We start from the raw sequence: 111,894 nt of genomic DNA, 5'->3' as shown, positions 1-111,894 counted from the left end.
ACCGAGTCGCAAATAGGCTCCGAAGTGCCGATCTGAATCAACAGAGTCGCGAACAGGCTCCGAAGTGCCGATCTGAATCAACCGAGTCGCGAACAGGCTCCGAAGTGTCGATCTGAATCAACCGAGTCGCGAACAGGCTCCGAAGTGCCGAATCAACCGAGTCGCGAACATGCTCCGAAGTCCCGATCTGAATCAACCGAGTCGCGAACAGGCTCCGAAGTCCCGATCTGAAAAATTCGACCAAAGAATGTAAAAAATAACTCTACAACTCTATGAAAGACTCAGATAACGTATCTAAAAATAAATCGCTATAGTAAAAGAGAAATAATAAGAGGAGTGAAGTTTCCTACTGTTCTGCTGTGTTTGGTCCTCACTCACGTCTGAGGCTCCGGGGCGCGTCTCCGGCCCTCACACGCGCATTTACAGCGCTAAATTTATCATCTTTGCTAATTATTATACATTTACTTCATTGTCAGCTTCAGGTACTTCATTTATTATTGTTCAATGAACTGTTTGAAACAAAAAAGGTTGTATTTCAGTAATAATTCAAAATGATCAAAATAAAATTTATAAAATAATGGTTTATATTTTAATATCCTTTAAAATATAATTTATTTCTGTGATGTGCAGCTGTATTTTCAGCATCATTCCTCCAGTCTTCAGTGTCACATGATCTTAAGAAATCATGAAAATATGATGATTTATTATTAGAACTATTAATAGTTGTGCTACCAAATATTATTTTGGAATCTGCGATACTTTTTTAAGGATTCTTCGAAGTATTATTATTTTTTTTAAAGAACAGCATTTATTCAAAATATAAATCTCTTCTAACAATATTATTCTTGGATATCACTTCTTATCAATTTAACACATCCTGAATAAAAGATTCTAAAATCTTATAAAGAATACAATTTCTTATAAAAAAAGAAATGATAAAAATTTACTGACCCCCAAACTATTGAACTGTAGTGAATATTGTTAGAAAATATTTATATTTTAAATAAATGCTCTTCTTTTTAACTTTTTATTCATCAAAGAATCCTGAAAAAAGTATCACAGATTCCAAAATAATATTTATCAGCAAAACTGTTGATAATTCTAATAATAAATCATCATATTATTCTGATTTCTGAAGATCATGTGACACTGAAGACTGGAGGAAAGATGCTGAAAATACAGCTGCACATCACATGAATAAATTACACCTTCATGTATATTAAAATAGAAAAATGTTAATAATATTTCACAATATTACATGTTTTCCAGTATTTTTGATCAAATAAATGCTGTCTTGATGAGTAAAATAAATTCCTGTAAAAAAACATAAAAAATCATTCTGATCCCAAACTCTGACCGGTATTGTGTGTATGTGTGTGTGTTTATATATATATATATATATATATATATATATATATATATATATATATATATATATATATATATATATATAAGCCCACTAACACACTAGGCAAGGCAAGTTTATTTATATTTCATACACAACGGTAATTCAAAGTGCTTTACATAAAAGAAAGTAAAATAATCATAAAGAAAAATTATAACAAAAATAAAACAAGCAATTTTAAAACTTTTATAATGATTAAAAAATATACTTAATTAAAATGAATATAAAAACTGTTACAAAATTATTTTACATTAAAAAAAAAACAGTGAAAATATAGTGCAATCAGTTCGGACATTGCACAGGGCTCATTCAATAAATGCACAGCTAAACAGATGAGTTTTAAGTCTAGATTTAAATTTGACTAGTGTTTTACATCTGGTCTCTTCTGGAAGCTGATTCCAACTGCGAGAGGCATAGAAACTAAAAGCAGATTCCCCTTGTTTTGTGTGAACCCTTGGTATTTCTAACTGCATTACTTGAGGATGTGCTAATCGCCTTCCTGATGTTGTTGATCTTCTCACAAAAGAAGGATGCAAACTTATTGCATTTGCTGTCGGAGAGCATTTCACTGAGAATTTGACTTCAGTCTATGTCTCATAACTTTGAACGCTCCTCTGTGCAATGCAGATGTGAATCAACCGAGGGCGCGAACATGCTCCGAAATGCCGATCTGAATCAACGGAGGGCGCAAACATGCTCCGAAGTCCCGATCTGAAATCAACCGAGTCGCGAACATGCTCCGGAGTGCCGATCTGAATCAATCGAGGGCGCGAACATGCTCCGAAGTCCAGATCTGAAATGAACCGAGTCGCGAACATGCTCCGAAGTGCCGATCTGAATCAACCGATTTGCGAACAGGCTCCGAAGTGCCGATCTGAATCCACCGAGTCATGAACATGCTCCCAAGTGCCGACCTGAATCTACCGAGTCGCGAACAGGCTCCGAAGTGCCGAATCAACCGGGTCGCGAACATGCTCCGAAGTGGCGATCTGAATCAACCGAGTCGCGAACATGCTCCGAAGTGCCGATCTGAATCAACCGAGTCGCGAACAGGCTCCAAAGTCCCGATCTGAAAACTTCGACCAAAGAATGTAAAAAATAACTCTATTTCTCTAATAACTCTACTACTCTATGAAAGACTCAGATCACGTATCTAAAAATAAATCGCTATAGTAAAAGAGAAATAATAAGAGGAGTGAAGTTTCCTACTGTTCTGCTGTGTTTGGTCCTCACTCGCGTCTGACGCTCAGCGGCGCGTCTCCGCCCTTCACACGCGCGTTTACAGCGCTAAATTAATCATCATTGCTAATTATTATACATTTACTTCATTGTCAGCTTCAGGTACTTCATTTATTATTGTTCAATGAACTGTTTGAAACAAAAAAGGTTGTATTTCAGTAATAATTCAAAATGATCAAAATAAAAATTTTAAGATAATGGTTTATATTTTAATATCCTTTGCTCTTCTTCTTTTTAACTTTTTATTCATCAAAGAATCCTGAAAAAAGTATCACAGATTCCAAAATAATATTTATCAGCAAAACTGTTGATAATTCTAATAATAAATCATCATATTATTCTGATTTCTGAAGATCATGTGACACTGGAGACTGGAGGAAAGATGCTGAAAATAAAGCTGCACATAACATGAATAAATTACACCTTCATGTATATTAAAATAGAAAAATGTTAATAATATTTCACAATATTACATGTTTTCCAGTATTTTTGAAAAAATAAATGCTGTCTTGATGAGTAAAATAAATTCCTGTAAAAAAACATTAAAAATCATTCTGATCCCAAACTCTGACCGGTAGTGTGTGTATGTGTGTGTGTTTATATATATATAAGCCCACTAACACACTAGGCAAGGCAAGTTTATTTATATTTCAAACACAATGGTAATTCAAAGTGCTTTACACAAAAGAAAGTAAAATAATCATAAAGAAAAATTATAACAAAAATAAAACAAGCAATTTTAAAACTTTTATAATGATTAAAACATTTACTTAATTAAAAGAATTTGCTCCGAAGTGCCGATCTGAATCAACCGAGTCGCGAACATGCTCCGAAGTCCAGATCTGAAATCAACCGAGTCGCGAACAGGCTCCGAAGTGCCGAATCAACCGAGTCGCGAACATGCTCCGAAGTGCCGATCTGAATCAACCGAGTCGCGAACAGGCTCCGAAGTGCCGAATCAACCGAGTCGCGAACATGCTCCGAAGTGCCGATCTGAATCAACCGAGTCGCGAACATGCTCCGAAGTGCCGATCTGAATCAACCGAGTCGCGAACAGGCTCCGAAGTCCCGATCTGAAAAATTCGACCAAAGAATGTAAAAAATAACTCTATTTCTATAATAACTCTACAACTCTATGAAAGACTCAGATAACTTATCTAAAAATAAATCGCTATAGTAAAAGAGAAATAATAAGAGGAGTGAAGTTTCCTCCTGTTCTGCTGTGTTTGGTCCTCACTCACGTCTGAGGCTCCGGGGCGCGTCTCCGCCCCTCACACGCGACTTTACAGTGCTAAATTTATCATCATTGCTAATTATTATACATTTACTTCATTGTCAGCTTCAGGTACTTCATTTATTATTGTTCAATGAACTGTTTGAAACAAAAAAGGTTGTATTTCAGTAATAATTCAAAATGATCAAAATAAAAATTTTAAGATAATGGTTTATATTTTAATATCCTTTGCTCTTCTTCTTTTTAACTTTTTATTCATCAAAGAATCCTGAAAAAAGTATCACAGATTCCAAAATAATATTTATCAGCAAAACTGTTGATAATTCTAATAATAAATCATCATATTATTCTGATTTCTGAAGATCATGTGACACTGGAGACTGGAGGAAAGATGCTGAAAATAAAGCTGCACATAACATGAATAAATTACACCTTCATGTATATTAAAATAGAAAAATGTTAATAATATTTCACAATATTACATGTTTTCCAGTATTTTTGAAAAAATAAATGCTGTCTTGATGAGTAAAATAAATTCCTGTAAAAAAACATTAAAAATCATTCTGATCCCAAACTCTGACCGGTAGTGTGTGTATGTGTGTGTGTTTATATATATATAAGCCCACTAACACACTAGGCAAGGCAAGTTTATTTATATTTCAAACACAATGGTAATTCAAAGTGCTTTACACAAAAGAAAGTAAAATAATCATAAAGAAAAATTATAACAAAAATAAAACAAGCAATTTTAAAACTTTTATAATGATTAAAACATTTACTTAATTAAAAGAATTTGCTCCGAAGTGCCGATCTGAATCAACCGAGTCGCGAACATGCTCCGAAGTCCAGATCTGAAATCAACCGAGTCGCGAACAGGCTCCGAAGTGCCGAATCAACCGAGTCGCGAACATGCTCCGAAGTGCCGATCTGAATCAACCGAGTCGCGAACAGGCTCCGAAGTGCCGAATCAACCGAGTCGCGAACATGCTCCGAAGTGCCGATCTGAATCAACCGAGTCGCGAACATGCTCCGAAGTGCCGATCTGAATCAACCGAGTCGCGAACAGGCTCCGAAGTCCCGATCTGAAAAATTCGACCAAAGAATGTAAAAAATAACTCTATTTCTATAATAACTCTACAACTCTATGAAAGACTCAGATAACTTATCTAAAAATAAATCGCTATAGTAAAAGAGAAATAATAAGAGGAGTGAAGTTTCCTCCTGTTCTGCTGTGTTTGGTCCTCACTCACGTCTGAGGCTCCGGGGCGCGTCTCCGCCCCTCACACGCGACTTTACAGTGCTAAATTTATCATCTTTGCTAATTATTATACATTTACTTCATTGTCAGCTTCAGGTTTATTTTTGTTCAATGAACTGTTTGAAACAAAAAAGGTTGTATTTCAGTAATAATTAAAAATTATCAAAATAAAATTTATAAAATAATGGTTTATATTTTAATATCCTTTAAAATATAATTTATTTCTGTGATGTGCAGCTGTATTTTCAGCATCATTCCTCCAGTCTTCAGTGTCACATGATCTTAAGAAATCATGAAAATATGATGATTTATTATTAGAACTATTAATAGTTGTGCTACCAAATATTATTTTGGAATCTGCGATACTTTTTTAAGGATTCTTCAAAGTATTATTTTTTTTTTAAAGAACAGCATTTATTCAAAATATAAATCTCTTCTAACAATATTAATCTTGGATATCACTTCTTATCAATTTAACACATCCTGAATAAAAGATTCTAAAATCTTATAAAGAATACAATTTCTTATAAAAAAAGAAATGATAAAAATTTACTGACCCCAAACTATTGAACTGTAGTGAATATTGTTATAAAATATTTATATTTTAAATAAATGCTCTTCTTTTTAACTTTTTATTCATCAAAGAATCCTGAAAAAAAGTATCACAGATTCCAAAATAATATTTATCAGCAAAACTGTTGATAATTCTAATAATAAATCATCATATTATTCTGATTTCTGAAGATCATGTGACACTGAAGACTGGAGGAAAGATGCTGAAAATACAGCTGCACATCACATGAATAAATTACACCTTCATGTATATTAAAATAGAAAAAATAATAATATTTCACAATATTACATGTTTTCTAGTATTTTTGATCAAATAAATGCGGTCTTGATGAGTAAAATAAATTCCTGTAAAAAAACATAAAAAATCATTATATTCAATTCAAGTTTATTTGTATAGCGCTTTTTACAAAACAAATCGTTACAAAGCAACTTTACAGAAAATTATGTTTCTACAATATTTAGTAGTAGCTAGTAGTTTGTGCACATTTGACAGGATTTTAGAAAAAATAAAAATAATAATAATACAAGACGTAGTCAGCTAGACGATGAACTATCAATATTATTAATTAAGTTATTATATGATTCAGTCACACATTTAGCAATAATTGTTAGTTCTGTTTGTTGATTCAGGGTTAGCATCATCTGAGGTCCTCTGAGGGTCAGCATCATCTCTTCTCAGGTGTTCTGGATCCAGACTGGAGCTTGTGTAAATCCTAGTTACCACGGGATGTAAATCCTGTGGCGAAACATAGAAACAAAATACAGACATCATTAGCATAGCTGCTGATCCATCAAAGTAAGATTAGTTTAACCCAAGCTAATGAATAAAAATGCACCTTTGATCAGATGCAACTACACTCACAATTAAAAAGATACATTATTCGAATGCTTGGCGAAAGAGATGTGTTTTTAATCTAGATTTAAACAGAGAGAGTGTGTCTGAACCCCTAACATTATCAGGAAGGCTATTCCAGAGTTTGGGAGCCAAATGTGAGAAAGCTTTACCTCCTTTAGTGGACTTTGCTATCCTAGGAACGACCCAAAGTCCAGCGTTTTGTGACCTTAGGGTGCGTGATGGGTTGTAACGTGGTAGAAGGCTAGTTAGGTACGCAGGAGCTAAACCATTTAGGGCCTTATAGGTAAGTAATGATCATTTGTAACTGATACGGAACTTAATAGGTAGCCAGTGCAGAGACTGTAAAATTGGGGTAATATGATCATATTGACCTGGTAAGGACTCTAGCTGCTGCATTTTGGACTACCTGTAGCTTGTTTATTGACGAAGCAGGACAACCACCTAGAAGTGCATTACAATAGTCCAGTCTAGAGGTCATGAATGCATGAACTAGCTTTTCTGCATCAGAAACAGATAACATGTTTCGTAGCTTGGCAATGTTTCTAAGATGGAAAAATGCAGTTTTTGTAACATTGGAAATATGATTTTCAAAAGACAAATTGCTGTCTAATATAACACCCAGATTTCTGACTGTAGAGGAAGTAACAGTACATCCGTCTAGTTGCAGATTGTAATCTACAAGATTCTGTGTAGTGTTTTTTGGTCAAATAATTAGTATCTCTGTCTTATCTGAATTTAAGTGGAGAAAATTATTTGTCATCCAATCTTTTACATTTTTAACACACTCTGTTAGCTTAGATAATTGGGAAGTTTCATCTGGTCTCGTTGAGATATATAGCTGAGTATCATCAGCATAACAGTGGAAGCTAATTCCGTATTTTCTAATAATATTACCAAGGGGCAACATGTATATTGAAAATAGAAGGGGACCTAGGACAGATCCTTGTGGCACTCCATATTTTACTGATGATAAATGAGATGACTCCCCATTTAAGTAAACAAAATGGTAGCGATCGGACATGAAATTCTTCATACAGATCATTTTTATGCAGGAAGGTGCTCAATTGAGAAGAAACAACTTTTTCTAAAATTTTAGACATAAATGGAAGATTTGAAATAGGCCTATAATTTGCCAGTACACTAGGATCTAGTTTTGGTTTCTTAATAAGAGGCTTGATAACCGCCAGCTTGAATGGTTTTGGGACGTGACCTAAAGATAACGACGAGTTAATGATATTGAGAAGTGGTTCTTCGGCTACAGGTAACAGCTCTTTCAGTAATTTACTGGGTACAGGATCTAATAAACATGTTGTTGGTTTAGATACAGTGATAAGTTTATTTAGTTCTTCCTGTCCTATGGTTGTAAAGCACTGCAGTTTATCTTTGGGTGCGATGGATGAAACTGAAGTGTGAGACGCTGTAGAATCTACATTCGCTATTGTATTTCTAATGTTATCTATTTTATCAGTGAAGAAATTCATAAAGTCTGTAAGGACGAAAGAACCTGAGATACTTTGATCTCCTGAGAAACAGACAATACAAACATACAAGAGCATCTTCGAGACACCCCACAGAGTGGAGGAGCAGGAGACCTCCTCCCCTTCTGCCCATTTGTTTCATTTTAAACCCCTTCACCCATTCTTCCTGCTACTCAATCTGCTCAAAATGATTACATGAAAATGTCGATGCAAGTGAACTAACATTCATGTCTAGTATCATTGGAAATGTCTCAGTGCAACTGGTACAATGGTCTCAATCTTACAAAAGTAGATTAGAAGATAATACAGATCCGAAGAGTCAAGAGATATCTTGATTACTGTAATGGGAGTGCCCTTTTCCAGGGTCTTCCATGTAAATTACCTTCTGTTCCTATTGAGGTGTAAACTACCCAGGCTTGGGACCTGAGGTAATGCAAATTCCAATTGTTAGTTTCTATCTTCATCTCGGGGGATGTTGGTCTTGGTCTGATGTATTTAAAGGATTGCAGCAAAAGGATCAGGGCGATTTCTGTAGCCAGAAAGCCCGTAGTGTGTTGTGTGTCTCTTCACTTCATACTATGTATTTTCTAAGGTCAGGTATGCATATTTTACTTGTAGATTCATCTTTGAGAATTTGATGTTTTGTATTGATATGATTTGATGTGTTTCAATTGGATATGTAATTGGCAAAATACATATCTACCTGACTGTAAATAAATTGTTACATTTGGATTCTATTCTGTCTTACTCTGTAATTATTGACCAGTAGATTACGTTGTATCCTTGTTAGCAACATGAGCACCCGAATGAATGAGTTAATATAAAAATAGAGTTAACTAGAATAATCAAATGTCAGTAGAATATTAATTAGAAAGGCATACAACCAATTTGCATTTCAACCTAAATTCGAGGTCATACTAAAATGGAGTCAGATTTGAGTTTAACCTAAAATGAATAACTCTATGCGCTGAAAGACAGAACACGCAGGAAACCTTCATCCAGCACCGGATACCTTCCTTGGGCTGAGTGTCTGGACCTTACAAGTCATTGCTATTTACCGTTGGTGGAATATTTGAATCAGGTGGCATCTGGTAATTTGTTAACTTAGCCACTGTGCTAAATAAAAACCTTGGATTGTTTTGGTTATTTTCAATGAGTTTGTGTATATGCTCTGCCCTAGAAGTTTATAGAGCCTGTCTATAGCTGGACATACTGTTTTTCCATGCAATTCTAAAAACTTCTAAATTAGTTTTTCTCCATTTGCGTTCAATACTACGAGTTACTTTCTTGAGAGAGTGAGTATTACTGTTATACCATGGTACAGTACGTTTTTCTCTAACTTTTTTCATTTTGATCGGGGCAACAGCTTCTAATGTATTAGAGAAAATAGTGCCCATGTTGTCAGTAATTTCGTCTAATTCATGTGTATTTTTGGGTACAAATAGCAGTTGAGATAGATCAGGCAGGTTATTTGCGAATCTTTCTTTAGTGGCTGGAACAATAGTTCTGCCCAGACGGTATCGCTGCAACATATAGTTAATATCAGTTATACGCAGCATGCACGATACAAGGAAATGGTCTGTAATATCATCACTTTGAGATACAATATCTATAGCAGTAAGATCGATTCCATGAGATATAATTAAATCTAGTGTATGATTAAAATGATGAGTGGGCCCGGTGACATTTTGCTTGACTCCAAAGGAGTTTATTAGGTCAGTAAACGCAAGTCCTAATGTATCATTTGCATTATCAAAGTGAATATTAAAATCTCCCATGATTAGCGCCTTATCAACTGTAACTAGAAGGTCTGAGAAGAAATCTGCAAATTCTTTTAGGAATTCTGTATACGGCCCTGGTGGTCTATACACAGTAGCCAGAACAAGAGATACATTAGATTTCTTTTGCATGTCTGACAGAGTAACATTTAGCAGAAGTATTTCAAAAGAGTTAAACCTGTATCCTGTCTTCTGGGTAACATTGAGAATATCACTATATATTGTTGCAACACCCCCGCCACGACCAGTCTGACGGGGCTCATGCTTATAACAGTAGTTTGGTGGAGTAGACTCATTTAGACCTAAATAATCATTTGGTTTTAGCCAGGTTTCAGTCAAGCAGAGTAAATCAAAACTATTATCTGTGATCATTTCATTTACAATAACTGCTTTTGGTGTGAGTGATCTAATATTTATGAGCCCAAACTTTAAAAATTGTTTTTGTTCGTTTACTTTACATTTTTCTGGTTTAATTACGATAAGATTTTTTCTAGATCTTACAATATATTTATATTTTGACCTCACTATTCGGGGAACAGACACAGTCTTAATAGTTTTTACAGCTGTCAGACACAGACGAGGACACAGAGGATTCAGTGATATAGTGTTTAATGTGAATCAGAGGTTTCAGACACAGGTGAATCTTGACACGTAGAGGACACAGAGATAACACAACTTTCCTTTAGGTGAATGATGATACAGATGACGACTCAGACGAAGACGATGGGAACAGGAATACAGATGAGGATGAAGAGGGTTCAGCAGATCAGGTAGGTTAGACGAAAGGCGTTCAGGTAAGTGAGGAGATCGGTGCAAGACCAGACACTGGGTGATGGAGACTGATGGCTTTATATGTGGCACTGGTGATGATGCACAGGTGTTCAGAATTCTGGTGATTGGGGACGAGTGGGTGTGGCGTAAGTGTCTGATTCCGGGAGTGTAGAAGGTGTGGCTGTGACAACAGCGCAAGTACTTTTATCATTTAAGTGGGTGGAACAAAACTCATTATAATGGTTATTTGAGAATTGTCTTACTAGTCACATGGAGCGAAGTGTCCTGGAGATGTTGTCAGACAGAAGCTCCGCTCCGACTCTGCTGGGGTGTAATCCATCAGCGCGAAACAGTCTAGGACGCTCCCAGAAAAGATTCCAGTTGTTAACAAATAGCAGTTTCTGTTCTTTACACCATGACAACAACCATTCATTTAAAGCAAAAAGTCTACTGAACCTTTCGTGTCCTCGTCGATACGTGGGCAGTGGTCCTGACACGACGATCGTCGCCGCGGGCGTCGTGCTGCGAACCATCTCGATCAGGCTCCTGAAGTCCCTCTTCAGCTTCTCCGTCTGCCGCAGCGTGGTGTCGTTAACCCCGGCGTGAAGCACGACCGCTCTGGGGCTCTCGTCGTCCTTCAGGATCGCGGGTATCTGCGCAGAAACATCGAGAACACGAGCACCAGGCAAACAATGAGTGTGCACTTTACCTTCGGCTAACGTAGCACTTACGTGTCGGACGATGGAGTCTCCGATGATCACAGCGTCGCGTCCTGTCTCGCGGAGGGGAGCGAAGCGGTTCTGGATGGAGATCTCGAAGGCAGGAGGGGGAGAAGCCGTCGCCGTCGCCCGGGACCCGGCTCGCGTCCTCCGCTGTGGATGCACCCAGGGTCCGTTGTAGCGGCCCCTCGGATATAGATTGATCCAGACGCAGCGACTTTCAAACGGGTGTCAATTTATTTCTTCCTCTCAACGAGCACCATGCACCTGGACACCGTGAAAACTACAGAATAAACAGAAATACAAAATGCTTCCATGTAGTTTCACAAATAATTTGCACATAAATCATCTTCACATATTAATCATGTTTACACCCAATACAAATTATTTTAACAAATGAACAATATGAAATATGTTTAAGCCTTTATGACAAATGAAATATCACATGCTTCTTTTAAATTAAACAGAATATATTATAATTGTTTAAAGAAAGAATAAACGTTTTTATATTGATGACATGTGCAATAAACCCATAAACAAATGAAGTACTGACATTCTCTTTTCCTTAAACAATATACATTCTGATAATAATACAAACTCCACATATTTTCCTTCATACCTCATTCCGCTTTTCCAAGGGCGCTAATCAAAGAGTTTCTGCCATCAGCTACCATGTGCTCTAGCTTGACACACCCTCACAGTTCGGAGCTCTTAAAAATAACATGTACGAGCAATACAAAAATAATAAAGTAAATTACAATGTAAACTCTTTCTTTACAAGATTCAAATGGGTGAATATGATAAATAACTTAAGTATTCACAAGTTTTTTACCGTTCTTCCGACGATATGCGAACACCACATTGTGACGAGAGAATAGCGGAAGTTTAGCGTCACAAAAAAAAACATCCGAAGAAGAAAACAGCGCTTTTTCAAAATAAAAGCGGAACAGACAAAGTGACACTGTTAAACATATAATGCCTTAAAATATTAATATAAAATGTTATATATGTTGTATATATACGGTGTAGGATATTAATGCGATTTATAAAGACATTTACATCCGTGGTGTCCCGGCGTCGCAGTGAAGGACATCTGGGAAGATCGCGTCCTGGGTGCACCGGGCCTGCGCAGAGAAACACACGGAGTAGACGTGGTGGGACTGTTAACAGCGGCTCTCCGCTCTCTCAGCTGGGCCTGCTTCTGTTCCAGGTCGCGAATCTGCTTCCCAGAGTGGAGACATTCATCCGCCATTAAAACAAGTAACAGTGAGTACAACAGTGGTAATGTGTGTGAAGAGAGTATTAGCAATGTAAGCGCAGTTAGCAGCAACCACGCTTGCTGATGCTAACTGGCTAAAAGCTAATAGCGGACCCGGGAGATCAAAATAAAACTAGTGATAGCGAGGCGCTCTGATTGTTTTTGTTGTAGAATACAATAGAGGATATATTCACACGTTATATAAACGGAAACGATGATGTATAAAATTGATTTTTAAGTTAAAAATAGTCAATGAAAAGAATATAGTGACGGAGCTCAAACGTAGTACAGCCGTCAACAACAAACAGGAAATGAAGAGATGAGAGATCCCATTCTGATCCCAAACTCTGACCGGTAGTGTGTGTATGTGTTTATATATATATATATATAAGCCCACTAACACACTAGGCAAGGCATGTTTATTTATATTTCATACACAATGGTAATTCAAAGTGCTTTACATAAAAGAAAGTAAAATAATCATAAAGAAAAATTATAACAAAAATAAAACAAGCAATTTTAAAACTTTTATAATGATTAAAAAATATACTTAATTAAAATGAATTTAGAAACAGTTACAAAATTATTTTACATTAAAAAGTGAAAATATAGTGCAATCAGTTCGGACATTGCACAGTGCTCATTCAATAAATGCACAGCTAAACAGATGAGTTTTAAGTCTAGATTGAAATTTGACTAGTGTTTTACATCTGGTCTCTTCTGGAAGCTGATTCCAACTGCAAGCGGCATAGAAACTAAAAGCAGATTCCCCTTGTTTTGTGTGAACCCTTGGTATTTCTAACTGCATTACTTGAGGATGTGCTAATCGCCTTCCTGACATTGATGATCTTCTCAGAAAAGAAGGATGCAAACTCATTGCATTTGCTGTCGGAGAGCATTTCACTGGGAATCTGACTTCAGTCTATGTCTCGTAACTTTGAACGCTCCTCTGTGCAGTGCAGATGTGAATCAACCGAGGGCGCGAACATGCTCCGAAGTGCCGATCTGAATCAACGGAGGGCGCAAACATGCTCCGAAGTCCCGATCTGAAATCAACCGAGTCGCGAACATGCTCCGGAGTGCCGATCTGAATCAATCGAGGGCGCGAACATGCTCCGAAGTCCAGATCTGAAATCAACCGAGTCGCGAACATGCTCCGAAGTGCCGATATGAATCAACCGAGTTGTGAACAGGCTCCGAAGTGCCGATCTGAATCCACCGGGTCATGAACATGCTCCGAAGTGCCGATTTGAATCAACCGAGTCGCGAACAGGCTCCGAAGTGCCGATCTGAATCAACCGAGTCGCGAACAGGCTCCGAAGTGCCGATCTGAATCAACCGAGTCGCGAACAGGCTCCAAAGTCCCGATCTGAAAACTTCGACCAAAGAATGTAAAAAATAACTCTATTTCTCTAATAACTCTACAACTCTATGAAAGACTCCGATCACGTATCTAAAAATAAATCGCTATAGTAAAAGAGAAATAATAAGAGGAGTGAAGTTTCCTATTGTTCTGCTGTGTTTGGTCCTCACTCGCGTCTGACGCTCAGCGGCGCGTCTCCGCCCCTCACACGCGCGTTTACAACGCTAAATAATCATCTTTGCTAATTATTATACATTTACTTCATTGTCAGCTTCAGGTACTTCATTTATTATTGTTCAATGAACTGTTTGAAACAAAAAATGTTGTATTTCAGTAATAATTCAAAATGATCAAAATAATTTTTTTAAGATAATGGTTTATATTTTAATATCCTTTGCTCTACTTCTTTTTAACTTTTTATTCATCAAAGAATCCTGAAAAAAGTATAACAGATTCCAAAATAATATTTATCAGCAAAACTGTTGATAATTCTAATAATAAATCATCATATTATTCTGATTTCTGAAGATCATGTGATACTGGAGACTGGAGGAAAGATGCTGAAAATAAAGCTGCACATCACATGAATAAATTACACCTTCATGTATATTAAAATAAAAAATGTTAATAATATTTCACAATATTACGTGTTTTCCAGTATTTTTGAAAAAATAAATGCTGTCTTGATGAGTAAAATAAATTCCTGTAAAAAAACATTAAAAATCATTCTGATCCCAAACTCTGACCGGTAGTGTGTGTATGTGTGTGTGTTTATATATATATTTATAAGCCCACTAACACACTAGGCAAGGCAAGTTTATTTATATTTCAAACACAATGGTAATTCAAAGTGCTTTACATAAAAGAAAGTAAAATAATCATAAAGAAAAATTATAACAAAAATAAAACAAGCAATTTTAAAACTTTTATCATGATAAAAACATTTACTTAATTAAAATGAATTTGCTCCGAAGTGCCGATCTGAATCAACCGAGTCGCGAACAGGCTCCGAAGTGCCGATCTGAATCAACCGAGTCGTGAACATGCTCCGGAGTGCCGATCTGAATCAATCGAGGGTGCGAACAGGTTTCGAAGTGCCGATCTGAATCCACCGAGTCGCGAACAGGTTTCGAAGTGCCGATCTGAATCAATCGAGGGTGCGAACATGCTCCGAAGTCCAGATCTGAAATCAACCGAGTCATGAACATGCTCCGAAGTGCCGATCTGAATCAACCGGGTCGCGAACATGCTCCGAAGTGCCGATCTGAAGCAACCGAGTCGCGAACATGCTCCGAAGTGCCGATCTGAATCAACCGAGTCGCGAACAGGCTCCAAGGTCCCGATCTGAAAACTTCGACCAAAGAATGTAAAAAATAACTATTTCTCTAATAACTCTACAGCTCTATGAAAGACTCAGATCACGTATCTAAAAATAAATCACTATAGTAAAAGAGAAATAATAAGAGGAGTGAAGTTTCCTACTGTTCTGCTGTGTTTGGTCCTCACTCGCGTCTGACGCTCAGCGGCGCGTCTCCGCCCTTCACACGCGCGTTTACAGCGCTAAATTAATCATCTTTGCTAATTATTATACATTTACTTCATTGTCAGCTTCAGGTACTTCATTTATTATTGTTCAATGAACTGTTTGAAACAATTGTATTTCAGTAATAATTCAAAATGATCAAAATAAAATTTATAAAATAATGGTTTATATTTTAATATCCTTTGCTCTTCTTCTTTTTAACTTTCTATTCATCAAAGAATCCTGAAAAACGTATCACAGATTCCAAAATAATATTTATCAGCAAAACTGTTGATAATTCTAACAATAAATCATCATATTATTCTGATTTCTGAAGATCATGTGACACTGGAGACTGGAGGAAAGATGCTGAAAATAAAGCTGCACATCACATGAATAAATTACACCTTCATGTACATTAAAATAGAAAAACGTTATTATTAACATTTCACAATATTACATGTTTTCCAGTATTTTTGAAAAAATAAATGCTGTCTTGATGGGTAAAATAAATTCCTGTAAAAAAACATTAAAAATCATTATGATCCCAAACTCTGACCGGTAGTGTGTGTATGTGTGTGTGTTTATGTATATATATATATATATATATATATAAGCCCACTAACACACTAGGCAAGGCAAGTTTATTTATATTTCAAACACAATGGTAATTCAAAGTGCTTTACATAAAAGAAAGTAAAATAATCATAAAGAAAAATTATAACAAAAATAAAACAAGCAATTTTAAAACTTTTATAATGATTAAAACATTTACGTAATTAAAATGAATTTGCTCCGAAGTGCCGATCTGAATCAACCGAGTCGCAAATAGGCTCCGAAGTCCCGACCTGAAAAATTCGACCAAAGAATGTAAAAAATAACTCTATTTCTATAATAACTCTACAACTCTATGAAAGACTCAGATAACGTATCTAAAAATAAATCGCTATAGTAAAAGAGAAATAATAAGAGGAGTGAAGTTTCCTACTGTTCTGCTGTGTTTGGTCCTCACTCACGTCTGAGGCTCCGGGGCGCGTCTCCGGCCCTCACACGTGCCTTTACAGCGCTAGATTTATCATCTTTGCTAATTATTATACATTTACTTCATTGTCAGCTTCAGGTACTTATTTATTATTGTTCAATGAACTGTTTGAAACAAAAAAGGTTGTATTTCAGTAATAATTCAAAATTATCAAAATAAAATTTATAAAATAATGGTTTATATTTTAATATCCTTTAAAATATAATTTATTTCTGTGATGTGCAGCTGTATTTTCAGCATCATTCCTCCAGTCTTCAGTGTCACATGATCTTAAGAAATCATGAAAATATGATGATTTATTATTAGAACTATTAATAGTTGTGCTACCAAATATTATTTTGGAATCTGCGATACTTTTTTAAGGATTCTTCGAAGTATTATTTTTTTTTAAAGAACAGCATTTATTCACTATAGTGTTTAAAAATTACTTTCTGTTTTACTTTGTGTTTGTATAGACCATAACACATATCATTTGAATCGCGGATCATTTGAATCAATTCGAGAGTTCGAAGCGGGTTCGCAAATCATTTGAGTCAGTTCGGGAGTTAGGACCGGGATCGCGAATCATTTGAATCCGTTCGGGAGTTCGTAGAGGGATCGCGAATCATTTGAGTCAGTTCGGGAGTTCACAGCGGGTTCGCGAATCATTTGAGTCATTTCGGGAGTTCGGAGCAGGGTCGCGAATCATTTGAGTCAGTTTGGGGATCGAGAATCATTTGAATCACTTCGGGAGTTCGGAGCGGGTTCGCGAATCATTTGAGTCATTTCGGGAGTTCGGAGCGGGATCGCGAATCATTTTAATCAGTTCGGCATTTATCACAATAATGTGCTCCTGAAAACTAAATCGATCTTCTCCAATATTTGCCAGGTTTAATATAATCTGAAAAACGTAGTAAATAACAAAATTCCTATTGTATATCTACAATCTCCTAGCATTACTGGTCAATAACCAAGCAATTTTAAGACATTTTAGTGAAGAAGGATAAAACAGACAAACCTCCTGGGACTGGGTGGAATCCGGATTATCAGTACACAGGAGTACTGGAAAGTTTGCAGTCTTGCATCTTTTTGTTTGCTGAAATGAGCAAAAGACAGTTCATATAAGGAAAAATATTTAGAAGTAACTGAAAATCAATTATCAGTAGAATTAAAGCATTCACCACCCAAAAAAATCTTTCATCATTTACTTGTTTACCTTTGTTGTTCCAAACCCACATGACTTTTATTCATGGATGTCAAGAATAATCAAAAACTTGATTTATCCGTATGTCTCATACTGCAGATTGTATGGCTGTTCTGTTCTGTTCTGTTGGGCTGTTCTTCATTACCATTTGAGTTTGCGGTCAAAAACTATCTTAGAGCACTATCTGCAGTTAAAAACTAAGCTTAGGATCAGAAAAAACAAAATGTAACAGTTTGCAACAAGCACAACAAAACTTACCAATATAAGGCAACTTGTGACACTGTCGCGGTTCAGGCTCTTTCGTGTTTTAGTGTAAATCCGCTGAAGAAACATTGACAACTTAATTACTAATTGGTTTAAAAGTAAATTACTTAAAAATATATATTTCTCTGACTTACCACAACAGTATTTCCGTCAGACCATCATGGATTTGTAAACTGTAGCCTACTCACGGATTCATGCAGCTAGCTCCTACGTGTTAACATACAGTTTTTATTAATATTATTATGTGGAATGGGTCTACAGCAAAGTGTCTTAAGTGATTCTCTGTATGTTTTTCTCATACAGGTGAAACATTGTTGAAAACATGCAGCCTGTCTCTACTGTGGAGTCGCCGGCTTTCAGTCAGCTCCTCAGCATGATAACATATATCATTTTTAAACAGTATATATATATATATATATATATATATATATATATATATATATATATATATATATGTGTGTGTGTGTGTGTGTGTGTGTTTTTCGAAACTGATTCTGAATAATTCACATTGCTTTCATTTACTTATTTCAAAATGTTGTGTGTTATGTTGTCCATTGTTCATAGTTTTCATACTTAAGCTGTGAAAGGAACATTTTTAAGGTCTCAACACAACAGCTTTTATGCTGCAGAAGCCACTTTAGTTTTCATGAATATATTATTCAGGTGTTTTGTTATTTATTTCAGCAATCCTTGTGATATTCAGTATTCAGTTTGTGCTGGTCTGACTTAAACAAAATGGTGTTTAAAAATTACTTTCTGTTTTACTTTGTGTTTGTATAGACCATAACGCATATAATTTGAATCGCGGATCATTTTAATCAATTTGAGAGTTTGGAGCGGGTTCGCAAATCATTTGAGTCAGTTTGGGGATCGTGAATCATTTGAGTTATTTCGGGAGTTCGGAGCGGGATCGCGAATCATTTGAGTCAGCTCCTTATCATGAAAACATAGATTTCATTTTCAAACAGCATTTCTATATATATATATATATATATATATATATATATATACACACACACACACACACATACATACATATGTATATGTATGTCTATGTATGTATGTTTCTCGAAATTGATTCTGAATAATTCAGATTGCTTTCATTTATTTATTTCAAAATGTTTTGTGTTATGTTGTCCATTGTTGATAGTTTTCATACTTAAGCTGTGAAAGGAACATTCTTAAGGGCTCAACACAACAGCTTTTATGATGCAAAAGCCACTTTAGTTTTTATGAATATATTATTCAGGTGTTTTGTTATTTATTTCAGAAATCCTTGTGATATACAAAATTCAGTTTGTGCTGGTCATAGTCTTTAAAAATTACTTTCTGTTTTTCTTTGTGTTTGTATAGACCATAACGCATGTCATTTGAACCGCGGATCATTTGAATCAATTCGAGAGTTCGGAGCGGGTTCGCGAATCATTTGAGTCAGTTCGGGAGTTCGGAGGGGGGTCGCAAAACATTTGAATCAGATCGGGAGTTCGTAGAGGGTTCGCGAATCATTTGAGTCAGTTCGGGAGTTCACAACGGGATCGCGAATCTTTTGAGTCATTTCGGGAGTGCGGAGCGGGATCGCGAATCATTTGAGTCAGTTTGGGGATCGCGAATCATTTGAATCAGTTCGGGAGTTCGGAGCGGTATCGCGAATCATTTGAGTCATTTCGGGAGTTCGGAGCGGGTTCCCGAATCATTTTAATCGGTTCGGCATTTACCACGATAATGTGCTCCTGAAAACTTAATGGATCTTCTCCAATATTTTCCAGGTTTAATATAATTAGAAAAACGTAGTAAATAGCAAAATTTCTATTTTATATCTACAATCTCCTAGCATTACTGGTCAATAACCAAGCAATTTTAAGACATTTTAGTGAAGAAGGATAAAACAGACGAACCTCCTGGGACTGGGTGGAATCCGGATTATCAGTACACAGGAGTACTGGAAAGTTTGCAGTCTTGCTTCTTTTGGTTTGCTGAAATGAGCAAAATACAGTTCATATAAGGAAAAATATTTAGAAGTAACATAGCACAAATAACTGAAAATCAATTATCAGTAGAATAAAAAAAAATTCATTCATGTGATGAAAAGAAAAAAAATACTGACCTTTTTAAAAAAGGAAAAAGTTACAGTCGCTATGCTGCAAGAAACTCATCTATCAGACAGCGAGCATTTAAAATTGAAACGAGACTGGGTGGGTCAAGTGTATTATTCTTCATGCATAGCTAACCCTAGGAAGAGAGGTACAATAATTCTAATTAATAAGTATTGGCCATTTATTTTGCAAAATCAAGTCAGAGATCCTGATGGTAGATTTATTTTGGTCACTGGTCTTATATTTGGCCAGCACATTACAATGATGAGTGTTTACGCACCTAATGAAGATTCTCCCAAATTCATGTCCAAAATAATTTTGTTATTCAATGAACACTGTAAAGGTTTAGGAATTTGTGCTGGAGACTTCAACTGTGTGATAGATGAAAGACAAGACAGATCTTCGTCGGGATCTTTAGGCAATTCTAAATCTTCTTTAGTACTCGAAAAATTATGTAAAGAGACTGGCCTAATTGATAGTTGGAGAGAAATTAACCCTACCACTAGAGACTATACATTCTTATCTAGTCCCCATGGCTCATACTCAAGAATTGATAGTATTTTTATCCCAAAGAACTGTTTTAATCTTGCAACTCTTAGTCAAATCGGTTCAATCACTATTTCAGATCATGCTCCTGTTCAAATAGATATCAAATTAGAAGCCCCACTAAAGAGAAATAATACATGGAAATTTAACTGTTCCTTGCTTTCGGACCCTAAATTTTACAATGTTATAAGAGACTCAATACAAAATTACTGGTTATATAACAAAAACTCACCTGTCTCTCCTACAATAATGTGGGATGCAGCTAAAGCTATAATACGCGGATATATTATTTCTTATACTGCTGCACACAAGAAAGCCCTTTTATCTATACGGCAAGATTTAGAAAAGGAGGTTAAAAGACTAGAACTCCAACATAGCTCAAACCCGACTCAATCTAATTGGTCTGCTTTATGCCATGCTAGGGCCAAATTGAATCTTGACCACACCAATCATATTAAAAAGTTATTGTTCCTTTCTAAACAGAATTATTATGAACATGGAAACAAATCGGGTAGATTGTTAGCATACCAGATTAAAAAAGAACAATCTGAGAGGGCAATTAAGTCTCTAAAAATGCCAAACGGTGTCACCACATATGATCCTGTACTTATTAATAATTCATTTCGATCCTATTACGAATCACTGTATAGTTCACAAATAAATGCCTCACAAGAAGAACTTCAAACCTTTTTCAGTAACATTTCTCTACCAACCATTTCAGATGAAGACAGAGACTATCTTAATTCGCCTATAACACCAGAAGAGGTCCTAGCTGCAATACAATCAATGCCATCTAACAAATCCCCCGGACCCGACGGATTTTCCCCGGAATTTTATAAATCATTCTGGCCCGAGCTCTCTAGCATTTTTCTACCAGTTTGCAAGCTAGTTAAGATCAAGGCATAATACCTCAAACATGGAAAACTGCAAATATTTGTGTATTACTTAAAAAAGATAAAGACCCACAAGACTGTGCATCATATAGGCCAATAAGTCTACTAAATACAGACTCTAAAATCCTGGCAAAAGTTCTGGCATGTAGACTAGAGAGTATACTTCCCAAGTTAATTAAGCCAGACCAAACAGGTTTTGTAAAATCACGTTATGGCACAGATAACGTACGTAGACTTTTAAATGTTATAAATTTTGTCCAGCGTGACGGACAACCTGCACTCGTTCTCTCCCTCGATGCTGAAAAAGCTTTTGATAGAGTCGAGTGGGACTTCCTGTTTGCCACCCTTGAAAAATTTAAACTAGGGAATAATTTTATTAAATGGATTCAGTTGCTTTATACCGATCCTAAGGCAACAGTAATGGCAAATGGTATCACTTCGACTCCGTTCCGCATAGGTAGGGGCACGAGGCAAGGTTGCCCTCTTTCACCTCTGCTTTTCGCCTTTGTGATCGAACCTTTAGCAGAACTTATTAGACAGAGCAGAAGTTTCCATGGCATTATAGTGGGCAAAGAAGATCATCGAGCATTACTTTATGCTGATGATGTGCTTATATTCATATCCAAGCCGGAGCAATCTATACCAGCTTTGCTGGAATCTATTTCTTATTACAGTAGTTTCTCTGGTTAATACATTTTTCCAAATCTATTGCTTTACCTTTAAATGTCCCTTCCTTACAAAACTTAAAACTAATTTCTCCTTTCCAATTATCAGAAACGGGCTTTATATCTAGGCATTTTTGTCACAGCTTCACTTAATGACCTCATAAACAACAACTATACACCTCTTATAGAAAAACTCAAGCTTAACTTAAAAACATGGTGCTCACTCCCAATCTCGTTTCTAGGAAGAATAAATGTAATAAAAATGAATGTACTTCCCAAGCTCCTATATATATTCCAATCCATTCCTAGCTACTTAACAAATTCATTTTTTAAAGATCTTAATAAACACATCTCGAAGTTTATTTGGAACAACAAAAGACCACGTATTAAAATTTCTAAATTAATGAAACCAAAAGATAAGGGTGGAATAGATCTGCCAAATCTTCAGTATTATTATTGGGCAGCCCAAATTAAAAATATAATCAGTTGGTGTAGTGAGAGAACCAGTTCTATTTGGTATACAATGGAAGAAATAGCTTGCGCCCCTTTACCAATAAAGTTTTGCCATTTATTAGGAATTATACAAAGCTCAAAAACATTTCAGAACATTTCACTATATTAAACACTCTTCGAACTTGGAGAGATGTAAAGATATATTTAGGAATTTCTACTTCTCTTTCTTTGTCCTCCCCACTTTCTTTTAACCCTGATATGCCTTTAATGTTACAGAATATTGGTCTCTCAACATGGCTGAATCTGGGGATTTCTCAAATATCTTGTTTATTTTCAGAAGGCACCCTGAAGTCTTTTCAGCAGATCGTAGATCAGTATAATGTTCCGAAGTCCAATTTTTATAAATATCTACAATTGCGACACTTTTTAAAGCCAAAGATAGATAAAGAAGAATTGAGAATCAAAATAACAGATATTGAAGACCTTTTAATGAATCCAACTTGTTTAAAGGGATTAGTATCAAGAATATATGACATATTGTCTAATAATTGTTCCTCTACATGGTTGGGACTTAAGGGTGTCTGGGAGAAAGATATTGGGCAAATCATTGAAGAGAATGACTGGGCTATCGTACGTGACAACATATACCCGAAATGTACCTCTCTTGGGATCCACGAGCTTAATTTTAAATTCTTTAACCGGATATATCTTACACCGACACGCATTAAGAAAATGTTTATTAATGCCACTGGCCTGTGTTTCAAATGTAAAAAAGATAAAGGTACTTTTATTCATTGTTTTTGGGACTGTGACAAAATTTTGCCATTTTGGAAGAAAATACATAAGGTAATGAAAGATCTTCTCAAGTTAAATTTTGAAATGACCCCAGCTTTGTACTTGTTGAATCTCAATGTAGACAGTTTGTTTAACACAAATGCAATACAGTTATTTATCATCCTGGTATATCTTGCTAAAAAATGTATTTTGTTACTCTGGTCTGCACCACAAGCCCCATCTTTCAAAATGTGGATATCTCAGATTTATTCATGGTTACCACTTGAAAAACTTACCTATGATAAACATCAAAAGTCTGACAAATTCTGGTCAATTTGGTCTGTTCTATGGGATTATATAAAAGAGCTCTCTTAACGTGCACGAAGAAATGTTTTTGGTTATATATAACTTTTTGTTTAATGTTTTATCTCCTATGTTGTAAGACTGTACATACTGTAACATGAATACACAAATTGATATTATTGATGCTATGTGATTATATGGGCAAACAATAACAAAAAAAAAAAAAAAAAAAGGTCAAGTATATTTCTGAGGAATACATAAAGCCCATTTCTGAGAAGTACATAAAAAATAAACTAAAAGAATACTTTAATATTTTTAGTTTGAAAGAAATATACTAATAATAGTACACTTGAATAAACTTGTTTTTATTCAGAAAACCTGTACTGCCCTTACGAAAAATAACCATGGTTTTACTACAAAACCATGTTTAACCATGGTTATCTTTCATAAGGATCATTTAAGCTCAATTTGTAGCCTACTTCACTTACCTGATTATAAAAGGAAACTACTATTAATACAACAGACATTAAAGTAAAGTAGGCATTTTATTTTAAGAACTGAGAGACAAAGTCAATTTCACCAAAAGGGTAACCAGGACAATTACAAAGCTAATGCAAATAAACTAACTAACTTAAATGAAATAACATATGATTTGGGTTTAAATAACGGTTTTATTTTGTGAGAAGAAAAAGCGTGGAGTGATGTGAGAGACATTTGAAAGGCTGTATAGGATAATTAAACATTTGACAGAGACAACGATCAATTATGGCCTAGAGTTTGGCCTGGTTAAATATTTGTCTAAAGAATGACACCACAAAATCAAAATCAAAATCATGTGTTCCATAAAGATCAAATATAATACTAAAATTTTTTGTCAAAAATGAAGTGCCATTTTGAATTTTTAATGATCATAAACAACAGTAAAGTGAAAACAATGTTATTGCGAAACTATAAAATGATCGAAGACAATGTCATCAGTAAAATATGAAAATCTGAAACGACATCACACACAGTAACAGTACAGCATTAGTAACTATTCTTAGCAGTATGTAGTCTATTGTATTCAAGAGAGTGTATTTATGTACATGTATTATTAATTACATTGAGCGTTCAGCCTGTAGACTTCATCCCATCAAAAGACACAACATTGACTTCCTCAAAGCTTACAGCATCTGCCTAAAAATAGCATCAGAATTACAAACTGCTTTCGACCTTTTGGTACACGAGAAATCGCTTTGTCATGAACTAGTTCACAAAAACCCTGCTAATTCAAACAAAAATGGAGCATTACTGAATGTAAAGCAATGACTTATTGTAACTTATTGTAACATAAAACGTATGTACGTAATATCATCTGTATGTTTTATTGCAGAAGTTTTTGAACAGATCATTTTAGATGCACTTCATGAATTTCCTAATTTCCTGACAAAAAAGAAACCATAACGGACACTTCCTAACAGTGCTAAAGTAAGCTGTTTTGCATATTTTAAGTTTCAGTTTCAAATAAATATTGATGTCAAGATAGTTCACAGGAGTATTTGGTCTAGAAAATTACTCTGATGATAATGCAAAAAAAAAGGGGGGGGGGGATGCAAGTGGAACAAGTCTTGTTTTAAAGTACATAGAAAGGTTTGGCATAGAAAAATGACCTGAACTCTGTATAAATGAGCTGATATCTTCTCTACACTGAGTGTGTGTGTTGTGACTGTGTGGATCATGACGCTTGTATCCCCTCCTCAGAGAAAACTCTTTCAAAAACATGTCTTAGAGAAAGTTTAACCTTACTTTTGAAATCCTGCCCCATGAAAACATACAGAATGGGGTTCAGACAGCTGTTGAAATACGCCAAAGAAACGGCTAGAGAATCCACTACGGAAGCCACAGAGGAACTGGATTTCTCTCCGTACATGACTATCAAATCTACTATGTGATATGGCAACCAGCACAGAAAAAAGGCCACGATTACAGCAAACATGATGCGAAACGCTCGTCCAGAGTGAAAATGACTCCTGCCTAACTTGTGTGCGATGAATCCGTAACATGTTGTGATGCATATGAGAGGAACCAAAAAACCAAACACAAATCTGATGATGGTTAACCTTCCAGATGTTGCACGGTTTGAATCACCTTCATCATCAGCATGAAAAGTGCAAAGTGTGACGTTAAACTCCTCATTAATGAAAATTTGCCTTGATAACATAAAAGGAAAGCTGAGCAACAAAGCCAAGACCCAGGCCGCGACACAGGACAGTCGCGCAATCAACAAATTACGATGATTTTGAGCCCAAACCGGCGTGATCACCTGAACAAACCGATCCAGACTAATCAAGTTCAAGGTGAAAACGCTGGTAAACATGGTGATGACTATAATGAAGGGGAGAATCTTGCACATGACTAATCCATACGGCCAGTGATGGTCAAGGACAATCTGCGCCACACTGAAGGGTATAGAAAGGCAGCACAGGAGGTCTGCAGTCGCTAGATTGAGAAACCATATTGTATTAACCGTCCTCTTCATCTTCAATCCAGCGATGTACACAACAAACATGTTTCCGGGAACTCCGAGGAGGAACGTCAGGCAGTAGATGACCAGAGAAAGTATCCTTATGGACTCTTTTACTTCTGAAGACACAGGGGCTGTCTCACTGTCATTAAAACACCACAGACAATTATGTCCACTTGAGGGTTCATTGATGTAATCATCCGAAATGGTCTGGTTCATTTTGCTCGAGTTGCTGCTGTCCATAGTGCTCTGTCGGTCCTTTAAATAAAAAAATTCAATCAAATTTTCAATATTTAAATGTACTGTATCTATTAAGCAATCACTAAAGTAAATGTCCACATAGTTTGAATCGCACTCGAGTTTCACAGATCCAATATAAATGTCTAGTACTCACCTCACCAACTGCTCTGTACAAACAGGCGAAACTTGCCCCTCTTGCCACTTTAAGGCAAAACCACAGGAAATGGGAGGAAGTCCTGCTGATTTGATGAAACCACTACAAAGGGTGTTTGCTCAAAGTAAATTTCCTTTTGAGCAAACTATAATTTCAGTATTGAGTCTAGAATGCTGTTCTTGAAGCAAACAGAAGGAGTTCTGGGAAAACTTTTGTTCATTTAATCTCTCACATTCGGTGAGACCATATTCACAACTTGATGCAGAAGTAACATGACCAGTGCTTGTTTGACTGCTTATCGTTTCTGTGAAAAAGGCTGCAACCACCAAACAGCCCTCGAATGAACTGTTTACTCCATGCACTATATATGGCAGTGGCATCTTAATGTGTCTACGTGTATTTACAAAAAAAATGGGCGATAACAGTCTGGACTTTTGGCTAGTACTGCATTCCTAAGAGCTGGCTGCATGTGAATCATGAAGGAATTTAAATATTTACCTTACTAAATTGGATGAGTAATTGGTACACATTAAATGACCAAGGATTTTAAAATTCTTTCGTTTTTTATCTTCTTCCTGAAAAAAAAAGAAGCCCACAAAATTGTGAGATCACAATTGGGATAACTTTTTTTTTGTTGTTGCTTAAAACAGTTGTCTTTTTCCAGATTAACAGATGCATACATTTCATAAGAGGTCTATAATAAACAATCAGGTCATACTGCCAAAAAAAAAAAAAATACAATTTGAGAAAATTTTATATTTTTTTATTGGAAATATTTTGTCAACATTGATTTGACCACTTTTGAAATAAAATGTGATTATTTACACCATGGTTTTGGCAAAACAGTCGAATTGAATTATGTGCTTAAGTACTAAATAAAAGGGGAAGCAAATGATCTTTTAAAAAGGTACCAACACCAAAACCTACAGGAATAATTTAATTATCAAACATTACTTCAGTCCTTCCAAGTCTATTGTTTCATTGAAAAGACACCTGCCTCATCTGGCAACAACTATACACAACAGCAGAGCAATGGAACTATGTTTTTATATATATATATAATCTATGTCAACCGTCAACATCATTCATCAGTTTCGAGGATTATTCCTTGCTTTTTCGAAAGCACACACACAAAAGTGTAATATATTACACTACAGCTATCAGTACAGGTCATATGTCCACAGAAATGTTTATCTTTATAGGAAATACTATACCACTGAATCGGTTCATGCAAGGAGAAAATTCATTATGTAACATACAATATGCAACAGTAAGAATGAGTTTAACATTTTAATTAATACAGGTTAACAGTTAAAAAAAAACTGCATTAGTATTGAATTCCACCAGAACTTGAACAGCATCCCAAATAGTCCACCATTAGTCAATATTCTTATCAAGTCAAGGTAAATACAGGTATCTGATGTGTGGTTAAATTAAATATATACATAAATCTGTACAGTACAAATTGTCAAATATCTCCGCCCTCCCTACTGCTGCTTCTCTGGATTTGAAACCAACATTAGCTTAAACAGCAATCAACCAGCAAGAATACGTTTCTTAATAGATGCTGAAACAACAATAAGTTCTAAGAAAGTGGCCTCCACAGAGGTTTCTCCACAAAAACACAATAAAGCAAATTATAAACAAGGCCAGAGTCTGTAATAAGTGTTTTCTGGCTTTCGCCATAAAGGTTTATGAGCAAGTCCAAACTTAGACAGAAGTGACAATGTAAGACCCACTTTCAGTCGTGTCTCCTTTAGTGTCTCTTTTTTTTGCATTGCTTGTAATAGGTGTTGGGATCTGGGATGGTCTTGGAGTTGTGCTGTCGGCACTACTCTTTCTGGGGCTTGGTGTGTAATTAAAAGGACTTACCCTAGCAGCCACAGCACCACTAGGGGAGCTGTGTTTGCTGGAGTTAGTTGAACTAAACGGTGTGCGTTCAGCAACTGGGAATTCATGAACCTCTGTGCCAGTGTTTGGGTTACTTGGAGCAGGCTTAATATCGACAACTTTTTTATCAAGAGACTCGCTACTTCTGAGTAAATTCAGATTTGTTTCTGAACCCAGGTGGCCTATAGCTGTATTCTCACTTGCTAGTGGCTGTTTTGAGTTTGGTTCACTTGAGTCCCTGTCACAAGGTAGCCCTTTGCTTGACTGACTGTCGATAACAGGAGGTGTGTTTGCTGTGGGTGATTTACTAGACCTTGGATTGTTTATGGGACAGTCTTCGATTCTCACCCAGACATCTTCTTTCTTGGACATAGCAGCACCCAATGAATGAGCAGCATCACCAGTTGGATCTGGTAAGTCTAAAGTCATAGAAGGTGCATATGAGCTTTCGCTCTCTTTCATTTTCCTCCATGTTCCTTTGCGCTCCAGCCCCCCCTCTTTGCCTGATTTTTGAGGTGGATTAGCAGGTTGCCGTTCATCCTCGCTTCTACCCTTTTCACTGGACTCAGATGAAGCAGAAAGAATGGAAGAGCTGCTGCCGGTTCTTTTCCAAGTGCCTACTCTTGGGAGAGATGATGAATGTTTGCTGTGCTCCCTTTTCCATGTCCCCGTCCTGTTTATTGGGAGCCTGGAAGGGCTTTCTGAATGGGATCGGGAGATGTCATGCCTTCGGAGTGACTTAGAATCACCATTCTCTGCAGTGTTCTGACCATGAGGAGACTTTCTCCAACCATTTCCCTGGCAGGGAAGACTAAGTGACATATCCGTTAAGGATGGACTAGATACTGGAGTCTGTGACTGGCTTGTAGACGAAGGGGACAGGGACTCGAAAGATGCAGACTCCTCTAATTTCCTTTTTAGTGTTGGACTAGGAGCTTCTTTGATAAATGTTGACTGACGAACAAGTCCAGGCTTCTCGGACCGGTCAGACTCACTCCCACTTGATTTGGTAGATGACATTCTGGACAACTCTGCCTTCTTTGGAGGACCTGAGGCTCCGCACTGGCTTAGACTTTTTGAGGCAGATTCACTTCTAGGAATTCCACTGGCACTTCTATGCAAGCCACTCTGCTTTGTTGGTGTCTGCTGGCCCAGTTGCCTCCCTGGAGAAGTGTAAGTCATGCGTCCAGATCCTGAAGATTTTGTTGAAGCGGAACTGGGGGAGGCAGTGCGAGGCAGCTGAGATAATTTGTTAGATGGGCTCAAACCACTCCTACCAGGTGAAACTGAAGCACGGCCAGGTGACTGCATGGGCCTTGTTAGAGATTGCTGAACTGGTCTAGAAGGTGTGGAGTCTCTAGACCCAGATCGAGAGGAACCTTTACTTGACCCTCCTTGAGATGCTGCATCCCTGGCAGGACTAGGTTCAGAACTTGCTGGGATTTTCATGGTTCTTGGAGAGTTTCCAGGACCAGGTGCTTGGGATGGTGGTTTTGACATTTGGCCACGTGGAGGGGGCTTTTTCGGTACTGGACTGGTGCTAGGAGAGCTGCTTCTCACACCAGGTACATGAATCATTGTCCTCCCTCTGGAGATCACAGGAGCTTGAGCTTGTCTGTGCTGAGAGGACATGCTTTCAAGACTGGGTCGAGGCTTTCCTGTTATTAGACTTTTATATACTTTCTTTCCTCCTTTCAGGCTCTTAGTTTCTTCCTCTTTCTTTTTGGACTCTAAAGTGCTTTTCTCACCAGGTTTTAGTATTCTTGGCCCTTTATTCGTAGCAGGCTTATTGTCCTCCTGATTTAAAGAAAGATGGAAGGGGGATCCAATGGAAATGCCTGATTTGAGAGACAGAATAGAGTCTGAATCAGAGGAACCTTGTCTTGAGAGACTCGCTGCAGCCTGATGAAGACTGCTAACTATAGAATTGGCACCCTCTTGAATGGCTTTCCAATCAAATGATTCAGAGTCTGGTGATAAGGCTTGCTCTGAAACAGGGCTATGTGTGTCTGTGAGGTCTAATATAAGATCTGGTTCCTCTGCTAAAATACCATCAGCCAATATGCTCTTTTCTTCCTTAACCCCAGTTTCTTCAGTCTTACTTCTTGGTGGCTGTTTCTTTTTCTTTGGCATCGCAGAACTGATGCATTCTTGGAGAAGGTCATCTTCAGAATCAATACTGAGAGAGCTAAGGGAGCTATTTCTAGAGAAGCAAACAGGTGTGTCCTCAACATGAAAGGCCTTTGGTGCATAACCAGAAGCTTGTGGCCTGGGCACTTCAATCTGAGTTGCATCATCTTTGTGTGAGCAATCTTTGTTGTTGTTTTCTTGGTCAATGTCACTTAATGAGCTAAGGGATGAGTTTCTTGAAAAACATACAGGTGTGTCTTCAATGGAAAACTTCTGCTTTTCATCGCACACTGCAGCTGTATTTTCTTTGGGTGCTTGTGGAAAACCTGGTTTTTGAAGGGGTTTTATTGGAGCTGTCTGAAATGCTGCTACTCTATTGGTGTTTACTGGTTGTTCTACACTGCACTTCAAAGGGGGAACTTTTCTTTGCTCTTTATCTTTTCGCAGTTCAGCTTTTTCTTTAGACAAGTCAAGATCATCATCCTCAAAGTCAAGTGAACTCAGTGAATCATTGCGAGAGAAGCAATAAGGTGTGCCCTCAATTGGTGTATAATGATGCGGAGAATCAAAGGCAAACCCAGGACGTGTTCTCACCTCGGGATTAGCAGGCTTATCAGCAAACTCTCTTGTGACGATTTTGGGCTCTTGCTTTTCTGTTTCTTTGTTTTTATCTGGATATGATGCTGCTTCTGGCAAGCTATTAGGAGCCTCTGGCCGTTTGAGCATCCTTGCTCTGTACTCACTGCTTTGTGGCATAGGTTTTACAGGAGAAGTTGGCTTTTTCTTTTCCAAGTCTTGCTGAACTAGGTTGCCAGTGGGGGTAGATGGATGCTGGGCCTGTTCAGGCATCTTCTGCACTCTAAATGGCTTGTGTATTTTGCTTTTGGGCATTGCCGAATTGATACACTCTGCAAGAATATCATCCCCTTCATTCTCAGCCAGGGCAGACTGCATGGTAGGTGATAAACCTGTATCTTTAGCCTCTGCACTTTTCCCCTCTGGCAGAGTGTCTCGTCTTTGACCAGATGTTTCTGCAAGGTGAGCTGAACTTTCAATACCCACCAACTCATTAGGGGGTGAATCAATTGTGAGGTCACTGAGAGACGTTGCTGTGGAAAAGTTAATGGGTGTTCCCTCCACACAGTACACCCGGGGCATGTCCTCACAGTGTGTGAGGGGAATATTCTTCTGCTGCTGTCCACGGTTTTGGGGTGGCAACAATTTATAAACCGGGAGCTGACTTGGCTTACGAGCCACGGGTGGGGGTATTCTAGAGGTGCTTGAGTCTGATTGCTTTTTCGGTTTTCTTGATGATTTTGTTGGCATCGCTGAATTAATACAAGCCTCTAGAATCTCTATGTCATCATCATCATCAGAATCATCCAAGATGTCTTTTCTAGGTTCAGTTGTTGACGGTGGTTTCTCTTGAACCTTGGGTTCTTGAATGTCTTCTTTCTCAAGCTCTGTTTCATTGGACTGGTCATCCTCATGAACTGGGGGCATTATCTTCAGCTCAACATCTTTCTGAATAAAGGGCTCATCTAAACTTAGTGCACTAAGACTCGAAGCACAAGAGAAGCCATCTGGAGTGCTTTCTGTGGCAAAATGTAAAAGAGTATCATTATCTGGTAAAACCTGCACTTTCTGTACAGCAGCACTTACAACTGCATGTCTTGGAGCCAAATCACGTTTTTCAGAATGGGGTGGCACAGTAACTTTTTGTTTCACTGATGTGGTTCGTGGTGGTGGAGGTGGTGGTGTCTTGCTGCGACTTGGTGGCATTGTTTGTCCTGGGCTATCAGGCAGATCACTCGGACTGATAATCCCACTTACCATCCCACTGCATGGCTCACTCTGCACAGAACTTGCAATGGAATGACTCTCAAAACTGTCAAGGGAGCTGACAGACGTGCATCTGCTGAACATGAGTGGAGTCTCTTGTAAATAATGTTCAGGGGGACTTTTGGGTGTCTGGGCACCACTTTTGGATGGTGACTTGGCACCTGATGAAAATTCCACTGTTTTGTGATGCCTGGAAGCATCTCCATGTCCCAAGTGATGTCGTGGAGGCTTGATGCGAACATAATGGCCTGACCCTTGGCTCTCAGATGTGCGCTGGTCTGATGCAATGTTACTAGTGGATTCTTTTTCTGATATAGGTAAAGTTGGATAGCTATTGGCTGAGTTGACATTCCGTTTGCAGCTCTCCATTTCATCTTCCTCGGAGGACAATGATGATAAAGAGCTACCACGTGAGAAACAAATGGGCGTGTCCTCCACACAATATGTCTGTAATGTTTCTTGATTTATCGTGGGAGCCTTGCATGCTGGATTCTTCTGAACTGCTCTTGTTGGTCCTGCTCTGTTTTGAGCAGACGAAGGATGGAGCTGCTTTTGCCTACTCTGGTTCTTTAAAGATGCCACAGAGGAGGAACTGGCTTGGCTTAAATGGTCATTGGCAGAACCTTGGGAGGAAGGTGGCTTTGAATGACTAAACATGGTCTTCTTGGAGGAAGCATCAGAGTACTTCAAACTGTAATCAATAGGCTGTTCTACATGATGATCCTCACTGTATTTCATACTGTAGTTTGGAGTTTGCTCATCCAGCTGCTCTTCTTCTGAATAACGCTCACTGTAGTTTGTTGGTTTGTCGTCGGCATAATCATCAACAGTGCAGATAGTCTGAGAGATCTTTTTGTTAAGTCCATGACTTGACCCAATTTGTTCATTTGAGCCCCTTGACCTAAATCCAGGCAGGTCCTGTTGAACAAACCTGGGCTGGTACTTTTTTAGCTTATCTTCTCCTTCATTGCTGGTTTCAGTGTACATGGGGTATCCTGGGCTTTGTGATCTCGGTGGTTTCTGATCTGGCCGCTTCATTTCATCATCAAGGAGCTTAGGCCTTGCCCACCTTTCATTCTGGCTCGGGCTTTGTCGACCAGAGTTGAGCTGTTCATCAGAATACTTCAAACTGTAGTTAATAGGTGTATCCAGATCTCCATTGTCATCTTCCATGTGATTCGCATTGTGTATTTTATGGGCAAGATCCGCAGGATATTTTCTGTAGACACAGCATTTGCCTTCATCATCTTCTGAATAGGAATCCACTGAGGGTTTCATCTGACCTCTCTTTCCATAGCCATCAGTGCTGTTGACACTATTCAGACTGTCATTAGAAGCTCTGTACTCCATTTTAGGCATTGGGCACGGTCTGCCCGAAGGGTCAGTTTTGCTGTAGCTGTACATATTTTGGTGACCATGAACAGCAGTTTGGCGTCGGATCATGTCGTCTTGCACAACATGAGGGTCTGTTGTAGATCCTGCGGTTCTCTCATCCATACTTAAGTGCATGCTCTGCACTTCCTCCATAACTACCGCAATTTGAGCTGCAGTCGTGGGAATCTGCACCATTCGCTTGGCAGCCTCCGCATCGGAATGGAAACCCCTTCGCTCTCGATCTTGACTTCGGTCCCTCTCAGCTCGGACGCTTTCTCCATTTCCTCTGTTCTCTCGGGATGATGGGCTTGAGAGCACTGGGGTGTTCATATAAGGTGATCGAACTCCAACTCCATTGGGGTTATAGCCATCTGATCGACAGACACCATCATAATCGCCGTAGACGTTATGCTTATGCCTTGGCTTGGGCCGATGGGAGGCTTTCGGGCTCAGGTTGTCAATGTTATCGAAGGTTTCAGAGAGGTGCTGTGCATCTAGTTCTTCGATAAGTGCTTTCTGTTTTCTTACATGCAGGGACGGTAGACTGGATCCAGGAGACATGATGTTGGCATCCTTATACTTGGCAGGCCGATTCGCCATGAGGTTTCTCAAAGCAGCAGCACTTCCCATAGCTATCATCTTGTGCTTGGAGTGAATGAGGTTCTTCAGCATGCTGACTGCACCCATATCCCATAATGCCTCTTGATCTTTTGCATTCCGAGCAGAAAGGTTCCACAGCGTCCCACAGGCATTGCTCACTATCGTCAGACTGTGTGATTTAAGGTGCTGAAGTAGAGTCTGAAGACAGCTGTTTTCCCTTAATATTTGCCTGAAATAAACAAAAAAAGAGGAAAACATTTGCTGCTATGTGGACATATTCAAAATTTGTGAGCGTATGCAGCTTTATTAAAGCATACTCTACCTGTGCTCTTCATTTGTGGCAATTAGGCTTGACACGTTTCTCAAGATGCCACCACCACTTTCTATTATGGCAAGGGTGTTGGTTTGGCTTCTGTATGTTAGAGTGCTCACTAAAAATGCCAAAGCTCCAGGAACAGTACAGATATCAGCTTTGTTTTCAGTGCAATGTGCTGATAAGTTCCAAAGGGCGCTCAAGACACTCTTTAATGTGGATTCCTGTAAGATAAAAAGACAATTTCCTTAGTGACTGAACGGTTTGTTTGCAGTCATGCAGAAATTATTCAAGAGTTTCAGAGACTCCTCACCTTCTGAACTTCTAAGGCACACTCCATCAGGGCTCTAACACTGCCAACTTCTCGCAAGATCTTCTTACTGTTCACATCAGCTCGCCACGAGAGGTTCCTCAGAACACTGGCAATAACCTAAAGCAGTTTAGAGATTCTTAGTACAATAACTTAAGATGAATGTGTTTCCTTTTGGTGGCATGCATGGCTATGCATATAGTATGCTTTTAATAATTATTTAAATATTCAAATTATGACATGAATTTCAAACAATTATACCTGTTGTAGGTCCTCACTCTCTGACTTTAGTTGAGCTACCATGGCTCTCATGCAACCTTTCATTGAGCAAAGTGTAGCCTGCGGGCAAAACCAGAAAGTAATTAAATGCAATAATAAACACTACATGGCAATGATGAGAGACAATGATAAGAGAAATAACAAACCTTGTTGGCTACATCTCCAAAGGTTAGATTAGTTAAAGCCATACCAGCATATCGTCTTAGTGTAACACTGTAGTGATCATTGGTAAGACCGTAAATCTCACAGTCTACCTGGAGCAGCTCCCCAATCGCCTGAAGACCACCTGCATAAACAAAGCATTGAAATATTCAGCCAATGAGATTTACAGTTTAGGTTTTTCAATGTCTTACAAGAACAAACAGAAGTTTCATTTATAATTTTGGAAAACCTACCAAGCTCATTCATTGCATGCCTGTGCTCTTCATCGAAGGAAAGTTTCATGAGAACACAAACCGCTGGGCAAATCTGATGCTCGACTGGTGAAGGCACTGCAGTGAAGGCAAACGTATGTTAATGAGGTTGTACAGCTCCACATACATTAATTATGCATCAACCCACTGATCCATTTAGCTCCTTCCCATTAGAGCATTTTGTGTGAATCACATTTATAAATAAATAAAAATGTTAGTAGTATATGAAATAGAATAAAAAAGCATAGCATTTCATTTACTACAGTAGTATATTAGAGACATACAGGCCAGTATATTACTGTGGTTGACCTTTAAATGACTAATGCAGATGCATCAGATTCACTGCCTAATTTATGTTAATATATATATATATATATATATATATATATATATATATATATATATATATATATATATATATATATATATATATATATATATATATATATATATATAACAGAGTTGTTATGTACTAAAAATTACCATAGACTAAAACTGAAATATCATTTTTAAATATCATGTTATCTGAAATAATGCTGAAATAGAATAAAACAAAATATTACATGCAAAACAATAGCTTAAAAATGTTAAACAAAAAAAATGCCACTAACTGAAATACATTTAAGTACTAAAAATGCTAAAACAAATCAAAATATTATTTAAATATCTATGTAAATAAATAATAAATATTAACTAGTAAAAAAATCTGTAATAAAGTGACAAAAGCACATAAAATTCATAAAACTAAAACTGCAAATATAAAACATAAAATTCACTATATTAAAAATAAATGAAAGCTAAAAAGATATATTACATGATAAAAGCACATAAAAACAAACATAAAATCTAAAAACTATATAAAGTATATATTTAAAATATAAAAAGATATTTCAATATATTAATAATATTATATGTATTTTAATGACAGCTAAATGTGCACAATAAATGCTGAAATTAAAAGAACACATATTTGACTATACATTTACACTAAATTCAGTTTTAAAAAATGTATACAAAAAATGTTCCATTTAAAATACTGTCAGTGAATTTTGAAACCAAGACAAGGATGAGAAACACTTCTATTAATCCACACAGTAACTACAACTAAAAATAATGATAACGCAAGGATACCATGTCACATCCCCCTGCGCTATTCCTGACACCAAACATGCATCATTGCCAGATATATTGAGTCTCACTTGGGTTCTTGTCCTGGTCCACGCCGCGCTCATGGCTTTCCTGCCACTCCCAGCAGGTTTCGCAGTAAGCCCTGATCTGCTCCAGCAGGTGGAGCACCCGGATCTCCCGCCGGCCGCGCTTGTCATCGGGCTGCGAGTGGATAATGTTATGCAGGGCGGCGCTGGCCCTCGCCCGGGCCTCTTTACTGCCGCGGGAATTTCCAAGCAACACCGAGTCCTTGTCATTGCCGTGGAGGAGCTGGATGAGCAGCGGCAGACAGCCGGATTGACGCATGGCGATGCAGCTGTCCTGAGAGCTGGACATGGCCAGGAGCGTGCGAGACATGTCGTCTTTATCATGGGTGCCCAGCATGGACAGCAGCGAGTACACCATTTCCACCTGAGCATATGCAGACTTGATTAAAGTGATGCATGATGCATGATGCTTTCAAGTCATTTTTGCATTGAGAATCTAGCATTAGTTAACCTTAGTGCCCAAGTGACTGGTCAGTCGGCGTGGAACGGAGTAACTTCCTGCACTGCTCATCTCACTGGCGGCGTCATGATCGACGCGAGAACTTGAGCCCTGGCAGACGAAAACATATAAGGCAGATTCCAACAATGTTCTTAATAAACAAGAAACAAGAAGGGCTCCTAATCAAAAGCCTTTTCAATTATACACCATACAAAAAATCAATAGGTAAATATGCAAAAATGACTAAATAAATATATTTATATATTATGTATTTATTTATAAAAATATTATTTTGTTTATAATTACTATTGTTTTCTTTGAAAATTGTATGATAAAGGTAAGTGAATGCATCGTGTTTTATAATATCACTGAATTTGTATTATAATAAAAAGACCTTTTAATCATCAATAGCATTATATATATATTTTACACCGTACGTTTGTCCACAATACAATGTTTTGAATGCAGGGACCATGCATAGGTAAATATGTGAATATTCGTATTGTTATTTAAATAGAAATACAACATAAATAAATGTACATTTAAAAAATGTATTTAAAAGTGTAAAAATAAATTTCTAAAGGTAAATAACATTTATAAATGTAACTGTTTAAATTATATTTATAAATGTATACATTTATACTGAAATGCAATTTTTTTTTAACTTAAAATATTGTATATTAAGCAGTGTTTTACTGATTTTGTATTTTAATTACTTACGAAAAAAAATGCATAAAATACACTTTGCAAACACAAAAATGGGGGCAAGTCTCTTTGCTTAGTGAACAATGTATGGCTCGTGTGTCAGACTCGATCCCTGCACCTAATCCAGCGACATACCGCTCGCACCATCTGTCCGAAAAATACCATGCGGCATTAATGCGAGTGAAACAGTATGGAGCACAAAACCCCTGCTGTTTCTGCTTAGAATTTCAAAGTCTAACTAGGGCTTTATGATGAACAATAAAACCATTAGCATCTGCATTCAAATCATTATTATTCAGAGCACACCAAAGCTCTTGGCACGGACTGAAAGAGCTTTTAAAAAAGGGCCTGAATCCTTGGCACCCACTGGCAGAAAAAAAAGGGCCACCGGAGGACACTTCTGTTCATGAGACCATCAACAAAATGAGTCTAATTTAGTAAAAGATGATTGCAAATAGATCCGGTGCTCACCTGTGAGCAGGCCGCATTTCCAGCGCCAGCATCTCCTGCAGCGTGAGCTCCTTCAGTCTGTGTCACAGGATCATGCTTCACCTGAAGATCCAAGAGAAGAGGAATATGAGACACAGCAGGTTAAACTGAGCAAATCACACCTGCAATGCTCTGGAAGTCACAGGTGGACACAGAGCCTCTCTGGCTATAGGGGACGGATATCCTGTGTAATCAGCTCAGTGAAGTGTGGATAGAGATACAGAGCGAGGCTAAGTCTTCAGATACAGGACAGCAGCTGCAACCGCATCAGGCTCTTCCTGACCTACATTGGTTTCTCTTTCAGCCGGCGGGATTATGGCAACAGAAGGGGAGGAAATGCAAAAGTGTCCGATGGGATTTATCAACTCTGAGCATGTCACAGAACATGCATACTGAAAAACTGTTTTACTAAATAAAATACCTAGACTTGCTGTAGCACAGCAGAATATTGCACTAGCAATGGCCTTTTTTATTTAGTTTTTTATAGTTATAAACGTATAATTTTAATGCCGCATAAAATATTTATCTTCTTTTGCTCAGAATATTGTATGTTAAGGTAAGGGAAAACTCTGTTTAATTGTATCAATGAATATGTATTATAATGAAACATCTTGTAATCTTTAAATAATTACAGATAAAATATCTGTTTCTTATTATTTGGTTTATTTATGTGGTTACAAGTAAATTGTGCTTTCTTACTGTTAATATTAGGGCCGGGACTTTAACGCGTTAATTGAGATTAATTAATTACACAAAAAATAACGCGTTAACTAAGATTAATTAATTACAGAAAAAAAATTCCCGCGTTTTTAATAACTTATTTTTGCACCGTGGAACGTTTCTCACTGGATGGGTTTCGGCGGGACCGATTATACTGAAGCACCAACTAGCATTCGCATATCACTGCAGCAGCACATCGAGCCTCAAGTATCACCTAAACGCAAAACATATAGCAGCTAGCGTGGACTTTACACTATGGCCTCTGAAGCAACAGAGAGATGTTTTCTAATAGTCAGTGTTTCCAATGTTCTGAATGTAATTGACAGTATTGTGTTTTACTTAAAAAAAACACTTTACAGAAGGTTCCAGCACCTATAAGCTTCCTGAATTTCTGAAATGTACTATTTCTAAATTGTTTCTAAATATGCTATTGCTACACTTCATGGCAAAAATTGCACTGGTCTGCTAGACTTGGTTGAACAAAAATAAACAATATTTTGTTGCTTAAGCTTATGTATTCAGTCATTATTCAATGGTATACTATAAATCCATGTGAAAAAAAATTACTTCTCACTGTTCTCAGGTCAAATATTTATATGCGATTAAAATGCGATTAATTTCGATTAATTAATTACAAAGCCTCTAATTAATTAGATTAATTTTTTTAATCGAGTCCCGGCCCTAGTTAACATCAAAATTTTTGTGCTTATAGGAACGAATTTATAATTTTTACATTTTGAATGTAACTTTTTTGATTTGTTTATATATATATATATATATAAAATGTGCATAACGCTTTGGAATTTTTTTCCATGTAAATGTAATGCTCTGTGCATCCTCAAGCTAGGTCACACTAATGTTTTTTATGCTCAGCCACACAGAACATGATCCATTAGTACAGCATGCTGCTCATTCAATTAAACTTTCATGGCTTCAATGTTTATGCACAGATGCATTTGCTATGCACCATTTCCGTTCGCTTCTTTCGAAGCTCTAAAAGTGGAACATTACAGACTGGGAGAAACACAACAAACACTGATGCGGAGATCCAAATTACAGCCTTTCTAAAGTCAAGGAATTAAATGCACCAAAAAGGAACAAACACTTGCATTATCTGACCACAAATTTCCTTAGTGACAAGAAATGATTAAACTAGATTTCACAAAAGGACTTTCCGTTGTTCATGTGGACACAAATAGATCAAAGGATTAGCTTAGTCCAAAAATAAATATTTGCTAGAAATGTGCTCATTTTCAGGTCACACATGATGTGGATGAGTTTGTGTCTTCATCAGATTTGGAGAAATGTAGCATTGCATCAGTGTCTCTACAGTGAATGGGTGCCGTCAGAATGAGAGTCTGATAAAAACATCACAATAATCCACAGCACTCCAGTCCATCAGTGAACATCTGGAGAAGACAAAAGCTGAAACACATCCATCAAGACGTTTTAAATCAAACCATCACTTCTAGCCAAAATGCTAATTCATAATCCATAATAACGTTTCCTCCATAAAGCATTCTGGTGTGAATCAGAAGACATATATGCACAGATCAAGCACCGTCTACAAGCCAAAACGGCTCGAAAACAAATCTGTGGCTGGATTTTGATATGACAGATCACAGGAGAAGGACTTTTTCACTGGACAAAGCCTTATTATGGATTATGAAGTTGTATTTTAGCAGGAAGTAATGGTTTGAAGTTAAAAACGTCTTAATGCTGGATGTGTTTCAGCTTTTGTCTTCTCCAGATGTTCACTGATGGACTCTCATTCTGACGGCACCCATTCACTGCAGAGCAAGTGATGCAATGCTACATTTCTCCAAATCTGATGAAGAAACAAACTCATCTACATCTCTGATTGCCTGTGGGTGAACACATTTTCAGCAAACTCTCATTTTTGGGTGAACAACTCCTTCAATTCATAAGAAATTGTACTAACTGCTTCTAATCTTGAGTCTGAAATTCAATCACGACTTTATAACAGACCGCAGAATAGTCCAGTACCTCTGCGTCGGCTGGCTGGGCCTGTAAACGTGTCCGAATCCTCAGCATGTCTTTTTCTATCTGCTGTATCCGAGCGACGCGGCCCTGAGGACACATGATGCAAACCTCATCACTGAAGTTCCAGTTTCAGTCAAGTCTCTCAGTTTCAGCATCTCAGCTCACCTGCGCTCGCTTCTCCATGTCCTGACACGAGCCCAGCTGCTCCTCCATCGCGGCTCTGATCTGTCGGGCTTCGTACTCCAGCTGCCTGCGCGTCATATCGGTCTGAAGAGAAAACTACAGCAGCAGAAGAAGAAGTGTGAAGATACAGAGATCAAGCAGTGAATCTGATGCAGTGAACGCCGCATGCATACCGTACATCCTTACATTCTCAGTCAGCGGGAGACTGTCGATCCTTTTGGTGAGGTTTTGTAACTGAGCATAATACCAGTCTTTCTCCTTCTCCTCCTTCTCAAGTTCTGCCATCAACAGAGACCTAATAAAAGCACAAATCATTATGTTAGATTTGAATTTTTAGAATCTCTAAATTTGTACAGCAGTATAGATTCAAAAAACATTTTGTCAATAGAAAAAGTTATTTATAACTGATAAATGTAGACTTTTTATTTTTATTTTCATCAGGTGTATTTATTTAATTTGATTAAAAATATGGTATAAAACTGTATAATTGTGAAATATTATTACCATTTAGAATAACTGTTTTCTATGTGGATATCTAATAACGTGTAATTTATTTCTGTGATGCTCCGCTGTATTTTCAGCATCATTCCTCCAGTCTTCAGTGTCACATGATCTTCAGAAATCATAATAATTAAAGATGATTTACTGCTCAAGAAACATTTCTGATTATTAATCAATGTTGAAAACAGTTGTGCTGCACAATATTTTTGTGGGAAACTGTGATGCATTTTACTTTTCAGGATTATTTAATGAATAGAAAGTACAAAAGAGCAGCGTAAAATTGAAATAGACTGTAATTCTATTTCAAATTAATGCTGCTTTTTTGAAAAGTGAGCATTTTGACTTTTGATCATTTTAATGCATTCTTGCTCAATAAAAACCCGAATTGTATAGTGTATATCTCAGAATATATTTTGCACTGAACTTCCACATTTGACCATAGTAGCTAACCCCTGTAGGAGCTTTAGAAGAACCCTTTAGTTGACCTGCTTAAAGAGATCTAATCAGTCATGTGATGCTCCGAATGATCCCTTGTCGCTCACCGTTCCTTCTCCAGCTCCTCCAGGTACCCAGCGCTGTCTCGACCCCCGCCGGTCGCTCCTCTCCTGGGGAAGGAGCTCATGGGGCTCGGGCTGGGGCTGCTGTCGGCCGAGTGGGTCGAACCGGACCCCTGCAGAGACGTCTTGGACCTCAACTTCACGCCAGAGAAACTGCTGGGGTCAAGACTCATTTCTGCAGGACAGAACGGAAGATGACGGGGATCACAGAACGGCCATATGTAACATAAGTTGTGTTGCATTGGTGTGTAACACACATTTTATAATTACATCTACATGTAAATAATACATTATAAACATGCATTTCAGTTACTCTTACATTACGACATATATTTTTTTAAACCATGACTAAATATTTTTGAAATCATGACTATAATGTCATAAAATTTAAAAAGATACAATAAAAAACACAACATAATAGAGAGTAAAATTATATAAAAAAAATATTAGTGCTGTCAAATGTTTATTCACGATTAATTGTATCCAAAAAAAATAAAATTGTTCACATTAATATTTGAGCGTGTACGGAGTATATTTATTCGTATATATAAATACAAAACATGCTTGTATATATTTGAAAAACATATATTTAGATATATTAAATATATGTAATATAATAATATAAATGTATACACGTAATTTTTTTATACATTTAAATGCTTTTACATGTAAATATACACTGTATGTGTGTGTGTGTGTGTATGTATATGTATTTTATCCATATATCTATATATAATGTAAAAAAAACTTCTGGATGTGATTTATTGCCATTAATTGTTCGACAACACTAAAAATAAATATATTTTGATATATTTATATATGTAATATAATAATTTAAATGTTTATACATGTCATTTTTTTTTAATATATACTGTATGTGTGTGTATTTATTTATTCTTAATAAATAAACAGTACTATATATATATATATATATATATATATATATATATATATATATATATATATATATAAATATAAACAAAAATTTTTATTTTGGATGTGATTTATCGTGATTAATTGTTTGAAAAAAAAAAAATACAACAATAGTAAGTGAAAAAAATTATATATATATATATATATATAATAAAAACACTATACAATATAAAATAAAATATTGAAAATGAATGGTATTCAGAACAGGAATGCAAAATAAGTAAGAAACAAACAAATCATAGTGACATTGATTATAAAGTTTATTATAAATGCTAACTCTAGGCTTGTGTATTTCAAGCGAAAAATGTGTGAAATACACTATACAAATAGACTTGGGCTCATGTTTTTCTCTCATTTGACACAAATCTGCAGGTTTGCATGCCTGACATCAATTGCATTACATAAGACCACTTTGCTTCTCTTATATTCTGAAAAATACAGCACATTTAGGAGTTTTTACATCATATTCAGCTGCCTTGCTGTCTTCAGACTACATAGAGCTTCTGAGGCAGAATCCGAAATGAAACGCCACAAGTGACCGATCTGGAACGCCTATGTAGGCAGCAACCACACAAATAGCACTTGATTCTGATGGGGTTTGACATTACCTTGTTGCTAAGCTAATGACAAGCATATGCCATGAATAAAAATACACAGCACACACAAACACCGGGTGAAAACTGAACCAAAGCAAGTTATTATTTAAAACCGTTTGCTTTTGGAACGCACCTATGATGTCTTTTACATGCACTGGTCATGCATTTTTGTTCTGTCTGTGGAAAGCATTTTCTTGATTCATGTGAAAAAAAAAGTAAGAAAAAAAAAAAAAAAAAAAATATATATATATATATATATATATATATATATATATATATATATATATATATTCCAAAATCCTGTCTATCTTTGTAAAAAAAAAAAAAAAAAAACTTTAAATATGTCAACAAAATTATACAAGATTTTTAACCAGGCTTTATCCAATGTTTACATTCCTGATCTGGAAATGCACAAAAATTAGTGCATATTTAATAACATAATACATCATTTGGATATTTCTACATTTCAGAAAAAAAATTGAAAATGTTAAAATATATACAATATGTACAAATAAACAAATATAATATAAAAATATATCACCCTGCATTTCGAAGATGCTTGTTTTACAAACAAAGCCCAGTTTGACGACGGATTTGCGTATCGTTTATTTCTTAATGATGATGCAATCCCAAGGAAAAAGGGTCACGATCGTGTGTTGGAACCGCAGGCGGTGAGTAAAACTGCTTCAAATATCTCTGCCTCCTTGTTAGTGCGTCCCCTCCCATCGGAGACCCGGGTTCGAGCCCCCCTCGGAGCGAGTCGTTGCTGCTGCTGCTTTCGTTCAGTTTCAGCCTCTGGATCTGATTCTGGATCATAAATATACGCTGAATCTGACTGTAAGCCATGGTTTGTTTTGGATGATGGGTTTTCCCTCCCGATAATGTCACAGCTTCCACATGCTCTCAACGCAAAAGCCTACTGGCGCTCGTGATTCTTTAGCTCCGCCCACACGTCACGCCTCCAGCCGCTCGTGTTTTTCCGGGAAAAATCGGTACAGACTATCTTTCTCTTATGAATATAATAAAACTAAAGACTTTTTGGATTTATGAAGGATGCAGTACTACTCTATAGGTACTCAAGATTAACAGGATATTGAGTGAAAACGAGCATTTCACCCCCCTTAATGTAGTTATAATCAACTTGGAAGAATACAGCGATTAGTTGAAATGTTTCCCCCTATTGACTAAAAAATCTTGGTAGGCTTCTTACTAAGCTTTATAATAGATCGAGATTAAAATGAAAATATGCATTGCTCACATGAATACTGAACAAGTCATCGGTCCTCACCTTTAATTCTTTCCAAAAAATCAATCTGTCCTTGTGAATCTACGGAGTCCTCTTCAATACTTCCTTGTAGCTGCTTCAAAACCTCCTGAAAGAGAAACAGACATTGTTCTTTCCTCGCTCAAACACTGAAAACACACTATCTGTGTGTGTGGCGGCTTCAGAAGCCATCGTTAGATAATATAACATGATGCACGGAAGGAACCGGAAAAAAAGCATGATAGATTTCCAGCTCCCACCACATGTAAGAAGACTTCTTCAGCCTCTGGGTAAAACAGAGCTGATAAAGAGAAGAAAACTTGCATCAAAGAGCTTCGAGGTGCTTTGAAGACGTGTTTCAGAGACATAAACAGCTTTGAAGCTGTAAAGATGCACCTGCTGCCTCTTTATGGCCATGTTTGTGCATGATCCGGCCGTGATAACACCTTGATTTCTCTCCGATTTCAACTAAAGTTTTTTTTTTTTTTTTTTTTTGATGTAGGCAAGAAAATCAGTATTTGCTGCTCAACCGAATTTCAGCGGCTCGCATCGTAAAACACAGTATTACGCCGCACTACAGAGCAAATCTGGAGACACATTTGGAGATTAAATGATTTCCAGACTCTTACATAACTAGATTTTTGCTTTTTAAGAATAAGATGCATGAATGAATGAAGCAATTGACTTCACACTGACTTTAACACTTCAAGGTATAGTTCACCCAATAATTTGCTTTAAATTTACTCGCTCTTGGGTCATTGATTTTTGTTTTCTTTAGTGGAACAGTAAAGAAGATTTTTTAGTTGAAATCGTGGTTCTTGGTGATTCGTAGACTATAAGTCAATGGCTACCAGATCTTTGAGAGTCAAGCATCGCAAAATTAATAATACCCATGGCTCCTGATGCTAAATTTGAGGTTTTATGAAGTGAAATTATCACATGTCCAAGAAACTGAACGTTATTTACAACATTATTACCTGTAATCAAGAGCCTTAGGAAAACTCTCAAATACGATTCTTTTTCCGTGAACTGATTCTTTCGGAAAGTTCATTTTAATGAACTGGTTCAAATCACAATTCACAAGTTCGTTTACAATCACTCGATGATGTATATGCAATTATATTATCACAGTATCCAATAATGGTGTCAAACATGGATGTTTAACATCTCTAAAGCATAAACGCGTCTTTATCTACTCATCTTTTACATAAACCACGGCAAATCATAAAACGACTCATCGGTCTTCGGTCTGTGTCAGACTGGTTCGTCTAGTTCACTAAAAAGAATCAGTTCAAAAGTAAGATTCATTTGTAAACGGGACGTAACTCAATTTACACAAAGGCTCTGGATCAAAGCTAATAATTCTGCAAATAATGATCAGTTTCTTGCACAGACTGATCGTTTCGCTTCATAAGACTTCATAATATATTTTCAGGAGCCACTGGGATTAATTTTGTGTTGTCTCTAGAAGCTTTTTTGACTCTTAAAGCGTCGGTAGCCATTAACTTTCATTTTATGAACGCAAAAATGTCTTTTAGTTCTACTGAAGACAAAAGTCACTTACATCTTGGATGTCTTGAAGGGTGAGTAAACAGCAAAGTCTTGTTTTTGGGGTGAACTTTCCCTTTAATGTTAAAGGTTTAATCAAATTGCACAGATGATGTTTGATTAACAGTAGTTTAAGTCATCTTCAAGCATATATACCAGCATATTAACACCAAAGAACTCACCGTTGAGATTTGTTGAGAGTCCTTTTAAGGTTTCATAACACAAACCCTTGATGAAGCCAGAATGGTCCCAAAACCATACCAAATACCAGACATTCACCGCGCTCATTTCATCACTGGGAGTTCTCCAGTGTGTTTGGAAGCCAAAAAATCCCAAACAATGTGACTGCCTTTCAGGAAGCGGCTACCTCCCCCCTCATCCCATCCCGGAGACCCAAAGCCTCATGGAGAACACAGATGCTTCCCCATTCATCTCACAGGACCACCCTTCCCAAACGGCCTGGGGTCACCGAATCCACAGCCCACTGGACACACTGGAGGTGTCCAGAAGAGAAAGTCAGGCATGAGCTCGCCATTTAGCTTCCCTTATTCTGTCTGTAAAGAGTCGTCATGTTTTCTCCCGAGGGAGCGTGACGTCACACATCTCAGGAAACAACAGCTTCATTATAACTGAGGGTCATATGATTACATGACTCTCTCTGCTCGTTTAAAACAACGTGAAACTGAACGACCTCGGTTTATGTTCTTGTGTGTCTGGTCTTATTGGGCTAGATTCTTTTCCCATTTAAAACTGTAAATACAATAAAAAAATTAAAATACAAGATAACGAAATAAAATATAATTATATGAATAAAAAAATATTAATATTAATGGAAGAATAAATAAAAAAGCATAATATAATATTAAAGCAAAATATAATTATAAACATTAGAAAATAAATAAATACAAAATTAAAAGAAAATCAAATGTATAAAAAATTATATATAACATAATACATTATGTAAAATAAAAGACAATATTAAATGAAATAAAATTTTATTATGAATTAAAAAGATAAAAATGTATAATATATTAATAAATAAAAATAGTCATTATACAAAAAAAATGTGGAATTATGTGCAATTCTTTTTAAGTGTTAAAAATAAGGTTTACAATTAAAATAAAAAATTAAATAAATTGAAGGAAAATGTATAATATACATTAAATAAAATTAATAAATGTTATAAATTATAATAAAAAATAAACAATAATATAATCTTAAATAGTATAATATAATTATATAAATTAAACTAAAATAAACAATTCTAAACTGAAATCTTTTTAGTATACAAAATTAGAAATAAAACAGATTTAATATTATAAAATTATATAATAAATAAAATAATATAATACAACTATGCTACATTTAAAATAAAAATATTAGAATAAAAATTGTATATAAAAAAAAACAAAAATAATAATTATAAAATATTATTACACAAAATTAAATATAAAACAAAAATACAAAATAGACAATATAAACAATATAATAATAAAATTATACATTTAACAATAAAAAAAAACGAATAAAATTTTCACTAGACCTTTGTGACTTCCCAAACACCACCAATCAATATTATAAAATATATTATGTAAGTTAACAGCATTGGGATTTCTGATCCATGTTTTAAAAGGTCTAGTCTTCTAATATAACAAAAGAGATTAACGGAGATCCCCAAATAACCTTTATGAGAGTAGATTACAGCTATAATAACATTTTCAACAGGCAAAACCACATTCAATCTCCTAATGCGCTGCTGAGGCTATAGTGTTAGTCCTAGTTTCGCTCTTAGAGTCAATGTCCGAAGGAATCGGGTTACTGTGATGCAGATGCCCTTGGTACAATATTAGAGTCATCCACCCCCTCATGTGTGGACACTTCAAAATGTCATCCTATCCTCCCAGTAATGGAAATCAATGCTCCTATGCAGCATCTCTGATTCCCATCTAGTGTGCGTTTATCTGACCTGGAGTCAGACGAGACCCGTGGGTTATGTGAAGAAATCTAATTATTATGAGGTTCTCCATCGACTTTGAGAGAAAAAAAACAAGACTATGTGATGCACTGAATCATTTTTATTCAATCTAAAATGAAAATTAACCTAAAGTTTAATAATCAACTAAATAAATAGTCAAATGTATTTAATAAAACAATAAAAGCATTTTTTTTTACATTAAACGTTAAAAGTAGCTGTAATTTAAACTTGTTTTCGTGGCACATTTATTCAAATATACATTATAAAATTATTGAATATGAAGAAATGGTTCAGTAAAAATATAAAAAATGTAATTTTCGTTGAAAAAATTTTTTTTATCAAATTTTTTGGTTGCCAATATCAATAGTTTTTATTAATATTTTTCATTAGATTTTTAGATTTATATAGTTGATATATTTTTATATTTTATGGTTTCTTTTTAATTTTAGTTGAAGCTATTTAGTTTATTTTATTATAATGTCCATATAGTTTTTTGTTATACATTTTTACTTCACTTTTAAGAAAATTATAAAAGCCTTGTCAAATAGCATAGTTTATATATAAATTTTTTTCATGCAACAAACTTATATATATACACTTTTAGATTTAGTGAACTATAATAATCCCTGGCTGACAACTGGGAGCATCACTACGAAGAACTGACCTAACAATGATGTTGAAGAAGAACATTATACACCTAAACCTACAAAATACTTTAGAGATCAAGAAGAAAACAAGTTCTGGACAGAAGAGGCCAGGTCTACGCAGATCTACGCTGCACTTGTCTGGGCAAGGTGTAAATCCAGCAGAGATGTTTTAAGAGAGGATTACACCAGTCATGAGTCATTCTGACATCTATATGATGTGTACATCATTATTAGAAGTTACTGAGCTCATCCTTAGAGAACGTGAACCACACAGCACACACCAACGTGACCAGATGATGGAGGATTTGTGTCATAATTCAGGAGCATGAAGAGAAATGAACGTGAAACAGAGCGACACACCTTCAGTGACTCACTGAACCGACAGCACAGTGACATCAGCTCCAATTGGAAATGACTAGAAGCAGGTGCAATGGGATAAAGAAACAAGCCATGAATGCTTTCCTTTCTTTGAAGTCCATGTGAAACTACTTTCTGCAGTATATAGTATGTGTACTTTGCACAGGATGCAATTGTCTGCACGCATAGAAAGGGCTTGACCACACAAATTTTCCAAAATTAAAAACGTATCTGAAAAATTAGGGGTTAAAAAGCTGGGACTTATAATATTAAAACTGACTGCAATTTAAAATTGGATTAAAAAACATTCAAGGTTTGCTGTGTTTATTTGTAGTGCTGCACAAAATACATTTAATAATAATTTGGCCAAAATAATAACAACAACAAATAATAGTAATATAATAATATGACTTTACCAGTACTGAATAAATACTAAAATATTATATAAATATCATGCAATATAAAACAGTTAAATAATAGTATTATAAAATATATATATTATTTTTTACATAGCAACTCATAAATTACTATATACAACTTTTATATTATGAAAGTACAATACTAAACTTACTATAGTACTGCACAATTTGACCAAGATATTATTATTATTTATAATATTACTTTATTAACACTAAATCCAAATATAAAATTACACAATATAAATATTGCTAATAATACAAAAAAATACTAAACAAATATTTCCCTGTAAAATGTATTTTAAAAATATAAAATGTATTTTTACATTACATCTCAGAAATTACAATATAAATATTTTTATATTACAAAATTTAAATATTAAACAACACATTTCAGGTTTGTTGTGCTTATTTGTAGGAATGCAAAATAATATTTATTAGTACTTAGAACAAATTGAGTTCTATTGGTATTCATTAGTCCTAAATAAAATGAAATAATTATTAGTACTAAATTTAAAAAAAATTTTTTTAAATAAAATACATTTATTTATATAATAAAAGTATAAAAAAAATACAATAATTGTATTTTATATTACAATATTAAACTTAAAAAAATGAAAAATACAATGCGTTACACTTGACCGGCTAATTACTGCATGATAAATCAGCCATAATTACACTCAACCTTGATCATAATTTGATTAGACAGCAAAAAAATAAATAAAAATAAAAATAAACTAATTGTGACAGTCGCTTTGCACTTTACTAGACATCATTTTCACGTCTGCTAACCAAGCATGACAATTTAAGCAACCTGGAATTCAGAAACATGTTTTTCCATCTCTGAAAACCCTAACGACTGTTCATGCTGCTAAATCTTGCATTGCTCGTGTGTTAATTAACCAAAACAGCTAAACTCAGCTAAAGTGGTTTGTTGTATGCTTGGCGTTTGTTTTCTGCCTGCAGATGTTTGTTTCAGCCGGCCGGAGGGGAAGGGAAGCGACTGCATTCATCCAACGAACAAAGACAGGAAGGGAGCTTCTCTAAATTAAACCGCAAGTATCTCGCAGGCTGGGAAACGGAGGGGGCCTCGAACACTTCCATGAGAAACAGGAAAATGGCTATGATGCTGGAAAACCTTGAGCGAGTAGATCATGTGAATACTAATGTAAGTGTTTTAGGGCATTTCTGATGCTCTTTTCTGTGCCACTGCAACACTGAAGCAGCGATACCTCGGACAGAGACGCAGTGGTTTAGTGCTGTAGGTTTAAACAGCAAGAGAAGACGCTTAAAGGACAACCTTAGTCAAAAATTTCATCCGCCATGATGTTTCATCAATAGAGGGCAGCACATGTTATCCTGGAAATGCCAAATAAAAGCCAGTGGAAGATTTTTACCGCAAATCATGAAGTCACGCGATGACATCATCAAATTGCGATTGGTTCATGTAGTGTAGTGAATACCGATTATCGGCCGATACCGATCTCCAGCCGATCGACTGGAGCATCCCTAGTGCATATATACGTGCATTATTTTTAAAATAAGTGTTTTATTTTGTATATACACGTATTATAAGCATTATAACATTTATATTAAACAGTGGTTTTACAGGAAAGGTGATATGGCGCTATATGTATACGAGGCTTTAAATGATCCTCCGAATTTAGATCTAGCTATATTGTGTTTATTATAAATAACCAATTTTTTTTTTAAAGTAGCATCACTCTTTTTAGGCATTTAGGCTCTCCATGCACAGCACAAGAGCCTAACAGGCTGTTGATAATCATTAGTGTTTTATCGATTAGTTGTTGCATTCCTAGAAATCGCAGCATCTAATAACTGGAAGACAGCATGTGAGCTCAAGCCTCCGCAGCATGCCACAGATAAAAACACACCAGACAAATCCAGCTACTCATTAAGCGCTTTAAACACTATGATTACGTCTAGGGATGGCATAACCGCTGGCATCAGGGCGTTCTGGATGTGCCCAATATCAGATCATCCTGATGAAAAAGGGCTACATCCAAAAGCTCTTACATAAGACAAACAGAAACAGCGATATCACTTCCTGAGACCCGACGCAGGCAAATAAGATTTCACTCTATTCAAGAAGCAAACGGATGCCTACTTTTAGAAACGAAGCATTTAGAGTTCAGAGAGCAGCTTTGGCATGAGACATCTGGGATCTGGAGTGCTGGATCCTTTCTTGGACATTAAATTAATGCATGAGGAGTCAACATTTAAAGGCAACATGAAATCAAAAGGGATCATATTTACTAAGCTGACATTCCTGGTCTCTCTTAACTCATGAGTGTACATTATTCTGAAAAACGAGTGCACTTTTTTGTAATATTTCAATTGTGAACAAGTTTAGGGCTGCACAATAAATTTTATTTATGACTTCTGCTTCGCTTGATTAAGCATTATTATCTGCGATATTTGCCTGCTGGTTAATTATCTGAAAACATTTCATTTTTAAATGGCATTTTTGTTACCTTGCATTAACAAGTAGTGCTTGACCGATATATTGCCAAGGCCGATATATCGGCCGATATTTGGCATTTTTCAAATATCAGCATCGGCCAATAAGTTTTTCTGCTTTGGCTGATGTGTTCAAGGCGGGACTTTTATTTTGACTGCGCATCTAAGTGCACACAGCCTTCAAATTATCCTTGTTCGCTCTCGTAGTTAACAGTTCTGTTTAATACAGATAGAAGTCTGTCTAATAATCAGACAGAACATTTAAAGAAAATAATGTATAAAGAAAGTATTACATATTCATGTGTGCTGTATGTAAAATGAGTGTTACCCTACCTTTATTTGGAAATATAATTCCCAGTGCAGAATACAGAATAAAGTTTACTTCCTTTTTAATGATATTTTTATTAAATATTTATTTGTGAAAAATACTTTGTCATCCAAAGCACAAGTATGTTTATTTCACAAATATATTTTTAATTCATTGTCAAATGATTTCAAATGTCATAAAAATGTATGAACATTTTGTAAAAAATTATATCGGCACCCGCTTTCCAAGATATCAGAATCGGCTGTCAACAAAACAATATCGGACGACCACTATTAACAAGCCTCCAAAAGCTTTCATAGTTGTGGCTGCCAGATGTCCAGAGTTTAAATCCACCATAAAATTATACATTTTCCGTCCAGAGGTTTACTTAATCTTCCCAATCTGGCAACAATGCACGCTTTCTCTACATTAAGTAAAACACTGAAAACACTGCTTAGCAATCTTTACTGAGGTATTCTGCTCAAATAAATGAAAACAGCATGTTCCATTATTGTGCATTATTGTAAGTTCTTCCAAACCTGAATGAGTTTCTATCAACTTTTGAATACAAAAGAAATAATTTGAAGAATGTTGGTAACCAAACAGTTGCTGGTAGCCATTGATTTCCAATAGTATGGGGTAAAAATAATATGGAAGTCAATGAGGATATTCAACTTTTTGGTTACAAACATTCTTCAATTTTGGGGTGGACGTTCGCTTTAAGGCTATTGTTACTACAGCAGCCAGTTAATACAATAATTAGCCTTAGTTATGGAAAATATTTATGACTATTTATCTGAAACAGAAGCATGTTCGTGAACCAATCACTTCCCTGTAGATAGTTTATTGCACATTAAGAAAGTAAAACGTTGACTGAGAACCGTTCAGTAAAGCATACAGCAACCTAGTTGCTATTAAACATCAAAAACCATCTCTGATCTGTTCACGGTTAAAATAAACACTTACATCCTTTCCTCGCCATCATATTCACTGAACCAACCAAAAAAAGCCTCTCTTCTCCCTTAAGGGCTTCACCATGTATGAGCACATGGAGAGAAAATCATCTTCCGCTTCAAAGATTCCTGCTCAGCAACACCAATCTCACATCTTCAGAGCGACATAAATTCCCTTCAAGAGACGTTCAGACGTGTTAAACAGCACGAGATGTGACAGCGACCCGTTTCAGCCCAAAATATCGCCACATATCTTTCTCCTGAACTCGTTTGAACCTCGTCTTGAAATCGGGCAGGCAATCCGTGCTGACAGTCTCGCTCTAAAACTTGCACATTAGCCAACTTCTAATGTCTCAGCATGTTCATTTTGGGCCTTGAGTTCTTTCAAAAACCCTTTTCTGTCTTCCCTCCCGAGACTGCCAGGTCACATCCAGTTTCTTAATGCACACCTAGCAGGCTGCCGCTTCCACTTCAAAAGCCCGACTCAAAGAAGTGCCTGCGAATACTGCCTTTGGTGTCGGGAGCTGAGAGAAGAAAGGGCACTTAGTGGGAAATCAGTGGCGGAGGATGACATTTTTAGTCTTGAAAGCATGCAACATTAAAAGAGAGCCCAACTGTACAGCGTTCGGATGACAAAATGAGGCACTGAAGCTTTTAAATAAAAACCTTTTGAGGATGAACACAAATTGACTAAAGGTAGGAGGAAAACGGTCTAGTGATTTTTCAGATTAGCCGCGTTTCCACCGCAGGAACTTTACCCAGGAACTAGGGACTTTGGCCTGGTACTTGGTGTGTTTCCACCGCAGGAACCAGGAACTAAATAAAGTTCCGGGTAAAAAAATGCCCCTCAGAAAGTCCCTGCTGGTGAGGTGGTACTTTTTCAAAGTTCCGAAACTTTCGGGGGCGGGACTCTGGTGCTAAACATTCTGATTGGTCGAGTTCACGCAGCATTGGTTGTGTTCACCACCATTTATTCGGATCAACATTTTCAAAATATTACTGTTATTGTGTCATGAAATGTAATTTTAAAAGTATTTCAGGCAAGAATGTAGTTGTTTAAAACTCAAATCTGTGGTTTATTTATAAAGACAGCGCCTATTTAAAAATGTGTTTCGCCGATTTCTGCGACGGTGAGCTCCACGCAATCAGCGGGAGCTCAGTGATCATCTATCCGCCGAGGAGCAGCCTCACCTGGGATAGACCTTCTGATATGTGCCGCTGGCTCTGATGTCTCTTTAGTGGTTAAACATAACATATAATTCAGCTGCGGGGTAAATCTAACAGGTTTTCTTTGGTCTTTATTCAATTTATCTATATGTTAAAATGAAAATGAAAAAGGCAAGTCTATATGATATTTCGTTTCATTGCAATGGCTGTATATAACATTACACATATCCCTGAACTACATTTCTGCAGCAGTTATTATGTTTAAATGAAAATGAAAGGAGGCAGTGGTATTTGATATCCTATTTCGTTTTATTGTAAATATACTGAGGGGAAAATAACAGTAGCCAAAGCGATCTGAGTTCACGCAGCATTGGTTGAGTTCAACCACCATTTATTCGGATAATTTTTTAATATTACTGTTATTGTGTCATGAAATGTAATTTTAAAAGTATTTCAGGCGAGAATGTAGTTGTTTAAAACTCAAATCTATAGTTTATTTATAAAGACAGCGCCTATTTAAAAATGTATTTCGCCGATCTCGTAGACGGAGAGCTCCACTCGATCAGCGGGAGCTCAGTCCTCATGTATCCGCAGAGAGCAGCCTCATCTCGGACAGATCTTCTGATATGTGCCGCTGGCTCTGATGTCTCTTTAGTGGTTAAACATAACAATTCAGCTGCGGGGTAAATCTAACAGGTTTTCTTTGGTCTGTATTCAATTTATCTATATGTTAAAATGAAAATAAAAAAGGCAAATTTATATAATATTTCGTTTCATTGTAATGGCTGTATATATACACATATCCCTGAACTAAGTACATTTCTGCAGCTGTTATTATGCTTAAATGTCCAACGTCCAAAATCAGCATACCTTTTTTTTTTTTTTTTTTTTTTTAAATCAGCGGTACTCAGTAACGCGCAGACCTACGTCACCAGTCTATTTGCCTAATCTACCCGGTACTTTACACCGTGGTGGAAACGCAGAAAGCAACAGGTCTGGGGGAAAAAAAGTTCCTGGGAAAAAAAGTTCCTCGTACAAATGTTCCGGGTAATATCGGTGGAAACGCGGCAATTGTTGTAGACAGGGCCTAAAGTGCACCAAATGTTGAATATATAAAACAACGTTAATCGCCAGTTGACCGGTTATTTTAATAATTCTAACAATAAATGAAAAGTGATATGATTTAGCGCGATTATCAAAATTGGAAAGAATGCACCACATTATGTAAATTTATTAAATATCGGTTCATGTTAGTACAGATAATAATTTAAATATCGGTTGTAAACAAAAGAGAAACATTTCAAAGGAGAAGTTTCCTGGCAAAATAAAATAAAATATAAGCTCTATGGTCTAACATTTTAAATCGAAGAAAAACAACGGTAAATTAGTATTTTAATCATACTGTCTTTTAATATAAATTAATAATAGTAGTTATTATTATTATTATTATTATATTATAGTTTAATGTTATTATTTAAGATTATAGTTATTTTAGATATATTTAGTTTAAATAATATTATAAATCTATATATATACATTTTTATTTATTAAAAGTATTATTTTAATGCAATACTGTGGTTCAATATTGTTATAGTGATTTTTATTGATATTTTTTTTATTTGTACATAAAGTAATAATAATAAATCATTAAAATAACATTTAAATGTGTATTTCCCAATTTGTTTCTGCGTGTTTTCTTTATGAAACAATGCACATATGCAGTATATATATAAAATATAGACAGAAATATAAATTCTATAAGACAAAAAAGGGTTTTTGAAAGAACTCAAGGCCAAAAAAAACCCTGTAACAAGCATCTGAGCTGTTCCTATCATCTTACAGTCATCTTTTCATCTTTTGTGGAAACACAAGCACAAGATCTTTTCATGTGTTATTCGACGACATAAAATATATCAATAATTCCATATATACTTGTCTTGAAAATTAACAAGTGGCTTAATTAAAATTAGAATTAATTAAATAATTAAAATTAAATTAAGTAAATTAAATGAATTACAATTAATTAAAATTAGACTCCAGAGACTGGACTACAGAGGTTGTTAAAAATCATTTATATTTATGTTTATGCATTCATCACATCAAACTCGTCTACTCAATAGTGGCATAGTTCACAGCCAAAGGAACCAGGGTGATGCTAACTTACAGGTTGGCCTATTAAAATATACCATCACTGTGATGCTCTTTGAGTCAAGAAGCAGTAGGTTAACAGAGCTGGATTTTCAAGAATACAATTAGGCTGCTGTACCTTCATATTCGACGCCTCGGTCTCCAGTTTGTTGAGGTGGTTTGAGTTGTCCTCGAGCTCTTGTCTCAGGTTGGAGTTCTCCATCTTCAACGCCTCCACTTGCTTCAGCAGCTGATCATACGATGCTGCAGCCATCTTGGACTATCTCTTGACCTACAACATCCAAGAAGAGAGGAACGATCACGTGCGGTTCAGAGTGATGCTCGATTAAAACGGCTGAGGCCAAAATACAGACAGATGCACAAGGTTTATTCCTAGCACTTTTCTTACACAATGGTGATTCAAAGTGCTTTCAAAATATTTGAAATAATCGCTAGATCTGCATAAAACAGAAATAAAAAAATCAAAGGATGACTGATGCTTAGAAAATTGTAGCTAACAAAAATAACTGCAGAATCAGCAGTGACATGGTGATATAACAGTATTTTTTATTCACAAAACTGTTTTATATATATATATTGTGCAATTATATCCTTAGCTCATTCGGATTTTGGATATATATATATATATATATATATATATATATATATATATATATATATATAGACAAAAAATATAACATGCAGTGAAAAGAATTAAGTGCAAATTCAAAACATGATAAGAGGGTTAGGCTCGAGTGTTTCCTCTTGCATTGCTCTTTAAAAGCCAATTATGAGTGAGCATCATCTTCCCGAACTCTGATATCTGCCATATACTCAATGACCAGGTCATGACACTGTCCAAGAACACAATAACACGCGAGCCTCACATTGTGTGGATGGATGGCAGAGCCCATGCCGCTGGCCATTTTTACCCACGCACGCAGTGAGTCCAGTCAAGCAAACCATTCGGAGAGGAAAAGTGACGTGAATCAAGAGCGTGGAGCTGCGGTTATGAAGCTCCTATTCTTATCTCCATCCTGAAGTGAAGGCCTGATCAACCAAGTGGAAAAATCTATCAGCACATCACCACTAAATCACCACTGACATGCTAAAGATCAACAGCTAACCCCGTTCAGCATGACTCTAGATTTCTGTAACTGCATTTTAATGCATGCAATTGGGAAAAATATATATTTTAGCATTTTCTGAAGAACCTGTTTTCTGGTCCAGCAGGTGCCAATTGTGATTCTGATCACTTGGTAAATTAAAAGCACATCTCTCCTCAACAACACACTAGATTTGAGGAATCATTCCCAAGTGCTGCGAGACGATGCACAATTATTAAACCTCAATACTTAAGAGTCAAATGAGCAATGCAACTATGTGCGTTTGCCTTAAAAAACATAGTTTTGTTTTTCTGCCAAAATAACTATATGCAAATGATGCAAAGTGTTGCAACATTATCAAAATAAAGACTTTCTAGTCAAAACATGCAATGGTAAAAAGAACATATTGCATGAATAAGAAAAAACAACATCGAACTTTAACACTTATGAGCAATGTAATTATGTGCATTTTCCATTCAAAAACTAGTTTTCTGGCTAAATACCAAATTATTGGCAACTCAGCATTAGTAATATCAATGGAAAGTTATGTAAAATATTGCAGCTATCAAAATACAGATTTTCTAGCAGAATGGAGTAGGGAAAAACATAGAATGAAGATATTGCATGCATGCAAAAAAAAAAAGAAGTGAACTTAAATACTTAGGAGCAATGCAACTGTGCGCATTTTCCATCAGTTTCTTCCAAAATAAAAATTGCATAGGGAAAAAATATCAAAACGAAATGTGACTGCATGTTGTGAGCATTGCACAACATGCACAATAAACTGAATTCCTTCCATTCCACTTGATTATTAACCTGGTTTTATATTAACCCACGCCAACAGTCTACATTACAAGCAGCTCGTCAAAGTGTCAGGACTAATTACAGCTGTGTCCAATCAATGAGACTCCTCTATGGATCCTGCCACTGTTTCCAGGGCATCCACAGACATTAGGAAGCACAATTATCAAATAAAATGTAGAGATTCCTATTTGTCCGTGTATAACAGATTGGTCAGATTTCTGAAAGACATTAAATGCAGGAAATTCTGACAAAAATCTAGAACTTGAATGCCAAAAATTCAACCCAAAACCTCTGTGGTTTGCAAAGCACACATAATTACAAGAAGAGCTTGCCTTTATAAAGCAACATGACTAATTAACCAGCATGGATGCATATGATTTAATGCGCGCTTCAGGAACAGAAATCTGCTGACACACATCTGGTGACACACATTTTGTGAATAAACAAACGCCATTCAAGGAGAAATTTATGCATATGATGATGCATTTTATGCTTACAAATATTAATCTTGCCGAGTGCAGCTTCACAATTGATAATGCAATTAATAATATATATAAAAACCTCTCGCTGGCATGCAGACAGAGCAAAATGGTCGACATCTATTCAGCAAAAATGCTCGAGGTATGAGACGGAACCAAAAGGAAACTGGGAGGAGTGAAAAGAAGAAAGACTCATTAATATTTCAACAATTTCTTCAAAAAATACGATTGTGTGCACCTTCACACGTCTGCATTATTTCCCAACAGCAATCGTCTTCCAAATGTCCACCGTGCATGCATTTATTCACCAGCGGTGCAGTGTTGTGCATGCAACGCTTATGATGCATTAAAGCATCACCTCTTCTAAAATTCCCTGCAGTCAAGATGCCCTTCCCTCCGCGCACAAAGACACGGTGACCGACGACATCCCGGTCTCACATGCACCATCTAACCAAGCCAAAATGGTGTTTTGCACCAAAAAATCCAGCATTAAACATCTGCTTAATTCACTAAAAGGGCATTTCTTGCAAAAGCCCCACCATCTTGACGCGAGCAATTGCTGCTTACATTTAGAGAGGAATCCATGTGCATCGCTTTAAATAATCAGCCTGCTCGTGCATCTGTCCTCTCGCAGCACAAAAGAGGCTTTTTAAGCGTCCCGACGGTAAAGCATGAATCCCAATCGATGCACATCCCCCCACACCCTCTCAATTACCAGCCATCAAAACAAAAGGCTTATCGGCACCGCCTTGCTGTACCGCACAAGCGTGCTATTATTGCCTGCCATCCGCGCTGAATAGCTGGAACAGTAGATGACGCATCTGCACGCTTGCATGGAGAGATCAGGGCGTTAAACAGAGACTTACCCCATTCTGCACCAGTGACAGCCTCCATCCCAGCAACCCATCTACTGTGTCAGTTGCCGGAGAGCATCCAGCCAGCCCTGAGTCACATGGGCAAGGGCTCGGCCAATCAGAAGGCAGCCAGCCCAGGCCGGTGTTGGTGCAGTGGCTGATGGTGGCTGGCCAGATTTCTGCCCCACTGTACATCTGCTTCCCCTGACTGGCTTTAAAAGCTCTCGCCCCGGGCTTACGGGGTGCTGGAGATGCAGAGATGGGTCAAAACAGCTGAAGGTCACATGACCAGATTTACAATAACCGGGTCGATTTGACAGCCTAATTACGGAGCATATAGAAGATGTATGTTCAGTGCACTAAAGCAAAGTTTAAATGGACCAACATCTGAAAAACCATTAAACAACAATAATAAAGAGCAAGGTGATCTGTACAAACAACCCTCATTTATAAGATACGATGTCTGACATTGCATGTATATGTAGGTTGTTAAACAATAACTTTAATAATAATTTAATATGCATTTAATATTTGCATGCAATTAATAATTGAATAATGGCATATAATTAATAAGTATTTGCAATGTCAAACGTAATTAAGTTAAATTATTACATTTTTTTTTAATGAATAATTGAGTAATTAATTCAATTTGTATTTTTTTATTTATTACATTTATTTTTAATACAATGAATTATTTTTATGATTACATTTTTATTTAGAATGCTATAACTTTTTTTTAATTATAACATCTAATTTTAGAATGATTATTTACCTTTATAAATAATAAATTAATTATATTTAATCTGACTTCTAAATCTCTTCTTCCATTTATTACATTTTCCATGCAAGGTGCACAAGTAAATACACATATAACATTACATGCAATGCAATTATGCATTTAATTACAATATGCAATTGATAATTATATTGCATACAATAATTTGCCGTGTTTGGCATTTAATTATTAAAGGGAATTTAGAACGTATAATACAAAATAAAAAATTGAAGTTAATCAAGTTACAAAAGTTAACGTTTTAATTGTATAATTATGAATTACATTTAATAATTACCACGTGCATTTTACATTTACTCATATAATACTTTTATCCAATTTCCAAACCGACTTCCAAATGCCATTACAGAACAAAAACAATTCGTCCAATTTTTACATTTTCCATACAAGAAATGCACAAGTATACAGCGTTTCTATAATCTAAGCAAAGCCTAATCTATCCAACCACATTTCTAAAGTGCATTTACGTACTAAAAAAACCCTAATTTTAAAGACACAGTGTCTGACATTTCACATGATATACATGATTTTTACGTTTGATTTCCACCGAGATTTGTTCTGCTTGCGACGCCATTTGTATTTTCACAGCCAAAACAAAATGGGTTTCGTAAAACCCTCTAGTACACTATTAAACATCAGCTGCATACATCATGTCCAAATTCAGCGTATACAATAAACAAAAGTGCATCAATCTTAAACAAATAACATTTCTCGGTCCATAATCCGTACTATTCACTCACAGCGCCATTACTGTCCATTACTGTGCATTTACTGCTACTGTACAACTTTATCATTGCAATTACAGTCTCAGGAGCTCCTGAATAAGCCTTTGTGAATAATAAATCACGCTCTATAAGTGGCTGTGATTTGCGTTCTCAAACTGAGGCGGTGAATAGAAAACACGGACGGAGGGCTTTCTCTGAATCCGCTGGAAGTGTTGGTTTTTTCTCATGTAAATGAGCTTTGGGTCTTTGAGAGCTGAAAAATGGACATTGGCAGAGACTCTTGTTGGTCAGTCCTCTCTTGTGGAGCAATTCAATGGGAAACCGTCCGCACTTTTTCTTACTTGTGTGGGAAAACATTTTAAATAGAAGAGGAAAGACTCGTGTTTTGTGCCTTTTAGAAAAAAAAAACGTCAATCTATAATTTCCGTCTGTAAGAATCGCTGCTCATTTAGAGCCAATGAAGCGCACAACATATAGGATATAAACGTGATTGCACAACTATTTCAGTATGTGTTTGACCAAATCCACAGACAATGCTCACAAAAATAACACATGAAGCTATCGGTAAATATACCCCAAACAGGCCAAATCTAGATTAAATATTAATGAGGTTTTGTTACGTTCGTGCACATGAAAAGTAGCTTTAACTAACCTACTTTTGCCCAATTAAACCTCCATACGAATCCAGAAGAACATTAATAAAAGTTTTCAGTTCAGTTTTAGGAGATAAGACGTTCCTCCAGATTCATCTCAGAGGAAATGCGAACGCAAACTTAAAGGAACAGTCCATCACAAATTTAAATTCTGTCGTTATTTATTAATATGTACTTTATTTATTACACAGGGTTTCTGTAGGTTTTATAAAGGTACATTTAAAACTTTAAGCCACTTTTTAAGACCAAGTAAAGAAAATGTAAGAAATAAATTGAATGTCAATATGGCCTCGAAATGTAAATGTCTTGTATTCAACTTCCAACAGATCTCAATTACCTTTTAATTTAATTAAAACAAAACAAAAAAAGTCGAAATATTATTTAATTAAGATATATTTACGTAAGATAAGAAGTCTTGTTTTATTAGAAATTGATTTTAAAAAATGAGTTTGATGAAAAATACAAATAATATAATTTTAAATAATAAAAAAAAAAAGTTGACACCCCATGGATAAAAAATTGTGCTTAAATTAAGAATAAACTAAATTTTGTTTGATTTTTCAGAAAACTAGATTAGATCACGAGCAAATTCATCTTGTTTTAAGAATGTTTGTTTAGATATTTGTTTTAAAAAACAAAACATACAGAGGAAAACATTCATTATGTGCACTGCTTATAAGATTTAATGCCATGACCTTTTCATTTGATTTCTGATTAAATTTTATGCCAAAATTTGTGGAAGGACGAATAAAGACTTCTTAAGACCATGGAACACAAATGAACATTTTTTCAGTCAAATATTGCTCACTCTGTCTTTTCCATACAAAATACAATAAATAAGAAAGTTTTCAAATAAAAAAATATACCAGCAACAAAACGCAAAAGCATACAATATTCCTAACAATTCTGAAAAATCCAATACCAAATATCATAGCAAATTAAACTGACATTAATTAGTAATATCAAAACTGCTTGAATAGTTGGTGATTAGTTATAACGTCACTGATTTCTCATGATAGATCTTAAAAGTTAATGTGTTACTATGGTATTTTATTTATCCTGGAAATGCAAAATATATCATATATTCAAAAGATATAAATATACATTAAACTATTAAAATAAAATATAATGGAATAGAAATTAAATATTTTTAAATGAATAATATTGGAACATTTTTGCAAACAAGTTACAATAAAAAATATTTTAGTTTTTTACACAACACAAGTTATATAATTAATGTAAAAAATATACACAAAAATATATATATATATATAATAAAATATAAAAATAAAACTATAATTTAAATAATAATACAAATTATTGCTTGAATATCATTGAAAATTATAAACATAAATTATTAGAGAAAAAAGAGATAATGTTTGAGTGGAGTATATAGTTAACTATATAAATTGTAAGTTTTTAAACAGTATAGAGTAGTAAATATATGATATATGTGTGACATTCGCACTGACATGATTTTATTCAAAATTAATGAATGAGTGATCATTTCACAGCTGTTCTATAAACTCTTATTTACACATAAACAGACACTTACTCAGGCTTTAACTTGAGAAAACACTACTTGTTTTAAGAGCACACCATTTATAAACTCAATCAAAGCGTTATTAACAGAAATGTGTGTGTATTAACGCCTAAGTTATCTGAGATTGTGTTGTTTATATAAACACTAGTGAAGCTATTTAAAGTCTTACCTGCACAAACATTCGTCCTCTTACACTGAATAACTCCACTTTATCGCCCAAGCCGGAATAACTCCCGGGGATTCATATTGTTGGAGCTCAATAAACGGATATTTCTCGGGTTGTTGATGGTATCATGGGTTTGTTTGGAACTTTGTCTTCTTTTGTGTGAGTGATTTTCTGCTCTGTAGCTTTAGTCCCCGCGACGCTTCGCCATATTGTTAGGATCTGCGCATGCGCAGTGAGCTTCCTGCTCGAAGCGACACCATGCGGCAGGAGACAGAATTGCTTTATACTCTTTTTTTAAAAATCATAATGTATTTTATCATAAATTATTTATTTAAGATTTTTAAACAATTTGAATTTAAAATTGATTGAAGTATATTATTCACCATTATTTAATATTTAACATTATTTATATACATCTTATAATTAATTATTTTTTTTGTAAATAATTAATAGAGTTCGCACAGTTTGTTATAGTGTCATTTGGAAAGTAGAAATTAGAATAGAGCAACAATAAACTTTAATAGAGTATTTTGAACAGAATTCAGTGATATATAAAAGAGGTTTAGATATTTAATAGCAACGTTTCATACATTTATGTTACTCACACCAAGTTAAGAAGAACATAATGTATTTTATTATAAATTATTTATTAAGATTCAAAATTTTTAAACTATTTTTAAATTAAAATATTTGAATTTAATTTTGAATTTAATGGATTCAATTATATTATTCACCATTATTTAATTTTTAACATTATTTATATAAATCCTATAATTAATTATTTTTTTATAAATAACTAATAGAGTTTGCATAAATTATTATAATGTATTTTGGACAGAATAGAGCAACAATAGACTTTATGAAAGTGTTTTAAATGTTGAATAGAATTCAGTGATGTATTAAAAAATGTTTAGATATTTAGTAGCTTTTTTAGATAATATTCCAAACATGTATATTGCTCACACCAACTTTGGAAGAACATAATGTATTTTACTATTAATTATTTATTATGATTAAATTGGAATATAATTAACTATTATTTAATGTGTAACATTATTTATATAGATCCTATATTAAATTATTTGATTATAAATAATTAATAGTTTGCACAGTTTATTATAGTGCAATCTGAATAGTAGAAATAAGAATGGAGAAACAACAGACTTTATTAAAGTATTATGAATAAAATTCAGTAACTTCTAGAAGATATTCAGATATTTAGTAGCTTTTTATTGGTTCATACATAGCTCCCACCAAGTTAAGAAGAAAATAATATATTTTAATATTAATTATTTGTTTAAGATTTTTTTTTACTTTTTTGAAAACGAATTAAATTATATTATTCACAATTATTTAATATTAAATAAATAAATATTTAATTTAAATAATTGTAATTTAATTTAATTTAATTAATAAATTAATAACTAATTATTTAATTTAAATATGTTTAATTTAATTTAATTTAAATAAATATTTAATTTAAATAAATAAATAAATAAATAAATAAATAAATAAATAAATAAATAAATAAATAAATAAATAAATAAATAAATAAATTTTCTAGAGGAGAGGATGCGCTGAGTTTCCAACAGGTGGCAGGACAGTCTTGCTCATGAGACACTGATGTGTGCGCGTGCTCGAGGGAGGAGTCACACACATGAACAGCTCGAGCTGCTTGGCAACACACAGCGTGAATCCAAGTGAAACACGTTCAGTGAATCAGGAGGTTTTGATGGGACGCTCGGATCAGTCCAGCCCTGCACCACCAGCCGAGTCCCCTGCAGACCCGAAACTGAAGTCAAAGCTCGGGGATTCACTTCCAGCCTCGTCATGAGCCTCTCCACATAGACTTCAGACTTCAGATGGGACAGACATCAGGTGCATGAAGCCTCGAGCGGAGAACATGTAACAAAGAGCACAGGAGCCGGGTGATGGATTGTAACATCCCGAGCTCTCCATAAGCTCTTCACTTTCGATCAGGACTCTCTGTGGATCTTCAGTCTAGTTCAAGATGAGTTGTTTCTGTTCAGTCCAGGAGGAGTTTTACTGTGAGGTTCTGCTCCTGGATGAGTCCAAGCTGATTCTAACCACCCAGCACCAGGGAATAAAGGTAAAAGAGGCTTTTTAAAAGAATTATTTCAGTGTATATCCAGATGCTTTTCTTTCACCCACACAAAAGAACAATATAAAGTAATATCATGGTAATCCGATGTGCATCATACTGATTCCTGTGTCTGTATTTCATGCTGTCCACACCCTGAACCCATGAGCTCAGCACACTGTTAACCAGATTACAGTAACCAGATCATCTGGTTAGGCCTAATTATATATAGCCTATAGCTGGCTGAACACAGACTACAGAGGATTTATGTTTTAGGAGGATTGTGTATGTTGATGTGCAGTGCTGTATGTGAAATATTATTGAATATAAAGCAGATATGGTCATTAGACCTATACACTAGCTGACATGGATCATGGGATTGCTGTAGTTTTGTGGAAATGGTGTGTTCATGGAACGCTTTCAGAACTTTTGCTGATATTCTGGAAAGTTATGAACTTATGTTCTTCCAGTAGCTTTATTAAAATGTGCATTCAAAATTATCTGGTTTTTAATAAAGCACAGAAAGGTATATATAAATGTGTATGTATTGTTCACGGGATTTCTTCCTGAAACATTTTAGCTGGACGTTCTAATGTTTTTTTCTTGTTTCGGAACGTTGAGAAAGCATTCAAAAGTAACGTTCACCTAATGTTTTCGAAATGGCTAAATGGAATGTTCCTTGGACGTTTGTGTACGACCAAGAAAGAATGTTTTAAAACATTTTAAAAACGTATGCATTGCTAAGAACTTCATCTGAACAACTTTAAAGATGATTTTCTCAATATTTCGATTTTTTTGCTCCCTCAGATTCCAGATTTTTTAATATTGACCGATCATAACAAACCGTACGTCAATGGAAAGATTATTTATTCAGCTTTCAGATGATTTATACATGAAAACGTTATTTCTGAATGTTCAAAAAGTCCCGTTTTTAAAATGTGTTGAGGGAATGTTCCATTTGATCATTCTCCAAACGTTAAGGGAATGTTACTTTTGAATGTTATTTGAAACTAGTACCATTTAAAAAAAAAAAACATGAGCATCCAATGTTTCAGAGATAAATGTTCTATGAACGATGTATTGTGTGCTAATATTGGAGAACATTAATATTAACGCTCTTATAACTCTGAACAAACGTTTGATTAATGTTCCTGGAAGAGTGTTCTTCACATGCAGCGTGTTTGTCTCTGAACAGATCTCGTGTTGCTGGTTTGCTATGAATAGTTAATGGACAGCGGAGCCGCAGGATCTGTAGCAGGTCTTTAACGTAAAGTACATGAGGACGCCAAAACATTGAAAAATGGACAGTCGTTTGAGTTTCAAAATAGTGTAGCTTTTAGCTGCTATCGGCAGAGAGGAGGTAATCACAACACAAAGTGCTCAGAAATGCTTTTTTCATCAGTTTTATGAGTTAGTTGCACATTGCTGGACATGTGGAAGGGTTCAGGAACAGATTTTGTGATGAAAGTGTCCGTCTTTCACACTTGTCTGGATGTTCTTAGCGTGACGCCACATTTTCCTCCATCAAGGACGTTGAAAAGACAACTCCCTCTAAAACAACAAAAATGATATTTTGTATTTCCGCATTAAATTGGAGGCAAAGATGTTGCTAGGTGTCTTCTTCCCTTTTATCAACTTACTGCATGTGATCAAACCTCTAGCACTAAAACTAAAAATGAGCAATCAGTGTATTTTTGATTGAAGTGTTTTGTCTGTGCTTATAAAGCCACACGTTTGCTCACACACACATAAGAGCGTTTCTCACACACTCACGACACAGAGGTCTCATTGATCTGACCCACACGGTGTGATGGTGTGTGTGAGGAACAGAACAGCTCACGTTTTCATCTTCACCAAACAAAGAGTCGAGGCGATGCTCTCCTGACGTCTGCTAATCACAAAGACACAGGTTTCTTTGGAGTCGTGTTCTCTGTTGTGTTTCCTGTGAGAGAACGCCAGCACTTTCTAAACAATGGTGACCTTTGACACGCTTCAGAAGCTGCTCTGGTGAAGTTCAAGAGTTCATCAAACCTGGCCTGAGTATTGAACTGTTCTCGCTGTACACTGGTGATATCAGATATTACAATCAATCTCTGCTCACCTTTCACTCTAAAATTAAAAAATAAATAATAGTCTATTTTATTTTATTTACTTTATTCATGAAGTTTATTTCCATGACGTTTAAACACATTTTAAACCTCCAAATATTCTTATTGTAATGCAAATAAAAAGTATTTTATGCGATTTACGTAAAGTATTAGTAAATGTCATGGTATGTTCGTTGTGAGACATTTAATTTATGCTTGAAATAAAAAAAAATGTTTTACTCTTATGCTGAAATAACTAATGAGAATATTAATGACAAAAGGCATTAAAAAAAGGAAATGTGCTTAATTAATTGACTTGCATTTGTCAGACTTTTATTAAAACCTTATACTGTTTAGTTCTTTATTGCATATAAAAATATAACGTAATTGGCATAAATATTTATTATATATATTTTTTTTCTTAGATAGTAGTACCAGGCTTTTGGACTCTAACAATAGTGTGTATGTGTGTGCGTGTGTGCGTGTGTGTGTGTGTGTGCTTGTGTGTGTGTGCGTGCGTGTGTGTGTGTGTGTGTGCGTGTGTGTGTGCGTGTGCGTGTGCGTGTGTGTGTGCGTGCGTGTGTGCGTGCGTGTGTGCGTGTGCGTGTGTGTGTGTGTGTGTGTGTGTGTGTGTGTGTGTGCGTGTGCGTGCGTGTGCGTGTGTGAGTGTGTGTGTGTGTGCGTGCGTGTGTGTACTTATTTGCTCGGGGTGAAACACAGGGAAAATGTGTATTATATATTAGTGTGTGTTGAAGGCCGCTGGTTCTTCACACACACACACACACATCCGTCAGCGCAGGTGGAGCGAGTGTGTGGTGTTGGGAGTGTGCCGGCTGCTCCAGACAAAGGCTGAGGAACCCCGGTGATGAGAGTAATGCGATGCTAATGCAAGCTCTGGATCAAATCCCTCATTGATGTGTTTAATGGGATTCCTAAATGGGCTTGTGTGCCTTATTTTACATTTCACTTACGAGCACGTTTCACAGCTCACATTAATGATGATGATGAGCCTAATCAGCTAATTATACAGTGCGGAAGAGAACAGGAGGAAATTATTGAATGTTTTGTTGTGCCATCTGACCTTTTAAGCCCATTATCTGGCGCTCGTCTCGTAATGACAGTGTGCCATGAGAGACAGAAATAAACTGCAGACCAGAGAACGTCTCGTGCATTTGTGTTTTGTGCATCAGCTTTTCCACATGAAACCTCAATCAAACACACCCGGGAAAAAAAATATCCATTAAATAAATAGATATTAATAATAGTAATTTAAAAAAAGCATTAAACTTGCTTTTTAAGATTTGGGTTAGTCTGTCTTTTTTACACCAGTCAGCATGGGTTCAGTAAAATGTCTTAATGTTTTTAAAAGAAGTTTCTCATTGCTCACAAAGGATGCATTTATTTGATCAAAAATGCAGTAAAAATTTGAAATATTATTACATTTTAAAATAAGTGTTCTCTATGCGAATCTGTGTTAAAGTGTAATTTATTTCTGCGATGCTCCGCTGTATTTTCAGCATCATTCCTCCAGTCTTCAGTGTCACATGATCTTCAGAAATCATGAAAATATGATGATTTGTGCCATTTAAGAAAGGATTTCACTCTGAATATTCTACACAGCTACTGTAGCTTCCAGTCAACCAACTGTAAAATAAGTTTTTATTCGTTTGATGACAGTGGCTTATATCATGAATACGTATCAAGAATAGCATGCCATCACCATAGTAAGCATTCAAAACAAACCCAAAGCATTGCCTGTGATTCTTTTTGCTCAGTGAATACAGGCGAGAGTAATATGATATTTATTGGCCAGTGAGCCTGTCATACAGCATTCCTCTGAGAAACCTCACCTCAGTACTTCTCTCAAACCTGCTATTAAAAATAATTACAATTAAGGTGGTGTTTGAAACACACTTAATCATCTTAATGTTGCTCTTAAGAATTTGAACAATCAATCATAAACCTGAGGAATGGGCTTGTTTAATATTTTATATGCATTAATTGTAGGATGGTTTTGTTTTGTAATGTATACAATTAAAAAGGCACATAATTGTACTATATTTGGTTGGTGTACAAAATCCAAAATATACTTTTTACAAGTCTTTTCCATGTTTGTATATGTGTAATTCTGTCAAATCAACCACATTTCAGAAACTCCCCATCTCAAGGTTTTTTTGTTTTTGTTTTTGTTTTTGTTTTTTTTTAAAGCAAAACCAGCATAAATAGTGAGCGCCAAAATGTTAAATGTCACAGATGTATATTTACTGAGAAAGCGGCTATTTTGTTGAGGAGGGTCAATTTTTGGAGCCAAAGGGTAAAAATGACCCCCCCCCCAAAAAAAGTTTGCATGACTGTAACTCAAGAAATATTAAAGATATATTAATATCCTTTTAGATTGTGGTTCTTAACAAACTTTTCTTTTGGTATCTTCACTTATTAGGCCCTATATGGTTCAGTTTCAGATATACAGGGATCCCAATGCAACCTGATTTCCAAATTGTTGTTCCGTGATCAAAACCAGACATGGTTCACTTTGAATAAAGCAAATACTTATTGTATTTAAAGAATGCCTAAAAAATTACTTATATTTAAAGTAGAATCCAACATATATTGTTAAAATTTTATAAAACATTTCTTAAAAAATAATGTATATATATATATATATATATATATATATATATATACATACATACACATACAGAGAGAGAGAGATAGTATGAAATATTAAGTTCATAGAATGTAGATATTAAGTATTGCAAATAATTTTGCTATAATTTTAAAGTTGCATGGTTTGCAGAAAGGCACCATGGAATATAGAAAATGCTATGTACATTTCTTCCATAAATATGATGTTGATGGAGTCAATAAAGCATTAGTTGTTGGTGGACTGCGCCAATTGTCATTGGTGGATCAAACAGATAGTCCCGCCCCAAACTCACGTGATTGGATCAATTCATCTAACCCATGATCTTTGGCATTGGAACGGTTTGAGATTTCTGGATATCTTTCAGTTCTGGATATCTTATTAATAAAATTTGTGCGTTCATCTACCAGCTGCAAGTGTTCTCATTTCAATGCCATTTAACACATCTTAACACATATAAATCCACCTAAATCCTTCAAAATTCTACTGATGTTGTCCAAAAATGGTGCAGACATGCAGAATCCATCTGTGTGTTGTCTGTCAGGAGTGTTTGTGTGTCAGCTGGGGTCAGAGGATTTAACAGGCATTTGAAGGAGCGAGAAAGAACATGAGAATAATCTCTGCATCAGCAACTTTCTTCAGTCATGATGAGGGTCGTAATCTCTCCTGTCAAACACCGAGTCAACACTGATCACTTTGTATTTTTAGATGCATTCTTTCTGTGCGCAGACGGCAGAAACGTCCTCAAATGAACCGCCGTCTGCAATCAGAAAGCTAATTATTCGACTGATTGAGTCTATTGAGGTGCTCATCAAATTTACATCAGCGGTCCATTTGGAAGAAGCTTTGAATTATAGAAGACAGACGAGAATAATCAGGCTGGTTTGTCGTTCTGGTGTGCTTTATATCAATGTTTAGCCTTTGATAAGAGTTGTTCCAGATTACTCCATTTATTCTGAATCATGTCAGGCTTAAAAACGACCTGCATCAGTTTTGTTCGAGGCTTCGTTCTTTATAATGGCCTGGGAAGTTTCTTTCGCTGTCGAAGGCAAGCGTTCAACAAAGGCTTTCAGAAACGCTCATCCGTCATCAAGCTAAAATTTCCAGCGACAGTCTCGCGTGTATTTCAACAAGCCTCATGCATATCAATTATTACTGATGCTGGAGTCTAATTTTAACTCGCACACAAACTTTCCCAAAGCGTAGCGCTCCTCAGAGACGTGGTTTCTGGGTTTTAGTTGCCAAAAAAGTTTCTTGATCTGTAAACCGAATCATATTCTCAAATCCAGTAGTACTGCAGTTCTCTCTAAATCCTGAATGTATTTAGCAGTTTAGATCATTTGATGAGAAATGTTTGAGTTCACATGAGATCTCTGACTTTAGATTTGCAGATTTGGGGATCTTGGCAGATCTTAGACATTTTTAAGATGTTTTGTGTAATTCTGTCGGAGAGATGTGAGATGTGTCGTTCTTCTTATTCTGGATCGTTCTCAGGATAATCTCTATATATTTATTTTTAATTAAATCCACCATAATGTTTTACCATTTAAATCATATATATTTTTCCTGCATTATTTGCATTAAGAATTTTTTATTTAATTTTATAGAGTTTTTTTTTTTTTTTTTTTTTTCGCAATTCAAGCGAGAAAAAAATCTGAGTTGCGAGAAAAAAAGCCAGAAATGCATAAAATTATTATGAATTATAACTTTTTTTTTCAGAATTAAAAGATATAAACTTGCAATTGCAAGAAACTTGTCAGAATTGGGAAATAAAAAGTCACAATTACCTTTTTTATTTAATTTAATTATTTTATTGAGTGGCTGAAACAAGCTTCAAGAGATTACTGTGATCTTTCTCAAGACTAAAAACTCAGAAAAGTATGAAAGCACTGCAGAAATCTCCATTGTTTCTCAATTTACTCTGTGTCAGAGATGAAATCCCAGTGGTTTTTCTCAAGTAAACTAGTATTATGTTTTCAGTTTTTCACGATTCATGTTCGAGCTTTGGTTAATGTGTTTGGTTTGGAGCTCAAAGCACATGTTATCAGTGTTTGTGTGTTTATTTGTGTGTGATTTCATCGGCGGTAGGATGCATGTGTTTCCTCTAGTCATTGTGAGAGTTTATGTACGTTGCATGCAGTTTTTCCTTGTGTTCATGGATTTTGAACATGATTGCATAGTTTTTTGGCAGTACCGTAGTATTCGTGGAATACATAGTTTGATTTGTAAATACTGATTTGTAATTATAGTAGTATGTAGCATGCTTTTTACTAAGTAGAGGCTCTCCTAGAGCATCCTGTATTTTTAACCTACCTGTTATACCTTATATCTTCTATATAAAGTTTAAAATGCATAGTGTAAAAATGAATGACATTTAAGTTAATCCATTTAGCAAACGCTTTTAATCCAAAGCGCCTTACAGTGCATTCAGGCTATACATTTATTTTTGACCTAACGTGTTCCTTGGGAATCGAAACCACAACCTTTTGTGCTGCTAATGCAATGCTCTACCACTGAGCCTAGGAACTAATGAATGTGTTATAATGTATTAATTATGGTTACAATTATTCATGAGATTGTACAGTGCTTTATAAAGTGCATTACAAGACATAATTAATGCATTAAAACTACTTTTAGAATGCATTTTGCATCTTTTTTTTATATATTTTTTTTTTTTAAGAAATTGGGGTTTAATTTGTATAATTGTCATGATAAAGACTTTTATTTTTGCAAAATATAATTTCTTATTTCTTTCACTGAAGAGAGAGGTTTTTTTCCTCTAAAGAAAAATTCTCAAGATTATTTCTCAAATATTTTTTCTGAAGAATTAAGCAGATGTGTTTTATTGCCATTTTCTTTATGAAAAAATATAATTTCTTTTTTTCCCTTGGGTTTTTAAAATAAAGAAAGAAATTAAAGATTTTTTTTTAGTTTTTTTTCTCCATTAATTTACTTTCTATTTTCTAATAATTTTCTTCTTTCATTTTCTAATGGTTCTTTCTCCTCAAAATGTCTTAATATAATTTCTCAATTATCATGAAAAACTTTACATTTTTGCATTTCTTATTTCTGTTTAACTAGTGTTCGAAGATAAAGATTCATTTTTCAAAGATTTTGTGAATAATGTGTTTAATTGTCGTGAAAATGACTTCATTTCATTTATGCAAAATATAATTCTGTCTCTGGAAAGATTTCTTTCTCAAGATTCTTTCTCAGTAATTTTTAGGCCTAATGTGTCAATTGTCTTTTTGGAAAATAATGTTTTATGCAACATGTAACTTCTTTTTCTCTCTTTTGACCTGGTCATGTTCCTGACAGTTTTCATCAGATTCACCCGTTTAGGCTCTTTCAGCTCTCTGGGGGAGTGAATGAACATCTGCTGCACACACACACACACACACACACACACACCAGCGGTCAGCGCCGCACCCAAGCAGCAGATGGTCCGGTCTCGTTAATAGTGACCCCGTTGCGATGGGAACAGGGAGGTAATTGTTTCAGAGAATGTGTTAAATGGTCAAACCTCCAGAATCTCACCGGGATCTGAAGAAGAGCACATCCGGGTCATATTTCACACCTTAAACCACGTTTTACAACAGTTGCCATTTTTTGCATTGTTTTTGAGTCAATGAAGCACATTTTCTAATTGATTTATTAAAATGTTATGAAAAAAATAATATAAAGGGAAGCATACAGTAAGGCACAGTTTAAAAAAATGAAATCAATTTTCAGATATTAGGACATTTTCGTTCTCCTGATAATCGGATTGAGTTGATTTCTCTTTGTATTTGGATTTAAAATGCCTTGCATGGCTTTAAATCTTTTCCTAATGCCATCTAAAAATGCTGTAAAGGTTTTACTGTCCACCTGTCACTCAAAATAAAGCTGTTATTAGTGTACACTTGATTTGAACACTACTCTGTTGCGGCTTTGTTATCAGCATTTCCATCCGATGGAGATAAACAGACGTGGGCATGCGGTTTGACTCTCTGCACAGGAAAACTTTGCCTGTTTTGATCTACAGTCGCTGGGAAAAGTGCTGGTGCCAAGCAGTGTTTCTCATCACAAGGAAACCCATTTCCTATCTCTTCCCTGTTATTTTGACATTCCCGCCCTGACCCGCACAGAAGTCTTATCGGGACGAGACACGAGAGTTAGGGCAGGAATGCAGAGGGCATGTTTTAGGAGGATGGTTGGAGACAGCCGTGTGTTTGCGGTGTGTGGTGTTCAGCTCTCCTCCCGTTGGGCTTCTGGGACTTGAATTACGACGCTGACATCAGAGGTCACACACAATGAGGGGTTTTTCCCTGGTAAGCTGTACCTGTGTTCGCTCTGCGTGTTCAGCTTTGATAGATATTTCGCCATCGGGTTCCTTCAGTGTGAGAAAACACATACATCAACTGTGAGCGCTGATCTCTTCCCGTCAGTATCCAGAGTGAAAACTATTTATAGAAGAACGTCCTTAACAAACCTGCACTGCACAAAATTATGAATGTACCACAGTTGACATATATGTAATATTTAAACAGTTAAGTTGACTTCATGCCTGTAGAGTGTTATTACTTAATGTGTTTTACATTGCTTTTATTAACCTATTATCTTCATTATTTAATCTATGTTTGAAAAAATCTGCTGTGAAAAAAAAATATATATACATATATATACACAAAGAGCATAAATATATATATATTTATTTATTTATTTATTTATTCAAACATACATTAATATATATATATATATATATATATATACACAAAGAGCATAAATATATATATATTTATTTATTTATTTATTTATTCAAACATACATTAATATATATATATATATATATATATATATATATATATATATATATATATATATATATATATATATATATATATATTACACACACTCTGTAATAAAAACTTTGTTAGTTTTTCAACAATGAATTGGATTAGAAACATAATCATATCCTTAATTTTTTTTTAATAAAAACTGTCTTATGTGCAATTGAAATGTTTTACTCTGTTTTTGTTTGACTGCTGATTATGAAAAAAATGTGATTAATTAATTGATTATTAAATAATCAATCATGTTTTGATTCTTTTTTTTAAATATCATATTTATTAATTTATTTATTTTATTATTTAAATAGACATTTTTCTCCACAAATTTTCTTTACAAATTCTCAGTGAGTTTTCTCAACATTATTTCTCCCAGAGTTTTTTTTTTTTTTTTTTTTACATATTTAATAGTTCAGGTATTATGACGCTTTTCTTCTTCGTTTATATTTGGATATAAAATGCATTGCATGGCTTTAACATTTGACCTAATAAACCATTTAAATACTGTTAGTGTAAATAAAACTAATTAGATATTACAGCATGTTTTACAAGAAAATACTATTTCAGTTTAAATTAATTCACTAGCAATTTCTAAATGACAATTATTTCAAGTAAATTTGAAAAACAAATTTTTGGTGTGGTCAATTTTTGCCAACAGTTATGTTGACTTCATCCCTCAAAATATTTAGAGGATAATGTTATAGCTCAAATTTAACTCTTTTAGAGTTTTCAATTATAATTCATTGAAGTTTCCAGTTTGTCTCAGATGTTTCTCTATAGTACACTACTGTATATTATTTTATTATTTAGTGTTTAAGACTGGGCAGGGATCCAAGGAAATGCTCTTAATTGGTTTTTCTCATTTATTTCTGGGAGTACTTTTTCTGTGGAGCTAGGAAATTCTTCTTCTTCTCTAAAGAAATGCGGGGTCCCTCAAGGATCTGTATTGGGTCCAGTCTTATTTAACTTCTGTGTGCTATTCCGCTGGCTGATATTTGTCAAAAACATATTATATATTATCATCTCTTTGATGATGACACTCAGCTTTACCGCACATTAAAGGTGGGGGATAATTTGGCTCGAAACTCCCTTTAGTTTTTTTAATGATATTAATAATTGGATGGCAGCCAATTTTTTCTCCACCTGAATGAATCAAAAGCTGAAGTGTTATGGCCTCCGAGTTTATCCAAACATACAGTGTATCTACAGTACATCAATGTATCTATATCAATTCGGCCTCTTTATAATCCAAGGTACACAATCGAGCAAAGAGTCTTGGTGTTATTTTTGATGCTGAGTTAATGTTTAACAAGCATTTAACTATGATTAGAAGTCTCTTCTTTGAGACAAAGACATATATTTGCTGTATTAGCATCTCTCTGTTGGCTTCCAGTCAAATTGATTTGTTTATAAGGGTTTAAATGGCTTGGCACCCAGTTGTATTAGTGAACTCCTTCAGTTACATATTTCTTCTAATCCATTCAGGTCTGTACAAAGGTAAAACTTTTCAAAATCTCGGTTAAAATCAAGCTCCACGCTTATGCAACAGATAGACTCTTCACATCAGATCTTGTGCCACTCTTGATGTATTTAAATCTCTTTTAAGACTCGTCTTTTTTCCCTTCATTTGTTATTTATTTTGTACTTGGTTGTATGGCTCTTGAGCAAATGTGTGACCAACATTGTTTTTAAAAGTGCTGTATAAATAATGTGATTGACTGATATGATTTTCCTTAATAATTGTCATAAAAATAGAAAAATAGAGTCTCTGAGGATTTAAAGAGAGATGTTTGAGATCATACTGAGATCTTTCATATTCAGACTTTTGGGTCTGGAATATCTGAGGCATTTTTTGAGATTGCTGGGGTCTTTTTCAAGGAGAAACCTCTCCACTTGTCTCTATTTAATAATGGGATTGCTGTCTAGGTTTTTGAAGAGATCTTGTGTGTGATTTCTCAGTCCTGTGGGTTTGCTGCTGTATATAGTGTTTCAGATGAGAAGTTCATTGTGTTTCACCCTGCAGCGTGTAACAGGAGCGATCATGACATACGTCCCTTTGTGTGTTTTATGTGTGTGTGTTCTTACGGGCAGAAGCTCCTTCAGGTTTCCTCTCACCCTCCGTGTGTCATATGAGCTGAAGTGTGTCATACGTCTGAGCTGCAGTTGCACAACTATCCACAGAGATGTCACATAAACACTGAAGATTTATGACCATAGTAAAGCCTTTATTGGTGGTAACATACTTGTTGCATGAATTTACTAGAACAGGGACGCTCATGCCGCACCGGTTTAGTTTAAAACCATACGCTACCATTTAAACATTTGTGGTTGGAAGATTTTTTTTTTTTCTTTAAAGACTGCATTTAATTGATTGAAAATATGCCAAAAACAGTGAAATATTATTATAATTTAACATAGGTTTTTATTATGTGAATCTGTGTTAAAGTGTAATTTATTTCTGTGATGCTCCGCTGTATTTTCAGCATCATTCCTCCAGTCTTCAGTGTCACATGATCTTCAGAAATCATGAAAATATGATGATTTGCTGCTATCAAAGGCATACATATGTTGATATGCACTAGCGTTCAAAATATGAGGTCACTATGAGTAAAAAAAATATATATTGTACTTATATTCTGCAATATTGCATTAAATTGATCAAAAGTGACATTTAGGATGTAACAAAACATTTCTATTTCATGTAAAATGCTGTTCTTTTGAACTTTTTGTTCATCGAAGAATCCTGAAAAATAAAACTCATCACAGTTTGCATAAAAATATTCAGCTGCAGCAACTGTTTTCATCACTGAAATAATCAGAAATGTTTCTTCATCATATTTTCATGATTTCTGAAGATCATGTGACACTGAAGACTGGAGGAATGATGCTGGAAATACAGAGGAGCATCACAGAAATAAATTACACTTCAACAGAGATTCACACAGAAAACAGCTATTTTGAATTCTAATAATATTTCACATTTTTACTGTTTACAGTATGTTTCATCAATTTTAAATTAACATTAAAACTTCATGGCAACCCAAAAAGGTGATGTGCTCAGCACTAATTGTAACAAAACGTTTCCTTTTAAAGTTTAATATCTTCATGCATGTATGTATTTAATAAAGTGAAGTCTATAACTCATTCACATCACAGCTGTGTTTGTGAGTGATAATCTCTCATGTCAGATAAAGCTCACCTCAGCGTGTCTGGACACAAATATCAAACCGAGCAATATTCAGAAACGAGGGAAAGATCGTCAGCCGGATTAGTCATTGTGTTTTCTTTATCTGACCTCTATTTACTCGTGTTTACCTAGTCATTCTCGGCTTTAATGGCATTAGCGGTTTGTTTTCATGCTGTAACTAGTGTGTGCACGGGTCAGTTATTATAGGTGTGGTTTGTGGTTGAAAGTAAACCGTCAAGCACCGTATTAAATCTGAACAAAGCCACAAACCCTCCTCTCACCTCTGGGAGAGATGCAGTAAAGTCGAGCTTGTCACTTTAAAGCAATAGTTCACCCAAAAATGAAAACGTCCCCACCCCTCAGGCCATCCAAGATGTAGATGAGTTTGTGTCTTCATCAGGTTTGGAGAAATGTAGCATTGCATCAGTGTGTCATCAATAGATGCTCTGCAGTGAATGGGTGCCAGAGTATAGGTAAATCTTCAGAAAAGTAAAATTTTGGGTTGAACTATCTCTTTAATGTTGTTTGCAGTCTGAAAACAGTATATTCACGTTGAGATTTCTAATGCATATTTCACGTTTCTCCTCAGAAATCCACCAAAGGCTCTGTAGTGCTGGACTATGTGTTCAATCACGTGAACCTCGCCGAAACCGAGTATTTTGGGCTTCGCTATTGCGACCGCGGTCATCAAACGGTGAGTTCTTGAAGATTTTATCCCATGTTCACCCCAAAAATTCAGATTCTGGCATCATTTACCCACCCTTATATGATGCAACATAAAAGCTTTATTAGGGACAAAAAAAAAAAAATGTTTTTTGATGAATGTTGGTAACTGAATAGGATTGGTTCCCATTCACTTCCATTGTACTTTGTCCAAATAACCCAATGGAAACTACATCTATTCAGTTACCAACATTCATCAAAATATCTTTTTTTCAGGAGATAAAAGAAAGTCAAACAGGTTTGGAATGACTTGAGGCCGGGTTCATTTTTGGGTGAGCTATCCCTTTAAGAGAGTTTGCTAAGGCATTAGGGTCACATCTGAGGTAAAGGTGGTTAGGTTTATCCAGCGGCCAAATTTTGGGTAAGGCAAAGAGCAACATTGTGAAAGAACATAACAGTCATTACCTCACCAGCTCGACCAAAGACAGAGCTGTTTCCCAGAATGCCTTGCAGGCCTGTCCCTAAAGCCTGGATTTATTGCGGAGCATGCAATGGGCGACAGGCACGCCACAACATACATTTACACAAATCTGTCAGCTCTATGAACGGTTATTACGGTAAAAAGCGACAGGAGATAAAAACTGGGTGTGATTTACACAGTAGTGCGGTGGTTTCTGCTGTGTGGGTGTGTTTTACACTCGCTCGTGACTCATAGATGGTTCATCTAATTGTAAGGCGCAGAGAATTCCTTCAATGGAGACATTTCAGATAAAAACATCTGTCTGCATCCATAGGAGGACAAGCTACTTTCTTGTTATGAACTAGTTACTTACATTTCTGGGTGAACATTTAAGCATGATAATTTTTTTAATATCAGTTGATATCGATAATTATCATGATAATTGCCGAATGTTTATTTAATTCAAGTTTAAAGGCAGATTTTCTGTGACAAAATAAAATGTAATGACTGATATTGTTTCAAATCAAGAAACAGGTTTGTGTTGCCTGATAATATTAATAGTAATAGTCAAAAAAAAAATGTCACTTAGAAATACTATTGTGAAAATGTGAAAAACAGTAGTCTAAATACATTTGCATATAAAATGCATGCACCAACATTATAGCTTTATCACAGGATATACTGTAATTATATTATATTACTCCTTTTATACATTTAATTAATGCATAAAATTCAATACGAATACCCACATTTCTTCAAATGAGTAGTGCTCTTTCACTTTGCTTTTGGCGCATAAACTTTATTTCAAAAATGTATCAAACTCTTATTTATTTCTATTTATTAAAAAGATGTAGTGCTGTCAAATAATTAATCGCATCCAAAATAAATGTTTTTGTTTACATAATATATGAGTGTAGACTGTGTTTATTTATTATGCATATATAAATACGCAGAAATACAGTGTATATTTAGAAAATATTTGCATGCATATACATTTATATTTTATATTATAGATAAATATATTGAATATGTAAACATAGCATATTTTTCTTAAATGTTTACATGCATGTGTTTGTATTTATATATAGGCTACATAATAAATATACACAGTACACACTCATATATTATGGAAGCAAAAACTTTTATTTTGGATGCGATTAATCGCGATTATTCATTTGAAAGCACTAAAACTCTGACTTTTTTATTGTTCACCAACTTAAAATCATCTGCCATGACTGTAGTAAAATAAATCCTCCCTTGTTGTTGGAAATGAAGACTGTTGACCTCTTCAGTTCAGTGAAACACAGCAGCTGCTCTAATGTGATTTATTAGATGAGTCTTAGTGACTCAATTATGGTTTTCTAATTGAATAAAGCACAGTAATCCTCTTCCCGTCTGCACACACACCTTCACTCACTTCCTATTGTTTGCACGGATGTTTGTTTGTTTTCTCTCTGTGTAAATGCGGTTCAGCGGGAGTTTACCGCATTTTCTGTGCTCGGATTACATTTTCATGCATGCTCATTTGCACATTCATTAAATGGCATATAAATCTTGTCTGCAAGGCGACGCCAGATAGCATTCCCTCCTGACTTGACTGAAATATCACCTGTCAAGAGTAGAAAACATGAGGAAGATCTTCAGGCTGTGTTCGTTAGAGAGATATTAATTATCACTGTTGTTGTCAGAAATCACTGCAAATGCCTTCATAGTTGATGGCAGCATCTCTTTTGATTTTTTGTATTTTGATACAATACCTTGGAAAATATTGATATTTGATACCATGGGGAAAACTGCCACAACATTTAAGGGCATAACATTTTGTTTTGAAATATAATATAACAAGGCTAGAATGTCACAATGAGGTATATGTTTATATTAAAGGTGGTAAAACACTGGAGAAAAACCTATAGATGTTTAATTTAATGAGAAGTATTATTTTTACCATTTTTACCCGTGTGCATATTATGGAGCGTGTAGTGTTATATTCACACTGAATATTACACTGCGTATTTTATGTATTATTATTTTAATGGTTTAAATTTGAATTATCTTATTTTTACTTTTACAACAATAGAGCCCTATTTTTCCAGTGTTATAGCATAAAAAATTAATTTAATCTTTTAATTTAATACAATTAAAATTAAACAAACCGTTTCATTTTTGGGGCAAAAATGTATTGCTGTAAAACAGAGGTTTACTGTTTAAATTAAAACATGGAAGAATATTTTATGTGATCATTCCTTAAAAAATAATTATTTTATTATTATTTTATATTCTAGCCGGGGCCATATGTATTCTGTGGTTACTTTTCTGTCTAGGCTTCTACTGTAAAGCTAATATATTTATGTCAAAGTTTCTTCAAGTTAAACCGAACTTTTATTTTGACATGTTGCTATGAAAAGATTTGTTTCTGTGTGTATATGACATGGCGGAAACAGTCAAATTCTCATGAAGAGACACACAGATCTTGTTTATGTATTTATTAATGCTGTCAAATGATTAATCGCGATTAATCACATCCAAAATAAAAGTTTTTGTTTACATAAAATGTGCACTGTTTATATTTATTATGTATACACATGCATGTCTATATTTTTGGGGAAAAATCTATATATTAAATATATTTATTTATAATAACACACACATATACAAACAAAAGCTTATTTTATTTTATTTTTATATGCGATTAATCGCGATTAATCGTATCCAAAATAAAAGTTTTTGTTTACATAAAATGTGCACTGTTTATATTTATTATGTATACACATGCATGTCTATATTTTGGGGAAAAATCTATATATTAAATATATTTATTTATAATAACACACACATATACAGTTTATTTTATTTTTATTTTATATGTGATTAATCGCGATTAATCGTTTGACAGCACTAGTATTTATGTCTTTATTTATTGAGAAGGCTACTGACCTACATTTGATTGATTCGATCAAAATGTGACAAATTCCCTGACATTCGTTTGGATAATTATACGGTAAGTTGTGTTTTTATGACAGGATTATTCTAGCATGATGAGGGTGAGTTTCACACATTAGTATTTAAGACTCACACAAGGAGCTGAAGAACCAACCAGTGCTTCCTCGAATACACGTCTTTGCACAAATACAGCGTTCATTTAAACCCTAGGAATCTTTTCATGAGGATCTGCTGAAGAATGACAGAATACACACGTTAGGATGTAGCTGAGCTCCACATGACATGCTCGGACGTGCTGCAGCTTCATGTTTTATGGATGGAGGCCACAGTGACTCTCATTTTTAACGAGTCTGTTCGAGAGGCCGCTTTAATTAGGCCTCATATTATACCAGCGCTTGCATGACTGAACATCTCAGCAGCTCCGAGCCTAAAACTAAAGCATGAACACTCACAGGGCTTCATTTGTGCTTCATTCTCCTCTCTTATGTTTACAGTACTGGCTCGATCCCTCGAAAACACTCGCTGAACATAAAGATTTGATGACAAGTAAGTATGCAATGGTTTCTATTAAAACACTGCTCAGAAATCTGAAACATGGATATGGATCGGCGCTGTAATGAGCTCTAAAGGCCTCCTGATAACACTCACATTGCACTTCAGATGATAATTTGGAAGTAATTATGCATTTAAGCCCATAAATACAATTATGTCTGTGTGTTTAGTTTCACAGAATTTACAATGCATTTGTTTAATTCAGTAATTGACTCCTCTGGGAAATGAATGCATTATGCATCCTAGATATATTGCTAATCCTGTTGTTTTAAATGCGTTTTAACTTTGACTAACTGGTTCAGGTGTGGTAGGTTTGCATAGAGCATAATTCTACATTTAATTGTGCAATTTAACTGCTTAAAATTACCTGTACATTTTTGTTTTTGCTTTGATTATTTATAAGTTAGAATTATAAATGATAATTAAAGCTGCAAGCAGCATTTTACCGGGGTTCAAGCACATTAAGGCCTCTGAGGTGGTCAGAGCCAACCTGGATGTATGGATGACAGTTAAACACATCCAAAATGGAGAACAGGCTAACAGACAGACACGCACACTGAAAGTAAATGATTAGACTAATATATGTATACTCTATAAGCATATGCACACACACACACACACACACACACACACAAAGACACACAAAGATACACATATACATGCACAAACATTTTGTGGCAGATATGGGTATTTGATAAAAAGTGATAGGTGACAATAAGCTTATTGCAAGTCTTCTCTTTTTTTAGAGTTTAGATGTCATTTTCAGATTAAACTGTAATCATAATGTGGCAAAATTGTTAAAACTGATACATCTGTATGAACAAAATGGAAAACATCAATTCAATGAGATACAAAATGTTATAACAGTTAATTTATTAATGTTTTGGCATGAATTCATAAAAACAGTACTAGCTGAAAGAGCCCATTAGTGGTCTTCCGCTGCCATCTAGTGGTTTTAAATTGCATTTACTCAAACAACACTGTGTTTTTAAACATAACTGTTAAAGTGTTGTTGTTGGGTTTTTTTGCCCTATCTCTCTTAAATGTTGCATGCTTGTTTAGAATGAAATTATGCATTACTTTACACAGTTTTGATAATTTGTGGGATTTCTGTTTGTATTAATAGGTCTTTGTGCCTCTGGGGTGGTCTCGGCCAACCAGGATGTATGGATGACATTTAAATACATCCAAAAGACAGACACACACACACTGAAATTAAATGATTAAACTAGTTTTTAAGAGTTTAGATGTCATTCAGGTTTCACTGTAATCACAATGTGGCAAAATTGTAAAAAATGATGTGTCTGTATGAACAAAATGGAAAACATTGATTCAATAAGATGTAACATGTTATAACAGTTAATTTATTAATGTTTTGGCATGAATTCATGAATCCTTTCTACAGTACTGTTCATTTTAACTGAATGAGCCCATTAGTGGTCTTCCGCTGCCATCTAGTGGTTATAAATTGCATTTACTGAAACAACACTGTGTTTCTAAACATAACTGTTATAGTGTTGTTATTTTTTTTATTTTTGCCCAATCTCTCTTAAATTTTGCATGCTTGTTTAGAATGAAATCATGCATTATTTTACACAGTTTTGATCATTTGTGGGATTTCTGTTTGTATTAATAGGCCTTTGTGTACACTATGCAAATAACATAATATAAAATTACTGGTTTATATTTGTCCAAATGCAATTGTTCAACATGTTTTTGATAATTATTGACCTTCAGAGTCTACAGAATTGTACTTCAGTGGTTTTATTGATTTTCATCTTAAACCGTATCACAAGTATGCCAAAGTAACTTTTTAAAATAATCTTGAATATTTAATTAACAGCTTTATTGACAACATTGGTCCCAGAGGCAAAGTTGTTCAGAATGAAGAGATCTATCATATGATATGAAGATTTAGTGTTTTTGAGTGAATATATGAGCATTTTCAAACAATTTGGGGCCATTTACCATATAAATCTTGTGTTATGAGACCTTTTCTACTGTTATAGCGCCACCTTTGGTCTGATCTCCATGAAACTTTGCATGCTTGTTAAGAGTCACCTGATACATGATTTCACTGAGTTTCATACAGTTTTGAGTTTTCCTTTAGGTTTTATAGGCTTTGGGGTATGTTTGGCCACACCCCTTTTTCTAAATTACCCGGTTACAGCTAACCAAAGGACAAAATTCAACATTTTTTTAATAATTATTGATCTAGAGAGTCCACAGAATATTACTGCAGTGGTTTGGTTCCGATCGGGCAAAAAACCTAGGACTAGTTCGCAAAAGTAGGTTTTTAACATATTTGTGAATAACAATTGAACGATTTGATTGACAGCAATGGTTCTTGAGGCAAAGTTGTGCATTATGAGGAGATCTATCAAATGATATGCATATTGTGTTGATATGTGAAACACCACGTGATTACAGAGCCATAAAACTCGTTAGCGCAAACTAGTGGCCGATTTCTTTCAAAATTCTTACAGACCTTAAGGTTCATGAGTCGAACGTACCCAGCGAGTTTGGTTCCAGACAACATCCGTTAACCCTTTCAAATAGGTGCTTAAATTTGTTTGGCCAATGGCGGCCATGTTTTTTGAGATATGCAAATGTCCTCATAGGTACTTGTGCCCCTTCAGACCAAGACACTGCATACCAATTTTCAAGTCGATCGAGCCAACGGTTGCCTAGTTATAGCCATTTATGTGTTTTTTCTATCTTACAGCGCCCCCAAGTGGCAGAGATGCGCAATTTTTTTGATTTGACCAAAGATTGAGCTCATACATATGTGTACCGAGTTTGGTGAAGATATCTCATTCCGTTCAAGAGTTATAGTCAAAATAGTATTTGGCTAACGTTAGCATAGACGCTTTTTGGCGTACTGTTTCGCGTAAGAATTGAAATTTCAACTTTTTTTTAATAATTATTGATATTGAGTGTCCAGGGAATATTTCTGAAGTGGTTTGGTTCTGATTGGTTGAAAATCCTAGGACTAGTTCGCAAAAGTAGGTTTCGGATATAGCTCGATTTTGCGAGAAAACGGTGCGTCGTAGACCCCAAAAAGGCGCCGTGCACTTTTGTTTGGGCTAACCCAAGGATTGCAACGATGCCATGTTTTTGAGTCTACGGCTAACGGTATACGATTTACGGCCAAAAATGTCCAAAATTTTAGTTTTTTGAGCTGTAGCGCCCCCGTTAGGCCGATTGGGTCGAGACTCAGTATCTGACAAGAAGGCCGGACTACTACAATCTGACCAAATTTCAGCTTTCTAGCCCTTACGGTTTAGGCTGCACGATCAGTTTGAGTGGAGAATAATAATAATAATAATAATAATAATAATAATAAAAATTCTAACAATTACAATAGGGTTTCAGCACTGCGTGCTTGAACCCCTAATTAATTATAAGTGCATGTAATCGGAGTAACACTGGCAGTGTTTCCTAATCTGACTTGAGGAGCTCGAATTGGTTGTAAATAATTGTTTACATGCAACTTTCCAAACCGAAGCAGGATGACATACTACTGCATATCATGATTTTTTAAAGGCAAGATTTTTATTTACTTATTACTTACTTTTTCAGGTTGGTTTTTAAGACTATTTTTTGTGTAGATTTTTTCACTTTCATTTTATTTATTATTTTATTTAATTTATTTATTATTATAATTTCCTTTTATTTTATAGTTTTATTATATGCATTTATTTATTTTATAATATATACACACACACACACACACATATATATATATATATATATATATATATATATATATGTATATATATATATATATATATATATATATATATATATATATATATAATTTTTACATTTTCATTTTATTATATCATTTGGTTTAGTAGATTATGTATTTGTATAAGTTCACTTTATTTTGTGTTAATTTATTTTTTTCATGTTTATTCATTTATGTTTATAGTTTCATTTTGTTTATATACTTTACATTTCATTTTATGCATTTATTTATTGTATAATATTTATATATTTGTATATTTTCTTTTTATTATATAATTTTGTTTAATAGATTTTGTATTTTTATAATTTCACTTTATTTTATTTTTTCAATTATTTTATAATTTTATTTTGTTAATTTTTGTCATGTTTATTCATTTACTTTTATAATAAAAAAAATTATTTGTATAATTTCATTTTTATTTACATATTTTAAATAAAATTTTATTTTTAAAATATTTTTTTATTATTCTTTTATTTTTTGTTTTATTTTTATAATTTTTATTCATTTACTTTTATAATTTGTCCTAATCATGCTTGACAGGATAAAATGTCAAACAATTAGTCAGTTAATGTTAATGTGTGAAAATTTTAATATTACAATCTCCTGGTTGCCATTGGTCCTATTATGCTGTGTAGCCACGCCCACTGCGCAAACTCATTGGTCTAAAAGCTCTACTTTAAAATTCATGTTCTGATTGGCTGTGATTGTGTCATATTATTTTTTATTTGGTTTAATTTATTATTTTTTTGCTTGAATTGGGTTTAGCATTACCGGTAAATCATTTACTCTATCTATTTTCTGGACTTGGATAGATCAGTGTGTGTTTGAGTTAAAGAGCTGTTTTCTTCTTTCCAGCTGGTCCTCCGTTCACGCTCTACTTTGGGGTGAAATTCTATGCTGAAGATCCTTGTAAACTAAAAGAAGAAATTACAAGGTGTGTTTTCTGTCTATGGTGAGCATGAATAAGCACTACAGTGATATTAGAGATGCATTAATATGATGCTCTTCACTGTCTTGGGTCAGGTATGAGTTCTTCCTGCAGGTGAAGCAGGACGTCCTGCAGGGGAGGCTTCCCTGTCCGTTTAACATCAGCGCACAGCTGGGAGCGCTTGCGATTCAGTGTACGTACAAATACACCAGCGCTGCAGGGAACTGAACACAGCAGATGTCATTTCAGTCTAGTTATTTTTACAGAAATCAAGTGTCCGCAAATGAGCTACTGGCTTCCCAGCTTGATTTATAAGATTATTAAAATAAATCATTTCATGATTAATATTTTTATGTAATATTAGAGTAAAATGTTATGTTTTGATAGTTGCAATTTTACACATTTGAATTTTAAATAAATATATTTTATAATTTGATCATTTTATTTTTAATGATTTTTTAATGATTTCATGTATTCATTTTTATTTATTTTAATTTAATTATATCATCATGTAATTTTATTCTAAGTTTTTATTTTATTTTATAGTTTTATTTATTTCATTATTTCATTGTTTTGTAATTTAATTTATTTTTAATTTAATTTAATTTGTATAATTTCATGCTTCATATTTTTATGTGATATTAGAGTAAAATGTTATGTTGTGATTTTACACATTTGAATTTTAAATAAATATTTTTTATCATTTGAACATTTTATTTTGAATGATTTTTTTAATGATTTCATTTATTTATTTGTATTATTTTAATTTACTTATTCATGTTTCATTATGTTATTTTATTAATTTTTTTAGATTTTATACTTAATTCATTATTTCATTGTTTTTTTCTATTTAATTTAATTTATTTTGAATTTTATTTAATTTGTTAATTTTTATTTTAAAAAAATCTTTAATTTTATATATTTTCTTTTTGCATTATTTCATTGTTTTGTAATTTAATTTTATTTATTTTTAATTAAATTTTTTTTATATATATTCTTTAATTTTATATTTTTATTTATTTTATAATTTCATTAAGTTTATTCATTTATTTGTTTGTCTGATTTCATTTATTTTAGAATTTAATTGTAATTATATTTTTATAGATTAAATTGAATACTATATAGTTAAAAATATATATATATTTATTGTATTATATAGTTTAATTATTTATTTAATAATTTAATGTTATTTATTTAAATGTAATTATAATTATGAATTATGTTGAAATATTGAATGTAATTTTTTCTCGAGTATTCCATCATCTCATTATATGGCGTTGTGTCTCTGTCTGTGGTTTGGTACAGCTGAGCTGGGAGATTACGACCCGTACAAACACACACCAGGTTACGTGTCTGAGTATCGCTTTGTCCCCGACCAGAAAGAGGAACTAGAGGACAGCATCCAACAGATTCATAAAACACTCATGTAAGACAATAAAACACTGAGCATCACACACTTTCAGCAACAATAATCTCCTTCCAGATCAGATCAAACACCACATCCCTGTTTAACTCTTAAATGTGTAGTAGATATTTTAATAAATTAATTTGTTATCTAAAAAACATCTATTTAAACTTCTTGTTCTATCATTATTTATTTTTATTATATTTTCATTTTATTTATTTATTTATTTATTTTATTTTGTTTATTGAGCCATAGAACCAAATTAAATTAAAAAAAAATATTTAAATTATTAAATTATTAAAATTATTTAAAATATATATTTTATACTTGGTTGCAAAATCTAAAAGAAAAAATAATTACACAAAGTAGAGACGGGTGATATGAACAAAATCATATTTAATTTTATTTTATTATTTAAGAAATAGGATGAACAATATGACCATTATTACTTAATGTGATTAAATGATTAAGTTTCTTAATTATTAGTATTATTATTTAATATGAAAGATGCAAATGTAATAAACTTACATTAGATTAATTTACAGTAAGCCTTTTTAACAGACATTTAATAATCAAATGTAAAAAATAAAACTGTCTGAAATAAGTTTACTCTGTATATGTCATTTCAGTTCTGATAGTTTTAGTTTTAGTTAATAATAATGGTGCATTAAAGAACATTAACAAACATTAATAACTTTAACAAGTGCTGATTAGTTGATTTAAGTTAATGCAGAAATCAGACTGTTTCAGTAAGTGTTTCAGCAGTGTGCATGAGATTGAAAATCCTGTTCAAACTCAGATTTGAGCGTGATCTTGAGTTGGTGTGTGATTGCTGATTGTCATCTGTGTTTCTGAAATCCCACTCGACTCCTGAATGATTGTGAGCGGCTGATTGTTGAGAGGAGCACGTGATTCCTCCCTCAACAGAAACACTGCAGGAGAAAGCACGTAAAACATATTAGATCACATCCCTGGTGCAGTTTTGATTGTCAGCTGAAGCGTCTTGTTCTCAGTGGACCGCGGGGCACAGATGATCTTAGACTGACAGAGGAGTGAGAGGAGAAACGTGTGTGAGGAGGAAACCTGAGAGGAAAACAAGGGAAGAGAGAGATAATAGATAAGCTTAGGGATAGAGAGAGAGAGAGAGGAGGACAAAACCAGTAGAAAACAGTATTTTCAGAAGCTAAAGATGCTTTTAAGTCACTTATTTCTATTTTTTGCTGTAGTGTGTCAGTAGAAAATATCAGTTTATATATATTTACATACACACACACACACACACACACACATATATATATATATATATATATATATATATATATATATATATAATATGTAAATATATAAAATATGTAAGCTTAAAAATAAGCATATTTATGATTTATGTATGTATTATTTAATTTAATAAATCGTGTATTTATTTATATCTATATAAAATGCTGTAAAATATGTTGTAATTATTTTATTTATATTTTATATATATATATATATATATATATATATATATATATATATATATATATATATATATATATATATATATATATATATACTATTTGTCATTATGTTTATACATTTTATTTTAAAATACATTATTGTTTGTTGTACATATAAAACAGGAGAATTTATATAAATAACTAAATATATATGTTTTTAATATTAGTATATTTCTATGTATTATTTATGTCATTATGTATATTTTTTGCGTATGTATATGTTATTTATGTAGACTGACATGAGGGGTTTAGGGGTTTATATATATATATATATATATATATATATATATATATATATGTATATATATATTCTAATTTTTTATATGTATTATAAACATATAAATCTAAATTCACGTATATATTTCATGTTTTATACTTAATGTCAAAAGGTCAGATATCTTCTACACAATTTGCATAATTGAATTAAATACAAATAAAAACCGACATTTATTTCTGGAGAGCTCTTGCAGAATCAAACTCTGAGCCTGATGAGATACTGATGTTAGTGTAGTATGCTGCGTTACACTGTTATAGACAGACACTATAGTTCTCTTCTGCACACCGCCGCACACAGAGAAGTGCAGTTAAAGTGTGTCGACCTCTCTGAGACAGAACTGAAGCATCATGGGAGTCCGGCTCTGCTGCATCATATTTCCTCCGAAAGAAAGAAAGAGTCCCCGGGGGCCGGACGGGTTCAGACACTTCTAATAGAGCGTCTAGAATCAGCAGAGAATCATTAATCACTGATGACCACAAGCCTGCAGTCATCTGATGAGCTTCAGATTCAATAAGTGTGAATCAGTACCAATGAACCAATACTGTGTGTTCACAAAACATCTCATTGTTTAGTGAAGAATCATGCAGTGTGTGTGTGTGTGTGTGTGTGTGTGTGTGTGTGTGTGTGTGTGTGTGTGTGTGTGTGTGTGTGTGTGTGTGTGTGTGTGTGTGTGTGTGTGTGTGTGTGTGTGTGTTTATGTGTTGTGTGTGTGTGAGTGTGTTGTGTGCGTGTGTGTGTGTGTGTGTGTGTTGTGTGTGTGTGTGTGTGTGTGTTGTGTGTGTTGTGTGTGTGTGTGTGTGTGTGTAAGGTTGGGGGTTTGATTCCCCGGGAACACATGATATGTAAAAACTGATAGCCTGAATGCACTGTAAGTCGCTTTGGATAAAAGCGTCTGCTAAATGCATACATTAAATTTAATTGTAATATGTATATTATATGTATATATATGTATATATATATATATATATATATGTGTGTGTGTGTGTGTGTGTGTGTGTGTGTGTGTGTGTGTGTGTGTTTGTGTGTGTGTGTTTGTGTGTGTGTATATATATATATATATATATATATATTATACATTTAAAAATTAAATTATATATATATATATAAAATGACAGCACAAAAAAGTTTCACAATAAAACAATTACAAATACATAAAACAAACAAAACTTTGCCCTACATTCAGTTGATTACAATATATATATTTATGGCTCAACTGTTTCTACTTAATTCACTTAGCAAGTTCACTTGCTATAACATAAAAATGAAAATATGATGCAATTTCGTCTCTATTCGACATAAACATAATATAATACAAATGAATAACAATATTACAAATAAAAACATACATTTATATACACTAATAAAATTTAAAAACTTTTTTTATTACATTAAAAACATTATTTTATTTTATTAAATATTTAATGAATAAAATAAATGTATATATCTCTATATTTTGAAGTTGCATGCATGCACTTTTTCTTGGATGTTTCCCAGAATCGGTCTCTTTTTCTCTTCTGTTTCTCGTTGTGTTAAGATCATGCTCTGACTCCACATTCCTGTGTTAGTGTTAGCAGGTCAAACAAACATTGTTTCAGCACCACTGCTTTCAGGTTTGAGTCTGTTCTTCAATCCGTGACAAACACACATTCACAAAACACTGATTTCCTCAAATAGTTAATCACATTCAGTCCTTCAGTGAGTTAATGATTACAGTTTGAATGGTTGTTTGGTTTTCCATTCATGCTGCTGTTGTTTAACCCTGTAAAATATGAAATATTGAAATTCATTAATCAAGACTTTAGACAAGATATATAAGAAAATCTAAAAACAAAAGTATATGGAGTTCTTACTTGGAGAGGAACACAACAGCGGAGTTTTATTCAGAGGCCCAAAGTGAGCAAAGATATGTTGCTTGCGAAAGTTTGTGAACCCAGATTTGGTGAAAATGTGAAAAATTGTAACAAAATAAGAGAGGTCATACAAAATGCATGTTATTTTTTATTTAATACTGTCCTGAGTAATATATTTTACATAGAAAAAGACAAAAAAAAAACCCAGAAGAAACCCAGAAATTGTTAAAGCATCCTCGTTCAAAAGTTTGTGAACCCTTGGTTCTTAATACTGTGTGTGGTTCCTCGGATGATCCTCGACTGTCTTTCTGTTTTGTGATGGTTGTGCATGAGTCCCTTGTTTGTTCTGAACAGTTAAACTGAGAACTGTTCTTCAGAAACATCCTCGAACTCCTACAAATTCTTCAGTTTTCCAGCATATTTGCATATTTGAACCCTTTCCAGCAGTGACTGTTTGATTTTGAGATCCATCTTTTCACACTGAGGACAACTGAGGGACTCAAACACAACTATTAAAAAAAGATTCAAGCATTCACTGATGCTCCAGAAGGAAACACCATGCATTAAGAGCTGGGGTGTGAAAACTTTTGAACTGGATGGAGATTTTTCTATTTTTTTGAAATATCACTTTTGTCCATTTAATACTGCAGTTCAGAACAACAGAAGATACTTGCATGTTTCCCGGAAAAGACAAATTAAGTGCAATTGACTTTGATCAACAAATGCAAAAAATATATATATATATATTGTTACAATTATTCACATTTTCGCAGATTCTGCAAGGGGGTTCCCAAGCTTTCGCATGCCACTCTATATAGCTCCAATATTAAAAGTAATAATCTTAGTAAGATGAGATGTAAATGATCCACACATATAACACAGTGATTGAGAGATGAAGAAATAAAGGCTCGTCAGAAGATGTGAGATGTTCTGAAGTTACACTAAAAGAGTTTTTAATTGATAAAAACCCCAGAGACAGAAGACATGCAGTGTGTACAGCTCAGTTTTGTTCATGTTGCTCATTTAGATTGTATTTTGGTGTTTTTCTGCTCTGTTCAGGGGTCAGGTGCCTGCCGAGGCTGAAAATAATTACTTGGCAATTGCCAAAACCCTGGAGATGTACGGCGTGGATCTGCACCCTGTGTTTGTAAGTTCAGCTGTTTAAGATCGGATTCAATATCAACATATTTGTCTTTTCTGTTAATGGTTTAAATATTTTCTCCACTGCTCCAGCTTGATTCTTTATCTAGTTTTTTTAATAATCCTGGCAGTGTAGTTAATGAATATTGATGATGAGTTGCGTGTGTTTCTGTTTATTAATCTCATAATGCATGAATGTTTCAGGGAGAGAAGCAGTCGGAGTATTTTCTGGGCCTGACGCCTGTCGGAGTCGTGGTTTACAAGAACAAAACACAAGTGGGGAAGTATTTCTGGTAGGTTTAGGTTTAAACTGAGGAACAATTCACCCAAAACTGGAAACTTCTCACCCGCATGTCATTCAAAACCAACATTCATGTGTTTCAGGATGTTTAAATATTTGATATGATGCATGGTATGCTATATGTAATATTATGACGTATGTTATGATATCATCCTTTAAAAGAATCAATCATTTAATGAGATATGTAATGAAATATATGATATAATATGATATGTATATGAGATCATATTTATATCGCGTCATAATTATATCGTATATCACATCATATATCACATATATGATATATATCATACATCTTGTAACATTTATCATATGATATATCATATAATATCATATGTATGATATATTGTATGATATGATAAATGATGTGAAATGAGATATATGATATGAGATATATGAAATGATTATGAAATGAGAGAGATATGATATGAGATGTATGATGTGATATGAGATTTATGATGTTATAAATGAAATGAAATATTTGATATATGGGATGTTATATGATTTCATATGATAAGAGATATATGATATATGGAATGAGATATGATTTGATTGGATTTTATATGATATGATAAGAAAGATATTATATGGGATATGATATATGAAATTAGATTTGATTTGATATGATAATAGATATATCATATGATATGAGATATTATATACGATTTGAGATATGATATATGATATGATATGATATATGATATAATATATGATATATGATATGATATGATATGTGATATGATATGATATGATATATGATATGATATGATATGATATATGATATGATATGATATGATATGATATAATATAATATAATATATGATATGATATGTGATGTGATATGATATGATATGATATGATATATGATATGATATGTGATATGATATGATATATGATATGATATGATATATGATATGATATGTGATATGATATATGATATGATATAATATAATATAATGGTATTATATGATATATGATATGTGATATGATATGATATGATATATGATATATGATATATGATATATGATATGATATGATATATGATATGATATGATATAATATAATATAATGGTATTATATGATATATGATATGTGATATGATATGATATGATATATGATATGATATATGATATATGATATATGATATGATATGAGATATGATATATGATATGATATATGATATATGATATGATATATGATATGATATGATATACCATATGATAGGAGATATTTGGTCTATGGTATAAGATATGATATGATATGATAAGAGATATATGATAAAATAATATGATATATGATATGATATGAGGTTTATGGTCTATGGCATGAGATATGAGTTGATATGATAAGAGATATATGATATGATATGATATGATATGATATGATATATGATATGAGCTATATGGTCTATGGTATGAGATAGGATTTGATTTGAGATGATAAGACATATGTAATGTGATATATGATATATGTTATGACATGACACAAGATACTGTATGATATTATCATATATAGTATTACTTTTATATCAGTTCATATTAGCACTTCACTCTCATCCCTGTTTTGATGCAAAGTGTTTAATAAATGATGTACTTTTAATTAATAATGTTTCAGGCCAAGAATTACGAAAGTGTATTTCAAGGAAACCCAGTTTGAGCTGCGGGTTATGGGCAGAGATGTAAGTCGTCTTTTTAATACAGCATCACAATAAATAAATGAATTGTGTGTGATCTCTAGATACCGTTGAATTCACAAGCACTCGTTGCATTACACTGTAGCCACTGTATAAACCGTAACATCGTGTTTCTCTGTGCAGCTGCTTTGAATCGATGTGTATTATGAATATGCTAGATACTGTATTCCCTGTGTGTTTTCAGTGCAATGAGACGTCGTTCTTCTTCGACGCTCCCAGTAAGACGGCCTGCAAGAACCTGTGGAAGTGCTGCGTGGAGCATCACACCTTCTTCAGGTAAAGCAGCAGAGATTCACTGCTCTTTTAATCCAGTTACCCCAGACAATAGTGGAACAGATGGCGGGAATGCAAATATTACTACTGAATAATGCATGTCCGGAAAACATGGTAACACCATGCTTTAATATTCATGTGCTATAGTTTTATTTCAAGCTTTATTTCAGTTAGCAGGTGAAATTTATCATTTCTTATTTTCGTTTAAAGTTGAAGCACTAAAAATGGAAATGAAATAATGTTATAAATAATTTTAATATTTAAAATGAACAACAAAAAAACGAAAATGACAAAAGCCCATAATAAAGATTTTAAAAATGAAGATTAAGAAATAAAATTTAACCTGTTAATTGAAATAAAGCTTTAATAAAATATAAAGATTAGATTTAAATTTTTTCATGATTTCAGTTCTCATTTTCAATTGATTAAATTGAAGCACTAAAATTACTAACTGGAAATGTAAAAAAAATAATAATTAAAAACTGAAATAAAAAATAAAAAGTAATATTTAGTAAAACTAATCAAAGTGACAAAATTATAAAAAATTTCGACTAATAAAAAAAAGAGTATGAAATAGAAGCTAGTTCAAAATAATAATAAAAAAACTGAAATTAATAATATTGAAAATGAATAATAGTAAATAAACTACACCAAATGCAAAATTAATATTATGGCATGTATTACCATGATTTTGGACATGCATCATTCAGTGCCCATAATAAATAATATTTTAATTCCCACTATATAAAATATTAACATCTGATATGTTCATTGATGACATACTGTCATGTGCTTTTTGTTGTAGAATTGTATCTAAATTATTTTATTAAAGTTAAAACTATTATTTAATATGACAGAATCGACCTGATTGCATTACAAGCACCGATAAAACCCTCATCTGAAGGCTCAGCTCGGTAACAGCTACACATTTCCACTGCATGAAACAGCTTTGGGGTTTTTTTCTAAGGGATTGCAGTCGTGTGAAGCTGGAACAACCTCGTGCACTTTAAAAACATCTTAATCCAGTCTGTACGACTTGTGTGAGTGCAGAAAGCTGAACCCGCTGCATTACACTCTCCTGTAGTTCTCACAGAGAAACGCTGTGAATCGAAGGGCCTCAGATTCCCGCGGCTTTACTGAGGCTCTTTATTCTGAACGTCTCTGGTGTTTGTTCAATCAGAGCCGTCTCACTCCAATCCCCAAAGAGCTTTACACGCTCAGAACGCAGGCGGCTGGAGGTTTCTGCTGCTAATCAGCGTGTGAAACAACGGCCAGAACGAGAAACACTGAATTATTGGTAACACTTTACACTAAAGTCTCAGTTCTGAACACCAGTTAATGCATTAGCTGACATGTTAGTAAAAATATAGTTATTTGTTCAGTGTCATTTGAAATCGATGACTGATTTCAAACAAAACTTAACTAAAACCAAAACTGAAATAAACATAAACAGTATTTTTTTAATAAATAATAAATACAAGTAAATACAAACTGATAAAAATGACAAAAATACATACACATTTACAAAAATAAAAGACAATTCTATTAAAAAAGTATATAAATAATACTAAAATAATTTATCAAATGCAGAAACATACATTTTGATATTATCAGGTTTTTTTTGTATGCATTATAATAAAGTATGTATATATTAATCTGATTATCTACTTTAACAGGTAACTGAGCTTTTTTTTATTTTTATAACATTTCTCATTTTAAGTTCACAATATTATTGAATATTAAAGAACGAACCTGATTATATTAAAAGCACCAATATATAAATGCAATTTTTAATTCGTAGTTTAATCATATTTATTATGTGAAAATGACAAGTGTTGCTTTAGCAACTATAGCTGAAATAAATGATTTTATTTTTGTTTCATGTTCACAAAAATTGTTTACCTTCATGGTTTTAGTTGTAATTTTAGTTTCAGGTAACTGTGATAACCCTGGTTGAAATTGACAACTACTAAAAGCTGTAGATCTCCATTGTTGGCTAATATATTTATCACTCATGTTTGATTGTTAGTGTTGTTTATATGGTGTGTACAGAGCCGAACGCAGCTGAAACAGGACCGTCCAGACGTTAAAAACAAGCCCAATCATGTTGTGTCTTCATAACACACAGATGTTTAATCAAGCAGAAACACAAATTATATGAGCGTGGTGTTCCTCAGTTCTACTCTGAGCTCTCATTATGTTTCAGCTTTTCATTTCTCAGAGCTGCGTGTTTACAGCTTCTGAATTTCAATGAGAGGAAAGCTCTCCTTAATACATTTGTTCTGTAATTTAGCTCATTCAAATATGGCTGTAAACAACAGAATTGCCCCACAGATGTTTGGAAGGAGGCTAATAAAATGTCTTTCACAGAATGCCAGAGAACGAGTCTAATCCACTTACAAGGAAACTGTCCAAGTTCAGCTCTCTGGGCTCGAAGCATCGCTACAGGTTAGTGAACCAGAAATAAATGCTTTCATTCAACAAGGATGCGTTAAACTGATCAAAAGTGACCGAAAAGTTTTCTCTTCAGATAAATGCTGTTCTTTTAAACTTCTCTGTTCATCTGTGACTCCTGGAAATTGAAACACATCACAGTTTCCACAAAAATATTGTGCAGCACAACTGTGTTCAACATTGCTAATAATCAGAAATGTTTCTTGAGCAGTAAATCATCATATTTTCATGATTTCTGAAGATCATGTGACACTGAAGACTGGAGGAATGATGCTGAAAATACAGCGGAGCATCACAGGAATAAATTACATTTAAACACAGATTCACACAGAAAACAGATGTTTTATTATCAAAAATATTTCACATTTTATATTGTATGAAATAAATGCCTTGGTGAGAAGAAGAGACTTCTTTCAGAATTGTTTTTCAATGTTACAGACCCCAAACAGAGGTATAGAAGTGACACAAGGTGTTGAGAAATAACCCTTTAATGTGTACAGATATTAGATATTAGTCACAGACAGTGATATAATGCTGAATGTGTGACTCGTGTTACATTCTCAGGGTTAGTCATTAAATAAACAGAAAACGGCTGCATCACATTCATCCAAATGTGAGCCGACTTCAAAAGAATAAAAGGCCAAATAATTGACTAATTACAAAATCTTAAGCAACTCCCTAACGAGCACTTAACACCAGTTTTTTAAAGAAACAGTTCACCCAGAAAATGAAAATTAAAGTTATTTCATACAGAATAACATGATTTTCCTTTTCTGAGAGAACTGTTCTTTTAACTCTTTCCCTGCCAGCAAAAAGTTGTCAGACACTGCAAGCATTTTTTATGACTTTCACTAAAATTTCATTGCCCCCAGAATATTTGTTTTAATGCGTTTCTGAACATGCAATACATCACAATAAAGAAGAGAACCTCTCCTTTAAAACCAAAAATCGGTTTTATTCTAGCTTTAAGCCTTCTTTTTTATTAACACTTGAATGTAGGTGTGTTTCATTAAAAAACAACATTTTGAGGAAAAATATTATTTTTACTGTATCATATTCGGTAAGATGATCAAAACAAAGATGCAGTAGATGACTTCCACCAGTTCTCCCAGTTTTCATTTATATGTTGTTTATTATTAATGATTGCATTATTTTTTCATATGCATACATATCGTTTCTGTGTCTTCCTCTTCTGTGTTTTTGATCGGCACATTCTAGACTCATTTAGGAGATGTGTAATAGCGCCCCCTAGAGTATAACAGTGAAAACACGGAAAACCGGAAAATTCTGTGTTTGGAGGGGAAAGAGTTAATAAAGGCAGGGCTCTAGACTCATTTTTCCCACTGGTCATTCTTAGCACATAATTCTTCGTTAAAAAGCACGAGAACAATAAAACAGTAGGCTACAATGACAAACTAGCTTACAAAACCAGAAACTAATAAGTTGAGGCTCGGCATATACTACTTGCTGTATTATATACAGACTAATAAATGACAGAACATATATCAGACTATAAAGAATCAAATAAAACTACAATTAAAAGAAAGCCTCCTTAGCGTTATATGAGGTAAACAGCAAAAATTTTAAAAATGAAAACAAAAAGAGAAGTAAAACTAAACTGGCTGTCTAGATTTTCTTACTTAGTATTTTAGCCTTGTTTTCTAGTATAAATATCTAAACATTCTTGAATTAATATGCATTTACTTGACAAGTAAAATTATTTTCTAAATAAAAAGAGAATTATAAAAAATATATTTTTCTTAAACAAGATTTTTCCTTATTTATTTTTTATTTTGCTTGTTTTAAGGTAAAACTAAATGTGGAATTTTTTTTTTTTTTTTTTTTTTTTTTACAGAAAACAAGACATAATATCTTAAGCAGTTTCGCTAGTACAGTAAATTCATCTTCAATCAAGATATTTTTATATTTATACTAGAAAACACGACAAAAATACTAAGTAAGAGAATTTTTTTGCAGTGTGACAGGATTTGCATGTTTTTTTTTTTTTTATCCACAAGAAAACCAACATGTTCATTTTCATGTCTTTAACTTAAAAACCAAATCCATTTTGGCCCCAGTCGAGAGCCCTGGAAGGGATTGCTTTAATGCTGTAAGGATGTGAATCATTGTGTGTGTTTCTGCTTCCAGCGGAAAGACTGCGATGCAGATCGGACGAGAGCAGTCTGTGACTCTGCCCCGACCCGACCTACAGGTGATCCGAACCCGCAGCAAGACCTACCCGAAGAGAAGCACACAGCCCACAGGTGAGCCGCATCTCACGCCTGAATCACACCTGGTGAGGTGTTTTCTGAGACAAACAATCGCACAGAACACCCCAGACCAGCGGTTCTCAAAGTCTACATAACAAGGTCCACATCTGAAATTTCATCAATGGTAAAGGTCCCGAACAATGAGTTATTATAAAACTTGTTTTTAATAAACATGCTTAACAAATCAAATGCTTTTTGAGTTTAAAATATATTAACAACAACTGCGAAAGTTGCAAAACAATTCATTTCAGTCTCAGTAAAAGAGGTTGACGGATATGGGTTTTTCTCTAGCCGATGGCAATATCTAGAAATCAGGGCAGCCTTTGGCCAATTATGATGCAGATTTTTATTAATTTCTATTTATTTTTGGCCAATATGTTTGGCCGATTTTCTTTTTTTTTGCCCTCATAAAAAAATAAAATAAAAAGAGAGTATGCGTAAACGTTTATTGCAGGGCACAAGATGAATTCCCTCTGGATCCGGATCAGTGGGCGGGGCTAAACCGGCAGTGATGTATAGTCGATGGGCGGGGCTAAACAGGCAGTGATGTAGAATCAGTGGGCGGGGCTAAACAGGCAGTGATGTAGAATCAGTGGGCAGGGCTAAACAGGCAGTGATGTAGAATCGGTGGGTGGGGCTAAATAGGCAGTTATGTAGAATCAGTGGGCGGGGTTAAACAGGTAGTGATGTAAAATCAGTGGGCGGGGTTAAACAGGTAGTCATGTATAGTTGGTGAGTGAGCCTAAACAGACAGACATGTAGAATCAATGGGTGGGGCTAAACAGGCAGTTTTGTAGAATCAGTGGGTGGGGCTTAAATGGGCAGTGATGTTTAGTCGATGGGCGGGGCTAAACAGACATGTAGAATCAATGGGTGGGGCTAAACAGACAGAGATGTAGAATCTATGGGTCTCATATGTCAAAAGATCAAGGGACTTTTGGTTTCTCCGTTCATGACCCCTTTAAGACACCCAGAGTGTCACATGACATGAGGTTCAGGTGTGCGATTGATCGGTTGGCAAGTTTGCTTCAGCGCTCCGTCGGCATGCGATTGAGATAAACGCTGTTGTTTTTGGGCTGAGGCAGGAATGTGTGGGTCACTCCTGACCTCAGCTCATGTCTGCCCAAACTCAAACAATAGAGCAGAGACTCGAGAGGGCTGGAGTGGAGGATGCAGATGGACGCAGGAAGGGTTCTGGACACAGTAACATCAGACTGATGTTTTTGGCCACAGAAGCCTTCATGATTGGGAATTATGTGCTTTAGGGCGGAGCAACGGAGGACAGACGGTCTCTAAGACAGAGAAGACGAGTGAAGGCCTCAAAAGCACTGCACTTACACCGGTCAAGAGGTATTCAACACTCTCATTAAACGTCATTTGATCACTGCGTTTTATTGCTCTGGAGTAACCTTTTCACTGCAAACAGTGACTTTATTCAGAGATCGTTCAGTGTGACCATCAAATGCAGTCTGCGCTGGTTTTCCTGCATCTCAGATGTTTCTTCTAAGAAACAGACCCCGATGATTTCATGTACTGTAGATGTCCTCCAGCTCCAGATCTCAGTATGAGCTTCTCCCAGAATCAAATGATCCGAGATGCTTTGCACATTCATTTTATCAATGAAACAAATATCTTGAACAGCAAATGACTTTCTTCCTCTGTATATTTATCTTGTTTTCCAGCTCAGATATTTAAACATTGCTAAGATACATTTGCTTGAGAACAAAAATGACTTCAGATTCTGAAAAATGCGTTAAAAGTTGGTCAATTTATGCTTAAAAAAATAATAATAATTGCAACTGGAATCAGAAAGTTAACTAAATTCGAAGTAAAAAAAAAATTTGTGACTACATTTAGAGATATTTTTCTTGTTTTAAGGATAAACACGCTTAATTTTGATCATGTTTTTTCAGAAAACAAGACTTAATATCTCAAGTCATTTTGATTCTTAAAGGTGCCATATGCAAAAATTGAGGTAAAAATATCCATAACATGACCTACACGCATCAAAAGAATGAGAAGAAATAAGGGCGATGATGTCATAAAAAAAATGTCAAGTTATAGTGCTGCAGAGATATCAACCTTAATTAGCATTAGCATTACTAGCCCCGGCCCGACAGGTGTCGTAATACCAGTTTCGACCATGGGAGGCGGTATGCGGGCAACATAACCACCAGCCAACCTGCGATACACGAATAACTTGCACGTCTTGTGGGTTTACTTGAACCTGATGTCAATCATGTGGAAAGTACAGCCCACTAGTTCATTTTAGTTCAGGGAAGAGAGAGAAATGATGTCTCAAGCCCTTGGCAAGAGACCACCACCCGCTACAGGGAAACAACCGCGCTCGGAATCACAAATCAAATCCCATAAGAAAAGGAGCCGACCCAGAGTAAACATCGGCACTGCTTTCAATCGCTGGAGAAAACTGATGGACCTGAAAGAAATGAGGCTCGACTCCGAACTTGCAAAATTTATAACAGTAAGTTAGATGCTGTTAGTATTTCGCTAGAAGTTTGTTTTATATGTTTGTGTATTTGTTTTCGGGAAGTTATAACATAGAAATGTATCGAAGGCTGTTCGATAAACATGCTAATGTTAGCGATGGCTAACCTTAGCTGCATTTGATAAATAGCTAGCTATAACTTACCCATTTTATTATATCATAACTAACCTGCTCTGTCTAGTCCGTTGGTCTCCGTGTCCTCTTTGCTTCGTGGTTTTTCTGTCGTGAAAAAATTGATGTGTGGCATGAAAGCGTGTGAAAAGAGTCAATTGTGTGTGTCTCACGGTGAATGCTTGAGAGTTGGCACATTAGCTCCCAAGCAGAATAAAGGACAGGTTGATTATTGCTGTTTAGCGTTTCTATTAATCTATGATGCAGGGACATCAAAAATAAATTAAAAGTGATTCGTGGACCAAGGTGTCTGAGATTGTTCATCTTAAGTAAAGGATCATAATATTTCGTCCACAACAATATTTTATGAGGTTAACTTATAACTCCTTGTGGTTAGTCTGCACGAGATCAACAAGCTTGTTTGCTTTGCGGCCGCTTTAAATACAAAATAAGCATTCGATCTACGTTAGAGCGTCTGAGCGCTCACAAATCTTTCTGCAGCGTCGTGAGCAGAGCGGCAAGATCTAGACGCCGGAGGTGTGAACGCAAACATAATAGATGGCACCTTTAAGTAAATGCATATTTATACTGAAAAACAAGACAAAAATACTGATTTTTTTTATTTTTGCAATGTATATTCTTAAATCTGAAATATTTACTTGCAAAAGAGGAATAAAGATGTTAAGTCCTGTTTTCTTGATCATAATTAAGTGAGTTAAGTGAGTCTTAAAACAATGACAAAAAAAGACATCCACGAAATAGGGAAAGAAAATGAAAACAAAATATTTTTGAAACCAGATTATTTTTCTAACCTCACTACACTCACTTTATTTTAATGCATTTTTTTCAGAAAACAAGTCTTAATGTATCTTGGTGTAAACATGTTTCGATATTTGTGCTGGAACGCGAGACAACGACACTGAGGAAGAAAGTCATTTGCTGTTTAAGACACTTGACTCATGTTTTGTTTCAGCTTTGTCTCAGATGTTTCTTCTAAAAATCCTTCAGAGAAATAAAAATAGATCCAAGTGAGTCAAAAGCTGACCTGAGCAAAGCAGCTCGGATCATGTGAAGAGAAATGTCTCTTTTCTTCAGGATAAACATCGAGAAGCAGGAGATTCAGCGCAGTCTTCAAGTAATCTTGGAGAAAATATTCCGATCTCATTTTAGAGCATCAAGCTTTTACAGACTATCACTACTGTTTCATTGTATTTCCTTACAGTCCTAAAGTAAAGACAGACAGTACTCCAGAGGCGCAGAACAAGCCCAGTGCACCATGGGAGGAAGACGCCCCTCAAAGGTACAGGACTCAGAGTTCAGAAATTAATAGCAATGAACACACATACAGTGTATCCTATATTCACCAAGGGACTTTTATTATTTGTGTACTGTTATAATATTTATTAATACTTAGAGTTTTATATATATATATATATATAAAAAAAATTATTATTTGTTTATATTTCTAGATTGCTTTAAAATTAATACTCAACTTCATCAGTCGTATTTATTAACATTTTGTATTGTGCTTTTATATTTTTATAGCTTTAATTTTGGTGCTTCATCTTAAAGATTTTTTTAAAATAGCTGTATTTATTACTATTTTGAATTAGCTTTATTTATTTATTTTTCAGTTTTGTACATTTGTACTTTCACTTTAACATTAAACAAATTTCTTTTACCTTTATATTTTCCCTTTATTTGAGTAATTTTGTGCTTTAGTCATTTTAATTACTTTTTTATATGTAATTCTGTATGGATTCACAATGTTTGCCTTTAACTTGTTTTATTACATTTTGTTGTATTTAGCTTTTATTTGAGTTAGTTAGTTAGATTGTTGTAATTTTATATATAAGTATGTATTTCTGTGTTGCTTTAACTTTAGTACTCCAACTTAAGGTTATTTTCTTAAACTTATTTTATTTAGTTGCAAAGCCAACGTTTCCAAGTTGTTGTTTTTTAAGTCATTCATCTAGTTTTTCTATTTTACTGTATGTTAACATTATTTCAGTTACCAAAACCGATTTTTAGTAGATTCACTTTTAGTTAACAATATCAGCACTGATTCGTATGCATGCACTGTGGTATTTTATTATGGTATGCCATTATTGGTGCATTCTTGTTCTCTCTAAGCCGTCCCATCATTGTTTTTCCTCAGCGGTCTGTATAACTCGGCCAGCGAGCGGAACAAATCTCCCAAATTCCCCAAAGCTCACAGACGTTCACCCTCCGGAGGCAGCGAGAACGAGACGTCTCTCTCGGCCCGCCGCAGGTGAGCACATTCAGACTCATTCATGACCTCGAGTGTTAATGCATGTGAAGAAGAGCATGATGGGAGTCTCTGAACATCAGCGATGAGTCTGAATCCAGATCCATGTGCTCCCTCTAGAGGAAGAAAACTGGAACAAATGTCTTTTTTTAAGTCTTGTTCGTTTGAAGAAAGAAACCGAACACAAAGAGTTCGGTTTCTGTTATTGGTAACTAAAACTATACAATATATATAGAAATTGAATTAAATTGAATAAATTAGTTAATTAATGAATAAATGCATTTATTGGCTTAAATAAAGTAAAATAGAATAATAATAATAAAATATATATATTCCAGTTGTCATTTTAATTTTGTTTGTTTAATTTTTTTTTATAAATGCTTTAGTCATTTTTAATAGTTTTTTATGTTTCTATAAGTTATTTTTTTTAATGTATTTCATTTAGTTGCATGCATTAATATTTTTAATGAGCTTTTATTTAGATATTTTCAGTTTCCTTTTCTTTTTAGTTTAACTTTTAATTAGGCAACATTTCTATATTATTTTTGTTTAGTTTGTTGAGATAAATTATTTAATTTTTTTTTTTATATATATTTCAAACAAACAAAAAAACACATAAAAGCAGATGTTTAGTAAATATTTAACTAAAATTAAAATTGAGTGTTTTTTTTAAACGTATTCAAAATATTTATAAAAGCTGTAATAGTTGATAAATAATACTAATGCATCAGAATAAATATTTCTTGATTTACTGTATCGCTTTCAAAAATTGAGAAAGCAATGCACTGATTATCTTGTAATGTTTAAAATAAACAATAAAGCACATAACAAAAATACTAGAAATTTAACCTAACTTAAAATAAACGCTAAAGGTAGGAAAATAAATGCTCAGTTCAGAATTACATTTTCAAATATATATTAGTTTGTAAACAATCCTTGAATCTTAATGAACATTTTTTAATTTTCTTTCGTCTAGGTCTACATTAGTCTCCGATACATGGATTATTTAGGTAGTATTTGTTCAGCTAAAGTCTCATTGCTGAAAGTTACTCTAGTTATGAGTTCCTGCCTCTGGGCATCAGTAAGAAGTGAATCCAGCCGCAGGCGAGGAACTGATGAAAGAACGGCTGAGAATAAATCAATCCTGATGAATCCTCACAGCAGCGCAGGCGTCTGTGCCCGTCTGTCTCTTACAGATGATGAAACAGCCCGTGTTTCTCTTTAAACATCCTTCACTGTGTTTTGTCTCGACAGAAAAGGTCAAACCACTGACGACCCGCAGGCCAGCAAACAGTACAGGAGGAGGTGCGCTTTTATTCCTTTACTAAATAATAATCAGTGCAACTCTTTGTTTTTCTCATTTATGCTGTTTAACTCCTCTGGCTTTAAATAGAAACAGACACATTTTTTGGCAGAAAATACTTTCAGAATGAAGTGTGTTAAAGGACTAGTTCACCCAAAAAATGCTGTCACCTTTCACCCTTCTGATTGGCCCCTTCAGGTCACGTTCCCGTGGAAACACCAGCAGCGGCAGCGAATCCGAGAATTCCAAAAGAGAACACCGGAAAAAAAGAAACCGGTGGGTTATGGATCTGTCGGGACGGTAAAAGAACACAGACCTCCTGAAATATGAGGACAGGAATGGTCTTAAAAACAACTGAAATCTTTGAGAAATGGTGTGGAACTGTACCCTGCAGGTCCCGGCAGGAGAACGAGATGCTGGACTCCGCTCCGCAGTTTGAGGTTGTGCTCCGCAGACAGAAGGAAAAAAACCCCAACGATCCCAACCATCGGCGCTCCAGACACCGCTCACGATCGTAAGCACCTCTCATGAGACGTCTCTTCTAAATGAAACATATGTGACACATCAGGCTTTTATGGCTCGTATAGTCTGGCTTGTGGAGGCTTGTGAAGATCATTCCTCCGCTGAGGAACAGTGAAAGTAAAGCTTCTGGAAACAAACGCTCCTCAAACGAGACTCTGAAACATGATTGATGGAGAATCAAGTGAAGCTGAGCCGCTTCAGTCCAGAAAGAGATATTACTGACCTTATTCTGACCTTTACATGATCAAAATAACTCAAGATTGGACAGCAGAAACCTGGACGTTTGTACAATTACACTAAAAGAGCTTTTACTGGATAAAAACTCTTTAAACTATCAATCAGATGACAGAAGACATGCTGTAGATTGTACTTTTGATCATGTTTATCACTAGAAGCCCATCAGATATGATACAGAAGATTTACAGGGTTAAATCATATGAAATCGGTCGTTGAACTCTTTTTCTTCTTCTGGTGTATCGCAGACGAAGCCCTGACGTCCAAGCGAAAGAGCTGCTCTGGAAGCACATCCAGTGAGTTGAACTCGTCTCTCATCGCTGATCAGACTCGGTCTCTGGACACGGTGACGACTGATCATGTGTTTGTGTGCAGGAAGGAGCTGGTCGATCCTTCAGGTTTCTCTGAGGAGCAACTAAAGGAGATTCCCTACAAGAAAGTGGAGTAAGTCAAATAAACCTGTCCTCCTAGAAAACAGGACGATCGATCGATAGTTCCACAAATAGGGAAAGCATTGGTATCCCACAAACAAATGTAAACGTAATGTCAGTGTTAGAACTAGAACCAGCATTATTCAGCTCAGTCAATCTCTAAAACCGTCTCTGATGAGCTCGATGTTAGTCTAGATTGCTGTAACACAGAGAAGAAGCTTTTAAAGGGACAGCTCACCTAAAAATGACATGTTGTTCCAAACCCTGTAAGACTTTGTTCGCCTTCACAACACAAATTAAGATATTTTTGATGCATTCTGGGAGCTCTCTGACCAGCAAGGATCCTAACACGATCAAGACTCAGAAACAAAGCAAGGACATCGTTAAAAGAGTGTAAATTCTCTAAATGCATACATTTTTTTCCAAATGCATAATGTATGAGGATGCAATGGTTACGTATTTTGTGCTTTGATATTAACAATGTATCCATGCACATACGATGCATATGTTGTTTACTGCTACGATACTCTCCGAAATAGAATCGGAAAGCTTGTAGCTTGGTAAGTTCATGTGCAAACCGCTGCATGTGTCTGGTTTCAGAACACAAGGTGACCCGATCAAGATCCGTCATTCACATTCCCCCAGGAGCTTCCGGCAGTATCGGCGCTCCCAGTGTTCGGACGGCGAGCGCTCTGTGCTCTCCGAGGTCAAGTAAGTCCATCCTGAGCGGTCAAGACGATGTTTCGTATCACAAAATCTCGCTGATTTCAGGTCAGATTCATTTTGATTGTCTTTCAGCTCTCGGACGGATCTGGTGCCTCCTCTCCCGGTGACCCGCACCGCAGACGTTCCCGGCTCCAGCTCGACCCCTGCGCAGGTCAGACACACACCTCGCCTTCCTAATTATTTAAAGGAATAGTTCACCTAAAAATTCACATTTAGAAAACATTTACCTATTATTTAGGCCATACAGGATGTAGATGAGTTTATGTCATTATCAGATTTGGAGAAATGTAGCATTCTGTCACTTGCTCACCAATGGATCGTGAATGGGTGCCGTCAGAATGAGAGTCCATCACATCCATCACAAGTAATCCACACCACTCCAGTCCATCAGTTAAAGTCTCAAGAAGCCAAAAGCTGCGAGTTTGTAAGAAACTAATCCATCAATACGATGATTTTAAGAGTCAATAATCCATGATAATGCTTCCTCTAGTTAAAAAAAAGTGGGTTGGTCTGAATCAGGAGTGAAATCTGCACATATCAAGCAGCGTTTACAAGCCAAAACAGCTTTAAATAAACATGTGGCTGGATTTTGTTGTGAGAGACAACAGGTGCAAATGAACTTTTTCACTGAAGGAAGCGTTATTATTGATTATGGACTCGTATTTTGGCCAGAAATGATGGTTTGAATTTAAAATGATAGATTAGAAAGTACATTAATGGTTTTGTTTCTTACAAACACGCAGCTTTTGTCTTCTCCAGATGTTAACTGATGAACTAGAGTGCTGTGTATTATTGTGATGTTTTTATCAGCTGTTTTGACTCTCATTCTGACGGCACCCATTCACTGCAGAGCATCCATTGATGAGACACTGATGCAATGCTACATTTCTCCAAACCTGATGAATGAAGTAACAAACTCATCCTGATCTTGGATGGCCTGAGCGGGAGTCAATGTTCAGCAAATGTTCATTTTGGGGTGGTGAACAGTTTCATTGCTTTTTTTAATGTTAACCTTTAGAGCGAGAGTCGGCGACTCACCTGATGACTCATCTGAATCGATGTCTGTCGTTTCTCACTCTATCGTGTGCCTATTTCTGTTCCTTTCAGAAGAAGAAAGGCTCCAAAGACACTCTCTCAGAGAGCTCCGAGCAGGATGCAAAAAGCACCGCCAAGGTGGTGAAGACCGTACACACATCTCGAGTGAAAACCGAGACGTGACCGTGTCCAGGACGAACGACTGACATGAAAAGTCAAGCTCTGGTGGAGCCTGTATTAAAACACTGAAGTTATCCAGATTCACGGACACCTTCAATAAAGATTCAAGCTCCTTTTTTTCATAGTTCATGCCATAAATCAGAGAAAAATGCATTTCTCCACCACTCACCTGTGTCTCCGTTTGCATTCAAACACACTGCAAACACAGAAATCAGATGCATTTCCTACTGAAAATCAAATGAAGGATGGTGGACTGTCTGTCGGTGGTGTTAAGTCTGAAACTGCAAACATCTCAAACTCTTTTGAACACATTTTCCACAGTATTAAACGTTTGTGAGCTCAAGCACCATGTGGGAATGATTGTAAACAGTGCTTCGTATTATTATTGTTATTAATGTTCGTCGTGTCCTCAGATTTTAGAGTCAGCTCTGCTGTAGGAAATGTTGCTGCTGTATTTCTATTTTTGTTTTTGCACAATAATGTAGACTCTTGTATCTCGTTTCAAAACCACTGTAGCTAAACTGGAAGCTCGTATTATTGGGTTTTAACATCTTGTCAATAAATACGTTATAATACATTAATTCTGAGGTTATTGTTCCTGTCTGATGTCTTTGCAAAAGCAAAGTGGTCTGGTTTAGTTTAAATGTTTTAGTTTTGTGTCTTAGGATGTTTTCTGTGTAATGACAGACTGCAGCCAGTAGAGGGAGGCAAAGAACTTGATTATTTGTATTCTGAAGTCAATGTAAGTGTAAAATAAAAAAATATTTACAGTCAGCCAACAGGAGCAGACCTCATTTTTAGATCTTTTATTGAAACAACCAAACTTAATGTTTTAGATTAAATACGATTTTTGTA

General features: G+C 34.9%; 4 protein-coding genes across 6 annotated transcripts; 1 reads left to right on the top strand and 3 right to left on the bottom strand.

The window, feature by feature from the left end:
* Positions 1–6,088: 6,088 nt before the first annotated feature.
* LOC127966138 (uncharacterized) lies at positions 6,089–11,935 on the bottom strand. The gene is made up of 3 exons (XM_052566962.1): positions 11,931–11,935; positions 10,856–11,528; positions 6,089–6,445 (listed from the first exon to the last, which is right to left on the bottom strand). The coding sequence occupies exons 1-2, from the start codon at positions 11,933–11,935 to the stop codon at positions 10,859–10,861; spliced, it is 675 nt and encodes a 224-aa protein (XP_052422922.1). The 3' UTR covers positions 6,089–6,445; positions 10,856–10,858.
* A 12,256-nt stretch (positions 11,936–24,191) lies between these two features.
* On the bottom strand, positions 24,192–27,186 carry LOC127966240 (C3a anaphylatoxin chemotactic receptor-like). Its single transcript, XM_052567103.1, has 2 exons — positions 26,568–27,186; positions 24,192–26,431 (listed from the first exon to the last, which is right to left on the bottom strand). The coding sequence occupies exon 2, from the start codon at positions 26,414–26,416 to the stop codon at positions 25,385–25,387; it is 1,032 nt and encodes a 343-aa protein (XP_052423063.1). The 5' UTR covers positions 26,417–26,431; positions 26,568–27,186; the 3' UTR covers positions 24,192–25,384.
* A 129-nt stretch (positions 27,187–27,315) lies between these two features.
* LOC127966239 (adenomatous polyposis coli protein) lies at positions 27,316–64,663 on the bottom strand. 3 transcript variants are annotated; one of them, XM_052567100.1, is made up of 16 exons: positions 64,428–64,663; positions 57,441–57,593; positions 45,348–45,432; positions 42,516–42,705; positions 41,659–41,767; positions 41,455–41,568; positions 41,293–41,376; positions 38,548–38,628; positions 37,384–37,482; positions 36,918–37,296; positions 35,701–35,796; positions 35,452–35,591; positions 35,288–35,365; positions 35,030–35,146; positions 34,726–34,940; positions 27,316–34,632 (listed from the first exon to the last, which is right to left on the bottom strand). In XM_052567100.1, the coding sequence occupies exons 2-16, from the start codon at positions 57,573–57,575 to the stop codon at positions 28,278–28,280; spliced, it is 8,277 nt and encodes a 2,758-aa protein (XP_052423060.1). In that variant the 5' UTR covers positions 57,576–57,593; positions 64,428–64,663; the 3' UTR covers positions 27,316–28,277. The 3 variants fall into 3 exon arrangements, with proteins under 3 accessions (XP_052423060.1, XP_052423061.1, XP_052423062.1); XM_052567101.1 differs by lacking the exon at positions 64,428–64,663 and adding an exon at positions 60,557–60,704; XM_052567102.1 differs by lacking the exons at positions 57,441–57,593; positions 64,428–64,663 and adding an exon at positions 47,054–47,284.
* Positions 64,664–66,038: 1,375 nt separating this feature from the next.
* Positions 66,039–111,620, top strand: epb41l4a (erythrocyte membrane protein band 4.1 like 4A). Its single transcript, XM_052568169.1, has 23 exons — positions 66,039–66,534; positions 79,859–79,963; positions 83,827–83,878; positions 88,491–88,569; positions 88,659–88,756; positions 89,869–89,989; positions 94,651–94,738; positions 94,936–95,024; positions 96,647–96,710; positions 96,910–97,001; positions 99,369–99,446; positions 101,601–101,716; positions 102,988–103,072; positions 105,562–105,639; positions 106,498–106,611; positions 107,863–107,913; positions 108,110–108,187; positions 108,306–108,425; positions 108,916–108,963; positions 109,043–109,111; positions 109,699–109,809; positions 109,897–109,975; positions 110,932–111,620. The coding sequence occupies exons 1-23, from the start codon at positions 66,436–66,438 to the stop codon at positions 111,040–111,042; spliced, it is 2,025 nt and encodes a 674-aa protein (XP_052424129.1). The 5' UTR covers positions 66,039–66,435; the 3' UTR covers positions 111,043–111,620.
* The last annotated feature ends 274 nt before the right edge of the window (positions 111,621–111,894 follow it).

Source organism: Carassius gibelio, chromosome B10, assembly GCF_023724105.1.
Source record: "Carassius gibelio isolate Cgi1373 ecotype wild population from Czech Republic chromosome B10, carGib1.2-hapl.c, whole genome shotgun sequence".
Taxonomy (NCBI): Eukaryota; Metazoa; Chordata; class Actinopteri; order Cypriniformes; family Cyprinidae; genus Carassius; species Carassius gibelio.
Note: the sequence above shows the minus strand (reverse complement) of the source record. Positions and strands in the feature narration are given on the sequence as shown.

Bases quoted from the DNA above. Each gene is read 5' to 3' on its own strand.
- LOC127966239 (XM_052567100.1), bottom strand. From the start codon at position 57,575: ATGGCTGCAGCATCGTATGATCAGCTGCTGAAGCAAGTGGAGGCGTTG. The intron at 37,483-38,547 runs GTGAGCACCGGA...TTCGTCTGCCAG, and splicing joins GAAATGCGGCCTGCTCACAG to GGCTCAAGTTCTCGCGTCGA. The intron at 34,633-34,725 runs GTAGAGTATGCT...TGTTTATTTCAG, and splicing joins GCCACAAATGAAGAGCACAG to GCAAATATTAAGGGAAAACA.
- LOC127966240 (XM_052567103.1), bottom strand. From the start codon at position 26,416: ATGGACAGCAGCAACTCGAGCAAAATGAACCAGACCATTTCGGATGAT.
- epb41l4a (XM_052568169.1), top strand. From the start codon at position 66,436: ATGAGTTGTTTCTGTTCAGTCCAGGAGGAGTTTTACTGTGAGGTTCTG. The intron at 79,964-83,826 runs GTGAGTTCTTGA...TTATGTTTACAG, and splicing joins GCGACCGCGGTCATCAAACG to TACTGGCTCGATCCCTCGAA. The intron at 83,879-88,490 runs GTAAGTATGCAA...TCTTCTTTCCAG, and splicing joins ACATAAAGATTTGATGACAA to CTGGTCCTCCGTTCACGCTC.